At 42.5% G+C, this 142,831-nt stretch overlaps 8 protein-coding genes, 1 non-coding gene and 1 pseudogene across 18 annotated transcripts in view; 3 read left to right on the top strand and 7 right to left on the bottom strand.

Moving 5' to 3' along the window:
• The window catches only part of LOC146578164 (uncharacterized), a 3,547-nt gene extending 2,678 nt beyond the window's left edge, over positions 1–869 (bottom strand). The window contains exon 1 of the mRNA XM_085268614.1: positions 839–869. Coding sequence (XP_085124740.1) covers positions 839–869 — 31 coding nt within the window. The remainder of the gene's footprint in view (positions 1–838) is intronic.
• Positions 870–11,673: 10,804 nt separating this feature from the next.
• LOC146578163 (E3 ubiquitin-protein ligase TRIM21-like) lies at positions 11,674–13,368 on the bottom strand. Its single transcript, XM_085268572.1, has one exon. The coding sequence runs from the start codon at positions 13,355–13,357 to the stop codon at positions 11,702–11,704; it is 1,656 nt and encodes a 551-aa protein (XP_085124698.1). The 5' UTR covers positions 13,358–13,368; the 3' UTR covers positions 11,674–11,701.
• Positions 13,369–31,154: 17,786 nt separating this feature from the next.
• Positions 31,155–50,801, bottom strand: LOC146578162 (NACHT, LRR and PYD domains-containing protein 3-like). 3 transcript variants are annotated; one of them, XM_085257469.1, is made up of 12 exons: positions 50,730–50,801; positions 49,694–49,819; positions 49,526–49,609; positions 48,714–48,952; positions 45,971–47,768; positions 44,913–45,086; positions 42,431–42,517; positions 42,069–42,242; positions 41,727–41,900; positions 32,820–32,990; positions 32,012–32,058; positions 31,155–31,837 (listed from the first exon to the last, which is right to left on the bottom strand). In XM_085257469.1, the coding sequence occupies exons 2-12, from the start codon at positions 49,768–49,770 to the stop codon at positions 31,263–31,265; spliced, it is 3,600 nt and encodes a 1,199-aa protein (XP_085113595.1). In that variant the 5' UTR covers positions 49,771–49,819; positions 50,730–50,801; the 3' UTR covers positions 31,155–31,262. The 3 variants fall into 3 exon arrangements, with proteins under 3 accessions (XP_085113595.1, XP_085113603.1, XP_085113612.1); XM_085257477.1 differs by having other exon boundaries at positions 50,636–50,766; XM_085257486.1 differs by lacking the exon at positions 50,730–50,801 and adding an exon at positions 50,330–50,353.
• Positions 50,802–68,764: 17,963 nt separating this feature from the next.
• On the bottom strand, positions 68,765–70,522 carry LOC146578161 (E3 ubiquitin-protein ligase TRIM21-like). 5 transcript variants are annotated; one of them, XM_085268547.1, is made up of 3 exons: positions 70,206–70,522; positions 70,025–70,034; positions 68,765–69,847 (listed from the first exon to the last, which is right to left on the bottom strand). In XM_085268547.1, exons 1-3 carry the CDS (start codon positions 70,481–70,483, stop codon positions 68,801–68,803), a joined length of 1,335 nt encoding a protein of 444 aa, XP_085124673.1. In that variant the 5' UTR covers positions 70,484–70,522; the 3' UTR covers positions 68,765–68,800. The 5 variants fall into 5 exon arrangements, with proteins under 5 accessions (XP_085124673.1, XP_085124670.1, XP_085124671.1 ...); XM_085268544.1 differs by having other exon boundaries at positions 68,765–69,706; positions 69,779–70,522; XM_085268545.1 differs by having other exon boundaries at positions 68,765–69,685; positions 69,779–70,522.
• Positions 70,523–79,010: 8,488 nt separating this feature from the next.
• Positions 79,011–89,394, top strand: LOC146578159 (uncharacterized; annotated as a pseudogene). Its single transcript, XR_014891462.1, has 8 exons — positions 79,011–79,177; positions 83,077–83,433; positions 83,532–83,627; positions 83,938–84,261; positions 84,999–85,331; positions 87,751–88,080; positions 88,252–88,587; positions 88,653–89,394. The product of XR_014891462.1 is annotated as an uncharacterized LOC146578159 (transcript).
• On the bottom strand, positions 80,165–81,625 carry LOC146578160 (uncharacterized). Its single transcript, XM_085249888.1, has one exon. It carries the CDS (start codon positions 81,623–81,625, stop codon positions 80,165–80,167), a length of 1,461 nt encoding a protein of 486 aa, XP_085106014.1.
• Positions 89,395–90,562: 1,168 nt separating the features above from the next.
• trnap-agg (transfer RNA proline (anticodon AGG)) lies at positions 90,563–90,634 on the top strand. Its single transcript has one exon. It is a non-coding gene; the product is annotated as a tRNA-Pro (tRNA).
• Positions 90,580–98,971, bottom strand: LOC146578157 (uncharacterized). The gene is made up of 7 exons (XM_085268602.1): positions 98,842–98,971; positions 96,155–96,196; positions 95,809–96,075; positions 95,486–95,725; positions 95,175–95,396; positions 94,887–95,012; positions 90,580–92,867 (listed from the first exon to the last, which is right to left on the bottom strand). The coding sequence occupies exons 1-7, from the start codon at positions 98,870–98,872 to the stop codon at positions 92,830–92,832; spliced, it is 966 nt and encodes a 321-aa protein (XP_085124728.1). The 5' UTR covers positions 98,873–98,971; the 3' UTR covers positions 90,580–92,829.
• A 3,127-nt stretch (positions 98,972–102,098) lies between these two features.
• LOC146578156 (uncharacterized) lies at positions 102,099–114,699 on the top strand. The gene is made up of 8 exons (XM_085268523.1): positions 102,099–102,258; positions 102,812–103,168; positions 103,272–103,367; positions 108,380–108,712; positions 109,544–109,876; positions 112,785–113,111; positions 113,247–113,582; positions 113,841–114,699. Exons 1-8 carry the CDS (start codon positions 102,222–102,224, stop codon positions 113,930–113,932), a joined length of 1,911 nt encoding a protein of 636 aa, XP_085124649.1. The 5' UTR covers positions 102,099–102,221; the 3' UTR covers positions 113,933–114,699.
• Positions 114,700–121,207: 6,508 nt separating this feature from the next.
• Positions 121,208–136,098, bottom strand: LOC146578155 (neoverrucotoxin subunit alpha-like). Of its 3 annotated transcripts, XM_085257593.1 has the most exons (11): positions 135,989–136,098; positions 135,821–135,904; positions 134,909–135,147; positions 132,210–133,965; positions 128,430–128,603; positions 128,101–128,187; positions 127,764–127,937; positions 127,430–127,603; positions 126,087–126,260; positions 121,908–121,954; positions 121,208–121,749 (listed from the first exon to the last, which is right to left on the bottom strand). In XM_085257593.1, exons 1-11 carry the CDS (start codon positions 136,075–136,077, stop codon positions 121,208–121,210), a joined length of 3,540 nt encoding a protein of 1,179 aa, XP_085113719.1. In that variant the 5' UTR covers positions 136,078–136,098. The 3 variants fall into 3 exon arrangements, with proteins under 3 accessions (XP_085113719.1, XP_085113726.1, XP_085113734.1); XM_085257600.1 differs by lacking the exons at positions 128,101–128,187; positions 135,821–135,904 and having other exon boundaries at positions 132,210–133,979; positions 134,881–135,147; XM_085257608.1 differs by lacking the exons at positions 127,430–127,603; positions 128,101–128,187; positions 128,430–128,603; ... (2 more) ...; positions 135,821–135,904; positions 135,989–136,098.
• Positions 136,099–142,831: the final 6,733 nt, after the last annotated feature.

Below are 142,831 nucleotides of genomic sequence, written 5' to 3'. Positions count from 1 at the left end.
AATGGAGAAGGAACTGTGCATGGATGAGCTTTCATTCATGTGCAGAGAAGAAAGTGTGGGACTAAGAAGCCACCCTTCAAAAGCACAGTTTTTATTTTCAGATTTGCGGCCTGTTTCACTCCCACACTGCTGCTGTTTAAAGGTCATCATGTCAATGGGAATGGGAACTTTAACAGTCAAAACCGTCTGTGGTTGTTTGAATACACTCAGTCCTCTTAATGGAAAATTGGCTGTGAATAGAGGAAGTGAAGACTAGATAAAAGAGGGGACGCAGTCAGAGGACCCTGTGCTTCATGCAGTCAGAGGCTGTGGTTTCCTGACTGAAGAGATGTTTGATGAAAAGAGGTCAAGTCTCTTTTGTTCTTTTGGTCTTCATGTTACTGACACTTAGCTGGGCAGAAAGTTTAATCGCTGACTTAGTCCAGACTATATGGTGACTTTCCTGCAGGATTCCAGGTTAAACTGCTGAGAGTCTGAACCTCTGAGAGGTTTGCAGTGATGATGAGATCGATTTAAACCGAAAAACTTTCATCATGCATGTTTGAAACCATTTTCTATCACTCTTCATACATTTCAGTTAAAAGTGTGAGCTCCATTATTCAACATTAACATCACTTCTTGGTTCCTGCCCAACTTCACAGCCACCAATCAAATGAAACCAGAAAGACATAAGAAGGAGAATGAACTGTTCCTCTCGCCTTGACGAAACTTTTCAGAATTTTTACATGAACTTTAAAGTCAGTAGCTGCAAGCTTGTAACTGCTGAAAGGTTGTTTTCCTGCCATATTGTTTGTTGGAGCTGTGATAAATAAATTGATGATTTTAGTGTTTGACTCACCGAGGAGCAGAGAGACCGGTGCAGTCTTCATGTTGTCTGGATGACGACTGAACGTCAGTCTGAGCAGCAGAGAGACGCCTTCAGCTTCAGCACTTCCCCGTTAACAGTCTTCAGTACGTCACGCTGCTGCTCCATCACAAAGAGGCAGAGCAGCTTCTCCAGCAAACGTCAGTGAATGAGATGTTCCGTTGGGTAATTCAGGTCCGAATCTATAATCCTTTTAAAAAACAAATTCCCTTTTCCTACAAAATGTTAATTGAACTCACATGTAGTTATAAGGAAAAACAGACTGTATGTGTCCAAGTCCAAACATTAAATGTATATCATCACTTTAGCTCCATCTTTGTAGAAGTAGTCGGTTTAAATCTGGTTTTACTATCTTAGAAAACATTATGAGTTGCAGCACTTTATAATAACTAAGAAGCTGTAAAATTAAAGGTGTTGAGGTGGCAGGCAGGATGTAGGACCCAAACGCAGGACCCAGAGACAGAATGATTAACTAAAGTGGCAGCTTTATTGCTGGAGAACATTCAAATAGAAATAGAAGAAAACAAAACTAGAAACTCAAAACTTAAGCCCAAACTAGAAACCCGGGAAACTAGAAAATCAAACCAGGAAAGAGCAAACCAGAACATTACCAGAAGCACATAGAAAACAAAACACAGTACAGTTGTTAGATTTCTATTGTTGGTTGTCATTTATGCTTAGAAATATTTACTTATATATGCTTAGAGTTTTGTAATTAGTTGTAGATTGGTAGAGGTTTTGATCCTTGATAGTCTGCAAACTTTGTGTGTATTAGACAGCACTTTGGGAGCATGAGAGGTCATACCGTGTCTTATTGTTTTATGGTAGGATTAACGTAGTTGCGTCTGTTCTAGTCTAAGTGCTCTTTGTTTAGATGAACTGCAGGACTTCCTCACCGTGTTATCTAGGATGAACCATCTAGGGTGAGGGGGAGGCTACCCTCTTCCTGACCAAGGATGTTTGAACCTTTGATCAGCAGTCCACACACACACACACACACACACAGGCAAGGTACTCTTTGTGTGTATGTAGACGTCATATGTTAATGAACTTATGCATATTCATGTAACCTCAATAAAAGAACAGTGGTACGGGAGAACAGACGAGAGCAACTGGGGTCAAGCGAAGGAACGGTGCCTCCCGTGCACGAGAAACATGAAGAAGCTTGCCTACTTGTGTCTTGCTTTGCAGTGTAATTATATTGTCTTCAACGTTCCAGCGGATAGATTCAAGCTACAAACCTATCAACAGTGAGGGTACAACACAACAACTAACAGAGAAACACAGGGCTTAAATACACAAGCAGGACTACGAGAAGATGGGGAATAGGTGGTAACACATCTGGGACAAATCAGGCCTAATGACAGAAGGGAAGCAAAACCAAGCACACTGCACACAGGACAGGGACTATCAAAATAAAACAGGAAACACATGAGGCACAGACTTGATACTGAACAGAGGGAACACAGAGCACAGGGACAGGATTGACAAACTGCAACATGAGACACGACTGAACAAGAAAATCAGCATGAAGACAGAACTAAACCTTGAGTAAACATGAGGGCTGCAGGAAGAAAACCCAAGTAGATTAGATTAGATTAGATTAGATTAGATGAAACTTTATTAATCCCTCGGGTGGGTTCCTCCAGGAAATTCAGTTTCCAGTAGCAAAGCACCGAAAGAAGTTGCATGTTACAGATACATTAAGGGGAATAAGAGTAAGGATATAAGCATAAATACACCACATATACACATATATAGATACAGAATATACAATATGGATAAATAGGATTGCTCATTTGAGTGAGTATATTTCACCGTTGCTTTCGTATACATGAAGCGGACATACCTGAGTGGCTGTGATCTAATCCTGTTTACATAAAGTAAGCCTGCTCCCGAGCAGGTTTACGCTTACGGATCTGTTGCTATGACAGCAAGTCCCGGATGAGCTTCGGAGAACCGAACGATCCAAGATCACGCGAAATCGTCAACAATCAAATCCAGCTAACTTACTTACCCCCTACCCACCTGGCCTGTTGCCGGGTAACACTCTGCTGTTGTCTGGTTTCCAGAGGAGGCTGTCCAGGTGAGACACACATAGACAGGCTTATAAAAGTTTGGACTCTTTATTTGGACTCATTTCCAACAATGTCAGCCCCAATAAAGTTATGGATTATCTTGCATTAATAGGCTGCTGGTTTTCTTTACTGGTTTCAGGTGTTACCAGCAAAATAGTTGTTTAATCATCTGGAATGTACCCAGATTTATTTATTTAGACAGAGATCTTGACCCCCCAATGTTCAATACAAAGTCACGCCCATGGTTACGTACCTGTGCGGTTTACCTGTGTGTGTGTTTCAGGACAGGAAGTGTGTACTGCACGTACTTACCTGTCAGCTCCATAACTGTGGTCTCCCTGGGAGACACCAGGTAAGTTTACAGGTAAAGTCTGGTTCACGTGTTTGTCGTGCTGTTGTTTATTTGTTTGTTTGGTTTCTATACGCTCGGCCCAGCCTCCTCCTCCTGCTCCCATCATGCACCTGGGTGAGTGGGCTCTGAGCAGTGAGTCACGTGCTCATCGTCGTCTTTAAACTTTATTTTATCTTTAAAAATTTAAGATCGGGTCATGTTTTTATTCCTGAGGCTTTAACTGTGAAAGGGCACATCCTGTTTACATCCTGGTAACAGCTCCGTCTGCTCACACTTTACTGCCGAACTGGTTTGGGGGCGTGGCGTCAAACTGAGGGTTTTCTTCATATTTACAGTCGGTGTGAAAACGTCAGAAGGTTTGAGTGAAAAGAGAGAAAAAGATGTTTGTGAGGATTCACGTTGTGGATATCTGAGGTTATCAGAGTGTCAGGAAGGGAAACCTGAAGAAAGTCAAAGAGCCGCCCAGCACAGAACAAGCCTGTCAGAGCAAAGACTTCAAAGACTCTACAGGCTGCACAGGGACGCACTGTGAGCTCACAGAGCTCCACGTCTGCAGACACCTTCAGCCACACTGCTGAGGACGAAGACCTGCAGACTGAAACGTCCTGTGGTCAGAGGAGGTGAAACGAGAAGAAGATGCAGCTACAACCCAAAGAACAGCGTCCACACAGTGAAGCACGGTGGGGACGCTGTGGGGGGGCCACCACAGAGAGAAACAGGCGTCCTGCAGGACGTTTCCACAGGTCCGAGCCGTGAGTCTGCAGAGACATAACCTCTGTGTCTGTCTCAGGTGTGTGACGGGGACGCTGACGACTTCCTCCTCCACTTCCTGTTGCGTCTGTGCAGCAGCGATGTCATGATTCGGCCGCTCAGCCTCACCTGCAGGAAACACACCAACCAGAGACCAGAAGATAACCCCACCCTCACCACCCTGACCAACCCTGACTGCAACCTTCAGAGTCGTGTGTGTGTGTGTGTTTCAGAGGTGAGGAGGTTCACTTGAGGAGACAGAGAGTTCCTGACCAGACTGGCTCCTCCCCTTCAGCTCACCTGTCTGCACCTCCACCCTGACTGAGCTCCACCTGCTTCGTTCTGACTTCATCTGTTCTACGTGTTCGTACAAATAAAACTTTATTGTTCCTCCTGTCACACGGTATCTCACCTTCACTGACCCTAACGCTGGTGATCAGGGTCAGAGGTCACACGAAGCTCTCTGGGTTTAACCTCACACGAAAGGGGCGTCGCTGTCATCATCACAAAGAGGCCTATAACAGGTCATGTGACCCTTCTACAGGAAGTGATCCCTGTGAGTGGCGCCCACATCAGAGATGTTCTCAGATGGTGATTCATCAAACCTGCACCAGTAAAATCTGACAGTAGAAGGATGATGAGTGAAACTGGTTAATCTGGTGTTTGTGGCACAGAAGGTTTGACCTCCACTGTGTGACACGGGTCAGACTCCAGCTGGGCCTGCCGCTCTCAGCCTCACTCTGAGGAAGCCCACAGTCTGTCACAGTGGAAACTACACCGGGGGACCCCATCCTTGGGGTGGACCCATTGTTGTTTTAGCGTGTTTTGGGGTTTAAAAGCCACAGAGACGCGGTGCTTAGGAAAAATGCATTTCAGCTGTGCTGATGCTCCTGACACGTATAAGACTGGGGAAACCTGCATTCAGCTGGACCTGAAAAACACTATGTCCAGATAAACACAATCAACTTTTGGAGAAAAATAAAAGATTCTTCATCAGACTAACAACTAAAAACATGACACTTACCTTAACAGTATGGGCTACATCAAATATATTCAAGACCGACAACAACACTTCTCACTGCTGCTAATTTTAACAAAACTAAACAAAAAGTAGAAAAAGGCAATTCACCAAGTCTTGAAAAGTAAAACTGAAAAATAGAAACACAGAATAAAATAAAACATCCATCCAGATCTTTACCACCAACAACATAAAATCTATCTTAATTAAATGGCCAAATTCTCCAATAAATTAGCAATAATAAAGTAAGAAAAAATAAGACATTCAATTTATGGACGCTCAAATTAACAGAGCGACATTAAACGCACCTCATTGCCTGCCGTAGCGTTCTTCGCAGCTGCACTTCACCTCAAAGGTCGGTTAATACATCGGATTGAACTTAACCAAAGTCCAATTAAAGGAAAATAACGGGAGGGTTAGGAGTCACAGGAAAGACGGGCTCCTCAGCAGCGCAGCATCCGATTTTCAAAACCTGCTCACCTGAAATCTCAGCCAGCAGGCCACAGCCAGGCTCCACCATCAACCAGCAGGCCACAGCCAGGCTCCACCATCAGCCAGCAGGCCACAGCCAGGCTCCACCATCAACCAGCAGGCCACAGCCAGGCTCCTCCATCAGCCAGCAGGCCACAGCCAGGCTCCACCATCAACCAGCAGGCCACAGCCAGGCTCCACCATCAACCAGCAGGCCACAGCCAGGCTCCACCATCAGCCAGCAGGCCACAGCCAGGCTCCACCATCAACCAGCAGGCCACAGCCAGGCTCCACCATCAGCCAGCAAGCCCAGCCACGCTCCTCCATCAGCCAGCAGGCCCAGCCACGCTCCTCCATCAGCCAGCAGGCCACAGCCAGGCTCCACCATCAACCAGCAGGCCCAGCCACGCTCCTCCATCAGCCAGCAGGCCCAGCCACGCTCCTCCATCAGCCAGCAGGCCACAGCCAGGCTCCACCATCAGCCAGCAGGCCCAGCCACGCTCCTCCATCAGCCAGCAGGCCACAGCCAGGCTCCACCATCAGCCAGCAGGCCCAGCCACGCTCCTCCATCAGCCAGCAGGCCCAGCCACGCTCCTCCATCAGCCAGCAGGCCACAGCCAGGCTCCACCATCAGCCAGCAGGCCTAGCCAGGCGCCATCATCAGCCAGCAGGCCCAGCCACGCTCCTCCATCAGCCAGCAGGCCCAGCCACGCTCCTCCATCAGCCAGCAGGCCACAGCCAGGCTCCACCATCAGCCAGCAGGCCTAGCCAGGCGCCATCATCAGAAATTCCGCTTCCGGGTCCCTCGTGGTGGCCGCCTCGTGCTCTCGCTTCAGTATGCCACCCAAGAAAGGCCCAACACCAGAGGAGGTTGAAGACATTAAAACCTCCCTCGGAGCGCTGTGCGGAGACGTGGCCGCAGTCAGGGCGCAGCAGGAGCTGCTTCTGGGGCTTCTGGAGGAGGTAAAACAGCTACGCCTCCAAAATGCCGAGAAGGACAGACGGATCATGGATCTCGAGCGGCGGGTGGATGAGCTGGAGCAGTACACCCGTACGAACGACGTGGTCATCAGCGGTATTAAAATCAAGCCACGCTCGTACGCGCGCGCGGTGGCCGGGAACGTCGGGGAGCCCAGCGACGAGGAGACCCGCTCGGTGGAGCAACAGGTGGCGTCCTTCCTCCAAAGCAAGGGGATAGAGATGGACCTGGAGCACATAGAAGCATGTCACTCACTGCCCAGGAGGAGTGACAGACTGCCGGCCGTCGTTATGAGATTTGTCAATCGGAAGAACAAGGTCGCACTGCTGAAACAAGGACGCAAACTGAAAGGCACGGACGTTTTCATTAATGAGCATCTGACACGAAAAAACGCAGACATCGCGAGGAAGGCAAGGCAACTGAAGAAGAACGGTAAAATACAACATATACATGGGTAACAAACTGTAAGATTTTCATTAAGCTAAACGGGACACCAGAAGAGGCAAAAGTACTGATAGTGAGGAACATGGAGGATCTGGACAAGTATAACTGACACCAATGTATCAATTACACCAGGAAATGACATGGACACGTTGAAATTAGTTCTTCAACAGAAAGTAATTGATCTAGATTGTGAATATAAGGAGCATAATATAATAGATCCAGAAATAGATTCTGAAAGTAACTTTCTCTCTTCTTTTGTTAAAAATTGTAATTATTTCACTCAGGAACAATATGAAAAAGAAATTAACCTAGACGGGAAGCTCTCATTAATTCACTTTAACAGCAGAAGTATGTACTCTAATTTTGATTTCATTAAGGACTATTTGCAACAATTTTCTCGCCCCTTTAGTGTTATAGCCATCACTGAAACTTGGTTCAATGTCGATAAAGGAATAGATTTTTGTTTGAATGGATATGATTTAAAATACATGAATAGATTAAATAAGGCGGGCGGCGGGGTTGCTATATATGTTCATAACTCTATAAAATATAATGTTGTAACAACTATGTCTATGGCTATTGATGGAATTTTGGAATGTTTGACTATTGAGATTATGAATGAAAAAAAGAGAAATGTTATAATAAGTTGTATATATCGGACACCCAGTTCAAGTATTGACACTTTTAATGAATGGATAGAAAAAACGTTTGCTTCGGTGAACCAAAAATCACTATTCATCTGTGGTGATTTTAACATTGATTTGCTAAATCCAACAAGGTTAAAAGCCATTGATGACTTTACTGACACGATGTACAGCTTATCACTATATCCAACAATAACAAAGCCAAGCAGAATAACTTCACATAGCGCCACTATTATTGACAACATTTTTACTAATGTCATGGATTTCCAAATTAATAGTGGTCTGCTTGTCTGTGATATAACTGACCACTTACCAGTTTTTACTTTGTGTGACTGTGATTTAAAAAAAATAGATACCAAGATCATGATAGCAAAGCGAACAATAAATGAAGAAGCAATTCATGCCTTCAATTTCGATTTAGCACAACAAGATTGGAGTTCGGTGTATGAAGAGTCAGATGTGGACAAGGCTTATGATAATTTTCTAGATATTTTTACTATGTGGTACAATAAACATTGTCCTGTAAACGAACACATGACAAAGAAAAAAAAGATAAAAAGTCCTTGGCTCACAAAAGGAATTATTAATGCTTGCAAAAAGAAAAACAATCTGTATAAACAGTTTATCAAAGTAAAAACAAAAGAAGTGGAACAAAGATATAAAGCATATAGAAATAAATTGACTGATATTATAAGAACGAGCAAACAACTTTATTATAGAAGAAGATTATATGAAAATAAAAACAATATAAAAGGAACTTGGGATGTGTTAAACAACTTAATTAACCAAGGATCTTCTGGAACATCATATCCTGAATATTTTACTGATGCAAATGGTGAAAATCACAACATGAGTAATATTGTCGATGGGTTCAATAAATTCTTCATAAATGTTGGCCCTGAACTAGCAGCGGACATCCCGTGTCATAAAAATGAAAATATCAGTAATATAAAATCAAATCCCTTTTCACTGTTCCTCTCAGCTACAAATGAGCAAAAAGTAATAAATATCACATTAAAATGTAAAAGTAAGTCTTCAATGGATTATCATGACATAAATATGTCTGTAGTTAAACAGGTTATTCTGAATATTGTTAGTCCCTTAACATATATCTGTAATTTATCATTTCAGTCCGGTTGTTTTCCAAAAAAAATGAAAATTGCGAAAGTAATACCACTATATAAAAGTAATGACAAACACAGTTTTACCAATTATAGGCCTATTTCTCTACTGCCTCAATTCTCAAAAATTCTAGAAAAACTTTTTAATTCAAGATTAGAAAAATTCCTTGAAAAACATCAAATAATAAATGTTGGTCAGTATGGTTTCAGAACACAAAGAACCACTTCAATGGCGATAATTGAGGCAGTAGAAGAAATTACTGATACACTGGATAAAAATAAATATGCAGTTGGTATTTTTGTTGATCTCAAAAAGGCCTTCAACACAATCAATCACTCAATTTTACTGGATAAATTGGAAAGATATGGTATTCGAGGGAAAGCTGGTAACTGGTTAAAAAGTTACCTAACAGGTCGGGAACACTATGTTAGCATAGGGCATTACCATTCAGAGAAACTTGGTATTACATGTGGTGTTCCCCAAGGGTCAGTGTTGGGACCAAAACTTTTCAATGTATACATAAATGATATTTTTGATGTTTCTCAAGTACTTAAACTCATACTGTTCGCAGATGACACCAACATATTTTTCAGTAGCGATGATTATACTGATCTTGTAATGACTGTAAACAGGGAGCTAAAATTAATAAAAAAATGGATGGACATAAATAAATTATCATTAAATATAAATAAAACTAAAGCAATGTTTTTTGGTAATTTAAAATATAATATAGGATTACCAATTATCATTGAAGGTGTACCAATTGATAATGTGAGTGAAAACAAATTTTGGGGAGTTGTAATTGATAACAAAATTTCATGGAAACCCCACGTCAGACACATAAAAACCTAAATTTCCAGAAGCCTCGCAGTTTTGAACAAAGTGAAACAATTCCTTGATAAAGATGCACTTCGTACTCTGTACTGTACCCTGGTTCTTCCATATCTTACATATTGTGTGGAAGTGTGGGGAAATACATATAAAAATACAACTAATCCATGAGTCACAGTACAGAAACGAGCACTGCGTATTATTCACAAGGCTGGTTACTGTATCTAGATCATACTCATAAACTCTTTCTTCAGGCAAAGTTACTTAAATTCCAGGATCTGGTTAATTACAATACATCCATAATTTTGTATAAGGCTTTTACTAAACTTTTACCGGCAAATTAACAAACTAGATTTGAAATTCGAGAAAAGGTTTATAATGTGAGAGGCTTTGGAGAATTCAAATTACCCAGAACTCGAACAACCCGTAAAGGTTTTTGTGTGTCTGTATGTGGTGTGAAAATCTGGAACAGTCTGAGTTTACAATGAAACAATGCAAAAAAATTCCAAAATATGTATGTACATATATGTACTTGTGTGTGTAGATATATATGTATGTATATGTATGTGTGTTTGTTACTTGTAGTTATTACTGCCTGTTACCTGTGGTAATGTAATTTATAATTTATATATTCTGTATTCAGTTATGAAGGCTCTAATTGTTGGTTGCGAGCTGCCGTTTAGAAGCTTGTATGTGCCCGGGGCTGTTGATGGGTCTGTATGCAATGATGGGCGTAGCTGCGGGAAGTTTATTGTTTTTTTTGTTGATGAGTGAGTATAGGGGTGGGATTTAATAAGTTTTCTTCGTCCCACTCCTTTTTCAGGCAATTTTTGTTTTTTGTTTTGTGTATTTTATGTTCAATATACGTATTTGTTGTGCCTGAAAATGAAAAAATAAATGAAATGAATGAATGAAATGAAAGGTAAGGTGAGAAAATATAATAGATATATATAATCAATCAATAAGGTGAAAATATCAGATAAAAGGTGTTTTTTTTTGGTTATAAGGAATAAAGAGGTCAAAGGTCAAAACAAGAGTTAAAATTAAAGGGTCAAAGGTCAGATTAAACAGGTTACACAGAAAGGATCGGCAAAACTTAAACAAGGATAAAGAAATAATACATTAAACAAGGAAATAAATTAAAAGTCTGAGTTAATGAGAAATTAAACGTTTAAATCAGGTTAAGAGTTAAATTTTAAGCTTTTCTTAGTTAAACTAAATAAAATAATCAGAATAAACGATTGGAGGAAAAAAGCAAAGATGTTGTGATCAAATAGTTTGTACGGCAGAAAGAAAAACATGTTTCAGTAGATTGTATGTTGGAAACCACAGTAGACACAGTAGACTCAAATCATTGTTACTGAGGAATTCTGCCTTAAACAGTAAAGTGTTCTTTAACAGTGTGTGTGTGTGTCTGCAGCTGTTCTTTGTGTTGTTGCTGCATCGTTGCCTCAGGGGGAAAGTTGTGTGTGTGTTATGCAGACTAGCAGAGACTGCAGCTGTCAGCAGCCACACACACTTTCTATTCTTCAAATCAAATCACAGTGAAACATGTTCACTGACAGCTCAGCTTCAGCATCGTCTTCATGCTGTGACTGCAGCCGTTCAACTCTGTTTGTCTTTAACCCAAATCATCACAACATGCAAATATAATCATCAAAATGATGTGACTGGAAGGATGCAGCAGTCTGTGCTCCACCTTTCTCCTCCACACCTGCAGGTGGAGAACATGGATGCATGAATCTCTACAGAGTTCTTTGAATATTATCCGTCTCATCAGTTTTCAGTGAACAAAACTCCTCACAGAGCCAAAATAAGCAGTTTGTATCCAACATAACTCAGCTGGACTCTGATGCTCCGTATAACAGCCACACATGAGTCTGGATTCACTCAAAGCATTGAACAAACTTTATTGGAAATGAAGCTTTTGGACATTTGTTCTCTGATATTTGCTCTTCAGCTCGAGTCTCCATCAGTGGGAACATTTCCTGATTCAACTTTTCTTCTGTTCAAATCAAACTCCATGAGAATCAAAGTGTGAATCAGAGTCCTGATGATCAGATTCTATAGAAACATGGAGACTGTAGAGGATTTACACTCAATATGTTCATTTGTTCCCTTCAAGAAAAATCAATCAGTTCATCAAATTAAATCAGTCGTTGATCAGTTTGATTGACAGGACAGATGATCAGAGGTGCAGAGTTTTTACCTCCATAATTCAGACTGGGACTGAAGAATGGGTGGAGTTTGTGAGTGAAGGAGCAGCCAGTAAAGGAGTAGATCAGAGCTGCAGCACCTACATCATAAAAGGAGACCAGACCCTCCTCATAATCCACAAACACCCCCACCTTCTCAGGACCAGGATGAAGACAGAGATCAACTGGAGAGTCAGCACAAGCACTGTACTCATTTCCATTTCTCAGCCTCACAGTCCAGAAACCATCCTGAGGTCTCAGTGTGATTTGTCCCTTCCTGTTGATCGACTCTGTGGCCACTCCTAAATTCCACTCAGTCTTTCCTTTAACCTGAACCTCAAAGTAAAATCTGCCTGAAGAGAAACTCTGCTCTCCTAAAACACAAACACAGTGAGAAAATCTCTCTGGGTTGTCTGGAAGTTTCTTCCTCACATCACTATGATAAACTTGTTTTCCATCATCAGACAGGATGAGTTTAGGATGAGCTGTATCAGGATCCAGAGTCACATCCACCTCATGCTGCTGCACTCTCTGCAGCTCAGCCTCAAACAGCTTCTTCTTCATGAGTTTCCTGATTGTCTCCTCCAGCTGAGCCACAGCTCTCCCCACAGTCCCCTCATATGATGGTGGATGAACTCTGACCTCTGTCCAGTCCTTGCTGGGTGGAGCAGCTTTCAGGGAGGAGAAGCTTTGGAGGAGGTGGAGGTGGTCTTCAGAGCGTGAGAGCTGCTCCACCTCAGAGCTTCTCTCCATCAGCTCAGAGATTTCCTGTTCCAGATCTTTGATGAGACCTTCAGCCTGTTTCTCTGTAGCTTCCTGTTTGTCTTCGATCTCCTTCATGAGCTCCTTCAGGCGTCTCTCAACAGACTCCATCAGAGCCATGAGGACCTGAACACCTTCTGCTTTCTGTCTGTCTGCAGCATCTTTACTCATCTTCACCGACTCTGTGATTTCCTGAATCTTCAGTCGTCTCTTCTGGATCATCTGCTGAATCTCAGCCTCTGTCTTCTCCAGCTCTGCCTTCTTTCCTTCATATTCTTCTCTCAGAGGAACAAACTCGTGGTTCTTGTGGTCTAAAACAGGGCAGAGCGTGCAGACACATGTCTGGTCGGTCTTACAGAACAGCTGCAGAAGGTTATCGTGCTTCGTGCACATCCTGCCTTCCAGGTTCTCCACAGCATCAACCAGCTGATGTCTTTTCAGACGTTTCAGTGTCAGATGAGGCTCCAGGTGAGTGTGACAGTAGGAGGTCTGACACACCAGGCAGGACTTCAGGGCCTTCAGTCTGGTTCCAGTGCAGACGTCACAGGGAACTTCTCCTGGTTTGGCAGCTTGTTGCTCTGAGCTGCTGCTGGCTTTCTGCTGAGCTTCACGTCTGAACTGAGCAACCATCTCAGAGATGAAGGTGTTGATCTTCAGCTGAGGTCGAGTGTAGAAAGTCTCTTTACACATGGGACACTGACAGATGACATTCATGTCCCAGTGCTGACTGATGCAGGTTTTGCAGAAGTTGTGTCCACATGATGTAGTGACTGGATCAGTGAACACATCCAGACAGATGGAGCACAGAAACTGATCTTCAGATCGCAGATTGCTGGCAGCAGACATGTCTGCACTCTGAGGGAGAAAGAAGAGAAACATTTGATTCAAAATTCACTTTAAATTTCATTTTACAAAGAGAGAAACAAGCGTCAGTAAAAGATGGCGGCGCGCACAGACGCAGCGACCCGGAGCTCCTACATTTTTGCACTTTTGGTGGTATTGGGTATTATTTAGGCTGCTGCCCCCGCGACCCGGCTCCGGATAAAGCGGATGAAGATGGATGGATGGATGGTATTATTTCACACAGTCTGGGGTTACTTCAATACAACAGAGATGATCTACTACAACTAAGCCGTGGAGATCTTCAACTAGCATCCGAGTATCTCATCCCCCCGGAGATCGTTAAGCAACCCCCGGGGCTACCCGCAACAGCAAGCCGCAGGAGGAGACGTTGCGAGCGGAGGCAGAAGAGAGGCAGGCGGGGAGGCTTGTGGGCACGGCTAAAGACTAGTCCGTTTAAACCACCACTCCCGACCATATTCCTCTCCAATGCCCGTTCAATCCGTTACAAACTGGATGAAATACGACTGCAGATCGCCACTCGACGGACTTTTAATAACTGTTCGTGCATGATTTTCACTGAAACCTGGCTGGACAGCGCCATTCCCGATGCGGCTATTGATCTAGCGGGCCGCACCGCCTATCGAGCCGACAGGTCTGCGGACTCGGGCAAGAAGACCGGCGGGGGGCTGTGCATCTATATTAACAACTTTTGGTGCACGAACGTCACGGTAACGGAAAGGCTGTGCAGTACAGAGGTAGAACTGTTGGTGTTAAAGTGCCGTCCATTCTATCTCCCTCGGGAATTTTCTGCCGTTTACATCTGCGCTGTTTACATTCCACCAGATGCTAATGCTAAGCTAGCGTTAGCACAATTGAGCAGCAGCATCAATAACAGCCTGGTAGCACACCCGGACAGTGTCTTTATTGCGGCTGGGGATTTTAACCACGCGGACCTGAAATCTGTACTTCACAATTTCCACCGAAATGTGAAGTGTGCTACCAGAGGAGATAGAACGTTGGACCAGGTGTATACCAACATGGCGAATGCATACAGAGCCCAGGCTTATCCCCACCTGGGTCTGTCAGACCATCTCTCCCTTCTGCTACACCCAATATACACACAAAAGATCAAGAGCACTGGGATTACAACCAAAACCGTGAGAATATGGCCGCAGGATGCTATTCCGATGCTTCAGGACTGTTTCCACTGCACAGACTGGGATGTATTCAAGGTGAAGGACACTGACAATCGTGTCGCATTGGACAGTTACACCTCCGCTGTCTTGGACTACATCTGTTTCTGTGTGGACAATGTAACAACTTGGAAACGACTCCGTGTGTTCCCTAATAATCCACCCTGGATGACACACGGAGTTCAACAACTTATTCGAACGAGGAACAACGCTTTCAAATCCGGGGACCAGGAGGCATACAGTGCTGCCAGGGCCAACCTGAGAAGAGGCATCAAGACTGCCAAGCAGCAGCACAGGAGGCGTATCGAGGCCAGGTTTGATGGAGTGCTGGGCCGGGTGCTAAAAGACTGTGCTGCGGACCTGGCGGACGTCTTCACCTCTATATATAACACCTCGTTGTCCTGTTCACTGGTACCATCCTGTTTCAAAGCAGCAACCATCGTTCCCATCCCAAAACAGTCAAATGTCACATGTCTGAACGATTTCAGACCTGTGGCACTCACCCCCATTCCCGCCAAATGCCTGGAGAGACTGGTCATTAAACACATCAGAGCTGCTTTTCCACCATCCCTGGACTCGCACCAGTTTGCATACAGGGAGAACCGGTCAACCGAGGATGCGATCGCCACAGTGCTGCACACATTACTGAAGCACTTGGAACACAGGAACACCTATGCACGGCTCCTCTTTGTAGACTACAGCTCGGCTTTTAATACCATCCGGCCATACAAACTCCGTCCCAAACTCCACCAACTGGGACTTAACTCCTCTCTGTGCAACTGGATTATGGACTTCCTCACTAACCGTAGACAGAGTGTCAGAGTGGGTAAGAACACCTCTTCCACCCTTGTGGTCAACACCGGTGCCCCTCAGGGGTGTGTCCTGAGCCCTCTGCTATACACTCTCTTCACCCATGACTGTATTTCCTCCTGCGCGTCCAATCTCATCGTTAAGTTTGCCGATGACACTACAGTGCTCGGACTTATATCCAACAACGATGAGACAAACTACAGGACAGAGGTGCAACAACTAGAGTCATGGTGCCACGACAATAACTTGGTCTTAAACACCAAAAAGACCAAGGAGATCATTGTAGATTTCCGGAGGAAGGATCATAACAACCATCTGCCTCTCTTTATTGGCAGTGGGGCGGTGGAGAGGGTGAGCAGTTTTAAATTCTTGGGGGTAACTGTGACCGAGGACCTGTCCTGGGGCAACCATATCACCTCAGTTGCACGGAAGGCCCAACAGCGCCTCTACTACCTGAGGAGACTGCGGAGCGCACACATTCCCAGATCTCTGATGTTGAACTTCTACAACTGTGCCATCAGCAGCGTTCTGACGCATGGATTTCTAGTGTGGTTCCCCAGCTGCACCAAGGCCGATCAGCAAGCACTCCAGCGGGTGGTGAAAGAAGCTGGCAGAATTATTGGAACAAGTCTGCCAGAGATCAGTAACATCTTCCGCACTCGTTGTCTGAGGAGGGTGCACAGTATCCTGCGGGACCAACATCACCCTGCACGCCACCTTTTCCACCTGCTGCCCTCAGGGAGAAGGTACAGGTCTATACAGGCCAGAACATCCAGACTGGCCAACAGCCTGTATCCACAGGCTGTGAGGCTCCTGAACTCTCTGCCCCCCTCTCACGGACAATAACCATATCCAACTTCTAAATAGCACTGAACTGGTCTGCATTGGTGCATCATATCTTTATTCTCTTTCCCCCTCCCGAATTTCTTATGAACATTACTTGTCATGTTCTTATGTTGTTGTTAAGGATTGTCTTATTGCACTGGAGTCACACTGGGTTAAATATTTACACTTGGGTTTTAAGGGGTACTCTTCCATTATTTTATTTACGGGTTGTACGGAGCCCCAAACACAATTTCATTGTTCTCTGACAATGACAATAAATACTTAAATCTCAAATCTCAGTAGTCTGAGGAGCTTGGAGAGAAAAGCGTCTGGACTTCTTTGAGTTTCTTGAAGACGTTTCATCAGAGAAGCTTCTTCAGTTCTCAGAGTAACTGGTGGAGACCCAGCAACACACTCAGACACAAACTGGTTCATCCAAACACAAACCTAACATCGTAGTGTCTGCTATACAGTGCAGCGTCCAGATGGACAGGATCAACGTTTGGGGATGAAGATAAATACAGTCGTTACAAAGATGTGAAATTGTTTCTCTGTTTTACAGAAGGTCCAAGATTCATCCAGATCATTTGTATACTTGAATAAATCAGTTTGTTGGATATTTTCCATCAATTACTGTGAAGTAAACTTCGACCTTGTTGGTGACTGAATACTTCTTATTGTACGTCCAGATCAACGACCCATTAATATTAAACAGTGACTGTTCCAGTAGAGCTGACAGTGAGGAGGACGATGAATCACAAACCTCAGAAATGTGTTATTAACTGTTGATCCAGTATTTTAATGGCATTGATGAGAACATGTTTATTCAGAGGTGTCTGTATATTTGGTCCATTTGTGCGTCAGTAAAAACTGTCCTGTTTTCTCTCACAGATACTGGAACATCACAGCTCCTCACAAACTCAGGATGTGGAAGAAGATGAACTTTCCCAGTCACTCGCTGGGATACATCATTCGTGTTATTCTGGATCCTCAGAAAACATTGATTTATTTTTGTGTTTCACATATTTGTTTGTCTAAATGAAAGATTGATGTTAGTAGAGAAGAAGCCACCATGATAAAGCCTGTGTGTGAAAATGAGATCAGTGGATTTGATCAAAATCCCATTTAAGGAGGAATTCTGTCCTCCAGTTTGTTTAAATAAGCTTTGGGATTAAACAGCATCATCTATGTTTGTGTCTGATGACATGTGTTGGAGCCAAGTCCAGGCCAATATTTTACTCAGTTACATCATGCCATATTTAAGTATTTGTCATGATCTTTAAGTTTCTATTATAATCTTGATCATTTTATGTTATAATGTAATATGCTGTGCTCCATAAATTAATCCTGCTTTATTAGTCTGTTGTTGTTGTAAAGTGTTGGTAGATGTCGTAAAGGGGTGTGTATTTGGCCCGCATGCGGAGGGGTGTGGGTAAAAAGGTTAGGTAAGCAAGCAGGACGTGGAGCAACAGTTTTTTGACCGTCGCCGTTTTAATGTTTTTTTTTTTTTTGTTGTAACATAAAGGGAATATAAACGGAGCTCCCACCAGAGGCATTTGTTTTGTACCTTTCGATTTGTATGGAAAATAAATGTTTTGCCCCTTTTTTCCTTCGCCTCGTTTTTTGCTACCGGAAGGCATCCAAGCGACTGAACAAGAGCACGAGTCAGAAACTTTACGTTCTGCAGAAGCGGCAAAGAAGGACCGAAGGTTGCCGCTACAACATGTTTGATCCAGGTCAGCTTGAATATCACAGCTGATGTGTGGAACTCTGACATGTTTAACCCTTTAAGACCTACCATAGAACCAAGTCCGCCAGAGCTTATATGATATTTTTACATGCTGTGGAGCCATTTTTGGGAGCGTTTCAAGTTGCTATACATCAATACAACCATTATAGCCCAGATTTTAATAATATGTATTCATTAAGTGCATAGTAATTACATAAATTGCAAAAAAGTGCAATAAACTACAAAAAAATTGAAAATCGTTTTTGCTTTTTTAACATATATTTGTAGTTAGAGAAATTTAAGAGGCTTATCCCTCAAAACTGTAAATACAAAAAAGTTGCACAAAATAGTTTCCCACCACAGGAAATTTATTTTGAGTGTCTTCATAGTTTTATTTTTGAAATACACCAATTTTTATACACTGCAGGAAAAACGAAAATAAATATTATACTGCAAATTTGCAAAAAAGCAGCATATGCATCAAAATAAACTATTTCCAGCAGTGCAATATGAGTCCTAATCATCCCAGAAACGACACAGAAAGTCATAAAGTCAAAGATAACTTTTAAAAAGACCAGTATAGGCCCTGAGGCCCTGATGGTAAAAAAAAACTACATTTCCGCGAAAATGACTTCACTTCCGGTTTCGGGCAGGTAATGGCGGAAATGCAAAAGTTCGCGCTGACGTCTATTCCAACGTAGGAAGTGTTATGAACAGCTGATCGGATCGGCAAAGCGTGTTTCTGGAATATTATGTTTTTGTTCCTGCAAGCGCTTTTTATGCAGTTTTTGCAAAGCTTTATGTGGAAGGAAACTGTGACCGAGGACAAGCTGATGGCATAAGATGTAAGGACAACTCCTCCGGTTTCATAAGCAAAAAAAATTTTTGCGCTAGCTTACGTGGTTGCAGTGCTACTGGGATTTAAAAATAGTTACGCAAAACAGAGCGTGCCCGCTCCGATCGGCTCTAAAGGGTTAAAGCCTGATTATCAGGATGATTCAAACACATCTGTTTAAATAATGAGATTCATGTTTCCACACAAAGTTATAAAGTGCAGCATCGACTGTTTTCTGAATGATTGAGGAACATCTGTGACTCTTACAGGATACACTAAGTCAGATAATCTTTGTAAAATGTGTGAATGACTTTTTGAAGTACTGACCAAAATCTGCTGGTTTACAGTGTCAAAGGCTTTATATCAATAAAGAATAAATAGGTGTTTTCACATCTGTAATCCTTATGATCAATCAGATCCAGAATCAATCTAATAGGAACAGGAAGTGATGAATAACCAGGAAGTGTGGAGTCAGTCTGAAGTCCAGAGCACAGCCTGAGTCCACAGTCCTGAGCAGAGCCACAGTGAGACTGAAGCAGCAGCTCGATACTCCTACAGTGGATCTGTGGTTACATGAGCAGATTTCTATGGATCCAGTGTGACTGTGATGAGTCCTGATGAAGTGAACAGAGTGAAGATTTGTGTAGAAGCAGGAAGTGTGATCAGCTGCACTCACCACTGTTGCTGAGAGGAACCTGATGGACTCCAGTGAATCTTCTTTTAGAGACAAACAGGACTCGACTGCAGCTCTGCTGCTGCTCTCTCACACTTTCACTTCTGCAAAATGACGTTGAGCTTCTTGTTTTTCAGCTGTTGCTCCGCCTCTTCCTGCCTCTCCCTTTACAGGAATCAGCCGGTCTGTACTCAGTGACTGTGTGCAGCGGGTGGGAGGAGTGAGGAGTGGTGTGTGGGTTCACACAGTAATGACGGCCTCAGGTGATCAGGAGAAACTCACCTGGATTTCCTTTTTCCACAGCAGACTGAGAGCTTCAGGTGGACCCTGAAGGAGGTCTCAGACACAGGTGGTAAAAGTACACACAGTGTGTACTGAAGTAGAAGTACTACTGTTAAAAATACTCCAAGTACTAATTCAACTTCTTTACTCAAGTAAAAGTAAAAAGTACTGGCTGTGAAATGAGAGTAAAAAGAGCTGATTGAAGAACATTTCTAACACATGTTTATACAAAGCTAACTGAACCATGTGCTGCATCAACGTGATAATAAAATAATATTATTCACTTTGTTTCTAATAAATATTCCCAGCTTGAATCAGACAAGTTGAACATGAGCAGAGAAAAAGAAGCAAATCCAAATATTCCTGTGTTCAGTTTTCTCCATTTACAGGCCAGTTAATCCAGTTAATCTGCAACACCAGCATCAGGCGGCTCAGCTGATCTCTGGTGTGTAGCTGCTGTGCTGCGCTCCCATTCCTCAGTGAAAGCAACAGCAGAACAAAAACTCTCTCGATCCACATGTCTGAAAAGAAAGCTTTTAAACAGATGAACACACTCAGTAAAGGACAAAGAAATAAGTAAGAAAAAATTAGAGTAAAGAGTAAAAGCAGGAGCAACTGAAACAGGCTGCATGCTAGCTGATGCATGCTAGCTGATGCATGCTAGCTGACGCATGAGCACTAGAACTGTTAAACTTCATTGTTATGACTTTAGCACCGAGTTACATGAAATCCTGCATCAAAAAGAACAACACAGCGATCACAGACATGTTTCTGCCAACAAACCAACATTAACCCAGAAAAGCCTCTAAAACAACCTGCTGTGGTTTGGAGTAGAGATTCCTGAATTTACCAGGTGCACCTGAAGGCAGCACAATTTAAACCGTAAATAATGATGTAGGTGCGCAAATCCTTTTCAAGCTTCACAGCATCAAATGAGCCGGCTTACATTTGTTGCACTTCTACACCAAGTTTTACGCTCGCGTTTCTTCGTTGCTGATTTTTGTTCCACAAACCAAAAGAAAAAAGATTCAACCTTTAATATATTTTCATGTGTGTTTCAAGCACTATGACATATCACACACACACATGCTGAGTGTGTCACTGATAAAGCTGTGACACAGCAGCTCACTCAGTCCAGTCCAGGTAACAGACTCACCTGTTAGCAGCAGCTCTGCCCTCACAGAGCTCAGCTGCATATTTTAGTCAGCAGGAAACATTAATATTATGGACTACAGCCGTCTGTCAGGGCCGTTCAAGGACACAACGTCACACACAGGTTTAAACTGTTAGACTCATGAATACCCACAACGTTCGATGCACATTTATCTTTAACAGGAGCAAACGGCCTGATCAGATAATATAAGAACTCATAAAAGCTCATTTATGTAAATCTCTGCTTGGACCAGTGAAACAGTCTCACACTGACTAAACACCATCACTACTTCAGTAATGACAGAGGGGCGTAGGCGTGCTCGTGGGACAGCTTCCTCCAGCTGTGGAAACCAGATGTGGAAGCAGACTCCCTGATGTTGCAGTCCAACACCAGTGTGAGCAGAGAGGACTCAGCTGCTGGGCGGAGCTTATCTTCCTGTCCTGTTCAAATCCAGCATGAGGATGGTTTAGCATATATTAGCACAGGTATCAATAAAGGACTACCGTATTAAATACTTTTACTAACCTCAGGCAGATGGACAGGCGCTCTGCAGGTGGGATTGAGCGCCTGTAATTGGTGTCTAGGCGGGCGATTCTGGGACCGACGCGGGACAGCAGGTCCTCAAACTGGCCGAGTGAATGACGGTGATAGCGCTGGAATCGGCCGTCATCCAGGCGCAGCTCCTGGAGCAAATGGTGAAACTCACCAAACTGCTCCCACCTCTGGAGGACCTGATGGACCCAGGTACGGCGAGGACGTCTTTTACGCTGCTGCTCTGCTCTCCACAGTAAATAGAGAAGGGAGACTCTCTCCTCAAGCGCTAGCTCGACAGCTGCCATCTTGCAAAGATACCAGTCTGGCAAAACTTCCTCCCACATCCCTCCCACATTTCCAGTTCACGCGCGTTAAAATATGATATTTTGGGGCGCGATGGATTTTTCTTGGACACGCGTAGAGGTTGCGAATGTGCAGGCGTCAAGTTAGGGGCGTTTGGGGCTTTTTTCACGCGCCCATCGTGTTCGGTGTGAACACACGGTAACAACTCATGATTGCCAATGCCGTAGTTTTGTTCTGCGGGGGAGAGACGATGACAAAAGAACACACAGGGATGGAGTGTACCTTCGAATCGCTGTGACAGAACAGCTCCCACTCCGGTGTCTGAAGCGTCCACCTCCACCACGAACGGTTGCCTGAGATTGGGCTGACGGAGGATGGGGTCGGTAGCAAACTTCTCCTTTAGCAGGGAAAAGGCCACCTGAGCAGAGGTCCCACTGAAAAGGAACTTTGGGGGAGGTGAGTTTTGTAAGGCGAATCCTAGGAACCGTTGGAGTTGCTGGTTGGGGCCAGTCCACGACGGCCCGGACCTTCTCTGGGTCAGGTTTGAGATCTCCACGAGAGATGACTTAGCCTAGGAAGGCGACCGTGTCAACGTGAAATTCACACTTTTCCCCTTTCACGAATAGCCTGTTCTCCAGGAGCGCTGCAGGACCTGCCTCATGTGTCTCTCGTGCTCAGCCTGGGACTTAGAATGGTACACAAAAGCACATTGATTTATAAAATCCCTCAAAACATTGTTACTAAAGCCTGGAAGACCGCGGGCGCGTTGATTAATCCAAAGGGCATGACGAGATACTCGAAGTGTCCAATATGTGTGTTGAAGGCGGTCTTCCACTCATCTCCTTCTCGAACTCTCACCAGGTGGTATGCGTTTCGTAGGTCTAGTTTGCTGAACACTGTGCCCACTTGGAGTAGTTCGAAAGCGGAATTCAGGAGGGGAAGAGGGTACTTGTTCTTTACAGTGATCTTGTTGAGGCCGCGGTAATCTATACACGGCCGGAGTGTTTTGTCTTTTTGTCAAAAAGAAGAAACCTGCCCCCACCGGGGAAGATAATTCTGGCGCTTTTGAAGGCTTCGCAGGGAGGCGTGAAGGGACAGATGGAGTGGCAGCCCGAAGGCAGTTCATGTGGCAGTCCGTACTCCACCCCATTATTTGCTCTTTCTTCCAGTCAATGGGTTGGGTTCCAGTCAGTGGGTTGTGTTGTGAAAGCCATGGATAACCTAGTACGAGCGGGGTCACTGGTGCCTTAAACACACAGAGACAAATGTTCTCAACGTGGTTACCGGAGAGGGTGAGTGTGACAGGCAAGGTGATGTGCATTATGTCTGACAAACGGTGACCGGACAGGGCAGACACGATCTCGTAGTAGCTGGGTGACATAAACAATCTTAACCCCGTTAGTAGCAAACACATGCGGTAATAATTGAAACTGCATGGAACACTGCAACAAAAATCCCGCACACTTTCCCATCTCCCCAGAAAAAGCCTCAGGTGAAGGTAAAAGCTTATCCAGCGACACCGCGGAAGCTACTGAGGCGTGGCTGTGGCTACTGTATTGACGGCAGGAGCATGTGTTACCTGGGGAGGGGCCGCAGGAAGCGGGTTGTCGGACAGTGGAATCCATTGGGCGACAGCCTGAGTTAGTGATGCCACTTCTCCGCTGAGCCTTACTAGCATTTGTCGTCATGACTCCACCCCGGTAGAGCATGGTGCGCGGGAGGAGAGAGAGATGCAACACAACAGAAACACTTGTAGCCATGCAGAGTAAGCTGAGAAGGCACAGGGTCATGACACCATTGTTAACAGAAAACCATAAGAAGTCCCGTTTGCAGTTTGCCACAAGCCATGTGGGGGACACAGCAAACATGTGGAAGAAGGTGCTCTGGTCAGATGAGACCAAAATGGAACTTTTTGGCCAAAATGTAAAACACTATGTGTGGCAGAAAACTAACACTGCACATCACTCTGAACACACCATCCCCATCCCCATCCCCACATAAAGCCAGGGCAACAATGGAATGGTTTAAAACAAAACATATCCATGTGTTAGAATGGCCCAGTCAAAGTCCAGATCTAAATCCAATCACGAATCTTTGGCTGTCAGAGATTTATAGTTAACAAACAGTCAGGTGAATAAACAACACTGAGACACTCGAGATAGTTAACGTGCTGCATGGGTGAATCTCAGACAGAGAGACACCTCGAACTGCAGCATTTGTTTATTTTTATAGGTTACATCGTCAATATGCAAATATAATCACATTTCCTGTTACGCAGGTCCTGATGCTGTCTGTGTGTAAGCTGTGTGTGTGTGTGTCACAAAGTGTGTGTGCTACAAGTCAATTTCTAAGAATAATATAATGCAAGTCAACTTCTGCGGATGTGTATTTCTGTACTGGTCTCTTGCGGTAAATGTCTACAGTCACAGGGTCAGCTTCCTGTTGCAAAAGAAATCTGTCTGGTGAAATATGTGAACATAAGTATAACATAACATTTGAAGCATAATCAAATAAAACATTAAAAACTCCCTGACATTGGCAAGATCTGAAAACTGCTGCTTACAAACGCTGTCCATCTAATCTGACTGAGCTGGAGCTGTTTTGCAAAGAAGAATCAGTGTTGGGTGTAATGCGTTACTAAGTAACGCGTTACTGTAATTAAATTACTTTTCCACTGAAAAAGTAGAGTAACTAATTACTGTTCATTTTTAGGTACTTTAATTACAGTTACTTACAATGTACTTGCGTTACATTGTAAAATAATTAAACTCGCTGAATATAATTATTTAATTTCAATAATTTGTCTTCTAAACATAAATTGCCTGCATTTGTATAGCGCTTTACTCAGTTCCTAAGGACCCCAAAGTGCTTTACACTACATTCTGTTATCAACCCCATTCACACACACATACACACACTGGCAATGGCAAGCTACATTGTAGCCACAGCTGCCCTGGGGCGCACTGACAGAGGCGAGGCTGCCGGACACTGGCGCCACCGGGCCCTCTGACTACCACATACAAGTAAATTAAACTCTGCCGCTTTAACATCGCTGTAGTGCAGGTGGACATCATCTCACACCAGTTTGCTGCATAGTCGTATTCTAAAGCGGAAGATGTTGGACTCGGCTGAAGCGAGTGGCCGTTTTATGAAATGGAAATATTCCCGTCTCTTCACTTTTCTGAAACAAGCAGACAAGAACATTACAGTAATATGTAAAAACTATCGGCCGTTGTTAATAGCAGGAGTAATCTACTGAAGCGCCTGACACGAGAGCATAGACGAACACTTCTGAGTGATCCTTGTTCATCATCCATGGATAACACCGCGGCAACTCCTGCTAAGCAGGCAAAACTTGATTTTACTTTAGCAGCACAGAAAGTGTCTGAAGGTGAGTTGAAAAAATGATTGCAGGCTACATTGTGGAAGAGATGCTACCGCTGTGTACTGTAGAGTCTCCGTCTTTAAAAAAAAAAATTATTTAAAGAGTTTAATTTCTATAGTTTGCACACTCAAGGTTTATAGGGATTTTAAGAAGTATTTAGTTAAATTACTTATTTAGTAATTAAGTTACTTTTCTGACACAGTAATTAGATAAGTATTTTAAATACAATATTGACTAAGTAATTAGTAATTAGTAATTAATTACTTTTTCAAAGTAACTTACCCGACATTGAGAAGAATGGGCAAGGATTTCAGTCTGTAGATGTGCAAAGCTGGTAGAGACATACCCAAAAAGACTGGCAGCTGTAATTGCAGCAAAAGGTGGTTCTACAAAGTATTGACTCAGGGGGCTGAACAATTACACACACCCCACTTTTCAGTTATTTATTTGTAAAAAATGTTTTGAATCATGTATGATTTTCGTTCCACTTCTCACATGTGCACCACTTTGTGTTGGTCTTTCACGTGGAATTCCAATAAAAATGTGTTTTGGTGTGCAGCCAGCCATATCTCCTCAAAGCAAGTTCAAGTGTATGCATAAACTCCATACATACATAGAGTTGATTAAGCATGGCCAGAGAAGGGGGGGGGGGGGGGGGTGTAGATTTTGTAAAGATTTGTTTCCAGGTGAAATAACTTTTATAGAACATGATTTTTTTAAATTAATTTATTTTGTGTCTTTTTATACTTTCTTTTTGGTTTTCACTGTTAAAAGGGAGTTTTTCCCTCCCACTGTCACCAAAGCTCTTCGTCATGGGGAGGGGGGGGGGTCATATGATTATTGGGTTTTCTCTGTATTATTGTATTGAGTCTTTAACTTACAACATAAATCATTCATTGGAGTCAGCACAGAGTGTGGAGACATCTAGTGATTGTGGAGAGAAGTATGATCAGAGCTCTGCTGGTGAATGTTGTGACTGTAAGATCAATGATGGAGCTCTGTGATTGGTGGATTTAAAGCATACATGTCACCACTCCACCCTCCAAACATCAATGGTTTCTCCTGGTGAACAGATGCAGTAATCACCAACAGTGAATTGGAGCCTCTGCAGATGTCAGTAAGCAAAACAAGACTACTAATCTGTGATAAATATTACTGTTCGATATGGTTGCTGCTGACCGCTACAGCTTGTTTTTTTTTTGGAGAAGCCAGTTTCTAAGATTTGTCATGGTGTATTCAGGATGCACTGCAGATCAACAAGGAAGTAAAGACTATGACTATTTTATCTGTAAATGAGATTTGTGTGGTTGGGATAAAAAAACAATCACATTTATTAAACTGGTGAAAAAACTGCCTGGAAACTAAAACCAACAGTTTACAGTACCTGCCCTCAGACTCGTGCACTGCTGCTACACTGCAGACTGTGTCATATGACCCTGTAAACTACAGTTAATGAGAACACTGACCCTACAATAATTACACCTACAGATGGCTAATTCACATTTTTATGTACATGTAAATACCCTCCATTACTTTCAGTGTTTCTGTTAATTTTGGGTGGGCCACATTAATGTTTAATTATTAATATCTTACACTGACACAGGTTCCCTAAAAGCTTTGATAGGTTCCTTCACTCTCCTCCTTCCCTGATGTATTTTCTCTTCCTGGAACAAAAAAAGATTCTGCCAGCAGAGACGTTCAAACTGAAGGTGTGTTTGAGTGCAGTGACATGTGTTTTGACCTGTCAGCTGTTATCTTTGGATTTAGATTTGGACGGATTAAAGCTTCAGCTAGTTCAGGCTGAAACTGGTGAATGTAGGCAAACTGCCACAGGCTGTTCTGACACAGTTACAGCTGACACTGGGATTTTGTGGGTTTAAGAGTGTTACCAGGAAAACTGGAAATTGATGAAAGCTGAATTTTATTTTTAACAGGCTGAAAGCAGAATAAATGTAACTGTTCAGCTCTGGTCAGTTTAGTTTAGTTTTAAACTAAAGAGCCTTCATCAGGACATTTAATGACCACTTTCTGACACGTCAACAGTTAGCCACTACCAGTGTTGGGTAAGTTACTTTCAATTAGTAACTTAGTTACATTACTAGTTACTTCTATAAAAAGTAACTCAGTTACTTCAAGTTACTCGTTACTTTCAAAGTAACTAGTTACTAGGGAAAGTAACTTTGGTTTTACTCAGAATTCTCTTGTTAATGTGTTGCTTCCATAACTTTGCAGTCTTCTAGCTTGCTTACTTGCCACAAGTGCACTGTGCCACCTACCAATAGAAAGGAAAAGATAATGTGCACATTTCCACGAGAGAAATCCCACGCCAGGACCGTCATTGACTGCTGCCATGATTCTAGCCTACGTCACAGAGTCATGTGCGCCTTTTACATCCAACACAAAAACTGCAGTCGTGGTGCTTTCAATTGTACTCAGAACTCGGAAATTCTGCCTTCCGAATAGGAAGATGTGGGTAACACCAGACTGCAGATGAGCTGCATACAGAGCTGGACTGGGACAAAGAATCGTCCCAGGCATTTTGACTACAAACTGGCCCGCCATTATAGGAAAAATCATAAAGCCTTTGAATGAAAACAAACGCTGCTGTGACAGTGATATTCACTGTTCTGATGGTATATATGCATCAATCTATCAATCATTTGTTGTAAGATTCAGATAATTATTTTTTAAAGGTGAGACATTTTAAATGAGAATAAGAAAGAAAAGTATTTCTTTGTGCCCCCCTCTTCTTGTTAATGCCCCACCGGGTCACCTGGCAACACTTTGCTAGACCCGCCCCTGCACAGTTACCAGCTGTCAGCTACCTAAAAAAGGATCCTGGTGTTATTTGTCTCTCAGAAACAGTTCATAACTTCCCTTCAACTCATTCATGTCACCTAAAAGGTAAACCTGTTTCTCCATCACCTGTTCAGCTCTGATGATTCAGTAAGAACATCTCCTGGTTTCATCTTCATGTTTCCCTCTCACCACCAGTGTTGGTCAAGTTACTTGTAATCAGTAACTAATTACTGATTACTTCCCCCAAAAAGTAATCCAGTTACTTTACTGATTACTTATTTTCAAAAGTAATTAATTACTTAGTTACTTTTTAAAAACACAATTTACAACCTGAAGAGGTGATAAAGTGATAGATATTTCAGCCCAATTCTACTTTTTCTGCATAATCCATCATACAAAATGTAATCAAATGGAAAAGTCTCTTTTTAAAACTTTTATAGTTTTATTAATTTTAATCTTTTAACTTTATGCATCAAGCAAAAATTTAATTATATGCAACATTCTCTGACTGGAAGAAATTTGTTTAATATTTAAACCTATTTTCTGCACATTCCAGCACATAAAATATAATATTTTTTGTGTTTACACTCAGTCTTTCAAATAGATGCAAGTGAAACACAGCAGAAAATAAATAAAATCAAAAACTAGCGGTCCTGTTGCTCTATTTTCACCTGTAAAGCAGGAGTTGGGTAGGCGGAGGTATACCCTGGTGCAGGTGTGCCGCAGCGGTCAGTGGAAGGATACGGCAGTTTCTCTGTGAATTTCCCATTACGTCATAGCACACTCGGAGCTTGCTTGGAAGTTCAGGGTTTTTTTTCGCTGTAAAAAGATGTTTTCTTCCCACGCACAACGGACGCTAATGTTTTTGTCACTTTTTATGGATTCAAACTCAAAGTAAGGTCAGTACTTCCACGCTTTAAACGCTGCACGCTCATACTCTCTCCCGCACTCGATATATGATCCATTGTTGATCTGCACACAGCTGTTGTCACGACCGTCGCACTCGCTTACGTCACTGTCATGAGAAATTCTCGCAAAAAAATCACGGTTTTAGTAACGCAGTAACGCAGCGTTCCTACGGGAAAGTAAAGGTAATCTAATTACCGTTTTTGCAATAGTAATCCCTTACTTTACTCGTTACTTGAAAAAAGTATTCGGATTACAGTAACTGCCCATCTCTGCTCACCACATATCCAAACCGATATCATGACCAGCAGCTTTACAGCTGTGGCTCCAGCAAACATCAGCTGATACTAGAAATTAATATTAAATAAATTCTAACAACAGCTGATCAAGCTTAAACGTCCTGCTGTTGTTTAGCGCGACATCCGCTGGTTTCCTCTTTCTGGCAAAGTGGGCGATAAACAAACAAGAGAGCCGATCAGCTGATCATTGATCCGTTTTCATGATTGAAGTAGAAACAGGAGAGGGAGGGGAGAGGATGAGAGAAGAAGAGGCAGCTGTGCAGCAAAGACAGAATAACCCCAGCTTTGCGCGTGATGTTTTCTCTTAATACGAGACGATTCTGTTTTTTACGGGACTGTTGGCAACTCTAATAATTAACCTTATGAACAAAATAAAGTTCAACATCGTTAACTTCATAGCACCCACCCAGCTGTATAGAAACTCCGTCATGCTAGCTAGTACGCAGTACGGAAAAAGTCAGCATAACGAAAATAAACTCCACCTAAACTTGGTTCATATCTGACCCAGAGAGACTGCAGGTCATAACTTCTTACCTGAAGTTCAGTTCACACTTGGACTGGCGTCCCCTTTCTCTGATCCACCTGCTGTAACAACTAACGCGTTCCTGATTTTGTCATAATAACTAGTTACCGTGCTCGTTACCACAATAATAATGTAGTTACTTTAAGTGTTACTTAATAATGCGTTAGTCCCACCACTGGCCACTACACATACAGAAACCTGTTTCCCACATAACAGCAACAGGGAAACCTGAAAAACCTCTGAAGGATCCGAGGTGCAACGCCACGAATCTCTGTAAAAAGCCACATTATATTCAAACTATCTGTCACCATATGTTTAGGTCTAGTATTATCCACTTATATCACAAGTCGGCGCCACTTGTTGCGTGAGCTCACAGTTTGTGAGATTTAATAATTAGGATTAACATGTAACTTTTGACCATGTTATGGCCTATTGTAATAAGTCAAAACATCAGGTTAATCGAAGTTGGCCCTGCTGACGATGCACCTGGAACTCTCTTTTTCCTACTAAGTAGCTGGCCTTACACCTGTTATTACTTGAACTTCTAAATTCCTTTTGGCCATCCAACTCCAAGATGACCTAATGAAATGATGGATGACAAGGTGTGTGAAGAGTGCCCAGAAAATGATGTAAGACAAGTGCCAAAAATGTGTAAATTCAACATGTTGGTTACAGTAAAACATTGACAAACACATTTAGTCAATAATTGTTATAATACCGACATTTGTAAAATTGGGAAAATACCTATAGTTTAAACTTAAACAACTAAAAGACAAAAAAGTCAAAAGTTAAAAGCTTGCTAGAGGAGGGGTTACGGAATCTTGGAGAAGTAGGGTCAGAAATGTCCCCATCAGCTCTGTCTGTGCTTAAGGCTCTAGACCCCAGAGTTTGTTTCGCTTGCTTTGACATGTTTTGCTGTTTATATGACTCTGTTTAATAAATGCTGTTTCAAGAATTGTACTCTTTTTCCAGACGACCTTTGAGCGATTTGATTTTAATTGGATCTAAAAGAACAAAAAAGAAAAAGGTGAATCTCCACATCTTCAGGTGGTTTAGGTTATTTGGCTTGCTGGCTTCAAAATTTTTGACACATAGTAAAAATTTTAAAACACTTCATGGCAACTGTGCTCATCAAACTGACATGCAGTTCATCTGCTCACCGGATGAGGGTCAAAAAAAATAATCATCAATGAAGAGATCAAGGAGTTTCTTAAAAACTGATCAAAAGCAGCTGTTTTTATAGAATGACAGAAACATGAGAGATGCTGAATGCCTTTAATAGTTTATACACTAAGTACTATTGGATGTCCACTTATTCAGCCATGATGGAAAAATCCAATTAAGAAAGAAATCAAACATTTGGATTCATTTCAATGAGCTCAGACTTGTTGAAAATGCAGAGGATCTGGTTGTGACCTGAGCTTCAGAGAAACACAACATACTAATATTCACGATGAAGCTTTGAGTGGAAAAAGACAAAAACAACATGTGGATCCTGGAATAATGGGAGCTTCCATGTTTAAAGGACTGAAGAGGAAGACGTTCACAAGGAATCATTTAAAACGGTTTAAAACATCAACCGATTGAATTCATGAATCTGAAAACGTTTTTCTGAGTGAAAGAGACAGACATGTACAGACTGAACTATCTGTTCAACAGTCAGAGTGTTTCTCTAACAGGAGGAGACTCTTTACACTCAACTGAGCACAGGGACACTGAGGAATCATAGCCAAATGCAAATCCAGGATAAAGAGGTTCAGTGAATGTGGTGTTGAAGGTGTGGAGGTGGATCAGAGTGTCAGAGGAGACTCTGTAGAAGGACAGAGTGCCAGCAGGACAGTCCACATACACTGCTGCTCTGTTAGAGACAGAGGAGGATGAGGAGGAGGAGATGGGTGTTTCTCTCTTATTATGACAGACAGAATGAGGACCAAAACCTGAGCACCTCAGACTCCAGGAATGAGCATTGTATCCAAGCACACAGTCAATGCCCTTTCCTTTCCTTATTATTCTTCTGTAACTCACTGATATATGAACGCTTCTGCTCCACTCGACCTCCCAGTAACAGCGACCAGTTAGACCATTTTCACACAGCAGCTGTGGATGCCAATTAAATCTGTCTGGATGATCAGGATATGAAAAAGTGTCCCACACACGTGTCACCTTCGTGTTGTCGTCAGACAGTTTGAGCCATCTGTGTACTGTGTTTGTGTCGATTGTGAGTTGACAGGAATCTGATGAGAGAACAAACACAATCCAGCTGCAGTTATTGAAACATCATCTGTTCATTGATTGACACTTTGATGATGACTCCTGACATCAGAGATGTGTATGAGTGATGTGACAGTTTGAAGATGGTTGAATGTGTGCTGCTTTGTTTTCATGAATCACATTAAAAACACACTTACACTTCCTCAGACCTGGTGTCAACCATTGTTCTCCAGCAGGCTCCAACCTGAAAGGAGGAGGGGGGTCAGACCAGCACAGTCTCTTCCAGCATGCACACATGGACATTATGTCGCTCTCATACACATACTGTTAGACACCGATAAAGGAACAGAACAACATTTTCACAAATACACTTCAATCCATATGTGCTCAAACTGCTGATGATTTTGACTGATCCTGGATCTGTCAGTACACCACTGTATTGAATGAAATATGACTGATTCAAACTGTGACCGTCATTATCTTTATATTCCTTATCTGTTTAGCTGGAAAGGACACCCCCCTGCCTTTGCTGCTAGCTGTTTTTCTCATCTTTGTGTCAGTGTGGTTACTGTACACGACCTCTGAGTGCAGCATTGACTTAAACTAACCACTTGAATGAAAGAAAAAAAAGGGCTTTTAGGTCAGTTTCATGATGAACCCATTTTCACAATGGTCCTGGGTTAGCTCTGAGAACAATTAAAATGTGCATATTAATGATCAAGAAATTGACTTTATAGCCCATTGTTCACCAGTGGTGCTAGTTTCACGCATAAATTTACTATTTATAAGGTTGGGGAGACGAAACCTGCAGTCAGCTGAGACTGAAGAAGTCACTTGGATGAGTGACGAAACGTTTCTCCCACTGAAAACGCTCATCCAGATGAACAGAATCAAATTTTTGGGATTTCCTTATTGGATGATGAGCATGCATCAAGAAAAAAAGTGAGTGAAGGACACAAGAACCATTTCCATCTCTTCCTCCTCTATCAGACATTTTCATCATACCTGAGAGTGTCCAGAGAAGGTAATTCCTGTTTTCCATATGACAGCAGCGTCATTCCAGAGGCTCCTGTATGATTGTAGCTCAGGTCCAGCTCTCTTAGATGGGAGGGGTTGGCGATCAGAGCTGAGATCAGAGAAGTACAGCCTTCCTCTTTTATCAGACAGCCTGACAGACTGCAGACACACAAAACAATCCATCTGTCAACGATTGGATGCCTGATACAACATTATCCATTTCCATCCATGAAATCTAAGCATCAGGATTAAAAACAGGAGTTGAGAAGAAAGAGGAGCTGAGCTGTCAACTGATCGCCACCTGGTAGTCAGTTGGATCAGATGGCGGGGAATAGTGATAGGTCGTTTGTGAACGAAATGGCTCTTAGAGCCGGATCTTTGAAGTGAACGACAGGAGCCGGCTTCTTATTGGGAGCCGTGGGGGTGTTTTTCTTTCTCTTGCCCTCTCGCTAACTTTTTTTCGCTTGACGTGAGCCTCGTGCTACATTTCACTGTGTGTTATACTTGTATAACTATGCATGTGACAAATAAAGAACCTTGAGATAAACTCAATAAATTAGCCCGTGTTTGCGCTGAGCAGAGGGGGGGAAGGGAGCAAACACAGCTATGCGTTTGTGCCCCTCCCCCCTCTGCTCAGCGCTGGGCAGTAGAACAACACGAACAGAGCAGGAGGGAGAGAGAGAAAGAGAGAAAGAGAGCAACAACAAGAGACAACGTCGTCAATTTAGAAAGGTACAGTAAAGAAAATGAGTGAAGCAACCAAGAAAACAAGCAAAATCTGGAACCACTTCAATTTTATTGACAATACAAAGGCAGAGTGTAGAGTCTGCAAGAAAAGAATTTCATATAGAGCTGGCTCCACAAACAATATGCATAGGCACCTGAGAACTGCCCACCCATCAGTGCAATGGGGGAGAAACAAAACAAAACAAAAACACAGTCAGTTGAGGGTGATATAAATGAAGGTGCTAGTGTGTCTACTGCAACTGTTGCTGCTCCTTCTTCTGCTGCAGTCTCTGAAGCGTCATGCAGTATACCACCTAAACCAAGCCAGAGCTCAATGAGACAGTTTCTGCAGAAGTCTGTGACCCCAGCAAGACAGAACACAATTGATGAAGAACTCGCAAAAATGACAGCACTTGATTTCCAACCATTTTCTGTTGTGGACGATAAGGGATTCAAGACTTTTATACATGCACTGAATCCCTGTATGTAATTCAAAGCAGGAAGGCTCTCTCCCCCCCCAAAAAAAATATCATCATCCCAGGCATATATGAAAGAACGTGCATCACTGCAAGAGGGTTAAAAAAAAGCAACAGCAGTGTGTCTAACAACTGACAGCTGGACATCCCAAACCACCACATCCTTCTTGTCAGTTACGTGTCACTTTATTGAAAATTATAAAATGGTATCCTGTCTTCTGGATTATTTTGAGTTCAGCGACAGACACACTTCTGAGAACTTAGCAGAAGAGCTGCTCAAAGTGGCAAAAGAGTGGGATGTGGAAAACAAAGTGGTTTGCTGTGTTACTGACAATGCAGCTAACATAACAAAAGCAATTCAAATCCTGAAATGGACCCACCACCCATGTCTTTCGCACACAATTAACCTTGTTGTGAGAGATGCTTTGAAGGTGATGAAGCCAGCTGTGGACAAAGTGAAGGCCTTCACTGTTGTGATTGGTGTGGGGGTAGGGACAGGCTTAGGGCGTCGGGGGGGTTCCCCGGAGGCATCTTCCTTAGGGGGCTCAACCCGGGGTAGCGGTCATGGCCAATTAGGGGCTCTGTTGGCTCTTATGTGACGGTTTCCTCGTGGCTGCGTGCAGTGGGGCTAGGGGAGGGTCTGTGCTGATGGACGTGGGTTACTGACCTGGTAGCCTGGCTGCCCCAGGGTGGGTCCGGGATGGGCATGAGGTTCTGGGGCGCTCCGGCTCTGGGGCCCTGGCCGGTGTGTTGCCAGGGTTGTGGGCGGGTGGGTGTGTGGGGGCCCGGCCCTGGCGCAGGGTGCCGCCGGTGCGTCGAGCCACCTGGGGGGCTTTTCAACTGGTGGGGGAAGTTGTCACATCTTGCAGGAGCTTTCCTCTCTTCAGGCAAGGCAAGGCAAGGCAAGTTTATTTGTATAGCACAATTCAACAACAAGGTGATTCAAAGTGCTTTACAGAGACATTAGAAACAAGAACAAATAAAAAGCATGATTTAAAATTGATTAAAACAAGCAAATAAACTAACTAACTAATTAACAAACAAACAAACAAACAACAGTATATAAAATCAAAACAGATAAAATCAGAACAGTAGATAAAATCAGTAGTTAAATGTAAGTTTTGAAATTTAAGCTTAAAGTGTGGATTTGGTGCTTTATTCAAATGCAGCTGAGAACAGGTGAGTCTTCAACCTGGATTTAAATAAACTGAGTGTTTCAGCTGATCTGAGGCTTTCTGGGAGTTTGTTCCAGATATAAGGAGCATAAAAGCTGAATGCAGCTTCTCCGTGTCTGGTTCTGACTCTGGGAACTGATAAAAGACCGGATCCAGATGACCTGAGGGATCTGGATGGTTCATACTGGGTCAGGAGGTCATTGATGTATTTTGGTCCTAAACCATTCAGAGCTTTATAGGCCAGCATCAGAACTTTAAAGTCTATCCTCTGACGGACAGGCAGCCAGTGTAAAGACCTCAGAGCTGGACTGATGTGGTCCACTTTTTTGGTCTTAGTGAGGACTCGAGCAGCAGAGTTCTGAATGAGCTGTAGTTGTCTGACTGATTTTTTAGGTAGACCTGTAAAGATGCTGTTACAGTAATCAAGCCTACTAAAGATGAATGCATGGACTAGTTCAGGAACTCTCTCTGCAGGAGGGGGAGATACAGGAGAGGTGGAGGAAGATCTCAGCCTGGGCGTCTATCGTCTTATGTAGTCTGGAAGATGAGTGGATGATGGGGTGGGTGCAGTTTTCTCTGTGGTGGGGTTGGGTGGACTGTCCCGGTCCGGATGGGCCTAGGCTCCCTTTCCCTGGCGCGTCGCAGAGTATGGGGGTGCCTACTGGGGTCAGCAGGGGAGCTGGCCCCAGGGAGGGGTAACTTGCCCCTCCCTTCCTTCCCTCCCCATCTCCAGCTGTCTCCCTCTTCCCACTCCACCACAACCACCCACACATGCAGGGCCTTGGAGTAGGGGTGTGTGGAGGGAGGTTCGGAGTCTTCTCTCACCCCCGTTGTCTGCGGTCTGCTGGAGCGGGGGGCTAGGAGGAGGAGTTGGCCGTCCAACTGGGGTCTGGAGTGTGGAGCCTTCCTGCTGCTGCGGAGTCGGGGCGGTCTGCCTCCCCCCACCGCAGGGAAAAGGGAAACACCACCTGGGTCTGGGTGCAGTTCCCCCCTCCAGGGGCGGGGGCACCTAGACCCGGTTTGTAGAGTACGCTTGGGGAGTGTGATCGTGTGTACAACGTCTCTTTATGTCTGTCTCCACGTTGGTTGAGTGTGGAGTAAGTGCATATGAGAGCATGAGGGTGGGAATGGATGTTTGTATCTGTGTGTGCCTGTATGTCTGTGTCTATATGTCAGGTTGGGTGTCAGGCGCCACCTCTCTGGGGACATCTCAGGCCCTCCAAGGTTTGGAGGCCTATCTCCCCCTACCACCACTTCCCCTGCCAGTGGCGGACCCCCTCAGACATCGGTGCGTTGGTGGTTCTTTGTGTCCGGGGATGGGCGCCCAGGTACACACCGGCTCACTCCTTGGCGGCCGCTTATCGGGGCCTGGAGCCTGGGGCTCGCTCGGGCCACTTCGGAGGTGGGGTGCCCCTGGCCTCTCGGCCTGGGGCTCGGTCACTCAGGCACATCTGGCTGCCGGCGGAGCTCACGGGCGCGTCACGGCAACCCCCCCAGCTTCTGCTCCGCGGCTGCTGAGTGACCCCTCATCTGGGACTCTCAGTTTATTTTTAAAAGTCTCAACAGGATCTTGAGCTTTATTGTGAAAGGTTTATGTGGAACATAAACAAGCGGACACGCGATGGTGTTACTGTTGTTCTTGCCAGTGACAACTCATAAAAACAGGCGTTTTTTCCGTCCATAGTGTGGTTATATTAAATATAAGAGAAAGAACTTTAAGAAATTAATACAGCCACTACAGTGAGCATCAAAACGGTGAAAAAAAAAAAAATTGCCGTAAACAGGTTTTTTTGCGACACCACGAAACAAACGATAGCATAAAATCAAACTAGACGTTTTTATATCGTCATCCGATATATATCGTTATATCAAACAGCCCTATGTGCAAATGTTATTGCATTATTAGTAGTAGTAAGTTCCATTGCTGGTATGAAAAGTAGATTAGACATGAACATAAATAATTGGGGTGCAACGATATGAGTATCGATATTGAACCGTTCGATTCAGTGCTTTCGGTTCGGTACGTATATGTATCGAACAATACAAAATTTTTAATTTTATCAACTTTCCTTCTGACGATGCTTTCTGTGTTGAGCGCTCAGTGGATCTGCGCTCGACAGTGCAGCCTAGGCGGAGTAGTCGAACGCAGATTCACTGAGCGCAGGGCAAGCTAGCGAGACAAAAGTTAAGCTCTCCTTGCAACATGGCAAATTGAACCTCCCCCACCCTCATTCAGATCTGGCGTTTGGAATTATTTTGGTTTTCATGTGAAGTATGACCCTGAAGGTAAGCGCGTCATGGACTAAAGTAAAACAGTATGTTGGATGTGCCACGCAATGCTCAATTACATGGGTGGGAGCTAGTGTGTTAGCGCAGTTAGCTTGTTAACGTGTTGGCCGTCCAGCCCCATGCACGGGGCGATCCGCGGTAGCTCGTTAACGTCATTTCAACGAGATTAACGCTGACAGCACTAGTGGCCACAACGAATATGACTGCACATTTACGCCGACATCATCCTAGTGCAAAGACAAGTGGAAGCAGACAAAAACAACAAGCACGCATGCTACAAACTTTACCCGAGTCATTTAGACAGCCGTTAGCACATGATTCTCCTTATGGGGACCTGATATGTTTAATATGCTGCTGAGAATATAGCCCAGAAGAAGCGGATAGTATAGCTTTTATTTTGGAAAGAGACATTTCTCTGTAATAAACTCTTTTCCAAAGATGAGTGATTCCTCAATCACATACAGGGCTTGCAAAATCGCTAGCCCGACGTCCCGGGGCTAGCAATTTTTCCAGTCGGGCTACCAACATTTATCTCTGCCCTGCCCGTCGGAAGGAAAAATATATGTCAATGCTTTTGCATTCTTTCGGAAATGTAGCTGGGTAAGTATGTCATTGGCATCGGTGAGCCACTGTCAATATGTGACATATTGAAATCGCGTTTGAATTTGCGCTTGTTTTTTGCTTTCACTTTGCAATCGCACGAACTGTGTATAGAGAGCGACAGCACTGATTGGTGAGTGATGATAATTTGCGCACCAATTCCTCTGACATCGTCTTATTAATCGTTAGCTTACTATGCAAACATGACAAGTGAAATCTCCGGCAGCAAGCTTAAACATGTGAGAGGTTGAGGTCGCGCAGAGAATCGCTGAGCGTTATGTGAGTGCGTGTGTAAAAGCAGCAGGACATATATATTTTAGTTCTGCTGAGCCAAATAAGACAGGTCAGGGTGAAGAAGTGACAGCCAAAGAAAAGCTTACCACAAAACGGAAAAGTTATGACAAATCAGAATATAAGGCAAAAAGAAAGTGCAGCTTTATGGTTTCATGGACAAAAGAATTTCTGTGGCTGCAATATGACGAGCTAAATAACCAGGGCTGCACATAAGTGGTCCGCAGGTGCGCATTCGCTGTCAAAATAAATAAAAAAAAAAAAACGCGCACAAGATAAGAAGTTGCAACGGTGTTTGCGTACATAAGATTTTCAGGAGGACAGACATTTGTTTAGAACTCTTCAAGATGTTGAAGAAGCTCCTTTAAGCAATTACTGTGATGTTCCTCCACCTCCAAAGAAATGTTAGAAGGAGTCCGAACCACAAAAGAAGCGCGTATTCTCGGAAAAGTGGTTGCAGGAGGTGAGCTGGCTTAAAACAAATGATGAACGCACAGAGATGTGGTGCGGAATGTGCCGTGAAAATTTAATAAATGACAAATTTAAAAAAAAGGCATGAACATTTTTTGTATCAAAAAAAATATCAAACCGTGACACCAAACTATCGAACCGAACCGTGAATTTTGTGTATCGTTGTACCCCTACTAATATACTGCTGAATTTATAAAAAAAAAAAAAAAAAGCATAATTTTGAAACTTGTTATGTACTCTTTTTCAGCCATGTCACAGCCTCCAAAATGTTAATCCTGTGCAAGGGTCTACAGAGAGTGATAGCTGAACACCAAACCAGAGTAACTACAGGAAAAGTGAAAGAGTTGGTGGATGCTCTCTGTGCATCCATAGACAGAAAAAAGAATGGAATATAATGCTGTTCTCTCTGAAACTACCATTCTTGATCCAAGATTCAAGAAGCTAGTCTTTAATGACACCAGAGCGGTGGATGAAGCTCTTCAGAGAATAACTGCAGCAGCAAGATCCAGCAAACCAACTCCACTGCCAGGGGACCAAGAGGGAGAAGAGGCAGAAGGGGATGAACAAAAGGAGCAACAAGCATCTGTTGTTTGGAGGTTCTTTGAAGAACGAGCAAGTAGAGACACTACCAGAAGGAATCCCTCAGCAGATGGAATACTGGAAGTGACATCCTACATTGATGAGCCCCTTTGCCAGAGAAGTGCAGATCCACTGAGCTGGTGGGAGACAAAGGCTTATACTTATCCACGTCTTACCCAGGTGATGACATGGAGATTTTGCATTGTAGCAACATTAGTCCCCTCAGAGAGAATCTTCTCCAAAACAGGACAGATAATGAATGACAGAAGAAACCGGATCAGATCCTCAAAGCTAAGGCACTTGATATTCCTGAATGCCAACCTTTCCCTTAACCCTTTAAGACCTACCATAGAACCAAGTCCGCCAGAGCTTATATGATATTTTTACATGTTGTAGTGCCATTTTTGGGAGCATTTCAAGTTGCTATACATCAATACAACCATTATAGTCCAAGTTTTAATAATATGTCTGCATTAAGTGCATAGTAATTACATAAATTGCAAAAAAGTGCAATAAACTATATAAAAAAAAATTGTGTTTTTATTAACATATATATTTCTAGTTAGAGAAATTTAAGAGGCTTATCCCTCAAAACTGTAAATACAAAAAAGTTGCACAAAATAGTTTCCTACCACAGGAAATTTATTTTAAGTGTCTTCATAGTTTCATTTTTGAAATACACCAATTCTTATATATTGCAGAAAAAGCGAAAATGAATATTATAGTGCAAATTTGCAAAAAAAAAAACAAAAAACAAAAAAAACAACAACAACCCCCACAGCATATGCATCAAAATAAACTATTTCCAACAGTGCAATATGAGTCCTAAGCATCCCAGAAACGACACAGAAAGTCAAAGTCAAACATAACTTTTAAAAACACTAGTATAGGCTCATTAGGCCCTGATAGTAAAAGACTGCATTTCCGCAAAATGACGTCACTTCCGGTTTCAGGCAGGTCATGGCGGACGTGCGATAGTTCGTGCTGATGGACCTAGGAAGTACTACAAACAGCTGATCGGATCGGCAAAGCGTGCTTCTGGAATATTATGTTTTTGTTGCTGCAAGTGCTTTTTATGCAGTTTTTGCAAAGCTATATGTGGAAGGAAACTGTGACCTAGGACAACCTGATGGCATAAGATCTAAGTACAACTGCTCCAGTTTCATATGCAAAAAAAATTGCGCTAGCTTACGTGGTTGCAGAGCTACTGGGATTTAAAAATAGTTACGCAAAACAGAGCGTGCCCGCTCTGACCGGCTTTAAAGGGTTAATTGGAGATCTGGTTGTTCATTTTTTCTTTTGCATATTTTAATCGATATTTTATTGTGTTGTGATCTGTAGTGTTGTGTGTTCTTTTGTTTTGAATTGGTTTGAAAGGAAAAAAGCTGAAAATTTAAAAGGTAAAAAGATGAATTGTAAATAGTTGGTTTTTGTACTTTATAATATATTTATTTATTTTACATTGTGTGCTTGAATAAATACAAGAATATTTATATGATTAAACATTTTTTACATTAGAGGTTCATTGTGTGCATAATTTTATATTATTGTTAATAATAAATTCATTAAAGCAACCTGAAGAGCCGGCTCTTTTTAGTGAGCCGTAAGAGCCGGTTCGGATGCCGAAGGATGCTGGACAGGCCTGGCACACCTACACCTATTTCTGGCAAGCCATCAGGCGACTCAGGAGGAAAAAGCGGTGTCCTACCTGCACTGTGTATAGTTTAGGTGGAGCGCTGCTGACTGAAAACATTGTTGTGTCTTCCGTGGAGGAAGGGCAGTTAACAACTCCATATGGAGGACAACAAGGAGGATATGGTGCTGCATATCCAGCAGTAAGTAGGACACTGGTGCCCCAGGCGGGAATCTAACTTGCGATCCTGGGGGGAGGCGTGTAGTCTAACCACTACGCTATCCAGTCTCCACCCACACACACACACACACACACACACACACACACACACACACACACACAGATTTTCTTTACATCTCCCAGTCCTAATTTGTGGATATGTTGGTTGTTTCTGTGGTTTCTCTGCTATGCTGTTTTTTGTTTTATACAGTGGGTATTGAAGCAGATGTTTTTTTTCCTCTTGCTCTCCTTCTGTCAACTTTCTCCCTAACTCATCTTTCTTTTTTTCCATCCCACTTTGTCATTTTGTAATACAAACATTACTACATTTATTTAAAAAGGAAAAAAACCCTTACCTAAAATGGTAACTTAGCTTTTTGCGTAACAATATAAATCACACTTAAATGTTCATCTGTGGAAAGATTTGAATCCTCACCTGAGAGTTTCAAGGTTACATTGTGGACTCTGTAGTGCAGCAGACAGAAGCTTCACACCCAAATCCTGCAGGTTGTTGTTACTCAGGTTTAGCTCTTTCAGACTTGAGGACTGAGAGCTGAGAGCCGAGGACAGAGCTTCACAACTTCCCTCTGACAGGAAACAGCTACTCAGTCTGCAAAATCATTGAGAACACAAACAACACCTTTGTTAAAGTGCAATCGTAGTGCAGTGAGAAGTTACAAAATGATACAAAACATATTTATGACCTTTATCAAATTAGCTGCAATTATTCGTTATTTTTGGCCACTGACGAAAATAAATATAACATTGTTGATCTTACCTGAGTGTTTCCAGTGTACACTGTGAAGTCTTTATTCCTTCAGACAGAATCTTCATTCCTGAATCCTGCAGTTCAGAATTACTAAGGTCCAGCTCTCTGAGACTAGAGGACTGGGAGCTGAGAACTGAGGACAGAGCTTCACAGCTTCCCTTTGAGAACTTACAACCCATCAGGCTTTAAAAAAAAATAAAGAAAGAAAGAAAACAAACACTGGTATAAAAGTGTTGTCAGTATAGAGTTGTTGCCAGTATTTAATCCTGTTGTTGTTTTAAGGAATACCTCCAGAAACCTTACAAGATGCAACAATGAATGGATAAACTTCAAATTCTGAGAAAAACAAAAAACAAAAACCTTGATCTGACCTCAGAGTAATCAGTTTGCAGTTTAGATTCTGTAGTCCAGCAGAAAGAGTTTCAGAGCTCCTCTCTGACAGGTTACTGAGACTCAGTCTGAAAATTATAACATGAACAATAAAACACTCATTTTACTAATCAGTGTGTAGTAGGGCTGGGCCATATTATACCTGTGAAGGTTCTCAGTCATCCAGGTCATCGTAGTCAAAGGAGCTTGCAAAGAAAAGCGTCTGGACTTCTTTAAGTTACTTGAAGACGTTTCACCTCTCATCCGAGAAGCTTCTTCAGTTCTAAGGTCAAATGGTGGAGAGTCCCAGATATAAACCTAGTGGGAGTGACCCCCCACAGAGGGACAAAAGGACCCCCTGATGATCCTCTAATCGCCTGAGCCAAGGTGTGAAACTGGGTGTGGGTCACAATCAGCCAGAGTTTCGGGTGGGTTCATTGTGAAACCTGGCCCCACCTTATCATGCGAATTCCTGAGGTCAGATGGCCCAGGATGTGAGTGGGCGTTAAGGCGTCTGGGAAGGGATCTCAAAACTGGATTATAGATGGCAGAGAGTTGGTGTCGTAAACCCCCGCCTCTGTTCAAAGATGGTCGCTCACAGTGGACATAGATGGCTTCTTTCACTCCTCTTTCAAACCATCTGTCCTCTCTGTCCAAAATGTGAACATTGGCATCCTCGAAAGAGTGTCCTTTATCCTTAAGATGCAGATGGACTGCTGAGTCTTGTCCTGTGGAGGTGGCTCTTCTATGTTGTGCCATGCGCTTGTGAAGTGGCTGTTTGGTCTCTCCAATGTAGAGGTCTGGGCACAGTGCAGCGAGGAATGTGGGGGGTTACTCCCACTAGGTTTATATCTGGGAATCTCCACCATTTGACCTTAGAACTGAAGAAGCTTCTCGGATGAGAGGTGAAACGTCTTCAAGTAACTTAAAGAAGTCCAGACGCTTTTCTTTGCAAGCTCCTTTGACCGCCATATTATACCGTTCACGGTAATACCGGTCCAATGCTTGGCAACGATAAGACAATGAAATATAGCGATAGAATATGGGTAAAACGTGCATGCTCAGTACTGAAAAAGAACGACGGTAATGGAGAATGAGAATAGGGAAAGCAGATTGTTGAGTGAAGCGGATGAACCAGAATTGGTTTCTTAAAAAAAAAAAAAAAAAAGGTGCAACTTAACTGGTTTGGTGTTTGTCCGTCAGATACACAGAGCAATTTTTTTTTTTTGTAGAACATGCAAGCGGGCCGTCGTTACTACCGTATTTGTCGAACTAAGGTGCTCGTGAATCTGGGTCCTAAACTCCGTCCTTTAAGGTCCCGAAGTCAAACGAATATCACTGAGAGTTAAAAACTGTCTAAATTCTTTCATCTTTAATAAAATGATCAGCATTGCTGCTTAACCAGGTGAAACTGTGATGTTTAACATCTAGGCATCAACGAAAACAGAATTCATTACATTTAACGGAGTTAGAAGTTAGCAGGAAGTTAGCGGAAGTTAACTCGCTAGTTTCCTAAACATGGTATAGCATGTTCTGACTGAGAGATTTCTGAAAAAATTCAAACGTACAGCTCTGCTATCACTTCCAACATAAATGAAGACAGAAAACTACAGTGACGTTTGTAGGGTTACTGAAGTTGGGCTAGGTGGTATATAATGATGTGCTATGTGATCGCTAGCGACACAGCTATGTTAGCATAACATCAACAGTGAAGCTGGAGGATGAACGCTAACACTTTTCCACTCATTCAAAGTTAACGTGAAGCTTCCTGATGATTAGAGACAAATGCAATCGCATGGCAGGATGCTGTAAACGGACCACACTTCAGTCAGGACAACAACTGAGATAATCCATCCACAATACGAGGTTAGTCATTATACTGCAATAACATAGGAATAGAGCAGAGCTGTGATAGAATACAGCATTAATGAATCAATAGTATGGAAGTGGAGGAAGCAAGAAGAATGAGTTGAATAAAGTTTGATTTATCTGACTGCTTTGTTTCGCTTAATGTGCCTTATAATCCCGTGCACCTTATGGTCCGAAAAATACATATTTGGCTTTTTTTTATTTGTAATTTGCATTTGCACTGTTAAATTTTTATATAGCTTTAATGAAATAAAAACAGCTGCTTGTTTAAGTGAAAATAAATGGATGGGGGTTTTCTGCGCTAGTAAAGTTTTGTCTCACAGAAATTATATTGTCAGTTATATCGTTATTGCAAATTTTCAAATGTATATCGTGATATATTTTTTTGGCCATATCGCCCTGCCCTAGTGTGTAGTAAGAAGCTGCTACATTTAGCACTGTATTTTAAAGAATCCTTATTGCCTGGGATTAAAGAGGTTAGAAATGTGACAGTTTCACTTAGAAATAAGTGTGTATTAGTATTTCTCATTATGACCTACATTTTTAACTGATTAATTTGTCAGCTGAACAAGGGAAATATACAAAAAAAAACCAACTAAAACTGAATATACTGACCTCAGAGCATTCAGTTTACAACTTGTACTCCTCAAGGCTGCGGACAGAAGCTTCACACCTGAATCATCCAAGCTGTTGATACTCAGGTCCAGCTCTCTCAGACTAGAGGACTTTAAGCTGAGTACTGACTTCAGCGCTTCACAGCCTGTCTTTGACAACTCACAGACACTTAGCCTACAAAATAAAGCAGCATGAAATCTGTGACATTTATTAAACAAAGACAAGAAAAACACATCTTGCAGGGGCACTACAAGTCATTGTTAACTAAAAATCTCTAAATCTAAGCTGGAAGGAAGGAAGTATGTACTTATTGTCTGTCCGGCACTGCAGCAATCACAATTGTTGTCTGAAGGCAAACATGCCTTCACACCCCCCCCCCCCCCCCCCCAAAAAAACCAAAAAAAAAACCCCCCACAAAACAAAAATGCCCAGACTTTCCCAATTGAATATTTTGCTATACTCGAGAAGGAGAGGTAGAGAAAAATGGAGGTGAAGAGGGATAGACTGAAAATCTGCTTGACCACCTGTTGAAGAAAAAAAAACAAAAAACAACAACAACAACAAATGCAAAAGTAATCGTAAATAATACATTTTACTGAGCAGCACACTGTATACATAATGCATGATATGTTTAGTAGAGGCAGCTTCTGCCAGCACCAAGACCGGGTAAGGGAGATGGGGTGGAAATGTGACATTAAACAAAACAATTGCTAAAAGAATTTAATTTGTAGTTCTAAATGTATTCCAAATGCATTTAGGGTGTTTTTTACTCTTCCGCAATGTTATTTCTAACTCCTAAAACAGGTTACAATTACATAAGCATGACCAATTGCGCAAATTAGGAGATGACGTTATTTAGCAACTTAGCAAGTTTCCTTACTGAGGAGTTGGCAACACCGATACCGTCTGCCGCTTTGGAATTTGTTAATGTTTTGTTAATGGACAAGCACCCATCACAGTTTTTGTTACTTACACAATTGTGCAATTAACAAATTGCAATTGTTGCTAGAATAAATATTAAAAAAACAAAACAAAAGCCTGATCACAAATTTACTTACATGGCTTTGTTGGAGGCTTTGACCACTGGCAGCAGCTCCAGAAGAGCCTCCTCTGAAGCAGAGTATTTCTTCAGGTCAAACACATCCACATCTTCTCCTGATGACAGTAAAATGAAGGCCAGAGCTGACCACTGAGCAGGAGACAGTTCATCTGTGGAGAGACTTCCTGATCTCAGGGACTGTTGGACCTGCTCCACTAGAGAGTGATCATTCAGTTCATTCAGACAGTGGAACAGATTGATGCTTTTCTCTGCAGACAGATTCTCACTGAGCTTCTCCTTGATGTACTCGACTGTTTCCCGATTGGTCTGCGAGCTACCTCCTGTCTGTGTCAGCAGGCCTCGCAGGAGAGCCCGATTGGTCTGCAGTGAAAGACCCAGGAGGAAGCGGAGGAACAAGTCCAGGTGTCCATTTGGACTCCGTAAGGCCATGTTCACAGCACTCTGGTAGAAGTGTTTCTCTGCAGATTCTTTAGTTTCAGACTTCTTTGAGTTCATTTCTTGGTCTTCCAGCAGATTGAGTCCAGAGTTGATGATGGTCTGGACATGAAGAGCAGCCAGAAACTCCTGAACACTCAGATGGATGAAGCAGAACACCTTGTCCTGGTACAGTCCTCTCTCCTCTTTAAAGATCTGTGTGAACACTCCTGAGTACACTGAGGCTGCTCTGATATCGATGCCACACTCTGTCAGGTCTGATTCATAGAAGATCAGGTTTCCTTTCTGCAGATGATCAAAAGCCAGTTTTCCCAGAGACTCCATCATCTTCCTGCTCTCTGGACTCCAGTGTGGATCTGTCTCAGCTCCTCCATCATACTTGACCTTTTTCACTTTGGCCTGAACCACCAGGAAGTGGATGTACATCTCAGTCAGGGTCTTGGGCAGCTGTCCTCCCTCTCTGGTTTCCAGCACATCCTCCAGAACTGTAGCAGTGATCCAGCAGAAGACTGGGATGTGGCACATGATGTGGAGGCTTCGTGATGTCTTGATGTGGGAGATGATCCTGCTGGCCTGCTCCTCATCTCTGAACCTCTTCCTGAAGTACTCCTCCTTCTGTGGGTCTGTGAACCCTCTGATCTCTGTCACCATGCCAACACAGTCAGGTGGGATCTGATTGGCTGCTGCAGGTCGTGTGGTTATCCAGAGGCGAGCAGAGGGAAGCAGTTTCCCCCTGATGAGGTTTATCAGCAGCGCATCCACTGAGGTGTACTCTCTGGGGTCAGTTAGGATTGTAGTTTTGTGGAAGTCCAGAGGAAGTCGACACTCATCCAGACCATCAAAGATGAACACAACCTGGAAGTCTTCAAACCTGGAGATTCCTGCTTCTTTGGTTTCAGTAAAGAAGCGATGAACAAGTCCCACCAAGCTGAACTTTTCCTCTTCCAGCACATTCAGCTCTCTGAAAGTGAATGGAAATATGAACTGGATGTCCTGGTTGGCTTTGTCTTCAGCCCAGTCCAGGGTGTATTTCTGTGTTAAGACTGTTTTCCCAATGCCACCCACTCCCTTTGTCAGCACTGTTCTGATTGGTTCATCCCTTTTAGGTGAGGCTTTAAAGATGTCCTCTTGTCTGATTCTTGTTTCTGGTCTGTCTGGTTTCCTGGATGCTGTTTCAATCTGTCTGACCTCATGTTCATCATTGACCTCTGCAGTCCCTCCCTCTGTGATGTAGAGCTCTGTGTAGATCTGATTCAGAAGGGTTGGGTTTCCTGCTTTAGCGATCCCCTCAAACACACACTGGAACTTCTTCTTCAGATTAGACTTGAATTTAAGATGACGATGACACTTTTGAAGAGCCTCTGAATTAAAAACAGTAAGAAGGATGATTAGTCTATTATGGTTTTTACAGTGTCAACCATTATTTATATAATCATGCATTTCCATCTTAATAACTTTCGTTAAAATCTCAGGAGATATTTGGGTAATTTGAACACAAATCAAATTGGACCTTTCATTGAACCATCTTCAATTAGCATGAAAATGACATGTCACAAAGGTTAGAAACATACAATTCTAGATATAGAAAATACTTAAATATTTTATTGAACAAGGTCATTCATTTATATTAACATCCATGAAGATGCTAAAAATGACAGCCTAAACACAGCATTTAATTAGTTAATAAACTGAATTGGCTTCTCTCAGTGTGTAAAAGAACCCTCACAGATTTAGTTTTAACATATGGAATAGAAACTGAACATCTAACAGTGTTTACTGAAAACACTCGTCTGATCATTCCCTTATAACAAAGCCTAATACAATAACTGATTACACAGCAGTGGGGAGTAGATTTCACCTGCACCTTAAAGCGGGATGAAATCTAATAAGCCAGAGATGAAACAGCGTGTCACAAATTTAGAAGATCATAATTTAGCCTGGAAAAATAGTTGGTTGCTTTATAAGAAAGCCCTCCGCAAAGCCAGAACATCTTACTATTCGTCACTGATTGAAGAAAATAAGAACCCCAGGTTTCTCTTCAGCTCTGTAGCCAGGCTGACAAAAAGTCAGAGCTCTGTTGAGCCAACCATCCCTTTAACGTTAGCTAGTAATGACTTCATGAACTTCTTCACAAAATTTTAATCATTAGAGAAAAAAAATTTACCCATAATCATCCCACAGATGTAGTATTAGCTACAGCTACTTTTAGTACCATTGATATTCATTTAGACTAAAACAGCCTCAGTTTAATACATATCACAAAATTAATTGTGATAATGTTGTATCTGCATACTGCGTAGTCTGACCTTCATTCATCCTCTTTAAAATCGAGCTCGCCACCTCCATCTCATTGCCCGCATACGTCTGCAGCACCAGTGTAACTGTTTTCAGTCTGTCTGCATTTTCCAGTTGGCGTTTAAAGACTTTGGGGAAGTCATTGCCAGGGTCAGTCTGCAGGTAAAACTGGAAACGTTTCAGCTCCTCGTCTCCCAGATTGTTCAACATTTCAAGCAGCTGCACTCCCACTGCCTCCTCTGTCTTTGGTCTGTAAAACACGTGGACATGATTCACTGGATCATTTATAAGGACTGACTTTTCTTTTTTTTCTTTTTACTGTTCGTTTTGTCAAAATACATCTGGATTTTTGTGGTACTTCAATAAATGAATAAGGAGAAAAGTAAGGCTTGTTTGTGTAACAACTTGTTTATTAAATTAGTCACTTTTTTAATCATTTTTAATTTTTATTATAGGAAAAAAATATTTGTTCAAGAAAAACACTTTGCCTCTTAGTAGAATAAGATACAAATATAAATAACAAGGATTCTTCTACAAAACATGATATTAAACAGAATTAGCAGTGACATCTAGTAGGCATGTATATTTCATTGAATGCAACTTTAGCCTTGACACTGCTGTTTATACACAAATTAAAGAAAAATTAAGAACACTGCTGAGCAGATCGAGTCCTAAAGATACTCAGCCTCTTCACTGCAGAAGTACCTACAACATTCATTCTTTACACTCTGACTGAAATGTGTGTGAACAAGAGGTGAGCTGACATTAAACGTGGAGGATTTATTAACAAACACTGAGACAACAACATTTATTCACAAATTACCTCTCTGCAGGAGGACAGATGTCTTCTTTAAACTCATCACCCATGTCCTTTGACTCGTCACTGGGTGGAGGTCCAAGTTGGTTACTGTGAATGATGATGGAGCAGTGATGTGAGTGTTGAGCTGTGACATGTAGAAGAGTCATGGACAGTTAGAGATGGTCATCTCACCTCTGAGCATTGGTCTGGCTCTCTCTGGCTCTTTTAGAGGGAGGGACTCCCTCCTCTCTGTCCTCACACTGATCCATGCTGCTCAATTCAAATCCACATCAGCTCACACACACTTTCTACCCTCACCTACAGAGGAAACAAATCATTCATGTGCACATCAACTAGGTGATGCAGAGGTCATGTCTGATGTGTTGGACTAACATCAACTCCATCTGAGACACAGCTTTCATCAGTTCACTACAAAAAGTGCCTCAGAGAGTTGCTTTCAGACTCCAAATCCCCCCAATTACTGTAGTCCTACAAAGCAGCAGGTGAAACATCGCTGTAGAAATTGCAGAGAGCAGCTTTATTTTAGTAACAATGCCCAAGCTGACTGCTCACAGAGAGCTCATACTGTAACTGCTAGCTGCTCTGCTAGCTAAGCTAACCAAGTACTGTATCAGTTAATCTGACAGCAGTTACTGTGGAACAGCGGCCGAGTTTAGGACGCATTCCGTTTTAAGCCCGATTCCTGGACTCACTGGACCACACATACAGAAACAGGAAATGGCGGACACACTCGGCCGAGTTACAACGGGCTGGCTATAATAGCAAGACGACGGTTTTGTAAGTAGGTGTTCTGGGAATCCATCCTACCTGCCAAACCATCCTATCCGTTGCTTCTGCGCATGCGCACAACACGATATTACGTGACGACGCGTCGTACCTTCATGAATATTAGCTAGAAAAATACTCAGCGCCAAACCACCCTACCTTTGTGATTGTGACCTACAAGCATACTTCACTTAGCATACATCATTTTTGTAAAATTAAGTGACAAACCTCCCTGGCTTTATGAATATGAGCTACTAGCTACAACTAGTTAAATGGCAAACCATCATACCTACTTAAATTTGTGCTGGAATTACTCTGTAAAAGCAGAAATTTGCATAAAATACTTACGGTACTTTATTGTATGAAAAAATCAAACATGAGCTGAACAAACAGTAAAGTTCATAAAGACAAACTGTTAAAGCAGGAAACAAAGCAAACTCACAGTTAATTCTCATAAAGACATGAAAAAGAAGGTACACTCCACACCTGGACACTAAAAGCTGGTGTTAGCTCGCTTAAAGCTTCGACACCGCGACGGAGCGGTGTCGAAGCTTGATTCGTTTGACCAAAGTCACGTGATCAGTGACGTCCAAAGATTCATTTAGAACTTAACTGCTTCGGTACCTGATTTAATCAAGAGCACCTGGCTGCAGCTGTAACCGGTGTGATTCTGCATTGTGTCTGATAAAAAAGGTAAAAGAAAGAAAGACCTCCAAGTAAATAATTTGCCCACTCCAGCTCCTCTCCCACAGGGGAATTGTAGAAAAAGGCTGGCATTTATTTTTACATTAAACATAAAATATGCATTTACACGTAACATATTTGACATAAGATAAAACAAAAGCAACATGAAATCTGACATACCTGATAAAAAAGGTAAAAGAAAGAAAGACCTCCAAGTAAATAATTTGCCCACTCCAGCTCCTACGACCAAATACAGACAGTGGGGAAGAGGATTAGCTCAACCCACCACAGCTCCCAAGCTAGCAAGGAATACATATTCATGCTATCATTTATGGCGCCTAAAACACATTTATGACACACATACTACACACTTATAACATCTTACAAAAACAGGCTCAATAATGACAATAACTGAACTAAAATCGCAATCATAAACATCAGGGTGGTTAAATATGAATTATGTGTGCTTTAAGGTGCTGGAAAGAAATGACACCCACCTCTCCCACAGGGGAATTGTAGAAAAAGGGGAGAGGCAAAAGGGGTACACTGTATTTATAGTATTGCACCAAAGAAGAAGAAAAGAATGAGGAGGGGCTCTAACTGATAATGAACACAACTACAGGCTTGGAGGTCCTAAAAGTCAGGTATAAAAGGAGAAGTTTGGGGGTTTAGAACACATTTTGTGTAATTATAACAATGTTATTTATGACTCTGTTACACAGCCACTGGGGAGCGCTATATTGGCTGTATCCCAATTCAGGGTCTGCAGCCTTAAAGTACGGAGCCTCAACGGTCCTCAAGGGCCGCGTACTTAAAGACCGCTAAGGCCGGAAGTGTGAGGCTTGTGAAATGGGGGTCTAGCCGTCGCACTGGCCAGGTTGCCTAGCAACCATGATAGCTGGAAACGTGTGGTTGACAGAAATGAAGGAGAACATATTTTGTATCTGAGGCTGAGACCACAGGACTGTAAAACATGATTGTTGGGCTTCACTTCTGTACTGAACAGTCATTTAAGATTAGCTAGTAAATAACAAATAGTTAATGTTGTTCATGAGACTAATCAGTGTAAATATGAGCTGGCCAATATTATAGTTATTATATTAATCATTATTAGTTATTACAGCAGTGAGTTTGAACTCTCAAATCAAATCACTTCTATTGTCACATCACATGTGCAGGTACACTGGTACAGCGCGTGTGAGGGAAATTCATGTGAGTGAACTCTTTGTCAAATACTGAGCTTCAGTAAAGATTCAAGTTGCAGCTATTTATATTTCCTATCACCTTAAATCTTCACTCAAAGACACTCAAGTATCTTTGACAGTGTATATATAGATGTGTTATATATAAGAGACAAATGTAAGGACAAGATAGACATTGTGGACAAAACAGGACACCCCCCCCCCCCCCCCCCCCTCCATAATCTTTAGTTACAACACAGAACTCGATGTAAATCCCTGCCTAATATTTATTTGTCAAGGAAATTCCTCATTTACATGAACAAAATGGAATCAATTAGATAGATTTGATTCAAACCACTGCAGTGAATTTCCTTTTATAAGTATGGTGTGTTTTAGTTTTTGTAGTAAAATGTTGTGGTCTACACTGAGCTCAAACCAGAAATAAGTCCTCTGTAACAGGTCATGAGGAGAACATTAGTAACCTTCACTACAGCTCATGCTGTGCTTTGTTGTCCTCTCAGTCCCCTGGGTGGAGGTGGATTCAGGGGTGGAGTCTGTCCAGCTGATCTGCAAAACCACAGTTTGCCTGCCTAAAGATGCTAAAGTGGAGTGGAAGGATGCAAACAACAGGAAGGTCCACATGTATGAGAACGGCTCTGACCAGCCTGAAGAACAGGACGATAAATACAAGAACCGAACAAAGATGAAGAGAAACTTGCTGGAACCTGGAGACCTCAGTCTGACCCTGAAACAGCCCACAGATGGAGACAACTCCACCTACACCTGCACTGCCTACAGCAGGGAGGGAAACATCCTGATGGAGAAACAAGTGGAGCTGAAAGTCAGAGGTCAGTGCTGTAGATCCAGGTCAAAGGTCAGAGGTCAGACTCATGATGGTGGTTCAGTCTCAGTGGCTCCATCCAATAATGTCACAGTGTTAGCATGTCTGATGTTTGTGGCTGTTTTGGTTTTTATTTGATTTCCTCCCAAATGTAAAAGCTTCAGCAGATGAACTGTAGGAGTAAAGTTCATGTGTGAGACTTCATCTGAAAGGTCACATCTTCTAGTTTCTGAACATGTGTTTGTTTAGCATGTGGCTAAAACACAGGCTAAGCTAAGTCAGCTCAAATCTCAGTAAAAACCTTCTTTGGTCCTCATCTATGATCAGTCATATCTGAGTCACAATAACTAGAAGATGATTTCTAGCAGAAGTGTGAACATCTCCACATCCTTTCTCCATGTTATCATCCAAAGCTGTGTGAAGTTTCAGAGCTCTGCAGCTAACAGAGACTTTCAGTTTGCTGCTCTCTTCCTCTGACAGCTCCATTCTTAGGGAGCGTTAGTTCTGTTTCACTTTATTCCACTTATTCAGTCTGATGTTCTCTGATCTGTTTCTCTTGTTTAGTGTCTTAAAGGCTGCCAGTGCCTCTCTTTGCTGTAACCAACCTTTCTCTTTATTTCTGAGCTTTTTAAGGACTTTAACTGATGCATCAACCTTTGAAAATGGAAAGAAATCAGTCAGATTCATGGCTGCATCACAGTGTCACATGTAGTTCTCCACATCAGCTGGATTATATCTATAGCAGCAAACAGCAGCTGATGCACAAATCTTTGTCTGTGTGAATAAAGTTGGATCAGTTCAAACAGTTTGTTGCTCTGCTTGAAAGCAGCAGTTTTTCTAATGCACCACCTTCATGTTTCCTTCATATTTGAATCCCCCTGTAGATGCTGACAGGTAACCATGTCACACAGAGCTCAAGCCTTTGAATCCAGCTGTGACTGTTGATTTTCTATTGAATGGACTTTTTCAAATCCAGCTGTAGGCCTGTGTTTGTGAGCTCATTAACAGCTGTTTGTTTAGAGAGACGTGGTCCTCACAGGACAGCCACTACAAACATATGATTTTATAGAATATGATGCATTACTGCAGATTCAGTGTGACAGAAACATGAGAACTGCTCTGACCAGCCTGAAGAACAGCACCAGCGTTACAGAGACCGAACGAAGATGAATGAAGACCTGCTGAAAACTGGAGACCTCAGTCTGACCCTGAAACAGCCCACAGATGGAGACAACTCCACCTATACCTGGGCCCTATTTCAGGAAGCCGGTTTAGAAAACTCAGAGTGAAAAACGATACTCAGGGTTGAGTAACCCCGAACTGTCCAACTCGGAATATTCGGTTTCAGAAAGGCTGATAACAATTAGTTCAATCAACGCGGAGTTGCTTTAACCCCAAGTTAAGCGCGCGCACGAGGATACATAAAGCCCTGATTAGTGGAGCACAGATTAAGCGAGTCACCATGGAGACGCAGGGAAAGAAGGCGCGGTCAATGTATTTTACAGCGCTTGAGGCCGAAATTCTGATGGCAGCATATGCTGATAACATGCAAATTTTGCAGAAAAAAAGTAACACAGCCTCAGCTGCAAAAGAAAGGGAGCATGCATGGCAAAACAAAGCCGACAGAGTCAATGCGTGAGTGTTAATTTAAACATTGATCTAGGGATTTCCACCCATTTAACACGTTATTTTATTATATTTTATTTTATTTTTTATTTCATAGATTTTATTTTGTGATGTGATGTGAGCGCAGGTGCAACCCAACAGGCCCCAAACGTTCCTGGCAGCAAGTAAAAATGAAATATAAAAATATAGTCCAAACAGGTAAGGTGTAATTGTATTATGAGCCATAGTGCTTGGTCTGTTTGTCCGATGTAAATCAATTGCAGTTAGAGGCTACATTAATTTCCCCTCTGTAAGCACTTATTGAAATTATCTGAGCACATTACAAGTACATATTTGCTTACTCTGTATGCTCAAATGTGACCCGTTATAGCCAACAGAAAAAAAGCGGAGGCCCGAAAAACAGGTGGGGGTCCTCCACCACCACCACTCACAGAGCCTGGCCACTTGGCTTCCACATTTGTGATAATGTTTTTTTTTTTGTTTTTTTTTTGGCCTGTCCCGTTTGGCTCTTTTGCCATCAGAATTGTTGTCTAAAGGCAAAGAAAGATGCCCAACGGATTTACTTTACCAAACTGACCATCCCAGCCTTGCCGTAATGGTCTATTTGATTCACCTTTTATTGTTTATTTTATTTTCACTTACTGAATACGGGACAGACTTGACTGGGGGAAAGAAGGGGAGAAAGAAAGAGGGAAAGAGAAACAGCTGAGAAGAGGGACGGGGGAGAAGGGCAAAAGACAAAAACCAACAGAACGGGCAGAGAAAAAAAAATGCATATATCAATCACCTGGATCACCTGCTGAGAAAGAAAAAAGAAAGCAAGCAGAAGAGAACAAGAGTAATAGAATAAACAACATCACAATGATATATGGGAATATGACAGTAAATACTAAATGTTAAACATTATTGTGCAGCACATAAGATCAACAGAACACAGTGTGCTTTGAGGTAGGAGCCAAAAAGGGTGTAGTTTGTGGGTGTGATCACCCGTGTGTACACCTGTGAGCATGGACGCGCTTGTTTTTTGTTTTTTTAAAAGGTTCCTTCATGTAATAATCTGCTAGAGGGTGTGGGGGGGCCACAGCCCCGTCCTCCAGGGCGTGAAGCAGGTGTGGAGGAGATCAAAACTCCAGACATCCAGAGGCCCCCAGAACACAAGAGACCAAGGAAGACCAACAGAGGGGCAGCCGCGCCACTGTCCCGGAAAGAGCTGAGGAGAGTCCCAGATGAGGGCTCACTCAGCAGCCGCGGAGCAGAAGCCAGGGGGAGTTGCAGTGACGCGCCCGTGAGCTCCGCCGGCAGCCAGCTGCGCCTGAGTGACCGAGCCCCAGGCCAAGAGGCCGGGGGCACCCCACCTCCGAAGTGGCCCGAGCGAGCCCCAGGCTCCAGGCCCCGATAAGCGGCCGCCAAGGAGTGAGCCGGTGTGTACCTGGGCGCCCATTCCCGGACACAAAGAACCACCAACGCACCGATGTCTGAGGGGGTCCGCCACTGGCAGGGGAAGTGGTGGTAGGGGGAGATAGGCCTCCAAACCTTGGAGGGCCTGAGATGTCCCCAGAGAGGTGGCGCCTGACACCCAACCTGACATATAGACACAGACATACAGGCACACACAGATACAAACATCCATTCCCACCCTCATGCTCTCATATGCACTTACTCCACACTCAACCAACGTGGAGACAGACATAAAGAGACGTTGTACACACGATCACACTCCCCAAGCGTACTCTACAAACCGGATCTAGGTGCCCCCGCCCCTGGAGGGGGGAACTGCACCCAGACCCAGGTGGTGTTTCCCTTTTCCCTGCGGTGGGGGGAGGCAGACCGCCCCGACTCCGCAGCAGCAGGAAGGCTCCACACTCCAGACCGCAGTCGGACGGCCAACTCCTCCTCCTAGTCCTAGCCCCCCTGCTCCAGCAGGTCGCAGAGAACGGGGGTGAGAGAAGACTCCGAACCTCCCTCCACCCGCTCATTGTAATGTTGATGCATCTGTGTTCTAAGGTGCATTTAAAACCCAGGAGGGCTTGGAGCTACCTGCCAGAGAGCAGCAGGTAAGCGCATGGTCCCTCCTGCTAGCCCTCAATGTCTACGTGTATTTAAAATTGAGAGGTGGGCAACGATGCCAGGGGTGGGGTGTACACCCTGATGGTACTTTGGACTCCGTGTATCGTGCCCACCCCCAAGATCCTATATGTATGTGTAATGAGAGTGTGAGTAATGTGAATGTCTAAGTTGTGGGATAAAATTGAGGCAGAGGCAGCCAGAAGGGGACAGAGGGGGGGGGGGGGGGGGGGGGGGTAGCCTCCTCTGCACCCTGGTGACATACCCCTACTCCAAGGCCCTGCATGTGTGGGTGGTTGTGGTGGAGCGGGAAGAGGGAGGCAGCTGGAGATGGGGAGGGAAGGAAGGGAGGGGCAAGTGACCCCTCCCTGGGGCCAGCTCCCCCGCTGACCCCAGTAGGCACCCCCATACTCCGCGACCCGCCAGGGAAAGGGGGCCCAGGCCCATCCAGACCGGGCCCAGTGCAGCAGCGCCGCCCGGCCCCACAGAGCCCGGGACAGTCCACCCAACCCCACCACAGAGAAAACTGCACCCACCCCACCATCCACTCATCTTCCAGACTACATAAGACAATAAACACCCAGGCTGAGATCTTCCTCCACCTCTCCTGTATCTCCCACTCCTGCAGAGGCAGCTCCTGAGGAGAGGAAAGCTCCTGCAAGATGTGACAATCTCCCCCACCAGTTGAAGAGCCCCCCAGGTGGCTCGACGCACCGGCGGCACCCTGCTCCAGGGCTGGGCCCCCATGCACCCACCCGCCCACAACCCCGGCAACACACCAACCAGGACCCAAGCCCCCGAGGCCCGGTCCGGGTCCCAGCCCAGAGACGGAGCGCCCCCAGAACCTCACGCCCATCCCGGACCCACCCAGGGGCAGCCAGGCTACCAGGTCAGTAACCCACGTCCGTCAGCACAGACCCTCCCCTAGCCCCGCTGCACGCAGCCACGAGGAAACAGTCACCGGAGAGCCAACAGAGCCCCTAACCGGACATGACCGCTACCCCGGGTTGAGCCCCCCAAGGAAGATGCCTCCGGGGAACCCCCCGACGCCCTAAGCCTGTCCCTACCCCCACACCAATCACAACAGTGAAGGCGGGACCAAACTATGACCCCCCACCCCCACTAGGTGATGGAGCTGATCAAAGGAGCCCAGAGCAATTGATCTGATGTGGTGGCAGAGGCTGTATCAAGACTAATGTAATCTAATAGATAATTTCTATATTGGTTAGAATTAAGATTATTTTTATTTTTCCAGTTCATGAGGACTGTTTTCTTGGCTATGCATAGGGCAGTGAAAACCATATGGGCGATATTCTTTTCTGAAGTGACATTATCTAAGCTGCCCAACAAACACACTAAGGGGGAAGTTGGAATGTTACATTTCAGACACTTTGATAAGTCTTCACATATCTCGCGCCAAAACTTCTGAACTGGTGGACAGAACCAAAGAGCGTGGATATAATTGTCCGGTGAATTGGTTTGGCAGTGTGAGCAGTTGTTGGTAGACGTAAAGCCCATCTTGAACATCCGATGACCTGTATAGTGCACTCTATGTAATATTTTGTATTGAATTAATTGAAGACTGGGATTTCTAATTAGATGAAAGGTTTTTAAGCAAATCTGAGACCAGAAGTTTAGGTCTAAGTTAACTGATAAATCCACTTCCCATTTTGCAATAGGAAGTGATATTGATTCATCTGTTTTAGAAAGCATTCTGTATATTTTGGATAGTAATTTGGGGGGTTTAAGAGTAAGAAATTGAACCACACTTGGTGGTGTTTGTAGTTCAACTTGACCCGGTTTAAATTTCTTTTTTACTATGGATTTAATTTGTTGATATTCTAAAAATCTTTTCTTGTTGATCCCATATTGTGTAACTAGTCCGTCAAATGAAATAAATTCTGTTCCTTCTAGTATATGTTCTAAATATTTGATTCCTTTATCACTCCAATCTGAAAAGTTTATCATATTATTGTTTTGTAATATGTCAGGGTTGTTCCAGATAGGTGTACGTTTGCATGGGATTAATGAAGACGCCGTCAATTTTAGAAACTCCCACCATGCTGTCAGAGAAGAGCTGATGTTGATGCTTTTAAAGCATTCATGTCGTTGGATGTTTGAGCTGATAAATGGTAGGTCTGAGATCTCTAGATTATTGCAGAGTGCTTGTTCTACATCTAGCCAAGGTTCATCTAAGAGGGTGTGTTTTAGCCATCCTGAGATAAACTGAAGCCTGTTGGCTAAGAAGTAGTGCTGAAAGTTAGGCAGTTCTAGTCCTCCTTTATCCTTGGTCTTTTGTAGTGTTTTTAAGCTTATACGTGGGGGTTTATTTTTCCAAAGGAATTTGGACATACATGAATCTAGAGATCTGAACCAATCTTGTGGCGGTTTAGTTGGGATCATTGAGAATAAATAATTAATTTTTGGTAAGACCATCATTTTTATAGCGGCAACCCTTCCCATGAGTGATATGGGTAGACATTTCCATCTAGCCAGATCATCTTCTACCTTCTTTAAAAGTGGGATATGGTTTAATTTAGTTAGATCTGCAAGCTTGGGAGAAACATTAATACCTAAATATTTTATATTTCCCGATTGCAGTGGTGTAGAAGAGGAATTATGGAAGGAGCAATTAATCGGTAGGACTGTAGATTTTGACCAGTTAATTGAGTAATCTGATATTCTTGCAAAAGAGTTTATCAATTCAATCACCCCAGAGATATTGGTTTGTGAATTTTGGAGAAAGAGTAACACATCATCCGCATAAAGGCTGATTTTATGTTCCACGTTCTTGCATTTTATGCCCTTAATTACTGAATTCTGTCTAATTGCTGCTGCTAGTGGTTCAATAAAAATTGCAAATAGTGAAGGGGAGAGTGGGCATCCCTGCCTGGTGCCCCTCAAGAGACAGAAGCTGGAGGATGTCTGGTCATTTGTTCTAACACAAGCTGTTGGGGAATTATATAATATTTTTAACCAGTTTATGAAAGAGGATCCAAAACCAAATTTGTGTAAAGTTGCAAATAGAAATTTCCAGTTAACTCTGTCAAATGCTTTTTCTGCGTCTAAAGAGAATATTGTAGTTTCTAGGTTTTTACTGTATGAGTAGTCTATCAAATTAAGTAATCTACGTGTATTTGTTGATGAGTGCCTACCTTTTATGAAACCAGTTTGGTCAGGATGAATTAAGAGGGGGGTTATTTTCTCCAGTCTCTTTGAGAGAGCTTTGCAGGTTATTTTAAGGTCTACATTTATAAGGGATATTGGACGATAGCTTGAGGGATATACAGGGTCTTTGCCTGGTTTTAGCAGGAGATTAATGTTTGCAGAATTCATATTTGATGGAAGTCTGCCCTTTTCTTTAATTTCCAACAACGTTCTGTAGAAAACTGGTGCTAGAATCGACCAGAATTCTTTGTAGAATTCTGCAGGAAAGCCATCTGGACCTGGAGCCTTATTATTGTGCATACTTATCAGGGCTTCCTGGAGTTCACCTGGTGTCAGTGGTGAATCCAGTGCCATTGCTTGAGTGTCCAATAATTTTGGAAGAGTTATGTTGTCCAAAAACTGATCAATTTCTTTTTTAGATGGGTTTATTTGTGGTGAATACAACGTTTTATAGAAATCCCTGAAAATGTTGTTTATTTGTATCGGTTCATATAATGTGTTCCCAGATGAATCTTGAACAGCACATATAGTTGTTTTTTCTTTATTTATTTTTAGCTGGTTTGCTAGAAATTGACCGGATTTATTACCATGTTCATAATTTTGTAGGCGTAGTCTTTGTACTAATAATTTTGTTTTTTTATCAATTATCTCATTTAATTCTAGTTTTGTTTTGCGTATTTTGTTCAATGTTTCCTGATCTTGGTGGGACGCGTAGGCTTCTTCTAGTGATTTGATGTTTTTTTCTAATTCCTGAATAAAAGAAAGGGAGCATGCATGGCAAAACAAAGCCGACAGAGTCAATGCGTGAGTGTTAATTTAAACATTGATCGAGGGATTTCCACCCATTTAACACGTTATTTTATTATATTTTATTTTATTTTTTATTTCATACATTTTATTTTGTGATGTGATGTGAGCGCAGGTGCAACCCAACAGGCCCCAAACGTTCCTGGCAGCAAGTAAAAATGAAATATAAAAATATAGTCCAAACAGGTAAGGTGTAATTGTATTATGAGCCATAGTGCTTGATCTGTTTGTCCGATGTAAATCAATTGCAGTTAGAGGCTACATTAATTTTCTTTCTGTAAGCACTTATTGAAATTATCTGAGCACATTACAAGTACATATTTGCTTACTCTGTATGCTCAAATGTGACCCGTTATAGCCAACAGAAAAAAAGCGGAGGCCCGAAAAACAGGTGGGGGTCCTCCACCACCACCACTCACAGAGCCTGGCCACTTGGCTTCCACATTTGTGATAATGTTGGCAGCATCACATATGATCTTCACAGTGCAGAGAACACAAATTAGCATCCATTACTATAATGAAATAATTTGTTAGTTTGAAATGCTACAGGGAACTATGTACCTGCACATTAATGCTGTGGAAAGACTTCCTGTTCACATAGTCTCCTTCATTTACTGAAGGAGCAATGATTGGAATGTGAGTGCATCTATACAGCCAATCACGCCTGGGAACCCTGAAAATAAATGTAAAATTTAAGTAGTAGTTCAAGTATCACCACATCATGAATTAAATTTTGTTCATCCTGATACCTGCAATTTTGTGGAATTTTGTGGAATGTCGGCGATGTGTCACATGAGCAATATTAGGCCTGAGGATGTTATTCAAATAAATTATAGATTGTGCTGAAAAACGGTGACGTTCACACAGAAAATCATCAGGAAATGATAAAATGTCCAAACGTGCTCTAATCACTCTCTCCCGGCGGAGAGCTCTGCGGAGAATTTGGGCTTCAACATCTACTGGCTCTTCAAGGACGGGGCAGGCCATGTCTGACACTTCCTACAGTCAGGTTTCCGACACAGAGGCGGAGAACGTCAGGGTTAGTTGAAGTAAACCTGCTAGGGGGCAGGTTAGCTTCACGGAGTGTGTCGTCATAGTAACTCACTCAGAATTAATCTGAACTCGCTTTGTGAAACCGAAAACCCGGAGTTTTCGTTAACTCAGGGTGTACTTACTCAGAGTTTGCACTAAACCGGCTTCCTGAAATAGGGCCCTGGACCATGGTGCACTTCATCTACTCACCTGCACAAACAGTCAGTGCAGACAGCAGCAGCACACACACACCTGCAACAGGAGGTCAGAGGTCACTGAAAGTCAGAGGTCAATGAAGGTCATAGGATATTAAAGGTGAGAGGTCACTGAAAGAGAGTGGACATTATGACCAGAAGGCAGTAATAGGCCTGGGAGAGCATCTTCTATGTTACCATGTTCACCCTTCTCCCTGCTATGATGGCACTTGTTTAGCCATTTGTCACATAGACTCTGGATGTTATATTTCAAAGCTGCACACTGGTTATCTGTGTAGGTCACAGTTAGGTGTTGTGAGAAAGTTGGTGACACCCAGTTGGTGGGGAGGTCCTGGTGGTGAAGTCTTCTGTTCTCCTGTGTCAAGGGTGTAGACAACAGCTGTTGAAACACCTTCTCTTTTAACGTCTATTCAACTAATTGCTGTGCTATTCATCTTTAGTACCTGCCCCCCCTCTCTCGTGCTCATAAGAATAAAAATGAATAAAAAGTTGTTGATTACTTCTACTCATGTGACAAAGTGCAGGAAGACCACGCCTGGGTGCATATTTTTGGTAATAGCCCGTCACCAGTAGTAACCATCTATTACCTATGACGAGCCACCTGGGAAGGCGAGACGAACTTTGGAGCAGACACAAGACACTTTGTCGAGAGACACTTCTGCATCGATGACGGGCTGATTTCAGTTCCCACAGAGTCTGCAGCCATCGATCGGCTTAAGCACACATGTTGTATGAAAGGCTCTGGGATTTTATGTCTATGTTCTGCAATATTGTGTGGGGTGGAGTCGTAGGAAATGACGTAGGCAGAAGTTGGGGGTATCGCGATGCTACTCGAGAAGGGGAGATTTTTTCAGTGTTAGTTCTGTTTACCTCGTAAGCTGTTCCTGGTTGCCATCCTTCACGGTGATGCTCCGAGTGTTAAGTTCATGACTGGAAGTAAGTTTCCTTAAATATGTTTATTTTCCGATTCTGATGTTGGCCGCGGCTTTAGTTACATTCTACCGCATTGTAGCACCGCTTTTTTTCATCTCGTGACTCGAAGCATGTGCCGCCGGCCGCCGCCATTATGTAGTAATTTTATTCGGCCACACGTTGGTGCCAAAGTCCTTTGTTTACAGTTAGAGTGGATGTTTCGGCTATGTATGACATTCTCACTGTGTTTAATTGTGTCCTTTCTGTGTTTGGAGCAAGAGATGAAAGATTGGCATAGTTCAAATTATATATGTTCTGTTATGTGTATATTCAGATGGATGTGTTGGTTTATTTCATTTAATCCGTTATGTTTATCTTAGTGAAGCTGTTGCTGTATATATTTATATACTGATGGCAACTTGTTTGTTACTACAGACTGCTGGCAACACTGAGCATCTAGGTGGCAATAAAACAGCTGGTGGTGACAATCCAGCAAAGTGGAAGCCTGTTGTCCTGCTTCCTGTATCCTGACCGATACACCGTCTTGTTAGCTGCTGAACCTTAAAGAACTAGCCCTCACCAAGTGCTCCTCAACACATGTGCAGCCGAGTCCAACCTCAAACTCCACAAAATTTCCTCAAATAGTTTCTTAGTCATGCAAGCCTACACCCGGTGTGGAGTTCTCTCCGTATGTAATAGTATCTTCAACCTCTTGTATAGTCCGAGTGGAAAACAGTTAAAGAAAAAAAAAAAACATAAACATGTTTAATCAATACCTTTCATAACTTGAAATGCAAATAGAAATTATACATTTTTAAAAATGATGCAAACAACAAAGTAAAATGTTGCTATTTACTTTGGTGGCATCCGTCATTTTTTACAGTGTTGTATGTTGGTACCTCAGGTCCCACATCTCCAGATTCACTAACAGCTTCTTCCACCTGGGCCATTCAGACATTTAACAAACACAATGTCCCCTCTGTTCTAACTCTGCTGTGATCCCAACAACCTACATGTAAAGGTCGCCCAAACTAATAAAATTGTCAGGGATTATAGTGGAGAGAGAAAACAGGCGGCTCCCACCCTCTATCTGAACATCAGTTTTGAGTGGCTATACAGTATATCTGCAGAGATACGGGCAGTACAGGTGCAGCAGTTAGGTATTAAGAAATAAAAAAGAAAAGAAAAACATAAAATGAATTCATATTCAATTTCCACATTTACTAAAAGCAAACAATGTAATGATATTAAAGTAACTCCCTGATGGATGACATGAGCAATGAATAGCTTCACTGATTTTATTAGGTTCTATTTGAGTCTCAATCTGCTGCTGTTTGAAGCTCATCACCAGAAAAACAACAAAACATACAAACTCTGAGGGAAATGACCAAAACAGTCTCCAGTCTTTTGTTAGACTCTGTGTTTATAGTGGAAAACTTGCTCTTATTAAAGGAAGTGAAGGATACATAATAGGCAGATTAGAAAAACGTGTGGTGAGTGCAACTAGCAGCTGTGGTTTCCTGAATGAACGTCGATGTTCGAAGAAACGAGGTTACTACACCGGGGGACCCCATCCTTGGGGTGGACCCATTTTTGTTTTAGCGTGTTTTGGGGTTTAAAAGCCACAGAGACGCGGTGCTTAGAAAAAATGCATTTCAGCTGTGCTGATGCTCCTGACACGTATAAGACTGGGGAAACCTGCATTCAGCTGGACCTGAACAACACTATGTCCAGATAAACACAATCAACTTTTGGAGAAAAATAAAAGATTCTTCATCAGACTAACAACTAAAAACATGACACTTACCTTAACAGTATGGGCTACATCAAATATATTCAAGACCGACAACAACACTTCTCACTGCTGCTAATTTTAACAAAACTAAACAAAAAGTAGAAAAAGGCAATTCACCAAGTCTTGAAAAGTAAAACTGAAAAATAGAAACACAGAATAAAATAAAGCATCCATCCAGATCTTTACCACCAACAACATAAAATCTATCTTAATTAAATGGCCAAATTCTCCAATAAATGAGCAATAATAAAGTAAGAAAAAATAAGACATTCAATTTATGGACGCTCAAATTAACAGAGCGACATTAAACGCACCTCATTGCCTGCCGTAGCGTTCTTCGCAGCTGCACTTCACCTCAAAGGTCGGTTAATACATCGGATTGAACTTAACCAAAGTCCAATTAAAGGAAAATAAATGTTTCTAACAAATACAATGAAGAAGATTAAAATAATTCACTGTCAGTTACTGTCGCTGTGAGTTTGACGAGGTCAGCTGCTTCATTTGGTTCTGCCTAAAGTTCTCTCAGTGATCCAGTGTTTATATGATAAGATACGTGTTTAATGCAGAGAGTTGGAATTACAAGTTGGTAAGAAGCTTTTTAACAAAGGTTTGATTTAAGCTTTAAGTTCAAAGGTGAAAGAAATTTCACGTTTGATGAAGGAAGATCAAGGCTAACAAGGACATAGGTCAAAGGTCAAAATAAGGTAAGGTGAGAAAATATAATAGATATATATAATCAATCAATAAGGTGAAAATATCAGATAAAAGGGTTTTTTTGGTTATAAGGAATAAAGAGGTCAAAGGTCAAAACAAGAGTACTGTTAAGTTAAAATTAAAGGGTCAAAGGTCAGATTAAACAGGTTACACAGAAAGGATCGGCAAAACTTAAACAAGGATAAAGAAATAATACATTAAACAAGGAAATAAATTAAAAGTCTGAGTTAATGAGAAATTAAACGTTTAAATCAGGTGTCGCGAAATCAGTTTTACCCCGGTTCTTTTTATTCCTCGAGCATCCAGAGATGGCACCGGACTCAGTAGTCATTTTCACAAAATCTTTATTCATCTTTATTCATCTTTAAGCATGCACTTCTAGAAGGGAAGATGAGGCCGGTGTCCCTCTGCAAAAATCTTCACTCCTTTGTTCGTTACAGTCAGCTTTATAGAAGCGACCCCATCATAAAACCAGCAGGGGAAGAAGGTGACCTGTAGCGTCACTGCTTCCCAGTTGGAGACAATTTCCCACTCCCACTTCCACACTTTATTTTCTTTGTTTTCATCATTTTCTTTTCTCTCTTTTTTTTTCACCCCACATTAACCTGTTAACTCACTCCTTCAACCTCATTTCCTTTCAGCCCAACAGCTCTCATACAGTCAGCAATCAAATTCTCCATTCATCCTTGAGTACTTGATCACTTTAAATGTCACTATTAATTTTATCAATTTATTTATCATTAGTCTAACACTGATCCACTCTTTAATTTGCTTTATTTACTTTAGTTCATTTTCTCATATTTGATCACTACAATTTCTTAATTATTAACTCTTATTATTTCACAGAAAATCAACTAATCTACTTTGTCTCCCTCTTTATGATCAAGGAATTCACACACACTCACAGGCTGGTCACTTGCCCCCACCTTTTCTTTCTCACTCACACACACGCACACTTTACTCTTTGTTCGTCCCACCTGTGAACCCGCCCCTCGAGGCTGGCTCACACACACTTCATGCTTCTCGCAGTCCCATTCAAACTTTCTGCGAGACACTTCTGCTGATTCAGGACAACGCCCCAAGCGGCACACAGAGCGGGTGCCGTCCGCTCGTGCACCTCACGAATTGTTCAAAACTTGCGCCACGGACTTGATACTGCGGTTTCTCTTCCCCGAAAAAATATAAAACCAAATTAAACCCCCCAATTGACTTCACAGCTTGCAACAATTCGCGACACGGCCTCCTGCCGCGATTTCTGCACACCACAAACACACACTTTTAGACACGAATTCTTTTATTACTTTAATTGACTCCCGTACTTCAGACGAGACGCCGACTCTAACGGCGCTTTCACACACACTACACCGTCCTCCTTCTGCATCAGGCACTGGTTCAACTCAGCTCGGAATCTAACTGGCGAAAGCAACCAATCCTGCTTTTATGCATACTTCAGACTGTGACAGGGACCTCTCCCCGACTTAGTTATTTAAGGAGCCACGAATCCCCAGGTCACCACCCTGGATCCCCCGCGTCCGAGACTAGGTGGGGTAACCAAACCCGTGACACGCGCAGCCCGTAGCTGGCGACGAGGCCTCTCAGCCCCGCTTTCTAACTAATAATAACACACGTTTCCTGCTTTAACGCACGGGGATGGATCACACACCGCCACTTTTTTTCCTAATGACTAGGACGGATGAAACACCGATTCTATTAATCCGTAACAAACGTCTCCTGCTTTAACGCACCGAGATATCCTTACGGGGCGCTAAACATCAACTTGGAGTTCTTAAAAAAAAGTCTCTTGCTTTAGTCGCACTGAGGCGGTCACTAGCCGCCTTTTCTACTGAGTGAATTTACACTGGGATACGTTCTTTTTATTCCTCGAGTATCCAGAGATGGCACCGGACTCAGTAGTCATTTTTACAAAATCTTTATTCATCTTCATTTATCTTTATTCATCTTCATTTAAGCATGCACTTCTAGAAGGGAAGATGAGGCCGGTGTCCCTCTGCAAAAATCTTCACCCCTTTGTTAGTTACAGCCAGCTTTATAGAAGTGACCCCATCATAAAACCCCCCTACGGTGTGCTGCAAACTCTGTCTGTGTCTATGTGCACGAGCACGTGAATGCCTACATGTGCACGTTCCCACGTGTCTATGTGAGTGCTCGTGAGTGAGTGTGTGCGCATACCTGTGTGTATGTGTGAGTGCACATGAGTGAGTGTGCGTGTGGATGTGTGTGCGTGACAGTTAAAACACTGTGGGTGTAGATGACTCCCTAGGGGTCATAAAACTCCCCCCACAGTTACAAATGTTAACACCCCCACCTTAAGACATCCTCTGGGGAATTTCCACTCAGTGGGGGAGAAGCCTTCCAAAATCTACTCCTAACTTCACAAGAGAGTGAGGCCTTTATTACTTTACAAACAGTGTCCCTACAATAATTCTACATTCTATGATAACATATTTCTAAACTCTAAAATAAGCTAAACATTCCTACACAGGTTAAGGTAAATTTTAAGCTTTTCTTAGTTAAACTAAATAAAATAATCAGAATAAACGATTGGAGGAAAAAAGCAAAGATGTTGTGATCAAATAGTTTGTACGGCAGAAAGAAAAACATGTTTCAGTAGATTGTATGTTGGAAACCACAGTAGACACAGTAGACTCAAATCATTGTTACTGAGGAATTCTGCCTTAAACAGTAAAGTGTTCTTTAACAGTGTGTGTGTGTCTGCAGCTGTTCTTTGTGTTGTTGCTGCATCGTTGCCTCAGGGGGAAAGTTGTGTGTGTGTTATGCAGACTAGCAGAGACTGCAGCTGTCAGCAGCCACACACACTTTCTATTCTTCAAATCAAATCACAGTGAAACATGTTCACTGACAGCTCAGCTTCAGCATCGTCTTCATGCTGTGACTGCAGCCGTTCAACTCTGTTTGTCTTTAACCCAAATCATCACAACATGCAAATATAATCATCAAAATGATGTGACTGGAAGGATGCAGCAGTCTGTGCTCCACCTTTCTCCTCCACACCTGCAGGTGGAGAACATGGATGCATGAATCTCTACAGAGTTCTTTGAATATTATCCGTCTCATCAGTTTTCAGTGAACAAAACTCCTCACAGAGCCAAAATAAGCAGTTTGTATCCAACATAACTCAGCTGGACTCTGATGCTCCGTATAACAGCCACACACGAGTCTGGATTCACTCAAAGCATTGAACAAACTTTATTGGAAATGAAGCTTTTGGACATTTGTTCTCTGATATTTGCTCTTCAGCTCGAGTCTCCATCAGTGGGAACATTTCCTGATTCAACTTTTCTTCTGTTCAAATCAAACTCCATGAGAATCAAAGTGTGAATCAGAGTCCTGATGATCAGATTCTATAGAAACATGGAGACTGTAGAGGATTTACACTCAATATGTTCATTTGTTCCCTTCAAGAAAAATCAATCATTCATCCAATAAAATCAGTCATTGATCAGTTTGATTGACAGGACAGATGATCAGAGGTGCAGAGTTTTTACCTCCATCATTAGGACAGGGACAGAAGTATGGGTGGAGTCTGTGAGTGAAGGAGCAGCCAGTAAAGGAGTAGATCAGAGCTGCAGCACCTACATCATAAAAGGAGACCAGACCCTCCTCATAATCCACAAACACCCCCACCTTCTCAGGACCAGGATGGAGACAGAGGGGGACTGGAGGACCAGCATTAGCTTTGTACTCATTTCCATTTCTCAGCCTCACAGTCCAGAAACCATACTGAGGTCTCGCTGTGATTTGTCCCTTCCTGTTGATCGACTCTGTGGCCACTCCTAAAGTCCACTCAGTCTTTCCTTTAACCTGAACCTCAAAGTAAAATCTGCCTGAAGAGAAACTCTGCTCTCCTAAAACATTAGCACAGTAAGAAAATCTCTCTGGGTTGTCTGGAAGTTTCTTCCTCACATCACCACAGTACACTTGTTTTCCATCATCAGACAGGATGAGATTAGGATGAGCTGTATCAGGATCCAGAGTCACATCCACCTCATGCTGCTGCACCCTCTGCAGCTCAGCCTCTAACAGCTTCTTCTTCATGGGTTTCCAGACTGTCTCCTCCAGCTGAGCCACAGCTCTCCCCACAGTCCCCTCATATGATGGTGGATGAACTCTGACCTCTGTCCAGTCCTTGCTGGGTGGAGCAGCTTTCAGGGAGGAGAAGCTTTGGAGGAGGTGGAGGTGGTCTTCAGAGCGTGAGAGCTGCTCCACCTCAGAGCTTCTCTCCATCAGCTCAGAGATTTCCTGTTCCAGATCTTTGATGAGACCTTCAGCCTGTTTCTCTGTAGCTTCCTGTTTGTCTTCGATCTCCTTCATGAGCTCCTTCAGGCGTCTCTCAACAGACTCCATCAGAGCCGTGAGGACCTGAACACCTTCTGCTTTCTGTCTGTCTGCAGCATCTTTACTCATCTTCACCGACTCTGTGATCTCCTGAATCTTCAGTCGTCTCTTCTGGATCATCTGCTGAATCTCAGCCTCTGTCTTCTCCAGCTCTGCCTTCTTTCCTTCATATTCTTCTCTCAGAGGAACAAACTCGTGGTTCTTGTGGTCTAAAACAGAGCAGAGCATGCAGACACATGTCTGGTCGGTCTTACAGAACAGCTCCAGGAGTTTATCGTGCTTTGTGCACATCCTGCCTTCCAGGTTCTCCACAGCATCAACCAGCTGATGTCTTTTCAGACGTTTCAGTGTCAGATGAGGCTCCAGGTGAGTCTGACAGTAGGAGGTCTGACACACCAGGCAGGACTTCAGGGCCTTCAGTCTGGTTCCAGTGCAGACGTCACAGGGAACTTCTCCTGGTTTGGCAGCTTGTTGCTCTGAGCTGCTGCTGCTGGCTTTCTGCTGAGCTTCACGTCTGAACTGAGCAACCATCTCAGAGATGAAGGTGTTGACCCTCAGCTGAGGTCGAGTGTAGAAAGTCTCTTTACACATGGGACACTGACAGCTCTGATTCATGTCCCAGTGCTGACTGATGCAGGTTTTGCAGAAGTTGTGTCCACATGGTGTAGAGACTGGATCAGTGAACACATCCAGACAGATGGAGCACAGAAACTGATCTTCAGATCGCAGATTGCTGGCAGCAGACATGTCTGCACTCTGAGGGAGAAAGAAGAGAAACATTTGATTCAAAATTCACTTTAAATTTCATTTTTACAAAGAGAGAAACAAGCGTCAGTAGTCTGAGGAGCTTGGAGAGAAAAGCGTCTGGACTTCTTTAAGTTTCTACTCATCACAGAAGCTTCTTCACCTCATCCTCAACACGGACCAAGGAATGAATACTGCACTTTTGGAAGAACTCCCTCCCCTGCAGCCTCTTATCGTCAAAGGGACGGAGGTGGAGAGGACAAACAGCCACAGATTCCTGGGACTGCAGGTTACATCAGACCTGAGCTGGACTCTCAACACTACAGCAACTGTGAAAAAAGCCCAGCAAAGGCTTTATTTCATTCGGCTGCTCAGGAAAGCTGGCATGAACCACCACCCTCTCACCCAGGCCTGCAGAGGACTGATAGACAGCATCCTCACCGCAGGCATCACTGTCTGGTATGGAAACACTACACAGACAGAGAGGAAGGCTCTGCAGAGTCAGAAAGTCTGCAGAGAGGATTATGGGAACAACACTTGCATCCATGGACCTGCACATACAAAGCTGCACATACAATCTCAGACACAACAGAGCGGACAGCAGCATCACACACAGAACACGATTCTTCAACAGCTTCTTCCCCACAACTGTCAGACTGACGGCAAACAAAAACACACTGAACACTTAAAATAACACAGCACTACTTAACCTCACTTTGAATGTATCATCGGTTCACTGACCATCGGGCAATACACTCACAACAGACTTGTGAAACAGATCTGTGGAACAAATGTGCAACACTGTGAGTGCGATAAGAGGTAGAGAACTACACACTCTGTACATTTTCTTCTTTTTCTTTGTATATAGAAAATAGTACGACTACCCTACTCCGGACTTCATTTCTATCCTCCTGCTTTTTCTGTCTTTATATTGTTAAAGTGTGGTTTGACTTGGAAAGCTCTGCACAAGTATTCCACTGTGCATGGACTGTTGGTCCTGTGTGCAAATGTCAAAATAAAAATCTTGAACCTTCAGTTGTCAGAGTAACTGGTGGAGACCCAGCAACACACTCAGACACAAACTGGTTCATCTGAAACACAAACTGAACAACGTCGTGTCTGCTGTACAGTGCAGCGTCCAGATGAACAGGATCAACAGGATGAACATCTTTTTAACAGTCGTTACAAAGATGTGAAGTTGTTTGGCTGACACAGACAAACAGTATCCCACATTCTTGATTTTTAGCTCACAAACACGTCTTATAAGGACTTATTGATCCTGAAATGTTGGAGGTTTTAGCTCTTTAAACAGTAAAGTTACAGGAGGATACAGATAATTATCAGGAAAATGTCCTCGGTTTGTTAAAATGATCCCGTCCGATAACACACGAGAACAATAAATGTATCATTTTCTGTTGTAACCCACAAACTGAACGGTCACACTCATCTTTCATGTTGTCACTAAAACATCACTCCTTCCACGTCTAGTTGGTCGTGATGGAGGCGGAGTGCGTTGGGTCCGCTTTCCCTGCCCAGCCGATGTTCCTGACGCAGGGAAACAGATCCTGTTGGGGATCCCTACCTTGGCACAACACCTGCCATGGTCTTTGCACACTCACCACAGTAAATGCATCATGTTGTCAGCTTTACAGTATCATAGTCAGAGAAACTGGTCAGGCCGCTCTCTTCCAAATGTCTACACTTCACCCTTTTACTGTCAGTGGGCTCGGAGTCCATCTAATGTGTCTCATTATCTGATGCCGTCTGCAGACCAGTGTTAGACACTGAGAGGTTGATGGCTCCGTGTCAGAGCACCGGCCTTAACGAAAAAGTTATCAATCGTTCTTTTCATCTTTTCTCATTACCCACAGCTACATCCACTCCTATCACGCTGCTCACCTCTGCTGCGACGTTTCAAACAGCCGGAAAGTAAATAATTTGGAGACGGTGCGTTTGTGTCACAGTGAACAGTGAAAACAGAGACTTTCTAAAACGATGATGCATGTTAGTCATGTGATGCAGGCATGTGACCAATTAAACAAAGATAGTGGAGAGCATCATACAGCAGCAGTTTTGACAGTCCTATTAAAGATGAATATCAGTCTGCACATGCTCCACAGAGCTTTTCTTCAAATTCTTTATTTCTCTCTCGCTTTTGCAACTTTGTACTTTTGTGTTACTCGCAGCAACAACTCCACCTCATTGTTAGTCCATTTTAAAACTCGGTGCTTTTCCTCCACCTCTGCTGCAACGATTCAAACAGCCGGAAAGTGAATAAGCGGCAGACAGAAATGAGACCGGTCGAATCGTCTTGCGTTTCACGCATGCGCAGGACTGGAACGTAAGCGTTTTCAGCCGTCTTAATGTGGACGCACAACTCTGTGAAAACGACTGAAAACACTAGTGTGGACGCGGAGCGCTGTTTTCAAATCTATCCGGGCGAGTGTGGACGTAGCCTAAGTGGCACCATGGAGAAATGAGGTGGCGCTCTAGAGCCTGATGAAGTGAACAGAGTGAAGATTTGTGTAGAAGCAGGAAGTGTGGTCAGCTGCACTCACCACTGTTGCTGAGAGGAACCTGATGGACTCCAGTGAATCTTCTTTTAGAGACAAACAGGACTCGACTGCAGCTCTGCTGCTGCTCTCTCACACTTTCACTTCTGCAAAATGACGTTGAGCTTCTTGTTTTTCAGGTGTTGCTCCGCCTCTTCCTGCCTCTCCCTTTACAGGAATCAGCCGGTCTGTACTCAGTGACTGTGTGCAGCGGGTGGGAGGAGTGAGGAGTGGTGTGTGGGTAAAGTTCAAACAGTAATGACGGCCTCAGGTGATCAGGAGAAACTCACCTGGATTTCCTTTTTCCACAGCAGACTGAGAGCTTCAGGTGGACCCTGAAGGAGGTCTCAGACACAGGTGGTAAAAGTACACACAGTGTGTACTGAAGTAGAAGTACTACTGTTAAAAATACTCCAAGTACTAATTCAACTTCTTTACTCAAGTAAAAGTAAAAAGTACTGGCTGTGAAATGAGAGTAAAAAGAGCTGATTGAAGAACATTTCTAACACATGTTTATACAAAGCTAACTGAACCATGTGCTGCATCAACGTGATAATAAAATAATATTATTCACTTTGTTTCTGTCTAAATTTGAATTCTAATAAATATTTTAGCTTGAAATAAGTGAAAAAAATCTGCCAATGGAACAAGTTAAAACTCTCTATTTTTTCTCTGGTTTCAAGATTCACTGTCTTGAAAAAAGTTCATATCCGGTGGCGGACTCCCTCAGACGTCGGTGCGTTGGTGGTTCTTTGTGTCCGGGGATGGGCGTCCAGGTACACACCGGCTCACTCCTTGGTGGGTGCTTATCGGGGCCTGGAGCCTGGGGCTCGCTCGGGCCACTTTGTGGGTGGGGTGCCTCGGTCACTCTGGCACAGCTGGCTGCCGGCGGAGCTCACGGGCACGTCACTGCAACCCCCCCTGGCTTCTGCTCCGCGGCTGCTGAGTGAGCCCTCATCTGGGACTCTCCTCAGCTCTTTCTGGGACAGTGGCGCGGCTGCCCCTCTGTTGGTCTTCCTTGGTCTCTTGTGTTCTGGGGGCCACTGGATGTCTGGAGTTTTGATCTCCTCCATACCTGCTTCATGCCCTGGAGGACGGGGCTGTGGCCCCCCCACACCCTCTAGCAGATCATTACATGAAGGAACCTTTTAAAAACAAGCGCGTCCATGCTCACAGGTGTACACACCGGTGCTCACACACACAAACTACACCCTTTTTGGCTCCTAACTTAAGGTCAAGGTCAAGGTCAAATTTATTTATATAGCACATTTCAAACAGCTGATGCTGCACAAAGTGCTTAACAATATAGAAATGGTATTAAAAAGCAACAATGTAATACAATAATAACAATAAAAAACAATAATAGGACAGTAAAAGAATTAAAACAATAACTAAACTAATTCAAATAAGACCAAAATGCTTGGGTCATAGTGTGTTAAAAGCCAGGGCATAGAAATGTGTCTTTAGTAAAGATTTAAATTGCTCAAGTGTTTGTGCAGATCCAATATTTAAGGGGAGACTATTCCAAAGTCTGGGACCTGCCACAGAGAAGGATCTATCACCACGGGATTTGAGGTTAGTCCGTGGGATGGACAGCATTAGTTTTGAGCTAGACCTCGTGGTTTTTCCTGGAGCATAGGCAGAGAGGAGCTCTGACAGGTAAGGAGGGGCTCGGGCGTTAAGTGACTTAAAAACAAAAAGTAAAAGTTTAAATTGGATCCTGTAGGAGACAGGAAGCCAGTGTAAAGAAGTTAAAAGTGGGGTTATATGCTCTCTCCGTTTGGTACCAGTTAGCAGGCGAGCAGCTGCATTTTGAACCATCTGAAGATGATGGATGGTGGCCTGATCTAGACCATAATACAATGAATTGCAGTAGTCCAATCTGCAAGTAAGAAAAAGGTGAATAACACGCTCAAAGACGTTAGCCGGAAGGTATGGCTTTACCTTGGCTAGCTGTCTTAACTAAAAAAAACAGGACTGAACTACTGCACTCACCTGCTTATTCAATTTAAAAGAACCATCAATATAGACACAGAGGTTTTTTACATGTGTTTTACAATACGAGGAAAGGGGCCCAGAGTGCTGTCGATATGATTAAAGTTGCCAAAAATGACAACCTCAGTTTTATTTTCATTTAGCTTTAAAAAATTTAATGACAACCACTGTTTGACATCATCAGCGTAATAAGAGCTGGGGATGGTCTGACCCTGCTTTTAAAGGTAGATAAATCTGCAAATCATCAGCAAAATGAAATGAAATGCTGTACCGTGAAAAGATGGAGCCCAATGGCAACAAATAGAGTACGAACAGGGCAGGACCCAAAATAGAGCCTTGAGGTACACCGTATTTAAGAGGGGCTATTTTGGAGTTGTGGGGGCCCATACTGACATAAAAAAACCTTTCTGACAGATAGGACCGAAACCACTGTAAGGCAGATCCTTTTAGGCCAGCATGAAATTCTAGCCGTGACAACAGGATGTCATGGTCGACCGTGTCAAAAGCTGCTGACAAGTCCAACAATAAAAGGGCAGCAGGGCTGCCAGAGTCCAGAGTTAAATGAATAGCGTTAAAAATCCTTAAAAGTGCCGTCTCAGTGCTATGTAGTGGAGGCCGGAGACAGCCCTGATGCCAAAGGATCCCAAGAAGCAAGTGGTCTCACCCGAATACCTCGGTACTTCATATAAGTTCCTGTTAGGCATAGCAACAAAGAGGAATAAGGATTAATATGTGAGTGGGGCACACAAAGGAAAACTACACTGACCAACATCTGCACCACCTGCATTTACTACAAGAAAGCCTATGACTCTGTGCCTCACACAGGGATCCTGGAAGTGCGCAAGATCAACTGGACTGCAAGGACCTTCATAAGTCACCATCAAGTGCATTATTTACCAAGGAGTTGCTCTGTCCTCACAGCTGTTTCTTGAAGACGTTTCATCCGAGAAGCTTCTTCAGTTCTAGGGTCGAACCGTGGAAAATCCCAGATTTAAGCCCTGTGGGAGTGTCCCCCCAAGAGGGACAATGGTGTGAAAACGGGTGTGGGTCACAATCAGCCAAGGTTTTTGGGTGAGTTCATTGTGAAACCTAACGCCACCCTATCATGTGATTTCCTGAGGTCAGATGGCCCAGGGTGTGAGTGGGCGTTAAGGCCTCTGGGGAGGGATCTCAAAACTGGATTATAGATGGCAGAGAGTTGGTGTCGTAAACCACCGCCTCTGTTCAAAGATGGTCGCTCACAGTGGACATAGATGGCTTGTGAACTTTGGCATCCTCAAAAGAGTGACCTTTGTCCTTTAGATGCAGATGGACTGCTGAGTCTTGTCCTGTGGAGGTGGCTCTTCTATGCTGTGCCATACATTTATGAAGTGGCTGTTGGGATTCCTTAATCTTAGATAAGTAAAAGCCATATCTGAACCATGGCTGAATGAAGGCACCTGTGAAGCCAGAAGAAAGTGTAGAGAGCTGAACGTAAACGGAAGAAGGATGAACTTCAGGTGTCAGCAAATATTACAGTATTACTGGAATTCACATCCTGAAATGACTGCAAATTACAGACCTATTTCCAAATTGAGTTTTATCTCAAAAATTCTTGAAAAGGTAGTTTACAAGCCATGAATATCCATTTTTAGAAGAATGTTGTATTTCGGAAGTTTTTCAATCTGGTTTTAAAGCTTTGCATAGTACAGAATCTGCCCTTTTAAGAGTTTTTAATAATTTTTTTAGGAACTGCATCACATGACTGTGTTATGATCGTGCTTTTAGATTTAACAGCTGCCTTTGATACAGTGGATCATAAGATTTTAATTTGCAGTTTAGAGCAGGTGGTGGGTGTTAGGAGTACTGCACTGCAGTGGTTCAGATCCTAATTGGCAGACCAAACTTTCTCTGTGAAACTTGGTGAGCTTGTATCCTCTGCTGCTTCTTTTCAATGTGGGGTTCCACAGGGTTCAGTTTTAGGCCCGCTTCTTTTCTCCTTATATCTGATACCACCCGAGTATATTTTCAAGAAACATGGGATTTCTTTCTACTGTTTTGCCGATGACTCCCAGATTTGTTTCCCACTTAAAAGATAAATGGTTTCTCAGTAGACCCTCTGCTCAGATGTCTTGATGAAATAAGGGCCTGGGTGGCTTTGAACTTTTTACATTTTAATGAGCAGAAAACAGAAGTGATGGTTTTTGGTGGCACTTCTGAGACCACTACTATGGATCCTGGTTTGCTGGCGCAGTTTGTTAAACCAATCACCACTAACCTGGGAGTTTAAATGGAGGCAGATGATGAAGTTGAAAGCCAGGTCAGAGCTGTTGTAAAATCTGTCTTTTTTTCATTTGAGACAACTGGCAAAAATAAAGCCCATCTTATCAGAGCAGCTTTTTGAGACAGTAATCCATGTCTTTGTTACATCTAAGATAAGATGTACCTTTATTAGTCCCACATGTGGGAATTTTCTAGACTCCATTATTGTAACGCACTTTATAGTGGGGTTAGTGATGCATCTGTTAGGCGTCTGCAGGTTATGAAGCGCATCTTTTAACTGGAACAAAAAGGTCTGAGCACATTACCCCCATTTTAATTTCACTCACTGGCTTCCTGTCACAAACTGGTAGTAGGAACTCAAGAGCAGAGCGGTGTGACGTCTCCAAAAACAGTTTATTTACAGCACCAGTGCACGATATAAACAGTGAAGGGAAAATCCAAACTCCAGGGAATCACAGGGTAGCTCTCTCACACTCGCTCATGTCTTCTTGCCCAAACTCACACATGCTCACACGACAGGGAGGCCCGGGGAGGAAAGTCTGTAGCAGAGGAAAGGGAAGTCACTCACAAATCACGAATCACAGGTATACTCAAGCACAGGTTCACAGGAGCTGGGAGAATCACTAACGTCTGTAGTACAATCATCCAGCAATGAGAGGATCTGTGTTCCAGCCTCAAATAGTGCTCCAGGTGATGACAGCTGATTGTTGTCAGGTGTGTGGGCCAAGGGCGGGAGCCCACAGTGAGCTCCGCCCAGGCAGAGAGAGAGAAAACCAAACACCACATGCAGCCTTGTGGGCCGGCCGGGCAGGCACGGAGACCATGACACTACCTGTACATTTTAGGGTCCTTCTTAAAGTTCTTTATTTGTTTTTAAATCTCTTATAGCCTGCCCCCACCTCTCTGAGATGCAACAGCCATATACACCTTTCCACTCCCTTAGTAAGCATTAATTTGCTTTGGCTGTAGCAGCTCCAAAGTTGTGGAACGATCTGCCCTTGCACATTAGGCAGGCTTCTTCTCTTTCTGAGTTTTAAACTCTTCTTAAAACACATTTTTTTGCTGGCGTGTACAGCATTTTGTGAACCCTGGTTTTATTTTAAAGGGCTTTATAAATAAAGATGGTATCATACAGTATGGTAAAGTTAAATTAACACCTATAATTCACAGTTAAATAACAGTGGCCATTATGAAGTGTTACCCACTCAGTTCCTTTCTGTTACTGAATGAACTCCCACTGGTCACCATCAGCCTTTGCTGTGTTTGATTTGAGTATCACTCCCTCTGGTGGGCTGTACAGGTATTACATGTGAATGGAAGTAGATTTTTTGTTGTTGTTTTTGCTGTTTTCTTCAGTTTTGTAACTAGAATTTAAATCTATCCTATAATATTTATGATTAAAAGTTACATTTAAAGAGAAGTGAAAATAAAGATCAATCCCAGCTGTGCTTAGATGCACTTAGATGGTGGGAAAATAGTTAAAAGAGAGTGGGAATCAACAGATCCAAAACTGGAAACATTTAATTTTAGTGTTTCATGTTGAAAAAGTGTCATGATTAAAGTTATGCATAACAGATTAAAATCACAGAGTTGAAGCAGGAAGTTTTTAAATGTGCAAATAGGTTATTTAGGTTTTTACTCTAATGAATGCTTCTTTCATTCAAACAGTTTCTTCTTTACTGGCTGAGGCTTTTGTGAACACTCCTCCTCCTCCTGCTTTTAAAAAAGTGTTTCCTCTTCCTGAATGAAAACAATCCACAGGTGTGATGTGTGACATGGAGAGCAGCCAGAAAACACCTTTGGCTTCTTGGCAGGATTATTTAATCTCTTAGTCGGTTCAGGTTGAAGATTAACTTTGTAGATGTCTACTCTATGTATAGCAACATGAAGATTTTGGATTTGTTTGTGATCCTCCTGTACGGTAAGAAAAGTTTCTTTTAAACTTATGACACACACACATATTTACACAAGCACACACACACTGGTTTTGCTTACAGAAACAGTCAGACAGGTTTGTGCATGTTGATCTGGAAGATAAGTTCTCAAATGCCGCAGGTTATTCTCGCATAGTTAAAGCCAAAAGAGAGAATTGTTTTTTGTTTTAGGACCAAGTGTATGTTTGCACCAGACTTTTACCATAAGAAGTATGTAAATGAGAAAAAACTGAACTGTAGTCCTCTCATTTCTTTTAAAACAATGACGGGACTCAAACACAAACACACTGAAACTGAAGTCCAGCTGTAATCCAGGCCTGAGTTCTGAACAGTAAGACAGTCAGTGGGTAAAATATCACAGGCAAGGGGGAGAGATGACAGACAAAATATAAAAACAGCAAAGGTAAACACACACACGGCATTATTATTGTCAGAGATTTATAGTTAACAAACAGTCAGGTGAATAAACAACACTGAGACACTTGTTACTGATAACGTGCGGCACGGGTGAAACTCAGGGAGTAATCACACCGAACTGCAGCATTCGTTTATTTTATAGGTTACATCGTCAATATGCAAATATAATCACATTTCCTGTTACGCAGGTCCTGATGCTGTCTGTGTGTAAGCTGTGTGTGTGTGTGGTGTAAGTGTGCTACAAGTCAATTTCTAAGAATAGTATAATGCAATTCAACTTCTGCGGATGTGTATTTCTGAGCTGAGCTGAACTCTTGTCACTCTTGTCACAGGGTCAGCTTCCTGTTTCTACAGAAAGCTGTCTAGTGAAATATGTGAACATAAGTATAACATAACATGTGAAGCATAATCAAATAAAACATTAAAAACTCCCTGACATTCCCTCCTGTTGTTACCGTATTTCACCACTTCAATCATACTTTATTATCAGCCAACAATCACTTGCTTATAACACTTTCAATTGTAGCATCATTCAGTATGTGTGAGTGTGTGTGTTCCTATACTAAATCCTCTTCGTCCGGTTCATCTTCTAGTGGCAGTCCAACATAGGTGATTACTGTGGCCTGTACCATTTTGTCAATCATTGATCTGATACAGGGTAGAATGCAAGTTGAGAACATGCAAAGCAATAAAAGAAGAACTCCTATCAAGACAAGTCCTTTGATCACAAGGGTCTTCCAGCTGCCGCTCAGCAGCCAGGTCAGCCAGTCCTCTGTGTTCGTGACATAGTCTTGTTGCTCTGCATTACTCAGTTGTCGTAACTTGTCTAGGGCGGTGGTCATGGTCAAAGAGTGCACGTTGTCCGGGATATAGGTGCAGCAAGTGGTGTTGAATAAGACACAGAGGCCCCCTCTCTCAGCCAGAGTCATGTCCAGGGCGACTCTGTGTTGCATGACCACTATTCTGATCGCGTCGATCTCCTCATTCTGAGCCTTGTTTATCCTTGTTGAGCTGTTCAGGAAAAGTCCAAATCGGTAGTCAAGTGTCTCTATCCTGAGCTTGTTCTTCCCAGTTCCGACCCATGGGAACAGTGAGTGCAGGACCTTCTGTCCGGTGGTCCACAACTTGAACTCCGCTGGCACATCACTGCCCCATATTGGGTCATGGGGTTGCACGTCATCAGTGCTCCTCTTGCGTCTTGGTTGGTTCCGATGGAACATTCTGAATGTGTGGTCTGACACTAAAATTGGGGCGCAGAGTCCGGTGCTGTTGGGTGGGATGGTGAAGTATGTCTTTGAGCCACATGCCCATGCTGTACCCTGCACCCAATACGTGCCATTCAGGAAGCTTGTCTGTGCCTTTCTGTCCTGCGGCATTCGGAAAGTCTGGGAGCAGTTTTGATTCATTCCCAGCTTTCTGTTGCCGTATGCGAAGGTGAAACACATTGGATGTTGTATTCCTGGTTCCCTCCTGACGTTGAAAGATTTTCCCTTGTCATTGGTTGCATTTAAGTGTACCCAGTATCGTCCATCACAGCTGTAGTTCCAGTCTGAGATCTCTGGTGTACAGAACACTACCTCATTAGTTGTATAGTTGATCTGTGTTCCATTACACCGTGGCAAGTCGGGTTTTGAGACTTGTGTCTTTAACTGAACCTTGAAGAAGAAGATGTCTTCGGGGGAACATGTTCCGTTGATGGCTTTGTGGAATATACATAGGGCTTCGGAAAGGCTGGGTGATTTTCCATATAGGGTGGCTTGTATTGCTGTTGTTGGGAGGTGAGAACAGACATAGCAGCCAGTGTGGTTGTCTTCTGTATGTACTCGGTTGTAGACGTACCGGTACCAGGCATTGTTCAGCCAGGGGTGGTTGTGCTCTTTGTCCATATCCTTTAGGTGTGAGTTGTCATATGACCATTTCTTCTGCAGGTGGTGCTGTGGGTCTTCATCTTTCCAGGTGAATATCAGTAGGCTCACTAGGAGCACAATGCCAGCCACTATGAGGACAATTTTCTTCATGATGACCAGGCACACCTAGACTTCTGGTGAGTAGACTACCAGCGAAGTGGAGAGGCGGGATATACCCAATCAGCCCTTCCTCCACCGGTAGATCACCTGGAAGCTAGGGGAACTGGCGTCTAAACGTCTGGACTGTCACTCACTTTTTTGCAGTGGCTGTGGTGGATCCAAGATGGTCTTTCTGCAATTTTGCAGGCAGTCGGTGTGGTAAGTAAGACCTGATATGGGCCTTCCCACCTTGGTGAATACCAATTCTTTCTCTGGAGTACTTTGATCAGGATCCAATCACCTGGTTTTAACCTGCAAGAAACTGGAGAGGTATTACTCGGCAGTTTATTGTTTAGCACAATCTCTTTGTTCTCAAATAATTTAGTCATCCACTCTGCTAGGGTGGTTTCTCTTATAGACTTATTAATAGGCTCAGTAGTGAGAGGAAGCGGAAATTGCCTCCCGTGAACGATTTCAAAGGGTGTGAGCTTTTGTGACCCCTGGGTTAGTCTCATCCACATCTTAACCAGATCCAAACACTCAGGCCACGGCCTTCCTGTCTCTTCCATGCATTTTCTTAATCTCTGTTTTATTGTGCCGTTAGTTCTTTCCACTAATCCTGCACTTTGTGGATGATAGACAGGAGAAACGTCTTGGAAATAGTCTTTGAGCATGTAGAATCCACATCTGTCACTGGTGGGCAGATAAACTGAATCCGTTGATACAGCCATCCTTGGATGTGCATCTGAGGCAAATGATCAGACGGAGCAGGTGGTGGTCAACCTTCCGAGCAAACCACACCTCATCCAAAGTTTGGGCATGGAGGTGGTCACCATGTACAAGCTGCTGGGTGTTCACCTTAACAATAACAATAACCTGGACTGAAGTCTGCAGGACATTACTGAGGATGTCTGCAATCTTTTATCCAGAGCTCTGCTGTGGAGGCGGCAGCAGAGAGAGGGGCAGGTAACGGCTAAATAGCCTGGTGAAGAGGGCCAGCTCTGTCCTGGACAGTCCCCTAGACCCCATAAAGGAGGTGGGTGGGCTATTATGCACAACATCTCTCATCCCTGCATGAGACTGTGGACGGAGACTGTGGACAGAGACTGTGGATGGAGACTGTGGATGGAGACTGTGGATGGAGACTGTGGACGGAGACTGTGGATGGAGACTGTGGACGGAGACTGTGGATGGAGACTGTGGACGGAGACTGTGGACGGAGACTGTGGACGGAGCGCTATCACAGGTCCTTCATCCCGACAGAAGCCAGGCTGCAACATTATAAACAGGATAAACACTGTTTAGAAATATGTGTGTATAACTATCACTGCCTGCACTTTATCTGCACATAAAACATCTTGTGTTATTTTTCTGCACATAGTAACCATTGAATCTTTTTATTATTTATTTTTTCTATTTTTATGTGGGATCAATAAGGTCTTTGTCTATGTCTGTGTCCTCAGTTTCCCAGTGTGCCTCAGGTGTGGAGGTAGTAGAGGGGGCGGAGTTTGTTCTCCTGCCCTGTGAGTTTCCTACTTTTGAAGAAAAAGAATCCACAGCTGTGTGGAGTCGCTATGACCTCAATCCCTCCACAGTGCACCTGCGTCGACGAGAAGGCGATGACCTCCAGAACCAAAATGACCAGTTCAGCGGCCGAACATCGATGAATCCTGACGCTCTGGAAACCGGAGACCTCAGTCTCACTCTGAAAAAGCTTCAGCTGTCTGACAGCGGCAGCTACACCTGCACCGTCCGTAAGTTTGGAGTAGAACTGGGTCAGTCAAGAGTGGAACTGCAGGTTCAGCGGGTCAAAGGTGGAGGTCAGTGCAAAGAGATTCAAAATCACATGGAGTGTCACAGAGTGTTAATCATTTTATGTTAACATCATGTAATGTTCATGTTTTCATTGTGTTATAAGTTCCCATCAGTGTCCCAGTGGCTCTGGGTGTCCTGGCTGTAATTGCAGCTGTCATCGTGGGTGTTGGAGTTCACTTCAGAGGCTATTTTAAGAAAGGTATGTTGTGTGTGTGACGTGTTTGCATTGTGAATAATCTGAATCATCCCTAAACCTCAGATTTATTTTACTTGACTTGACTTGTAGTGTTTTTACTTCTTCTTAATCTATTAGTTATGTTAATAGGTTGTTTTAATTGTCTCCTTTCTTTCAATAAAACACAAACCAGTGCATCCCCATGTTTCATGTTCTTAAGGAATCCTCCAGCGCATTTTGCAAAACAGGCTCCCCTCACACACTTTACATGTCAAACATGGGGGCTTTGACAGACTGCGCACACAAATCATTATTTGTTGTTCTTACTTCACAGTCCCACAGGTGGATGTGGATTCGGGGGTGGAGTCTGTTCAGCTGCCCTTTATAACCACAGTTTACCGACATGAAGATGTAACTGTAGAGTGGACTGACAGCTCCAACAGGATAGTGCACGTCTTTAAAAACGGTTCTGACCACCTTGAAAAACAGCACTGGTTTTACAGAAATCGAACAATGATGAGGAAAAACCTGCAGATAGCTGTGGACCTCAGCCTGACTCTGAAATACCCGACAAACAGAGACGCACTCACCTACACCTGCACCGTCTACAGGGGGGAAAACATCCTAAAGAAGAAACAAGTGAAGCTCTACGTCAGAGGTGAGTGCTGTAGACAGAAGATGAAGATGTGAGTCAGGAATTGAAGAGCTTGGTGACCACACTGATAATCTGTCCCTGAGGTGAACAGGACTTGATGAGTGAGCTACAGTAAGATCTATTAAGTTAGGTTTTTCAACCATTACTTTTTTATCAGCTCAAACTGAAGATGTGACACAAGTCCGAGAAATTGAGGAGTTTAAGAGAAATTTATAAAATAATTTAGAATGAAAATATTATAATGATAATGTTTTTGAGTCAATGTCAGCCTGAAAGCACCAGGATTTTGAGGATCAGATGTTTTCTTAAGGAAACTCACACGAGCTTCTTCTATTTCTTCTATTCCACACTAAAACAACCTCATTAAAATGCTGCACGCTTTGTCTGGGCCTGCATAGCTCAGAATAATAGCTTATTTAACAAAAGTTCATATTAATCTGCATGTAGAGAGAAAATTCAAAGGAAATATTAAGTAGGCAAGCTCACATAACAGTCTATGAACGTTTCCAGTTTAGGGTGTAGGAAGTGAAGATAAAGACAGATGGCACCGATGATAAATTTCTTCCCATAATTGATTTAGGACACCAAAGATAACACTGTGTCTGCACAGTGGAGCAACAGGACAAATCCCAGGCTGCAGCCAGTCAAACATGTTTTCAGTGCAGATGTTTCACTTCATCCAAACAAAATGTTCTGATGATGCTGTGTTCAGCTCATTGTGGTATTTTTTCTCCTCTCAGTCCCCCAGGTGGAGGTGGAGCAGGGGGTCGAGTCTGTACAGCTGCCCTGCAAAACCAAACTTCACCTGCCTGAAGATGCTAAAGTGGAGTGGACCTGCATTTACATCCGGACCACAAAGGTCCACGTGAATGAGAACGGCTCTGACCAGCCTGAAGAACAAGACCACTTTTACAGAGACCGAACGAAGATGAATGAAGACCTGCTGAAAACTGGAGACCTCAGTCTGACCCTGAGATACCCCACAGACAGAGACAACGAAGTCTACACCTGCACCGCCTACAGCAGCGAGGGAAACATCCTGCTGAAGAGAGAAGTGAGGCTTCGAGTCAAAGGTCAGAAATGAATTTAAGTCAGTTATTTATACAGCACCAAATCACAACAACAACTGCGTCAAGGCACTTTATATTATAAGGTAGTTCCTTCAATAATACAGAGAAAACAGAGAAAAACCCAACAATCATATGAGCCCACTATGGGTAAGTGCTTTGGTGATAGTGGGAGGAAAAACTCAGTTTTAACATGAAGAAACCTCCGTCAGAACCAGGACTGGGGCGGCCATTTCTGACCCATTCCAACAAAACGATGGCTGATAAACACACGTGCTGTGGTAGAGAGGCAGAGGTTATTAATGACTAATTATAACATTCAGAGAGGTGTATTAGTGTATTAACACATCATCACAACCACAATCAACACAATCATCATCTCGGCTCCTCTGACGACCTGTTTGCTGTTGCATGCTGCTGAAAGGCAGTGAGGAGAGGGGACACTCAGGCAGTGCATTTATCACGTATAATGTGTTTCCTGGATACACTGCTGCTTTTACAGCATTCAGAGATCGATGGCTCCGTGTCAGAGCTGGCTATGAACTTCAGACGGCTCAGACTTTAACTTAACAGAAAAGTTATCAGTAGTTCTTTTCATCTTTCCTTATTACCCACACCTACATCCACTCTGTCAGGCCTAGGCTGCTCACTAGGGCTGGGTATCATCACTGATTTCTATAATCCCTTTGATTCCGATTCACGAAGTCCCGATTTGATTCAATTTAGCCTCAGACAGTCAGAAATATTATAATTTTGATCATTTATCAGCACTGATACATGTGAGACTTCATCATAATTGTGAGCATCACAGCTGATGTCTTTGTGTGAAAGTAACTGAGGATAAAACACAGAAAAACATGAAGGAGATTTTCCTGGTCTGGCGTTTTATAGCAGATAACCATAAAAATATTCTGCAGTAGATCAAAAACTGTAGAAAACCATGAATCGACATATGAACATTACCTGATGCTGCTGAAGTTGTCATGGGCCGTGGTGCGCGGGCACGAAAGGATCCAGGCGCAGACTCCGCGCTAACAGAAAAAACACTTTATTGTACCAACGAAAGGCGACCTGGGGAAACTAGGGAGCAAAGCAAGAAACTAAAAACCCGGGGAAACAATGACACGAGGAAGCCGGGATCGGGATGGTGGGAGGCTGCAACAGAAAGGGGAGATGATTACTAGGGAGCCGGGAAGCGGGGAAAACACATCTGGACTGAGTTAGAGTAGGGGCTTACGATAGAACGGGACCGTGGGAGCTCGGGAGGGAAGTGTGGCAGTCCGTGGGGCAGGAAGTCCGTGGGAATGGCGAATGGGCCAGGTGAGCACCGCGAGATCCAGTTGAGCCGGAGGACAGGCAGGTAGCAGACGCCGAGTAGAAACCTGGACAGAAGTAGGCAGGTAAAACACAGTTCCAATCCAGAAGAGAATGCACGCTTTTCGTGGAAGTCTGGTTACCACTGTGGTGGTGACTAACGGACTGGCGTGGAGCATCTGTCAGCGCCGGGTTAAGTAGATCTCCGTGTAGTCACCGTGATGGAGAGCAGGTGTGCTGGTGATGGCCCAGCCCGGGGGTGTGGCTACCCAAGCATCACGCATTCCACAGACACAGGACCACGGACCATGACAGAAGGGAAGCAGAGCAAAGTTGCAGAGGTTCTTTTTAAAAGTGGAATTAATGATGACATTTATCAAATGTGAGTTGTAGTTTGGATCTTGTCTGTGAAGCTTCTCAGTGATCCAGGTCATCGTAGTCTAAGGAGTGTGGAAAGGAAAAGCGTCTGGACTTCTTTAAGTTGCTTGAAGATGTTTCACCTCTCATCCGAGAAGCTTCTTCAGTTCTAGGACCTAATTGGTCACACTCTAGGGACTCCCCGGCAGACTACACCTATTGCAGCATAACTAAGGGAGGATTTTTATGTAATCTTTCTTTTTTGGATTTTTTGTTAATAAATGGTAAATGGCCTGTATTTATATAGCGCTTTACTCAGTCCCTAAGGACCCCAAAGCGCTTTACACTACATTCAGTCATCCACCCATTCACACACACAGTCACACACTGGTGATGGCAGCTACAGTGTAGCCACAGCCGCCCTGGGGCGCACCGACAGAGGCGAGGTGATAATTTGTCTCCCTTTATTAAAATTAAACTACCATAAAAAATTAGAGACTCGTTCTTTCTTTGTGAGCAGTCCCACTCAAATCCTACTAAAGTGGACTGAAGGCAACAATTCAAAAGAAATGAAGAACAACCAATAAAATACATTAATCCTGAATTAAATGAGTGTAGTATATTTCATCTTTAGGAAATCAACACAAGCAAAGACAAATATCATAGTTTGAGCTTAAAATTGAATATTAAAGTTCTCTTTGGAATCATTGAATAAAACTGCTGCTGTGTCATGTTGTGTTTGTTGTCCTCTCAGTCTGTCAGGTGGAGGTGGAGGAGGGGGCGGAGTCTGTCCAGCTGCCCTTCACAACCACACAAAACCTGCCTGGAGATGCTGAAGTGGAGTGGTGGCGCTATGAACCTGAACCACCGATGACTGTTCACAAATATCACGCCGGCTCTGACCAGCCTGACGCACGAGACCAGTTTTACAGAGAGTGAAACGAAATGAGAGACGACTCACTGAAAACTGGAGACCTCAGTCTGACCCTGAAGCTCCCCACAGACAGAGACACTGGAAAGTACATCTGCAGAGTTGAGGGGAAAGGGATCAAGAGAAAGAAAACAGTTCTGCTGAGAGTGATGAGTCAGTGCAAATACCTATGAAATATTTCTTACAGTGTATTTGTTTATAAAATGACAACAACAATAATTAAATGTAAATATCAGACTGCAGCATCTATAAAGAAGCTTAATAAGGTGTTTTCTAGATTCACTGCTGTCTGTACAGCTCATGTTGTGTTTGTTGTCCTCTCAGACTGTGTGGTGGAGGTGGAGGAGGGGGCGGAGTCTGTCCAGCTGCCCTTCAAAACCACACAAAACCTGCCTGGAGATGCTACAGTGGTGTGGAAACGCATTGACCCTGTACCATCAGTGTTGGTTCACATGTATAAGAACGGCTCTGACCAGCCTCACAAACAGCACCAGGATTACAGAGACCGAACGGAGATGAATGAAGACCTGCTGAAAACTGGAGACCTCAGTCTGACCCTGAAACAGCCCACAGAGAGAGACAGTGGAGAATACATCTGTAATGTCTGCAGCAAAGAAAGAAGCATTTCAAGAGAGACCACGGTGCTATTAAAGGTCAAAGGTCAGTATAAAAATATAAGTTTGTCTCTTGTTGTCTGTCCCTGTCTGACTGTCTTGTCTCTGCAGGGAGAGTTCAGGTCCAGCATCAAACAGGGGACATCAGGAACAGAAGCAGCTCCATTGATCCGACTCCTCTGATGGCTGATCAATCAGTTTGATCTGTGCTTAGTTTAGGATCAGCTTTTAGTTCAAGCTAAAATTAAAGTCCCTTTGTCATGACTACACTTTAAGAAAGGGACTGGAGCACACCAGCCTGCGTGGCAGAGTTCCAAGACTTTTGGGGAAAAAAACCCTGGACTGATGAGTGTGTGTCATTACACACTGCATTTCAGAAAAGGAAGCTCATACCAACAGTAAAATATGGTGGTGATAGTCTGATAGTCTGAGGCTGTGTTGCTGCCTCAGGACCTGCAAGACTTGCCTCCCTAAATGGAACCATGAATTCGGCCCTCTTAAAGAAACAATTCTTTAGGAGACTATCTGCCATCCGCTCTCATCTGACCTGAAGCGCACTTGGTTTCTGCAGCCGGATAATTATGCAAAACACCCAAATAAGTCAAAGTTCTTACCTGAATCTGATTTATATGCTGTGACATGACCTTAAAAAGGTGGTTCATGCTTGAAAACCCAGCAATGTGGCTAAATTACAACAATTCTGCAACAGTGAGTGGGCTGAAAATCCTCCACAGTGCTGTTAAAGATTTATTGCAGGTTGTTACAAATGCTTGGTTGCAGTTATTTATTAAATTCAGGGGGCAATAGCTTTTTCTGACATGTTCATCTAGGTTTGGGTTTTTTCCCCTTAATAATAAACACATTTATTTAGAAACTGCATTTTGTGTTTACTTCTGTTCTTTGGATAATATTGTAATTCAATTAATGTTTTATCACTCACCTTTGAGTTCAGGTCAGGGGTTAACGTGTGATAATGAGAAATAACAGAGAAAAACAAAAGGAAGAAAAGGAAGGTGCAATGAGACATAGGAAATCATGATTCATGGCAAATGAAATTTATCAATAATTGAAAGCCATCCTGACAGTTATTACAAATTAATATTAGCAGGTTCAGTCCCAACTGATAACCTATAAAGATCTGTGTCATTACCAAAGTGTCACAAAAGAAACATCTCATGATGGGTAAACCAGTGAGCTGTCTCAAAACCTTCACAACCGTATTGTTGCAAAACATACTGAAGGTATTGGTTCTAAACTACTGGAGGTTCTAGTGAGCACTGTTGGGTTCTTAATGCAGAGGTAGAAAGAACATCATTTCACCATATATAATAATGATCAGAAGAGTCGTTGAAGAGCCAAGGTGCTACAGAAAAACCTGGAATCAGCAGGTATAATTGTTTCAAGAAGGCATGGCATGTAGGTCACCATCCATGGTGCCATTGCTGAAGAAAAAGCATGATGAAGAGCTTTTAAAGTTTGCTGAACATTTAGAGAAGCCAGTGAAATATGGTCTGGTCAGATGATCATATGATTGTTCGGTTTTTCTCTGTAGGGTCTACCTTACAATATAAAGGTGGTTGTTATTGTGATTGGTCGCTATATGAATAAAATTGACTGGAAATGAAAAGATGACTTGTCCATGGATATGCAGACTGGAGCATCCAGGAAATGATCCCATCAATTTTCCAACTGGGAAATGATCTGCTTTACCTCCTGAGTTGGTAGATTAACACCCCAAGTTGCTCTCTGATGCAAAGAATGAATGTTAGCATATCTTAGCTAGAAAGCACTAAAGCATAGAAACCAGTGCTTGTCTGGTTGGATGAGGCAAGTTCTTTAAAATGACCGTTGCTCTGAGCTGATGTCCTGAAACTGTTTGTGTCCACAATGTGGAAAAACCACGGCGATGTGTTTCCAGACTTTTGACTGGCAGCTTTCAAGACAATGTTTCATATATTCAGCTTCAGCTACGTGCTCTGATGTGTGACTTTCAGAAAAGAAGTTGGTGACAGCGTTTATGTGGCTCGTTGGTCTAGGGGTATGATTCTTGCTTAGGGTGCGAGAGGTCCCGGGTTCAAATCCTGGACGAGCCCACCTCACGTCTGTAGAGTTACAGGGTAACCTCCTACATCTTCTAACGAAACCTCTTAGAAATCTGTTATCTACAGCCTGAAATCACACGTTCCCATAGTACCTCACACAGATGTAGCTGAGAGATCTGATTTCCATTTCTTACAATTTTAATTCTCCAACAAGTTTTTTGAAGATAATTATTTGTCTTTCATGTTGGCCTAACAAAAGAACACAGAGTATTATTTTAGATTAAATCAGAGGGTTCAATCCAAACTTGTGCACAGAACTACAAAAATACACAGCTATCTATCAAATATTATAAATGTGTAACTCTTTGACACAACATTAACAAAATGCATGTGGAAAAATGCACATACATTTCTTTCTTTTGCACAAAGGGATCAAGATTGAACATCAGTAACAATTAATACTTTACTATCACAAAGGAATCTAGTTCAGTGCATTATGCACACATTATCTACCAACTTAAATACAAGTTTACAAATTTGATTACAGCAAAAGTCTGAAATGCCATGTCAGCTGTTATTTGGAGTGTAACTAAAGCAAAAAAACAATTAGTTAGAAAAATAATGCTGGGAAATTATTTTAGTCCTTCAGTGTTCACAGTGCACAGAGAGATCCTGCTGGTTTGCTGTTTATGCATTACTAATGTAGATTTATTTTTGACATGCGTGTTTAAGGTTCGGTGCCCAAACTGACAGTGACTGATGGCAACATTTAGACTGAAAACCAAACAATGAAACTCTGAGAGACAAGGACGATTATCGACTCTGTCCACACAGTGGAAAATTAGTTCTTAATAGAGGAAACATCGTCTACATAACAGACCCAATCAGCAGGAGCGATGCTAAACACAGCAGCTGTGGTTTCCTGTTTGATGAAAACAGGTCGTCTGCCTTCATGTTCAGTCGTCATGTTACAGATACTAACTGAACTGAACCTTCAGCAGGTTTTGGATGTTTATGAGACAAATTTAAATCACAAACTTTCATCACTTTAATCCTGCAGGTTTGAAACTGTTTTCTATTATTAGAAAGATTCTTTGTGTATTTCAGGTAAAGTGTGATGCTCATATGTAAATAACATCTTGTTTTGTTTCCTGTCCAACTGGCCAGCTTTGAGATGAAACCAGTCATTTTTAACCAGGATATGTCCTTTAATGCACATATTAAACAAATATGTAGGACTGCTTTCTTCCATCTGAGCAACATCTCTAAAATTAGAAATATCCTGTCTCAGAGTGATGCTGAAAAACAAGTTCATGCATTTATTACTTCTAGGCTCAAAATCGTTTTCTGTGCCTGTCATGAACAGCTGTGTGGCAGGCAGAGGCAAGACCCAAATGCAGGACTTGGAAACAAAGGGGTCGGCTAAAAGAGGCAGCGTTATTAATGTTAGAAGATACTCAGAAAGAAATACAAAAATACAAGAAAAACAAAGAAAGAAAATTAGAGAATATAAACAGGAAACTACGAAGGAAACATAGAACTCACAGAAGAACACAGCAAAACAGGCACGAGGGAGACTGAGGACCTAAACACAGGGATGGGATTACAAACACAATGAGACAGAACACAGAGAAAACAGACAAACGCAGGTACGTGAGCGGGGAGACTGAAAGAATAACAAAACACAGAGAAGAGGCTGGCACAGACTGGACACGAAGGAAATAAACATGAACAACAAGAAATAGAGAATAAGAAATATAAATAATGACGACTCTGACAAATAAGGGAACCTGAGCTCATGAGACACCAATATAGAACCAGAACAAAGGTCACTGAAACAAGAGAACAAATAAACACATAGTCCATAACAAACACAAAAACTAGCTCAAAGACTGAGGACCATCACAGGACACTCTGTGTCAAACATGAGTGTTCATAAGTTCAGAGTATTGATCAGTTTGAAATGATGGAAGCAGCTCCTGAAAGTGACGACTCTTCACCTCGCAGTAGACCTTTGTCAGAGTTCAAGCTGCACAGACTCAAACCAGCAGCAGGTTGATTTCTTTAGTTCCCCGTCAATCCTGGTTGCTCAGGAGGAACTTGCTCCCACAATGACATCACTGTGTGAATGAATGGGAGTGAATGAAGAAAGGAGGAAGCTGATGACTGCCTGTAAATGTTCCCACGGTGACTAACAGAGTGAGACTGTCCACAGGAAGTCTGCAGGTCTGTCCTCAGCTTCCTGTTTACACTTCTTCTGTGGTGTCTGTGGTTCCTTTAGCTTCTGTAAAAATGGGACAGTTGAGTGTGCAGTCATGGTGCAGGTCACTAGAAGGGTGAGGCATTTATTGTCCTACCAACTTTAAAACCTAATTAAAATGTATATGTATGTAACAAATATATGAAATTTTAAACCTAATTTTTAAACTGAAGCTTAAAGAGAAAAAAGTTAATGATGGATTGCATTTATATAACACTTTTCTAGGCACCCAAAGTACAGTTCCACAGTCACTCTCACACACTGGTGGAGGCAGCTACAGTTGTAGCCACAGCTGCCCGGGGACAGACTGACAGAAGCAAGGCTGCCATATCGCACCATCGGCCCCTCTGGCCATCACCAGTAGGCGGTAGGGGAAGTGTCTTGCCATCGGACACAACCACCAGGACAGAGAGAGAGCAGGAGGGATCAAACCGGCGACCTTCCACTTATAGAGGAGCTTCCCAATCCACTGAACCACAGTCGCCCCGATAGTTCAGCATGTAATAACACTGGGACATGAGTCATATAGGTGCAGCCTCCCTACCTGTGTTCTCAGGGGTCTGAGTGATGATGTCAGCATTGGTCATGTGTGTTTTTGGGATGACATCATCAAGACAAGAACATGCCAATGAGTGACTGAATATCCGGGATTTATTTACAACTCACTGAACTTGGATTTCCCATCAACCCTGTTTGCCTGCTGAACTGAATTCAAATATATATTGTTTTCATTTAATAATAATCCTGCAGAGAAATCTTAATTCTTATGAAGACGTTGTGAGGGGCTTCATGAATCTCTCTCTGAAAAAGAACTCATTTTGTTTCACTTTAAACACTAGTCACACAAAGAGATGAAGACAAGAAACAAAGTTAAGAACATCTTTTGCTGTGTGGTAACTTTACATCTTCCTTTGTTCAGTCCTGCATCTCAGCACCGGTATCTGCTGACATGCACTCTCTCTACTCTCAGACACTGTTTATCTCTACAGAGTCCACAACATTCAAATAGCTGCTAGACTGATCTTAAACACATAAAACACTTCATGGTTTATGTGTTTTACCTTTGATCATTTCCCACTGATCTCAACAAAGAAGCTCCGTCACAGAGAGCTTCTCTCAGCAGTTAACCACACCAGCAGCACCTGTTTTGATGTGGGTGAATGAACGCTCGACTCCGGGAAATATGAACTACTGACTCAGGTGACTTCACTATTTATGTGCTTTTACATCTGATTACTGCTACTACTGTGTATAACCCTCAGATTTACATGGCAATAAAAGAAATAATGTGGTCACTGAACTAGCTTCTCCTGCTAGTCCCAAAAACGTGACTCAAAGTGAGAGCTGACTGGGCTTTTTCAGCTGTAGCCTAAACTGTGCAAGCATCACCCTGCCCTCGTTAGTTCAGCCCACTCGCTGCCTGTCTTTAAATAATGTCTTAAAATGTGTTTTTGCTCCTCAGATTAGAGTCAGAACGCAAGCAGTACATTCTCACCTTGTACTGGTTGTTATTTTCCTAATTTTGCTGGTTTGCTGGTTTGTACAGTATTTTTATTAAACTGTCCAACGTGTGCTTCTCCGATTTATTTTTGAAAAGATACATCTGGATTAAAAACAAACCAAATCCGCTCAGATTATTTTTAATCTTCAGTTCAGGCCGACAGCTCCTGTTACACTGTGTCATTCACACAAACCTGAATTGACTCCCATCAAACACCGATCATATCTGTTTAAGCTGCAGGATTTCCTGTCTCAGTGCCACGTCTCTCTCTGCTGACTGCCTCATGTTATAAACACTGAACTGACCAACGAAACCACAGTACAGCTTTAATTATGAAACCAGTGACAGGTTTTACTGAGGAAACAGGAACCTGAAGAGTGAACTGCACCTGCATTCAGGTCCCACTTTCAAAACACTAGTTTGATAAATGTGAGAAGAAGATTCTCATTGTTTCATTGACCACATTTTACAAGCCCAATGAAAACTACTTTTGGGTTTATCTCTCATTGATGTCCCTCGCTAGAACACAGGTGAATGTGTACCTGCAGTGTTTGTCCTCAGACTGGAGTAAAGTACTTCAGGTTCGCTGGCTGGAGTCTTATTGGTCCAGGCTCTACTGGTGACCTCAGCATAGGTGACATCATTTACTGGAGCTGACTGGTATCTCCCTGCAAAGATGAAGTGATCTGAAAGAATACTAGTATTTGTGTCTGTGGAGTTTTAGTCTGAATCTACTTTCTAAGTGTTCTAAAAATAGAAACGCTGATGGAGGCTGTCTTGATGTGTCCAACACGATGACTTTGGATGAAAATTTGAGACAGACGCTATACCTGTGCGTTTCTTCCACAGAAGATGAAGTACAAACAGAACCAGAACCAACAGCACCAGGGAACCTATAGCAGCTACAATTGGGAATATGAGGGAGGAGGGGGGAGAGGGAGAAGGGGGAGGAGAAAGAAGGGTAGAAGAAGAGGAGATATGAGTGTTTGTCAGTGACGTTATGGTTGTTGTTGCTTCTTTTGTTGTTGTAAACAAGGCTGTGGTTGAAGGACCTGCAGGAGAGATGAGGAAGCTGGTTCAGTCAGTTTATCATCAGCTCAGCAGATTGGCTTTAAACAGGAAGTGATGTCAGTGATCTGACCTCTGACCCTCAGAAAGCTCTGAGGAGATGATCCAAACTCATCAGTAGCACACCAGTAGAGACCTTCATCAGACTGCTGCACGTTAATGGTGATGTTTTTCTCTGATTTAGGTCTAACAAGACGTCCATTACAGTAGAAATAAGCTGCAGCTGTGCCACCAGTTTTCTTCTTACAGCGTAGTGTGACATGACTTCCTGTCCTCACAGGAAGTGCAGGGATCTCCAGGATCACATGTTTATCTGAAGAAAAGACCCACAGAGTGATGTAGAGGTGGTATAACAGTCTGCTGTTAGTCTGATGATGAAATGAATGACTTCATTACCTGATACAGTGATGTTGACTTCTTCACTCTTCTCTCCAGCTTCACCTTCACACCAGTAAACTCCACTGATTGGCTCGAACTCATTAAACAAACAGGATGGACCATTTATCCTCCCAAAGCCCCGCCCACCTGCTCCACATGACTCAGTCCCACTTCCTGTGTCCCTCTTCACCGTCCATCCATCAGAGCCCAGCTGACCGTCACATGTCAGAGACACTGAGGCTGCTGTGAAGAACTGCTGAAGGTTTGGACTGACGCTCAGAGAGACTGGAGGACAGATGGACAGTTTCTATCAGTGTTTACACTCAGTGTTTGTCCTGGACCATGGTGCACTTCATCTACTCACCTGCACAAACAGTCAGTGCAGACAGCAGCAGCACACACACACCTGCAACAGGAGGTCAGAGGTCACTGAAAGACATTGGACATTATGACCAGAAGGCAGTAATAGGCCTGGGAGAGCATCTTCTATGTTACCATGTTCACCCTTCACCCTGCTATGATGGCACTTGTTTAGCCATTTGTCACATAGACTCTGGATGTTATATTTCAAAGCTGCACACTGGTTATCTGTGTAGGTCACAGTTAGGTGTTGTGAGAAAGTTGGTGACACCCAGTTGGTGGGGAGGTCCTGGTGGTGAAGTCTTCTGTTCTCCTGTGTCAAGGGTGCAGACAACAGCTGTTGAAACACCTTCTCTTTTAACGTCTATTCAACTAAATGCTGTGCTATTTATCTTTAGTGACTGTGTACCTGCCCCCCCCCCCCCCCCCTCTCTCTCTCTCTCTCTCTCGTGCTCATAAGAATAAAAATGAATAGAAAGTTGTTGATTACTTCTAGTCATGTGACAAAGTGCAGGAAGACCACGCCTGGGTGCATATTTTTGGTAATAGCCCGTCACCAGTAGTAACCATCTATTACCTATGACGAGCCACCTGGGAAGGCGAGACGAACTTTGGAGCAGACACAAGACACTTTGTCGAGAGACACTTCTGCATCGATGACGGGCTGATTTCAGTTCCCACAGAGGCTGCAGCCATCGATCGGCTTAAGCACACATGTGCAGCCGAGTCCAACCTCAAACGCCACAAAATTGCCTCAAATAGTTTCTTAGTCATGCAAGCCTACACCCGGTGTGGAGTTCTCTCCATATGTAATAGTATCTTCAACCTCTTGTATACTCCGAGTGGAAAACAGTTAAAGAAAAAAAAACATAAACATGTTTAATGAATACCTTTCATAACTTGAAATGCAAATAGAAATTATACATTTTTAAAAATGATGCAAACAACAAAGTAAAATGTTGCTATTTACCCCAAAATGCAGCCAAGGCCTCAGATTTTTTGCACAATCACTTCAAACTATTTACAGAACAATCAGGTGTGTTGCATCAAATAAGAAGGCACACAAAGTATTCATGCAACTCCCAAAGAATAGGTCCTGTCCACTATAAAACAGAGGAGAACACCACAAGGTCTGACAGCAGGAGCACCTGTGACATTCACTAGTATAACTCACAAAAACCCAATAACTGCATAACACACTAACTACAGCCTCCAAACACACTAAACGTCACTAATCTCTCACATGTGAAAACTCGCTCTCTCTCTTTCTTTCGCTCTCTCTCATTGGTGTCACTCCTAAAACTTCTCCCTCTTCCTAAACAACCAAACGCCTCATGTTGCCATATCATTTTTTGATTGGTGGACATGGTACACTTCAACATGAATAAGGAAGGGAAGGGGTGTTTTTTCTTTTTCACTCGCAAGCGGAGAGCGTTTGCTAGCGCTGTCCTTAGAAAACGCAGTTGCTGAGGCGGCTGAGGTCATTTGGAGTCCAGGGAGCGCTTTGAAGACCTTCTGTGACTCTTTGGTGGCATCTGTCATTTTTTACAGTGTTGTATGTTGGTACCTCAGGTCCCACATCTCCAGATTCACTAACAGCTTCTTCCACCTGGGCCATTCGGACATTTAACAAACACCATGTCCCCTCTGTTCTATCTCTGCTGTGATCCCAACAACCGACATGTAAAGGTCGCCCAAACTAATAAAATTGTCAGGGATTATAGTGGAGAGAGAAAACAGGCGGCTCCCACACTTTATCTGAACATCAGTTTTGAGTGGCTATACAGTATATCTGCAGAGATACGGGCAGTACAGGTGCAGCAGTTAGGTATTAAGAAATAAAAAAGAAAAGAAAAACATAAAATAAATTCATATTCAATTCCCACATTTACTAAAAGCAAACAATGTAATGATATTAAAGAAACTCCCTGATGGATGACATGAGCAATGAATAGCTTCACTGATTTTATTAGGTTCTATTTGAGTCTCAATCTGCTGCTGTTTGAAGCTCATCACCAGAAAAACAACAAAACATACAAACTCTGAGGGAAATGACCAAAACAGTCTCCAGTCTTTTGTTAGACTCTGTGTTTATAGTGGAAAATTTGCTCTTATTAAAGGAAGTGAAGGCTACATAATAGGCAGATAAGACAAACGTGTGGTGAGTGCAACTAGCAGCTGTGGTTTCCTGAATGAACGTCGATGTTCGAAGAAACGAGGTTGCCCGACTTCTCCTTAAGTCATCATGTTACAGACAGTGAACTTAACATGAAGCTCTAACTCTGAGTCCAAATTACATGATGGATCACAAAAAAGGTTTTCCTGCTTAGAACTCATTTGTATCCACATCTGTTGATGAGACAAAGTCATGATGTAAGCACACTTGCCTGCTTCATGCTTGTGTGAAAGAATTTATTTCATTAGATGCCTCTGAGTTAAAGTGTGAGCTGCATCACTGTCTATTTTCAATGACTTTTAATTAAATTACTTTAGCCCTACTAGAAAACAGGCAACAGAAAAAGAGCGAACTCTTCCTCTCTCCTAAATGAAACAAACTTTAAGCAGATCCACCCTCAGCAAAAGCTTCCTCCTGCTGAAAGTGTGTTTTCCCACTTTATTGTGTGATGAAGCGGTGATAAATGAATACATGACTGAAAGTAAGCATGAAAAGTTTTTCAGTGTTTGACTCACCGAGGAGCAGAGACACACCTGAAGTCTTCATGTTGTCGGAATGACGATTGACAGCAGAGTGACACCTTCAGCTTCACCACTTCCCTGTTAAGACCATCAGCTTGTGACACTGCTTCTGCAGAGCGAGGCTGAGCCGCTTCCCTGATAAACTGCATGAGTCATGTTCACGGTAACCCTCACTGTTTCAGTCCATAACTGGACAGTTTGGGAGCTAATGAATGATATATGCAGCTACTTTTTCTGGTCCCAGTCTGTTGTCACCACTGTCTCAAATTTGGGGACTTACAGGCTTACAAAGGGGCACAGTGACTCTGGTCATCAAAAAGGCCAAGCTGAAGTACAAGTAGTGTATTGAGGAGCTCTTTAGAGACACAGAGACCCGGTGTTTAGAAAAAATGCGTCTCAACTGCTCTGATACTCCTGACACATGTGGGATCACTGCAGGTTTTCGCTTGGGCAGCGGTTGTCCTTCTCTCCTGGATCGGCTGGAGCTTTCTTTAGGTGGCTTCCCAGCTTTGACAAAAGTCCAGCTGGGATAACCACATTTACTCAGGGCCTTCTTGATGTTCTTCTGCCTCCCTGGCTGCTGTGTCAGTGGGGATGGTGTGTGTTCTGTGTTGTAGCGTCCTGATGACACCCAGTTTGTGCTCCAGTGGATGATGAGAGTCAAACCTTAAATACTGATCCGTATGTGTAGGTTTATGGTACACGTCAGCTTTTAGATGTCCCCCATTACTGATGTAAATCTCACAGTCTAAGAAGGCTAATCTGCCACTTTTCATATCCTCCCTGGTGAATTTGATGTGTTGGTCCACCGAGTTAATGTGATCCGTGAATTGTGGAACGTCCTGAGATTGGATTTTCACCCAGGTGTCATCCACATACCTGAACCAATGGCTTGGTGGTGTTCCAGGGTAGGATGGCAAAGCCCTCTTTTCCATTTCTTCCATGTACAAATTGGCCACGATGGGTGAAACTGGGGAACCCATGGCACACCCATGTTCCTGCCTGTAGAACTGACCCTTGTTTGTGAAATAGGTGGAATGAAGGCACAGTTCCAAAAGCAAACACACTTGGTCGATGCTGAGAGCGGTCCTGTTGCTGAGGTTGAGGTCAGGTTGTTTATGTATCTTCAGTAAACCATACAGAGTTGGTGTAGGTTCCCCTTGGTATAGCCTGTGGTATGAGGTCAGGGGCTCATAAGCATTTTCGTCACTGAGCAGGGACAAAATATTCTCATGATAGTCTTTCTGCTTTAGCAAAACTGTGCACCTACCCTGGTGGAAAGATGTTAATGTTGTTGCCATTCCCCAACTCTCTGTGAATGGTACTCATGACCATTGATCAGTGGTTGTTGATCAATGGTCATGAGAATGTGCATAATTAAGATTAAGGAACTGACCTCCCAGCCCATTGTTCCATCAGTGGTGCTGGTTTCAATCATTATGCAAATGTTCTGTTTATAAGGTTGAAACCTGCAGTCAGCTGAGACTGAAGACGTCACCTGGATGATGAAACGTTTCTCTGACTGAAAACGCTACGTCCAGATGAACAGAATCAACTTACCTGAATGATTGAGCATGCATCAAAATCTCTTAAAGTGGTTTTTATTTACAAGTTTAGGGCTAAATTACACTCTGCTGCTCTTTAGAACTCAGCACCAGAAAAATAACCAAACATGCAAAAAGAAACCTGATTTTACCAAAAACAGTCTCCATTTCTTTGGTTTGACTCACTGTGGAAAATGTGCTTCTAATAGAGGAAGTGAAGACTACAAAACAGGCAGAAGAATCTGTGGCACATGCAGCCAGCAGCTGTGGTTTCCTGACCCTGCGTGTTTGATGAAAAGAGGTCATCTGACTTCATGTTACAGTCACTAACTGGGCATGAGGCCTCAATTTATTATGACAGTCCAGATTACATGGTGGATGTTACTAATGCATTACTCCAGAATAAACTGCAGAAGGTCTGGAAGCTCTAAAATAAAATAAACTTGTGATATTCATTATAAGCCAATAATATCTCTTCCTGGCTCCAATCACAGACTGCTCTCAGATGAAACCTGTAATACAAGAGAAGAAGAGTGAACTGATCCTCTCACCTAAAACAAGCAGTCAGACAGTGAGAGCATCCAAGAGTGTTTATTAGAGCTGCTATCAATGAATCGATGAAAAAGATCAGTGAAGGATTTCAGTGACTCACAGAGGAGCAGATGAAGTCTTCATGTTGTCGGGATGATGACTGACAGCAGAGCGACATCATCACCTTCACTACTTCCCTCTTAACATCATCAGCTTGGCACGCTGCTTCTGCAGAGTGAAGCGGAGCTGCTGAACTGAATGAGTGATTTTCACAGCAACACAGAGGAAACTTTTTCTTTTATAGTTACTGAACGAGATGTGCAGTTCCCTCTTTGCCTTTCCACAGACAACTGAATAAATATTGTTATTTAAAACTCTAACATGCAAAGAAAGAATACAAACTACAATATTTGTTAATCCTAAACTAATATATCATCACTGTTAGAGGTGGAAGGGTAATACTTGACCTTGACTAAAATATAATTAATAACTACTAATATTCTAAATACTGTTACTCTTACACTGTGTTACCAGTACATCACTCCTGTTCTTTTCTAATGATAATAATAATATTGTTTATTGCTGAATTGAAGTTAGCTATTGTTATTATAAAGTTAACTGTTGCTAGCATCTGTATTTTCTTGCAGATACTAACCACAGTTACCTTTATAGTGACGGCTGCTGTTGGGGGAAGTATTTTAAACCTGTCCTCTTGGTTTTATCAGCAGTACAAAGTTGAATTAGCCATATTATATAAATAACCAGCATTGGTTGTTATGTTTTCATTAGAAAGTGTTACCTGCTCAGCTTCTGTCTGTCACTGAATAGACTCACATTTCACCACCAGCCTTTCATGTAGTCTGCAAATAACAGTGTGTGGGCCCCCTGGTGGGCTGTGAAGCTGCTGCTGGTAGACAGTAATAAAACATAATTTATTATTATTATGATTATTATTATGTTCTGTATTCACATTTATCATATGTGGAAGTATACGAGGAAACAAAGATAATATTTCACTTTAGTCTGACGTGATGATTAAAATTTAAACTGGTCCTGACTCACGTTTCTTTTCTCTTTTTTTGCTTTGTTTCTCTTGTCGTCGTCTTTACTGGCTAGAGGTGCGTGAACAGTCCCGTCCTCTCTCTGAACAAGTGTTTCCTCTTCCTGAATGAAAAAATTGAAGGTGTGTTCGTTTAAGGTGAGGAGCAGGTGGATTATGTCTGTGGATCTACTGCTGATTTCCTCAGGCAGAAGACGACTGAAGGAAAGGTTTTAGCTATTTGCTGTTTTTACAGAAAGATGAAGACCCTGTTGGTGTTTGTGATCCTCCTGCACGGTAAGAAAATCTGCCTCTGTTCTCACGATCCAAGCTCCATTAATGTCACACTTGCAGAGACACACAGAGACACACACAGTCAGACAGGTTTGTGTGCATTCATAAACAAGGTGAGGTCTCAACTGCCACATGCTGTTGCAGTTGAGATTATCCGAGCCAGCGTAACTTTATCTTAAATGTCTTCTCTCACTGAAGCAGTGAGACAAAAATGCAGCCTGATGTGGTCTCTATCTGTTCTGTTATCAGCTCGAGTCCCTCTAAGCTGATGCACTTGGCTGTTTTCATCTAGCCACCATGACAGTGTAACTGGTCTCACGGGTTTTGTGACAGTTATGAAACAGCAGCCACTTTGGTCATGTCTCAGGAATAATGTCCTTACTTATCTAAACTAATAAAAAAAACACTGAATCAACATGATTTCATGAAATCAGCCGGTGTGCATCACTGGAACTGCTGCATTGTGTCTGTGTCTACTTCAGCCTGTAATAAGTTTCCTGCTGTCATAATAAAGTGTGGGAATGATTTCAGGTTTAAACTCTTCCTGTCCTCACAGTTTCCCAGCATGCCTCAAGTGTGAAGGTGCAGGAGGGAGCAGAGTTTGTCCTGCTGCCATGTAAGTTTCTCAGTGTTAATGTGAAAGAATGCGCAGTTGTGTGGAGCCGGTCCGACCTCAACCCACCCACAGTTCACCTGCGTGAACCGGAAGGTGATAACCTTCAGAACCAAAACCAGCATTACAGCGGGCGAACGTCCATGAATACTGATGCTCTGGAAACTGGAAACCTCAGCCTCACTCTGAAAAATCTTCAACTGTCTGATAGTGGCAACTACACCTGCACCGCCCGCAAGTCTGGTATTGAACAGGGTCAGGCAACAGTGCAGCTGCAGGTCCAGAGGGCCACAGGTGGAGGTCAGTGCAAACAAATGAAAAATCACGTGCAGCGTTAGAGATTCTGCAGCATTATTTTAACATCACACAATTTTCCTGTTTTTGTTCACATTTTTGTTGTCAGGTCGCAGCAGGGTCACAGTTCTCCTGGTTTTCTTGAATTTGGCTGCTTTCTTAATTGTGGGTGGAGGCATGTACTTCAGACACTATTTTGTGAAAGGTAAGTGATTTGTCACATGTGTGATGTGGTCAAATTTCCAATTTTAAATGATGGTGGTTAGTGATCTTGACCTCAGATTTATCCAGCCATGTTCTTAAGGGAACCAGCAACCTGAGAAAATGTACAATTTTAATAAAGGTTTGAATTCGATGGCAGTAACAATTTTCCAAAAAGTTGCAGCAACAAAAAGCGAAAAATGAAACATCTGTATAATTATTTAACTAACATTTAACTGAATTAGGCTAATTGGCAACAGGTCAATAACATTGTTGAGTATTAAGAGAGGCAGAGTTACCCGAAGTAAAGATGTTCAGAGTTTGCAAAAACAATTACAAAATAATTGCAATGTTTCTCAGGACAGAATTCTGAAAACTATAAATATCTCATCATTTACGGCACATAACATCGCCAAAGGTTTCAGAGAATCAGGAGCAATCTCTGTGCACAGCAACAAGGCTGAAAATCAGTCCTGGGCACCTGCGATCCTTGGTTTGAAAGAGCTTTGAAACGTTTACAGATATTACTGCAACACACTTGACTATGCCATGCACACGTGCAGGTTAAAGCTGTATCATGCAAAGAAAACAGCGCATGTGAACATGATCCAGAGACACTGCTATTCTTCTTTGGGGCAAACGTCAGTAAAAAGTCGAAAACTGTTCTGTGGTCAGACGGATTAAATTTTAGGATTATGGGAACAACATGGACACTGCATCCTCAAAAGGAGGCATCTGACTTGTTATTAGAGCTCACTTACAAAACCTGATCTCTGATGGTATGTAATAGTGCTTCCACATCTGGAAAGGTGCTCAAAGGTATTTACAGGTTATACAACAACAAATGCTCCAATTGATACGATGTCTTCTTAAGTGAAGGCCTTACATATTTCAGTAACATCATACTAAACAGCGTCTGATAAAATAGCAGGGAAGAGTTCAGGTCCTGAACTGGTCTGCTTGCAGTTCAAAGCTTTTGCCAGCTTAGAACATCTGGAGCATCATGAAACAAGCATCACTCATTTTAAGTTTACTGTTTGTATTTTCAGAGAAACTCTGCTTTTATTGTTGTTATTCAAGGCCATGGGCAGTGGGGGGTACTGGGAGTTGTGCTTTACCCTGTCATAAAAAGGCAGACACAGCAGCACAACTTGCCAAAAAAAACCCCCAAAAAACTCTTGAAGACATTTAAACACTTGATCTTCTGTCCTGTTTCCAGCTATCTAAGAATGCTGTGATTTTGGAAGCTGTAATACATAAGTAGAAATACCGAATAATGTTTTTTTTCTTTAAGTCGTCCATTAAAGCATCATCAGAAATGGTCTCAATGGAAGGGCAGTTGTCAGGTAGCCATTCTTGATACAGAAGAACTGAATCCCAAACTCGCTGCCAGTGCAGTAAAAGCATTTCTGGATTTTTGTTTTTTAAATCACAATGTCCTTCAAAAGTCCTGGAGAACAGTTCAGACTGTGCTGAAGAATAAAGGTGATCGTGTAAAAATGACAAAAATATCAAAAATGTCAAATATTGACATTCAAGATCTTCTGTTTTTGTCTTAAATACTTTGCACATATTTCACTAAATCGCTCCACCGATTTCCCAATTTCCCAAGATATGAAGACATGAAGGGCTTTTGTGTGGTGCTGTGTCACTTCGGTACCTAGGATGAATGATAAATGGAATACATATAAAGTCCAATGAGCTTCACCTATGATTACAGTTACACCAGTACAAGCTGAATAACACCCCACAGAGAAGAGAAAAAATATGATTCCACCCTAAACCAATGGGCAGAGATACCATAATCACAAAATAATACAAATGTTTTCAGGAACAACACTAACTATTTAAATCACTCCCTGCTCCACTCAAGCAGACACATGCCAAAGGTTAATTCAATTCAATGCAATTCAATTTTATTTACATAGCACCAAATCACAACAACAGTCGCCTCAAGGCGCTTTATATTGTACAGTAGATCGCACAATAATAGGTACAGAGAAAAACCCAACAATCATATGACCCCCTATGAGCAGCACTTTGGCGACAGTGGGAAGGAAAAACTCCCTTTTAACAGGAAGAAACCTCCAGCAGAACCAGGCTCAGGGAGGGGCGGGGCCATCTGCTGCGATTGGTTGGGGTGAGAGAAGGAAGACAGGATAAAGACATGCTGTGGAAGAGAGACAGAGGTTAATAACAAGTATGATTCAATGCAGAGAGGTCTGTTAACACCAGTGTTGGGTGTAATGCGTTACTAATTAATGCGTTACTGTAATTAAATTACTTTTCCACTGAAAAAGCAGAGTAACTAATTACTGTTCATTTTTAGGTATTTTAATTACAGTTACTTACAATGTACTTGTGTTACATTGTAAAATAAGAAGTAAACTCTGCCGATTTAACATGGCTGTAGTGCAGCTGCGCGTCATTTCGCGCCAGTTTGCTGCACAGTCGTATTCTAAAGCGGAAGATGTTGGACTCGGATGAAGCGTGTGGCTGTTTTATGACATGGACATACAGTGGGGCAAAAAAGTATTTAGTCAGCCACTGATTGTGCAAGTTCCCCCACTTAAAATGATGACAGAGGTCAGTAATTTGTACCAGAGGTACACTTCAACTGTGAGAGACAGAATGTGAAAAAAAAATCCATGAATTCACATGGTAGGATTTGTAAAGAATTTATTCGTAAATCAGGGTGGAAAATAAGTATTTGGTCACCTCAAACAAGGAAAATCTCTGGCTCTCACAGACCTGTAACGTCTTCTGTAAGAAGCTTTTCTGTCCCCCACTCGTTACCTGTATGAATGGCACCTGTTTGAACTCATCATCTGTATAAAAGACACCTGTCCACAGCCTCAAACAGTCAGACTCCAAACTCCGCCATGGCCAAGACCAAAGAGCTTTCGAAGGACACCAGGAAAAGTATTGTAGACCTGCACCAGACTGGGAAGAGTGAATCTACAATAGGCAAGCAGCTTGGTGTGAAAAAATCAACTGTGGGAGCAATCATCAGAAAATGGAAGACATACAAGACCACTGATAATCTCCCTCGATCTGGGGCTCCATGCAAGATCTCATCCCGTGGGGTCAAAATGATCATGAGAACGGTGAGCAAAGATCCCAGAACCACACGGGGGGACCTGGTGAATGACCTGCAGAGAGCTGGGACCAAAGTAACAAAGGTCACCATCAGTAACACACTACAACGGCAGGGAATCAAATCCCGCAGTGCCAGACGTGTTCCGCTGCTGAAGCCAGTGCATGTCCAGGCCCGTCTGAAGTTTGCCAGAGAGCACATGGATGATACAGCAGAGGATTGGGAGAATGTCATGTGGTCAGATGAAACCAAAGTAGAACTTTTTGGTATAAACTCAACTCGTCGTGTTTGGAGGAAGAAGAATACTGAGTTGCATCCCAAGAACACCATACCTACTGTGAAGCATGGGGGTGGAAACATCATGCTATGGGGCTGTTTTTCTGCCAAGGGGACAGGACGACTGATCCGTGTTAAGGACAGAATGAATGGGGCCATGTATCGTGAGATTTTGAGCCAAAACCTCCTTCCATCAGTGAGAACTTTGAAGATGAAACGAGGCTGGGTCTTCCAACATGACAATGATCCAAAACACACCGCCCGGGCAACAAAGGAGTGGCTCCGTAAGAAGCATTTGAAAGTCCTGGAGTGGCCTAGCCAGTCTCCAGACCTCAACCCCATAGAAAATCTGTGGCGGGAGTTGAAAGTCCGTGTTGCTCGGCGACAGCCCCAAAACATCACTGCTCTCGAGAAGATCTGCATGGAGGAATGGGCCAAAATACCAGCTACTTTTTTGCTCCACTGTATTCCCGTCTCTTCACTTTTCTGAAACAAGCAGACAAGAACATTACAGCAATACTATGTCCTGGGGAGAAAAAACTATCGGCTGCTGTTAATAGTAATCTACTGAAGCACCTGACACGAGAGCATAGACGAACACTTCTGAGTGATCCTTGTTCATCATCCATCACCGTGGCAGCTCCTGCTAAGCAGGCAAAGCTTGATTTTACTTCAGCAGCACAGAAAGCGTCTGAAGGTGAGCTTAAAAAATGATTGCAGGCTACACTGTGGAAGAGATGCTACCGCTGCGTACTGTAGAGTCTCCGTCTCTAAAAAAAATATTATTTAAAGAGTTTAATTTCTATTGTCTGTCCACTCAAGGTTTATAGGGATTTTAAGAAGTATTTCGTTAAATTACTTATTTAGTAATTAAGTTACTTTTTTGACTCAGTAATTAGATAATTATTTTAAATACAATATTGACTAAGTAATTAGTAATTAATTACTTTTTTAAAGTAACTTACCCAACACTGATTAACACATAGTGAGTGAGAAAGGTGACTGGAAAGGAAAAACTCAGTGCATCATGGGAATCCCCCGGCAGCCTACGTCTATTGCAGCATAACTAAGGGAGGATTCAGGGTCACCTGGTCCAGCCCTAACTATATGCTTTAGCAAAAAGGAAAGTTTTAATCCTAATCTTAAAAGTAGAGATAGTGTCTGTCTCCTGAATCCAAACTGGAAGCTGGTTCCACAGAAGAGGGGCCTGAAAACTGAAGGCTCTCCCTCCCATTCTACTTTTAAATACTCTAGGAACAACAAGTAGGCCTGCAGAGCGAGAGCGAAGTGCTCTAATAGGGTGATATGGTACTACAAGGTCATTAAGATAAGATGGGGCCTGATTATTTAAGACCTTGTATGTGAGGAGCAGGATTTTGAATTCTGGATTCAACAGGGAGCCAATGAAGGGAAGCCAAAACAGGAGAAATCTGCTCTCTCTTTCTAGTCCCTGTCAGGACTCTTGCTGCAGCATTTTGGATCAGCTGAAGGCTTTTCAGTGAGTTTTTAGGACATCCTGATAATAATGAATTACAGTCGTCCAGCCTGGAAGTAATAAATGCATGAACTAGTTTTTCAGCGTCATGTTTTAGCATCTTAAAGACTTCCTGTGCAGCTGATGATGATGTTTGTTGTCCTCTCAGTCCCGCAGGTGAAGGTGGATTCAGGGGTGGAGTCTGTTGAACTTCCCTTTATAACCACAGTTCACCTGCCTGAAGACGCTACAGTGATGTGGACTGACAGCTTTAAAAGGATAGTCCATGTGCAGCAAAGTGACTCTGACCAGCCTCAACAACAACAACACTGGTTATATACACACAGAACCAAGATGAAGAGAAAACAGCTGACAGTTGCCAACCTCAGTCTGACTCTGAAGTACCCCACAGACAAAGACACGGACACATACACCTGCACCGTCAGCAGCAACATCCTTGGAAGCATCCTGCTGAAGAAGCAAGTGAAGCTGAAAGTCAAAGGTCAGAGCTGTGGATACAGATCAAAGGTTTACAGTATAGGAAAATGGTGAAGTTCGGTAACAAGAGCCTGTCATCAATAATGTGTCTGTGGTTACTATGGTGAACAGGGTTTTATGAGTGAGCTGCAGACACAGAAGGTCCCTACGTTTTTGGACACTTTGCCTGGGGTTTATGTGATTACACAGGGACCTCAAAGGGGCTTTTAAACAGCTTTGCGGTGCCTTAGCTCTTACAACACATTATTTTACAAGTACTCATTTAATAAAAGGCTGCGAGGAGAGGCTGGAGTTGAAGTTGACTGAGTTTGGGTGCCGAGCTTGCAGCTCTGAGATTACCACACTTGCGCAAGTAAAAACCGATCGAGGTCTGATTGTCTTGCTTTGTTCATCGGGATAAGTCTCGGAGCTAGCGAGGCCTGCGAGTGCAGACCTAACAACCACAACAGACGTTTCTTTAAGTTCATTTTGAGCACAAGCTGAGCATTCAGAGAGCAGATCGAGTGACCAGCTGTCTGTGTAGTTGAATCATAGTCTAGTAACTTCTACAGTTTCTTTGAAAGATTCTAAGAAATAATATAAACCTTGAAAGATGAAAATAAAAACTTTACTCTGCAGAAACAAACAAAGGATTTGATTCTGTACATTTGGCACAAAGGATTCTGGTAAAGAGTCTGCTCTGCTGCTGATTGGACAGACACCACTGTACTGTACTACTGTGGAGCAAAGGAACATATTTCAGAGTCGAATTGGTCAAACATGTTCTCACTGAAAAGGTTTAACCTCACGCTGCTGCACTGGCTGTACAACTCATTGTGCTTTGTTGTCCTCTCAGTCCCCTGTGTAGAGGTGAAGGATGGGGTGGAGTCTGTCCAGCTGCCCTGCAAAACCAGACTTCGCCTGCCTGGAGATGCTAAAGTGGAGTGGACTTGTATTTACATTCGAACCAGGAAGGTCCACGTGTATGAGAACGGCTCTGACCAGTTTAAAGAACAGGACCAGTTTTACAGAGACCGAACAAAGATGAATGAAGACCTGCTGAAAACTGGAGACCTCAGTCTGACCCTGAAACAGCCCACAGACTGGGATCACTACACCTACACCTGCACCGTCTACAGCAGGGAGGGAAACATCCTGCTGAAGAAACAAGTGGAGCTGAACGTCAGAGGTCAGTGCTGTAGATACAGGTCAGAGGTCATGTAGGAGTTTATTCTCTAAAAGCTTTTAGTTTGAATCTATTTTCAGTTCATTCAAATAAAATAAATTCTTTGATGTTTTGACTAAAAGCCAAGAATGTCAGGCAGCACAACTGTGTGTTTAAATCAGTGGTTCTTAACCTTGTTGGAGGTACCGAACCCACCAGTTTCATATGCGCATTCACCGAACCCCTCTTTAGTGAAAAATAAAATATGATTTCTTTTTCATATTCAAGACATAGATATGTTTTTATTGGTGCACAAAATGACCCGTGCACGAACATCACCTTGTTCAAAGAACAAAACCAACACAATGCACGAACTTACAGCAAATTACATACAAATGTACATACTGCGAATCAGTGTGACTTCTGCTGTTGCCTTTGAGAGACCAGTTCAGATATGCGTGGCTTCACCTTGGCAAGCGCCACTCTCATGTCATTTTCACAGCAAAGTCTCTTCCTTTTCTTCGTTTTTATGTCCAGCATCCTTGACAGGGATTGCTCGCAAAGATATGTTGTAACAAATGGTATAAAAAAAATCCAGGGCTTTCTTAACAATAACTACATACTCGTCCATTTGTCGACACCAAAACGTTGAGAGCGTTGTTGTTCTGAAGAGTTGCTGTTGAACCTGGCTCTGCTGAACTTCAATGATTTCATCAAGGTATTCATCATCGACATCTGCTGTCTCAACAGCAAACGTGAACGGCTGTCTCACCCATGCTGGATATGAATCTCTTGTAGGAAAATATCTGTCGAGAGACTTTGCAAGCTCATCTAAATGTGTTGCAATTGTTTATTTCTCTTGATCCTTCTTCAAAATAAAAGCCTCTGGCATGATTTGAGTGGGAGGGAAACATCCTCATGAAGAAACAAATAAAGGTTCAGGTCAAAGATAAGAAACCAAATAACAGCTTTGCTTATCAAGTAAGACTGACAGATTCTTTAAGGATCCCAACTTGTTTTATTTTTAACTCCACAGTCACATATTTGGTTCACAACATAGGTTTCAGCTGCTTTTAGTTCTCCTGTCACAAGCACTCACTACAGCAAACACCATTGCATGTTAGATTTAGGAGAGCTTTTTCTACAGCCTGAAGGTAGCCTATGCTTTACCTGATGGGTACAATGTTGGTGTTGCTGCTGCTCCTGCTACTGAGAGTGCTGGCGTCTGGGAAGTGGTTCTCAAAACTCTTGAACAGAGGCGGGGTTTACGACACCAACTGTCTGCCATCTACAATCCAGTTTTGAGATCCCTCCCCAGACGCCTTAACGCCCACTCACATCCTGGGCCATCTGACCTCAGGAAATCACATGATAGGGTGGGGAAAGGTTTCACAATGAGCTCACCCAAAACCCTGGCTGATTGTGAAACACACCCATTTTCACACGTTGGCTCAGGTGATTACAGGATCATCAGGGGGTCCTTTTGTCCCTCTGTGGGGGGAAACTCCCACTAGGTTTATATCTGGGACTCTCCACCATTTGACCTTAGAACTGAAGAAGCTTCTCGGATGAGAGGTGAAACGTCTTCAAGCAACTTAAAGAAGTCCAGACGCTTTTCTTTCCAAGCTCCTTAGACTGAGTAGACAAATCTTGCCCCTGATTATTACCACCTGTATATTTTAAATTACATTTTGTTTGTAGTGTCAGTTCACAGTCGCTTCAATGAGTTTTATATTGTAAGGTTCAGTAAAGACCTCACTGACCTTGTTCTTTTTTTTTTTGTTTATTTGTTTATTTATAAGGAACCCCATTAGCTTCCACAACAGTGGTTGCTAGTCTTCCTGGGGCCCAAACCATCAAATACCACCAAATAAAATGTTACCCAATGAGTTGGATGCAAATTGTCCACTGTGGAGATTATTTTGACACCACATAATTTGGCTCTTAGATCCACAATAAGGTTTTACAATTCTGAAAATGTAAACATGTGAATATTAAAAAATTATATAAAAAAGCAAAGAAACCCAAAACAAAACACTCAAACAAAATACACAATTTCCATTACAAGTGACATTACCCTCTACAATTTTTACAAATACATTAAAAACTGCCTAAATAGGCTTTTAGGTTATTTTTAAAATTATGAATAGAAGCCAATTCTCTAATTGCATAAGGCGACTTATTCCACTGAAAAGATGCTCTAAATATAACAGAGTTTTTCAAAAAGTTACTTTTAACACGAGGAATTACTAAATTGTGGTTAGTTGACAATCGTGTAGCATGATTATGTATTTCATCTGGATGCTGCAACTGAGCATAAAAAAGTGTGGTGTGTTTACCAGTATTGCTTTCTTTAAAAATACAAGTAAGCCATAGTATAATTTAGCTTGTACAGAAAGCCAAGAAAGTTTATCGTGCATTTTATCAATACTTGTATAGTATGAACACCTTAACACTAATCTGGCCGCCCTATTTTGGAATAACTGAAGTCTGTTCAGATCTGTCTTATTAGCTGCTGACCAAATGATTGAGCAGTACTCTAGATGAGATAATACTAGAGCATTAATGACATCTTTCATAATTGAAGAAGTGATGTAAAAAGAGCATTTCCTAGCTATAGCTATGCCCTGTCCCATTTTCTTAATAACAGAGTTGATGTGCTGAGACCATGAAAGGTGGTGGTTTATGGTAACACCAAGTAATTTAATCTGGGTGACCTGTTCCAATACCGATCCAGCTATGGAAAGATTTAGTTGTGGGCTGTTGACTAAGCGTACTCTACTTCCTTTTAACATGGATTTGGATTTAGACACGTTTAAAATCATGTTGTTTTTACTTATCCAATCAAACACATTCAGCAAATCTAGTTGTAACACGCTTGTCAATTCAGAGTGGCTACTGGCTGAATAAAACATGGTGGAATGTCTTTCAGTGTGTCGGGTGGAGGTGGAGGAGGGGGCGGAGTCTGTCCAGCTGCCCTTCAAAACCACAGGTAACCTGTCCAGTGCTGAAGTGGAGTGGTGGCGCTATGAACCTGAACCACCAATTACAGTCCACAAATATGAGCAGGGCTCTGACCAGCGAGACAAACAGCACCAGGTCTACAGAGAACGAACGAGGATGGAAGCAAACTCACAGATGACTGGAGACCTCAGTCTGACCCTGAAGAAACCCTCAGACAGAGACACGGGAAAATACATCTGCAGTGTCAAGGACAAGAGGATCAAGAGGAAGAAAACGGTGCTGCTGATAGTGACGAGTCAGTGTGCATGTCAGAAAATATTTCTGTTTGTGTGGTTGAAAATCATTATTCAACCATTACCATTAACCAAATAAAAACCTGCCTTGTAGATTCACTTCTGTCTGTGCAGCTCATGATGTGGTTTTCCTTCAGACTGTCAGGTGGAGGTGGAGGAGGGGGCCAAATTTGTCCGGCTGCCCTTTAGAACCACAGAAAACCTGCCTGAAGATGCTGAAATAGTGTGGAGACATACTGAATTGGATCCACCACTGATCGTCCACGTGTATGAGAACAGCTCTGACCGGCCTCACAAACAGCACCAGGATTACAGAGACCGAACGAAGATGGATGACGACCTGCTGAAAACTGGAGACCTCAGTCTGACCCTGAAACAGCCCACAGAGAGAGACAGTGGAGAATACAGCTGTGATGTCAGCAGCAAAGAAAGAAGCATTTTAAGAGAGACCACAGTGCTATTAAAGGTCAAAGGTCAGTATGAAAATATAGGTTTTCTCTTTCTCTTTTCTCTTTCTCTTACTTGTGGGGACCAACAGTCTCTTTTGGGAACACCCCTCGAGTTTGATTTGCATTTTTGAGGCTCAAAATGTGAGCAAGGTTAAAGTTAGGTTATGGTTAGATTTAGTCAATCTTTATAGATGGTTAGGGAAAACATTATGTCAAGTAGATGGCTCCACTAAGATATGTGTGTGTGTTTGTGTCTCTGACTGTCTTGTGTCTCCTTTGCAGGGAGAGTTCAGGTCCAGGATCAAACAGGGGACATCAGGAACAGAAGCAGCTCCACTGATCCGACTCCGCTGATGGCTGATCAATCAGTTTGATCTGAAGGCTTAGTATAGAATCAGCTGTTTGATCATAAACATGGATAAGCCTCCTCTTTCAGCTTATCACAAGGACACAGTAGGAAAGTGATTCTCAAACTGTGGTATGTGGGCGTCCTCTAGTAGTACAAGGGAAGCCTCCAAAGTTTTTTTAAGATTAAAAAATATAGCATGTTCTGACTGAGAAAATATAATAATGTGCTATGAGGTGGCGAGCAACACAGCTATGTTAGCATAACATAAACACAGTGAAGATGGAGGATGAATGAACTTTTTTCCACTCAATAAAAGTTAAGGTGAGGGTTCCTGATGGTTAGGGACAAATGCAATCGCATGGCAGGATGCTGTAAACGGACCAAACATCAGTCAGGAGAACAACTGAGATAATCGCTGGGAGCAGTAATTAAAACATGTGAAAAACACAACAGCGTTGATAAATGCAGAGTAGTTTGGCCCCAGAAGCAGGGTTTATCAGGTCATCACTTAAAGATTGGAAGTCCACTGCTGCACCACCTGCTGCAAATGTTTTAATGCAGTACAGTTGTTATTGTCACCTGTCACATCCTGTTTATGACAGTTAAAATAAATAACATTCATATAAGAAATAAAATCATCTCGTGTAAACTTTCTGTGGTGTTAAATATACAGTGTTGGGGAGTAACGGAGTACATGTACCAGCGTATTTAAAATACAAAATATGAGTAACTATATTCTGTTACAGTTACTGTTTAAAAAGGTGGTATTTAGAATACAGTTACTTTGCTGAAATAAATGGTCTTTTCCTGTTTCATGTGTTATACTATGCCCTCTGTATTTATATATATATATATATATATATATATATATATATATAATAACCACTGCAGCCAAGAAGAGAGCCTGACGAGCCCAGTTGTAAGTAAGCTATTAAGACTCGACTGTACACTGTGTTCGTGTTTTCCTCTGAAACAATACAAGGGCATGTATTGTGTAACCTTCCCAACACTGTAAATGGGCCTATACTACTGTACTTTAATATCGGTCATAAGGGTGGTACTACAAGAGCTATATATTTCACGAGGTGGTACACATTGTGAGAAGTTTGAGAATCACTGCCTTACATTTATTTATTTATGCTTTTATTATTTCTATTTAACCAGGGAAAAGGTTAAAAAAGTGATTTTGGGAACATTTTTGTCTCTTTTGTAGACCTGGACACTCTTTTTATTTTATGAAAAATAAACAAAATATCAATTAGAAAAAAATCTTTCTTCAAGGCTGTCCAGAAACACACTCATCTTTTACCTTCCACTTTCACTATATTTCTAAACCACTTTAAAACAACATAACGGCTGACCAAAGTGCTGTAAAAGAAAACAACAATTAAGCCATAAATCAGCTACATATAAAGAATAAAGGTTTCAGCCAGATAACAACTCACACTGGGTTAAAAGTCAAGGAGAAAAGAAGCGATTGAGCCTGTCTGACCTCCAGAGGAAGCTCATTCCACATTTTAGGAACCAAAGCTGCAAAGGCTTTCCTGTCTCCTCAGGATTTATTAAATGTCTTCAGTCAAACGCATCTGGTTAGCTGAGGAACAGGTGACGGCATGTGAGGGTGAAGCACCTCAGACAAATAAGAAGGGGCAACACCATTAAGAGATTTAAAAACCAAAAAAAGAAGAATTTAAAAGGAAACTTAACAGGAAGCCATGAAGGGGTACTAAAGGGCCACAACCTTTTCTCTCTGTCACTTGATGAGTTTTCATAGACCTTCTCAATCATTTAAAAAAGGACATGTTATCTTACTGACACATTATTTTTAATGCCATTGTTTATCCATAACAGTGACACCACTTCCACGTTTCACGTTTGGCATTATTGTTAGAATTATTATGAGGGAAGTTTTTATTTATGGGGATAACAACAGATAGCATTGTTATATTTGTATAAACTTTATCAAACCAAACATTACAATGTGCTTTACAAAACACATGACTCAGAATAGCATGCAATCATTCAGGCAACATAACAAAGGGTTAAAATAGCACAATTGTAAATTATAACAAAGAAATAGGAACATTTGGTGTATCCAGTTAAAATAAACCTGCACTCAACGCTTTTCTTTCCAAGCTCCTTAGACTACGATGACACAAAGCAAGATAAACAATGAATGAATGCCAAAATGAATGAGTTGACATTATTATTCCTTTTTAAAACGACAGAAAATACCAAATACCATTAAAAATATGTAACAACTAAGATTTACAAGCAAGGCAACAATGTGGAGAATTGAGTAGTACTGTTGCTTTACAGCAGAAGGTTGTGGCTTTAGCTGGCTGAGATGTTTCTATGTAGGTTTTACATCTTCTCTCTCAGTTGGGTGTGAGTTCAATTTAGTGTCATTTACAACAACAGTCACCTGGAGGCGTTTATATTGTAAGGTAGATCCTACAGAGAAAGTGGAGGGAGACGAGGATAAAAACACACTGTGGAACAGAGCCAGACAATAAAAGTAACTACTGCTCCAGAGCTTAAACAACTCTAAAAGGGTTAAACAGCTCTGAGAGCCTTCTCTCTCTCTCTCTTTTCTTCCTGTCTCAGTAAGCACGTGTGGGCATGTGCTGTTTACCTCTCTTAGATGTGGTTCCTGCAGTCTTTCCCGCCCTCCTGTCAAACCCTCACATGTTGAAGACTGACTCAGCTGCTCTTCAGCGCATGGAGGAAGAGGACGAATGATAGAGTGAGAAGCTGTACAGCAAGCGGCTTCTTGATTTTTGAAAGCAGTTTTTGGCACAATCTGGATTGAGAGTGGATCAGAACGGCGAGCTGTAGTGTGGTCTACAGTGGGAAAGAAAAAAGGAGGGGCGAAGGAAAGATTCTTTGAGGGAATGGCGTCATAAAAAACACTGAAAAAAAGAAAATTAATTAATTAATTGATTGATTAATTTTTAATTTTGTACTGTGTAAAGGTTTGTTTCCAGGTGAAATAACTTTAATAGAATATGATTTTTAATTAATTTTTTTCTGAGTTTTTTTTTTTTTAACTTTTATTTGGTTTACTCGGGTGTGAAACTACAAGGAAAGCCGGTGTCCTCTTCTTTCCTCAGAAGTGATCTGTGGCCGTCTGAATGACTTTTCCATTCCTTCCACAGATGTGTTTTCACAAAGTGTGAAGCTGGATGGATGTAATCACAGCTTTTTAGTCCCACACAAATCAGCAGGAGCTCCCGCCTCTGTCTGCAAACAGGCCCAGCAGCATTATTCTGCTGGTGAATGCATTTAACTCAGTGAAGAGCATGAAACACGAGGCCTTCACCCTGCAAAGCCCAGAGTGTCAGGCTTGAACCAGGAATTATTGAAGTTTTTGAGAGTCCCACAACATCAGAGGGATTTTTACTGCCCAAGAAAAGAAGTAAATTGTAATTTATATGTTTAAGGAATAAGCTGAGAATGAGAAAGTAAGAGATGTACGAAGTCACACACACACTGGAGAGTGTGATTAGACAGTTTGTGAAAGAGGAAACATGAAAGTGAGAGGAAAAGGAAGTTAAAAAGGAGAATTCAAAAACAAGAGAAAGAAAAGGGAGAGTAAGAAGAGGTCGAGCTCACAGGAAGAGAAAAAGTGGAGCATTGTAGAAATTTGAAGGGATGTTGGCGTTCATGCCAAATTTTGCAGATATGTAACATGGAGGGAGGAGCAGAGGTGACCTTTGACCAGCCACTCAAGGCACTTCATGATGACTGATGTCAGTGCAACAGGGCGGTAGCATTTCAGCCAGGAGACCTCTGATTTCTTAGGAATGGGAATGACGGTGGTTGTTTTGAGGGATGTGGGGACCACTGACTGCCTCAGGGAGAGGTTGAAGATCTTGGTGAACACCCCTGCCAGCTGGTTGGCGCATGCTCTGAGAACCCGGTAAGCTTCTCCAAGATCGTATTCATATTGCGTTCAATGTGCACAGTCTGAGTACTCACGGCTATCCTCACTGCTTCAATCATGGCAGTCAGCTTTGTGGGGTTCTGAACAGCTGTGACAGCAACACCGGGAATGTTTTGCAGACGTCCACACACAGCTTCACAGTGGTCCCCCTGAGGGTGTCCAATTAATTTCATCTGCATACTCGCCAGTAATTCTGCTATTACAGTTGTATACATGATTTCTGTCATGGTCCGGGTGAGTGCTGGGTCTTCCCACAGGGCGTTTCCACCCCTGGGTGGAGCCGCCACATCATGCTGAGAGGCTGCACCTGAGCCTAATTGGAATTGCCGGCTTGTTAAGAGCAGCGCTCAGACTCACACCTCGCTAGATCATCTGCAAACCTTTGTCAGTCAGGGCTTCCACAGTTTCAGCTGTTCTTAGCCGTTTCATGTTTTTTCTGACGTTTGTGCTTTCTCCACTCTCAGAGGACCTCCGGACATTGCAAAGCCACTGCTGTAATTTGTTTAGATTTCAGCGCTGGTCTGCTCACAGTTTCTCCGTGCCCACCTGCCCCCCCCCCCCCCCCCAGGAGTTCCTGTACTGGCAGATTACCCAGTGTTGGGTTCTCCATCCCATCCACAACAGCCCCATGGCTTCCACCGCGGACACTTCTAGTGCTCTTTATAGCTTTGTTTCATAGAAATGCCAAGTCGGCCATGTGTGTTTCACAGTGAAAGGTTATGAATTTCTGAGTTAAACCTGTGCCCTCAGTTCCTCGAGTGTTTTTGAGTTATTCCTTGATTACGTTGAGCAGTTCTAGGTAATGTTAAGCTCTTTGAGCACCTCTCACTGTTTTCGCTGTTTGCATCAATTGCACCATTGCAAATAAAGCTTTGTCATGCTCGGTCCCTGCGCCTCAGAGTATTGTTTGCCTCTGTTTTTCCCACTGGCCTCAGGCCGTGACAATTTCTCTCCAATTCAGGCAGATTTTCTGCAGAAGATCACGACCCAGCAGACTAGGCATCTCTCCTTGCACCACACGTAGCGTCGCTGCAGTTTCTTGACCCTGATATGCTGATGCACCTCTATAGCGCCAAGCGGGTGAATGCATTCACCGGTGTACTGTCTCAGTCGCTTGGAAAGCCGGCATCCCGCCCAAGTGCCACAAGCTGTGGTAGGTGGCTTGGCTGATCACGGAAGCCGAGGCCCCTGGCTCAACCTCCATTTACTGCTCTTCCTATTTACATGGATAATGGCATAGATGGGCTCCACAAAGCACTTATTAAATCCATGTAAATGCATGTTTAGTTTGGGTTAAGTTTTCCCATTCCTTCTTTAGTTCTCTTTCATTTCTTGGCTTAGTGCCCCCATTTTCTTGCAGTTATGGCAGATACTGTCTTTACAAACACAGTACTTGCCAAAATGTGCCTCCCACACTCTTAGATACTTGATGTGCATCGGCTTAATTCATATTATTGTCAGCTTTCCGTAGGTCTTTAGTGTTATTAGCTGCTGTTTCTCTTGCTTTAGTAATTTCCAACGCTTTCTTAAAGTCCAGTGTGGGCTCCCCTAACAACAGCATGTCATCCAGCATGCCCCCAACTCAGTGCTCTGAAAGCTGTCTCAGCTCCACCACATATGCAGCCATTGAAACTCCTGCGTGAATGAGTCTGGAATTTGAAACGCTGAACAGTCACGGAGGGTTTCAGGCAGTAATGATTTTGCACCAACGTCACCAGTTCTTTGAAGCTGAAGTCCACAGGTTTCCCAAGTATTGTTAGGTTACATATCAACTCTTACATCCTTGATCCACATGCACTGAGAAGACTTGACCTTTTTTTTTTCGTCCTCAATGTCGTTTGCCAAAAAAGTGTTCCAGCCTATCATATTCAATCCAGTCACCGTCTGTGAACTCCATGAGTGATCCAATCATAGTGATAGATGCAAATTGGTGACCTGACTGCAAATTCCGTAGCAAAAACTCAAAGCTGTCTAGATTTAGTTTTTACGCTCATCACCAAAAAGGTGTTATAACCTCAGGAAAATGATGCTCGGAAACTAAGAGCCTTAATCGGGACATTTAATGATGACTTTCTGAGACATCAACAGTTAGCCACAACACATACAGAAACCTGAAACATTCCAGCAGGGAAAACTCTGAAAAACCTCTGAAGGATCCAGGGTGCAACGCCACGAACACTCTGTACAACAGCCACATTAACCATTTACCCCACATATTTAAACTATCTGTCACCATGTATTTAGGTTTAGTATTATTCACTTATATCACAACTCTGCACCACATGTTATGTGAGCTCCTGTTAACCCACTGTTTTTTGTGAGATTTAATCATTAGGATTAACATGTAAAACACTGACAAACACATTTAGTCATAATTGTTGCAACATCGGTCTTTGTAAAATTGAGAAAATACCTGTAGTTTAAACTTAAACTAACTTGACAAGGAGTCAAAAGTTAAAAGCTGGCTAGAGGAGGGGTACAGGATCTCAGATCTAGATCCCGGTGCATGTTTCGCTTGCTTTGCAATGTTGTTTTGCAGTTCATATGACCGTTTAATAAACTGCGTTTCAATATTTATCTTTTCTAGAGGATATTTGAGTGATTTTAATTGGATCTTTCAATAAAAAGAAGGTGAATCTCTACATCATCCGGTGGTCATCATTTTATCTACAAAATTTGCGACCCAACACCCTTAAAAAATTAAAAAAAAAAAAAAACTTCGTCATCTGTGCTCATGAGCTGACATCATGTAGTTCATCTTCTCACCAGCAGAGGGTCACAAATCACCATCAATGAAGAGATCATGGAGATGTTAGTGACATGAGAGCTGTGTGTATTGACCTGATCAATACATGCAGTTTGTTTTATTGGATCAATTTTTAAAAGCAGCTGTTTTTATACAATGACAGAAACATGAGACGCTGAATGTCTTTAATAGTTTATACACAGTACTATTGGATGTCCACTTATTCAGTTATGATGGAACAATCCAATTAAGAAAGAAATCAAACATTTGGATTCATTTTAATGAGCTCAGACTTGGTGAAAATGCAGAGGAGCTGGTTGTGACCTGAGCTTCACAGAAACACCACATACTATATTCACTGTGACGCTTTGAGTGGGAAAAGACAGAAAAACAACAGGTGGATCCTGGAATAATGTGAGCTTCCATCTTTAAGGACTGAAGAGGAAGAGCTTTACAAGGAATCATTTAGAACAGTTTAAAACATCAACTGATTGAATCCATGAATCTGAAAACGTGTTTGTGAGTGAAAGAGACAGACATGTACAGACTGAACTCTCTCTTCAACAGTCAGAATCTTTCTCTAACAGGAGACACTCTTTACACTCCACTCAGCACAGAGTCACTGAAGAATCATAGTCAAATGAAAACCCAGGACAAAGAGTTTCAGTGAATGTGGTGTTGAAGGTGTGGAGGTGGATCAGAGTGTCAGAGGAGACTCTGTAGAAGGACAGAGTGCCAGCAGGACAGTCCACATACACTGCTACTCTGTTAGAGACAGAGGAGGAGGAGGAGGAGGAGGAGGAGGAGATGGGTCTTTGTTTGTTGTTGTGCCTGACAGATTGAGGACCATCATCAGAGCAGATCAGACTCCAGGAATGAGCATTGTAGCCAAGCACACAGTCAATGCCCTTTCCTTTCCTTCTGATTCTTCTGTAACTCACAGATATAAAAACTATTCCTCTCCACTCGACCTCCCAGTAACAGCGACCAGTCAGACTATTTTCACACAGCAGCTGTGGATGCCAATCAAATCTGTCTGGATGATCAGGATATGAAAAAGTGTCCCACACACGTGTCACCTTCGTGTTGTCGTCAGACAGTTTGAGCCATCTGTGAACTGTGTTTGTGTCGATTGTGAGTTGACAGGAATCTGATGGAGAGAACAAACACAATCCAGCTGCAGTTATTGATCCATCATCTGTTCATTGATTGACACTTTGATGATGACTCCTGACATCAGAGATGTGAATGATGAAGATGGTTGAATGTGTGCTTTGTTTTCATGAATCCCATTAAAAACACACTTACACTTCCTCAGACCTGGTGTCAGCCATCGTTCTCCAGCAGGCTCCACCCTGAAAGGAGGGGGGGGGGGGGGGGGGGGTGTCAGACCAGCACAGCCTTAGCATGCACACATGAGCATTACATGGCTCTCATACACACACTGTTACACACTAACAAAAGGAACAGTACAACATTTTTACAAATACACTTTAATCTAAACGTGGATAAAACTGCTGATGACTGGACTGATCCTGGATCTGTCAGTACACCACTGTATTGAATGAAATATGACTGACGGGGTTCAAACACTTTTTTCAGGGTTAAATTCAAGCACTTTAAGCACCTTCAAGGTCCATTTTAAAGGTTTTTCCAGCATATCCCCCCCCCAAAAAAAGACAAGAATGGCAGTTTCGATTTGCATTACCTCAGCAAGACCATGTGAAAATTATAACAAATCCTAGGTGAACTGTTCCCCTTTTGTTAAAATGTAGAAAAATGCACCACACAAAAATAATGCAAAAGGAAAACTGTCAGGTTTTGTATTGTTGATTGTCATTTATGCTTAGAAATATCTACTTATATATGCTTAGAGTTTTATAATTAGTTGTAGATTGGTAGAGGTTTGATCCTTAATAGTCTGCAAGCTTTGTGTGCACACCTACATCCTGGGAGCGTGGGAGAGGTCGTACATTTTCTTATTGTTTTATGGCAGGATAAACGTGGCTGTATCTGTTTTAGGCTAAGTGCCTTTGGTTTAGATGAACTGCTGGACTTCCAGACCAGCAGGTTTAGGGAAGTCATTTATGGGGTCACACTCTGACCCCCCCCCCACACACACACACACACACGGTACTCTTTGTTTGTATGTAGACGTCATATGTTAATGAACCTATGCATATTAATGTAAGCTCAATAAAAGAGCAGTGTTACAGGGGAGCGGACGAGAGCAACTGGGGTCAAGCGAAGGAACGGCGTCTGTCCGGTTCTCTCCGTGCACGAGAAACACGAAGAACTTTGCCTACTTCGTGTCTTGCTGCTGTGTAATTATATTGTCTTCAACGTTCCAGCGAATAGGTTCAAGCTACAAACCTATCAAAAACGTTGCCTTATATAACACACATCTCACTCCTGTTGAAAAAAAAATTAAAAAAATGAAAACCTTCTCACCAGATAGATTTTTTTCTTTTGTTTTTTTAAAGCCAATTCCCAATAAAACGAACTGTAAGATGTTTAACTACATTGCTGTTTGTATTATTGCTCAAGTCCTAAATGATCGCTTTTAAAAGTGTCTGTGCTAATAACAGTTTGTCCCGTACATCAGCTAGAATGGAAAAAAGACAAAGCTCAAGTTATTCTGCGTCTTTGCTGCACAGCTGCCTCTTCTTCTCTCATTCTCTCCCCTCCCTCTTTTGTTGCTCCATCAATCATGAAACTGATCAATGATCAGCTGATCGGCTTTTCTCTCTCTTTTTTTTTTTTAAATAAATCGCCCACTTTGCGCCAGAAAGCTTGATCAGCTGTTGTTAGAATTTATTTAATATTAATTTCTAGTATCAGCTGATGTTTGCTGGAGCCACAGCTGTAAAGCTGCTGGTCATGATGTCGGTTTGGATATGTGGTGAGAGGGAAACATGAAGATGAAACCAGGAGATGTCCTTACTGAATCATCAGAGCTGAACAGGTGATGGAGAAACAGGTTTACCTTTTAGGTGACATGAATGAGTTGAAGGGAAGTTATGAACTGTTTCTGAGAGACAAATAACACCAGCATCCTTTTTTAGGTAGCTGACAGCTGGTAACTGTGCAGGGGTGGGTCTAGCAAAGTGTTGCCAGGGGGCCATGAAGGGCATTAACAGGGAGAGGGATTACTTTTCTTTCTTAAGCTACGTCCACATGTACACTGGTATTTTTGAAAAACAGTTTTCCCGTTTTTGTTTTTTTTAAATCAGGGAAAACGCTGCTATGAACATGCCAAAGCAACAGGTGGCGATATATTCCTAACCGTATAGAAATGTTGGCCAATCTGAAGTCCAGAAGGCTGGGTGAGAAAGAATAAACAAAGACAGCACATAGAAGCAGAACTGAGTCCTGTGTGGAGGGACAGTAACTGTGTGTATATGTAAGCATTTAAACACTGCAGAGAGTAACAGTATTTTGTGCAAGTCCACCATTGTAGAAATTCATTTCACCGAGACAACACGGCGCACAGTGTGACGTCAAAAAAGGCGCACACCTTTGACGCTGTGTTTTCTTTTCCTCATCCACACGTGAATGCAAAAACTGAGTTTTCAAAAATATCTACCCTGGCAGGCGTTTTTAAAAATCTCAGTTTTTAGTGACCAAAAACACCGTTTATGTTTGGACGAAAGGTGCAAACGCATAGAAAAATCTGCGTTTTCAAAAATACCTGTTACATGTGGAAATAGCATTATTCTCATTTAAAATATCTAGCTTTTAAAAAAAATTATCTGAAATTTACAAACTATTAATACATTTATACCATCAAAACAGTGTACATCACTGTCACAACTAGGGATGGGTATCGAAAACCGGTTCTTGTTGAGAACCGGTTCCCACTGTTTCAATTCCTTGGAATCGTTTGCCATTTTTGCAAACGATTCCCTTATCGATTCCAGTCGCCCTGAATGACGTCACCACGTTGCGGAGCGTCATTTACCTGGCAGGAAACACGGCGCCTAAGCGGCTCAAACGCTCAAAAGTTTGATTATACTTTATGAGAACCGATGACAACAGGGCAACTTGCAAAGTAGATATTTCATTTAAGGGAGGAAACACTACGAATATGCAAAAGCATTTGCTCACAAAACACGCGATGACACGCGTTTTTAATTCCGCTCCGGACTCGTGACTCTCAACCCAGCAGCAGCGCTAACGTTTGCACGTCCTCTCCCGTTAATGCGGCAGGTAAATAATCAACTAACAGTGCATATTATGTTAGCGCGATCTGCCTTATTACAAGACCTGCCATTACTGTACATGTAGGTGACCATGATGAGAGAGACAGACAGAGTCTGGCTGGCGCTCGCTGGCAGTTCTCGCTGCAGTCTACCGGTAGCGTCTCCTTTCAGGCCAGGATAGACGAATGTCACCGAGCAGTGACTCAGTTTGTGGTCAAAGGCTTGCACCCATTTGCCACAGCAGATGATTTTTGGTAAGTGAATGTGTTTAATTGTAGGCAGGGACATTACTGGATATTCTTGTGTAATTGCCACAGAACAATTTATGTTATACTTTGTTATTGCTACAGAACAGGGGTGCTCACACTTTTTCTGCATGTGAGCTACTTATAAAATGACCAAGTCAAAATGATCTACCCACTACAAAAATCCAAAACATATACTTATTTATAAATATATTGAGGATTCTTTATATCTACAATGTATATACATGCATAACCGCAATATCCAATATTTCACAACACAATTAACTATGTAAATTTTTTGTCATTACCTGAGTTTACTCTGATGACTTGCACTGAATTGAATCAGCCAGGGATGCATAGTCCGGACAGTAGCTGCTGACGGCCAGGTTTAAGAGAAAAAACCGAGAGCTAAAAATTGGAGTTAACTCGCTGACTAGCTTGTCAGTTTTACTGCACTTCGCGCCGCTGTTTGCGCATGCGCAGCGACCTAAGCGTCAGAAAAAATCTGCTGTCATCTGACTGGCTTCCCTGTATCAATCAAGTGACGGGATGGATGATAGGCTGGCATCTATTTTTTTAATGCCATGCGATCTACCAATACTACCTTTGCGATCGACTGGTCGATCGCGATCGACGTATTGAGCACCCCTGCTACAGAAGAATATTTATTTTATTATTTTACATTTACAATTTTTTTCCTGGGGACCCTGTGACACCACATTGAAGAGCCATAGGCTGGAACTCTTAAGATCTCACTGTTGGGTTTGTAAGGCCATGTTACTCCTAAATTTCTATCTTGTTCAAAGAGAAGATATAAAACAAAGTTCTAAGCTAATCGACCTTAGTGTTCTCCTTTTAAAAAAAAAAAAAAAAAGAATCGATAAGAGAATCGATAAAGAATCTAATCGTTAAACAGAATCGAAAATGGAATCGGAATCGTTAAAATCTGATTGAGCATGCATCAAGAAAAATAGGAAGTGAGTGAAGGACACAAGAAATGTTTCCAGCTCTTCCGCCTTTGTCAGGCATTCTCTCCATACCTGAGAGTGTCCAGTCTCCAACGTGGATCCTTTTGTCCAGCCGACAACAGCTCCATTCCTGAGTCTCCTGGATGATTGTAGCTCAGGTCCAGCTCTCTCAGATGGGAGGGGTTGGAGTTCAGAGCTGAGACCAGAAAAGTACAGCCTTCCTCTGTGATCAGACAGCCTGACAGACTGCAGACACACAAAATAACAAGCAATCTGTGAACAACAATTTTATGGATGGCTGATACAACAACATCCATTTCCATCCATTATATTTAAAATGACTTTATTTATAAGATAAACTAAGTGGAGAGGAGAAAAAAAAAGTTAAGGACATGCGGTAGTGACATATAAAAGCATCAGTAGTAAAAATAGGGGAGTGGAGAAGAAAGCAGAGAATCACGGGAAGTCCACCAACAGTCTGCGCCTGTAGCAGCATAACTAAGGGATGGTTCAGGGTCAACTGATCCAGCTCTAACTATAAGCTTTATCAAAAAGGAAAGTTTGAAACTGATCTTAAAAGTAGAGAGGATGTCTGTCTCCTGAACTCAAACTGGGAGCTGGTACCACAGCAAGTTGTCCTACTGTGAGAGAGACTTCAACACTCATATGGGTAAAGACAATGAGACTTGGATGGGTGTGATTTTAAGGAACAGCCTAAAGAGAGGGGCTGAGCTGTCAAATGATCACCACCTGGTAGGCTGTTGGATCAGATTGCGGGGAAGGATGTTGCACAGACCTGGCACACCTAAACCTATAGTGATCTTGCCCTAAGAACACTTGGCAGAGGCCCCGGTCTGCAAGCTCTTTAACCCCCACCTGTAGCTGAGCTTCTGAGGGAGAATGGGGACATTGAGTCCGAATGGATGACGCTCAACACCTCCATTGCCAAAGCTGCTGCACTGAGCTGTGGCCACAATCCTTAATTTTTATCTACAAGGGCCTGATATCAATTTATGACATCATACTGCCACTGTTCTATCAAAATTTAAAACATATGTGGATTTTATTTTTCTCAGAAACAAAAATTAGGTACAAAAAACAAAACAAATTATCTGTTAATTCTTTGTTTTTACATTCATCAGGTCCCAATCTCCCTCATAGCAAAGAGAAATTAAAAATGCATGCCATGACAGAGTTCGGGTCTTAGGAGATTAATCCCCCCACCAGCCCAACCAGAAACCTTTCTACCGGGTGCACTGCGCTGATTCATGTTTCTAAGCTACCACAGTGGTTCTCAAACTTCTCACAATGAGTACCACCTCATGGCTCTTGAAGTATCACCCTTATGATACTTTTTGTGCAAAGATATAAATCACATTTTAAACGATCCTCTGTGGAAAGATTTGAATCCTGACCTGAGAGTTTCAAGGTTACATTGTGGACTCTGCAGTGCAGCAGACAGAAACTTCACACCCAAATCCTGCAGGTTGTTGTTACTCAGGTTTAGCTCTTTCAGACTTGAGGACTGGGAGCTGAGAACTGGGGACAGAACTTCACAACTTCCCTCTGACAGGAAACAGCTACTCAGTCTGAAAAATTATCGAGAACACAACACCTGTGTTAAAGTGTAATCGTAGTGAAGAGAGAAGTTATGAAATGATATAACACATAGATGACTTTTATTGAATTAGCTACAATTATTGGTTATTTTTGGCAACTGATAAAAATAAATAATACTGTTGATCTGACCTTAGTGTTTCCAGTGTACACTGTGAAGCCATTATTCCTACAGACCGAAGATTCATTCCTGAATCCCACAGCTCAGAATTATTCAGGTCCAGCTCTCTCAGACTAGAGGATTGGGAGCTGAGAACTGAGGACAGAGCTTCACAGCTTCCCTCTGAGAACTTACAGCCCATTAGCCTATTTAAAAAAAAAAAAAAAAACATCCACAAGAGTTAAAGTGTTGTCAGCATGGCGTTATTGCCAATATTCAATCCTGTTTTTTTAAGATGCAACAATGATTGGCTAAACTTTAATCAACTTATTGATTAATTCTGAAAAATAAAATGTTACTTGATCTGACCTCAGAGTAATCAGCTTGCAGTTTAGATTCTGCAGTCCAGCAGAAAGAGTTTCAGAGCTGCTCTCCGAGAGGTTACTGAGATTCAGTCTGAAAATTATAACATGAACAATGAAACACTCGTTTTACTAATAAGCTACTACATTTAGCAATGTGTTTTAAAATAATCCTTAATGCCTGGGATTAAACAGGTTAGAAATGTGACAGTTTAACTTGGGGATAATGAGAAATACTAATAAACACTTATGAGTGGCATTTTTAACCGTTTCATTTGTCAGCTGAACAAGGGAGAAAAAAAACAAAAAACAAAACAAAAAACTGAATATACTGACCTTAGAGTATTCAGTTTACAACATGAACTCCCCAAGGCTGCAGACAGAAGCTTTACACCTGAATCGTCCAAGCTGTCGATCCTAAGGTCCAGCTCTGTCAGACTAGACGACTTGTAGCTGAGTACTGAAGTCAGAGCTTCACAGCCTGCCTTTGACAGCTCACAGACACTCAGCCTAAAAATAAAGAAGCATGAAATCTGTGACATTTGTTAAAAAGAGAGGGAGGAAAAATAAATAACACCCCCACAAACACACACGCGCGCGCTGTAGGGACACTACAAGTCATGGTTAACTAAAAATTTCAAAATGTAAGCTGGAAGGAAGGAACAAGACATAGCACAGAAACCATAGAAACAACCAACATATGCAAAAGTAACCGTAAACAATAAATGTTACTGAGCAGCAACCAAGATAGTGTGTTTCTGGGATTACTTGTTTGTACATCTCTGTCCACACCTGTGTCTGAGCGCACTTGTATTCATAGGGTTTCTCCATGTAAATGTCTTATACTGGGTGTGGCGAGGAACAGCCCTGCCACATAGGACATGAAGCAGACATGGAGGAGACTCGGGCACCAGAGAGCCAGAGGCCCTTCCTCCCCAGAGCTCGAGAACCCAAGGAGGACCACAATCACACCACCCCACCTAGAAAAGTCACCCAGCAGCACAAGTCACAGGCGGCCGCAGAAATGAGCCCGCAGGCTCCACTGGCAGCTGGCCAGGCCAGAGCAGACTGAGCCCTGGGCCAAGCGAACCGAGGACCCTACACACCCCGGAAGAGGGAACCCCGTTCCCCGAAACCCAATAATAGCATGGTGTCCAGGCCCGGGCCCATCTAGATTGGGTACCCCGTGCATGCACTCACCCACCCACAACCTGGCAACACACCAGCCATGACCCAAGACCCCCAGAAGTCCAAGTCCCCAAGCCCACCCAGGACCCACCAAGGAACCACACAGCTACCAGGCATAGGACTGACATAGGAGCCTGAAAGAATCTTATTTTGGTATACCGTATTTTCGGGTCTATAAGGCGCACATAAAAGTCTTAGATTTTCTTCAAAAAGTGCGGCGCGCCCTATAGTGCAGTGCGCCTTGTGTGTGTTGTAAGGAGGACGTAGTAGAGATCACCATGAGAACGCTAAAGAGTGAAGTGTGGGCGTTGATTGTATATACCGCTACAATCGCACATACCTGTATAAAAGAACAGGTATGTGCGTTATGCAGAACTTCGTTGTTTTAACAACCCTGAAAATGGCAAAGAGACACGCTTATGAAACACAGTTTAAACTGAAGGCCATCAGCTACGCGGAGGAACATGGAAATCGAGCAGCCGCGAGAGAATTTAAGATTAATGAATCGATGGTTCGCAAGTGGAGGAAGCTGGAAAACGAGCTCCGAGAGGTCAAGAACACGCAGCTGACTTTCCGCGGACATAAGGCAAGGTGGCCCGAGTTGGAGGAAAGACTCGAGCAGTGGATCATCGAGCAAAGAACGAGTTGGAGAAGCGTTTTGACGGTCACCATTCGACTAAAAGCAGTTTCGCTAGCAGAAGAAATGAAAATTGAACATTTCCAATGAGGTCCGTCTTGGTGCTTTTGTTTCATGAAACTGTGCCATTTTTCCATCCAGACCAGGACTACGGTAGTGCAGCAACTTCCAGCGGATTATAAGGAAAAGCTGGCCATCTTCCGCTCCTACTGCAGCAAACACATCGCCGACAAACACATCCAGCCCAGCCACATCACTAACATGGAAGAGGTGCCGCTCACTTTCGACATCCCGGTGAGTCACAATGTGGAGAAGAAGGGGACCAGCATGGTAGCGATACGCACAATGGGGCACGAAAAGTCTTCTTTTACTGTTGTGCTTGGCTGCCATGCTAATGGACAGAAACTGCCGCCAATGGTGATTTTTTAAGAGAAAGACTTTGCCTAAAGAGAAGTTTCCAACAGGAATCATCATTAAGGCAAATGAAAAGGGCTGGATGGATGAGGAAATGATGAAAGAGTGGCTGAGGGAGGTTTATGTAAGGAGACCAGGTGGTTTTTTTCCACACATCACCATCGCTGTTGATCTGTGACTCTATGCGTGCCCATCTCACAGCCGATGTGAAAAAAACAAGTTAAGCAAATGAACTGTGAGCTTGCTGTCATTCCAGGAGGCCTGACAAAGGAACTCCAACCGCTGGACATTGGTGTGAACCGGCCGTTCAAAGTAAGGCTGCGAGCGGCGTGGGAGCGATGGATGACCGATGGAGACCACAGTTTCACCAAGAGTGGAAGGCAGCACCGGGCGCGTTACGCCACAATTTGCGAATGGATTGTAGATGCTTGGGCTAACATGTCTGCTGGCACTGTTGTTCGAGCTTTCGCAAAAGCCGCCATAATTTCCGAGGAGCCGCACAGCACGGAAAGTGACTCTGACGGTGAAGAAAGTGAACCTGGAATGTTTGATGGAGATTTAGCGCAGCTGTTCAATTCAGACAGAGGATGAAGACTTCGATGGGTTTGATTGGTGACGATTACAGGTAATAAAAATGTTAGTACCAAACTCAGTTTTGCTCCCGCTTTAGTTTTAAATATGCATACTTGTATGCACCCTATAATCAGGTGCGCCTTATGTGTGTGTTAAATACAGTAATGGCACACATAACTGAGACTGCGCCTTTCAGTACAGTGCGTCTTATGGTCGTGAAAATACCGTAATGGATACTGGATGTGCTTGATGTTGCCAGCTGAACTGGATATAATGCACCAGATCAGGTTGAAGGGAAATAATAATGTTCCACCAAGAACACTTCTTATGAAATTTCTCAACCCAGTCTTGACTAGGTGGTGATGGAGGCGATACTGTGCAAAGGAGGTAACACCTCAAATCTGATGAAACACCTGGCGACGCATAGCGTTTTTTTAAAAGCCGCGAAATACATCGTATTTGACAGCTTGCTGCAAGACCTCACAACAAACACATCTACTGCGGGTGTGGTGCCTGTTATCGGACCCGGAGTTAGCAACATCCCCCAAGAAACTGAAGAGTAGAGTCCTGGCCCCTAGCCCTGCCAGTGTAGCAGAAATGGCGACGGATGATGATGACAGCAGCAGCTGTTCTTCTCTGGGCGAGTAGCTTAATGTCGTTTGTGTGTAATTTACGTTGAGTAGGCTAACCACGTTATTACATTAATGCATGCAAGGTGAACTAGCAAACACTGTCGTAGTTACATGCGGCTGTCTTCTTGTTTGATGGCAGGTACTCCCTTCATGTTGTATCAACAGAAAAGGCTAACTTGGTTATCATTTTGCAGAAAAATAGAGACTGCTAAAAAAAAAAACGTAAGAGGTTTTTGCACAAAGTTTGTGTTCTCCATTCTTTAAGCACAGTTTAAGAACCGGCACAGTTTCAAAAGTACTGGTTTGGCACTGTTATTGGATAAAACCTAAACGACACCCATCCCTAGTAACAGGACACTGGATTAGTCCATGAGTTTTTGGTATAAAGTAAACCGTTTTGAATGGTACTTTGGTAAGTGTTACACCGACAGATGTCTCAGAAATGTTGATACTGTCTGTTGCTTTGAATTTTTAGGAGAATCATATACTTGATTTAGTGCTGATGATCATTGCACTTTAAAGTTTTTTTTTTTTGTTTGTTTTTTTAAATGGACGAGCACCCATCACAGTGCTCGTCCAATTTGTTCATGGCACGATTGTGCCATGAACAAATTGCAATTGTTACTAGAATAAATATTTAGAAAATAAAAGCCTGATCAGAAATTTCCTTACAAAGCTTTGTTGGAGACTTTGATCACTGGCAGCAGCCCCACAAGAGCCCCTTCTGAAGCAGAGTATTTTTTCAGGTCAAACACATCCAGATCTTCTTCTGATGACAGTAACATGAAAACCAGAGCTGACCACTGAGCAGGAGACACTTTATCTGTGGAGAGACTTCCTGATCTCAGGGACTGTTGGACCTGCTCCACTAGAGAACGATCAGTCAGTTCATTCAGACAGTGGAACAGATTGATGCTTTTCTCTGCAGACAGCTTCTCATTGAGTTTCTTCTTGATGTACTGGACTGTTTCCTGATTGGTCTGTGAGCAACTTCCTGTCTGTGTCAGCAGGCCTCGTAGGAGAGTCTGATTGGTCTGTAGTGAAAGACCCAGGAGGAAGCGGAGGTACAAGTCCAGGTGTCCATTTGGACTCCTTAAAGCCTTATCCACAGCAATTTGGTAGACATGTTGTTTTTTCATCAGATTGACTTCAGAGTTGATGAAGGTCAGATGGACATGAAGAGCAGCCAGAAACTCCTGAACACTCAGGTGGATGAAGCAGAACACCTTGTCCTGGTACAGTCCTCTCTCCTCTTTAAAGATCTGTGTGAACACTCCTGAGTACACTGAGGCTGCTCTGATATCGATGCCACACTCTGTCAGGTCTGATTCATAGAAGATCAGGTTTCCTTTCTGCAGCTGATCAAAAGCCAGTTTTCCCAGAGACTCTATCATCTTCCTGCTCTCTGGACTCCAGTGTGGATCTGTCTCAGCTCCTCCATCATACTTGACCTTCTTCACTTTGGCCTGAACCACCAGGAAGTGGATGTACATCTCAGTCAGGGTCTTGGGCAGCTGTCCTCCCTCTCTGGTTTTCAGCTCATCCCCCAGAACTGTAGCAGTGATCCAGCAGAAGACTGGGATGTGACACATGATGTGGAGGCTTCGTGATGTCTTGATGTGGGAGATGATCCTGCTGGCCTGATGCTTATCTCGGAATCTCTTCCTGAAGTACTGCTCCTTCTGTGGGTCAGTGAACCCTTTGACCTCTGTCACCATGCCAACACAGTTAGGAGGGATCTGATTGGCTGCTGCAGGTCGTGTGGTTATCCAGAGGTGAGCAGAGGGAAGCAGTTTCCCCCTGATGAGGTTTATCAGCAGCACATCCACTGAGGTGGACTCTCTGGGGTCAGTTAGGATTGTAGTTTTGTGGAAGTCCAGAGGAAGTCGACACTCATCCAGACCATCAAAGATGAACACAACCTGGAAGTCTTCAAAGCTGCAGATTCCTGCTTCTTTGGTTTCAGTAAAGAAGCGATGAACAAGTCCCACCAAGCTGAACTTTTTTTCTTCCAGCACATTCAGCTCTCTGAAAGTGAATGGAAATATGAACTGGATGTCCTGGTTGGCTTTGTCTTCAGCCCAGTCCAGGGTGTATTTCTGTGTTAAGACTGTTTTCCCAATGCCAGACACTCCCTTTGTCAGCACTGTTCTGATTGGCTCGTCTCTTCCAGGTGAGGCTTTAAAGATGTCTTCTTGTCTGATTTTTGTTTCTGGTCTGTCTGGTTTCCTGGATGCTGTTTCAATCTGTATGACCTCATGTTCATCATTGACCTCTGCAGTCCCTCCCTCTGTGATGTAGAGCTCTGTGTAGATCTGATTCAGGAGGGTTGGGTTTCCTGCTTTAGCGATCCCCTCAAACACACACTGGAACTTCTTCTTCAGATTAGACTTGAATTTAAGATGACGATGACACTTTTGAAGAGCCTCTGAATTAAAAACAGTAAGAAGGATGATTAGTCTATTATGGTTTTTACAGTGTCAACCATTATTTATATAATCATGCATTTCCATCTTAATAACTTTCGTTAAAATCTCAGGAGATATTTGGGTAATTTGAACACAAATCAAATTGGACCTTTCATTGAACCATCTTCAATTAGCATGAAAATGACATGTCACAAAGGTTAGAAACATACAATTCTAGATATAGAAAATACTTAAATATTTTATTGAACAAGGTCATTCATTTATATTAACATCCATGAAGATGCTAAAAATGACAGCCTAAACACAGCATTTAATTAGTTAATAGACTGAATTGGCTTCTCTCAGTGTGTAAAAGAACCCACACAGATTTAGTTTTAACATATGGAATAGAAACTGAACATCTAACAGTGTTTACTGAAAACACTCGTCTGATCATTCCCTTATAACAAAGCCTAATACAATAACGGATTACACAGCAGTGGAGAGTAGATTTCACCTGCACCTTAAAGCGGGATGAAATCTAATAAGCCAGAGATGAAACAGCGTGTCACAAATTCAGAAGATCATAATTTAGCCTCGAAAAATAGTTGGTTGCTTTATAAGAAAGCCCTCCGCAAAGCCAGAACATCTTACCATTTGTCACTGATTGAAGAAAATAAGAACCCCAGGTTTCTCTTCAGCACTGTAGCCAGGCTGACAAAAAGTCAGAGCTCTGTTGAGCCAACCATCCCTTTAACGTTAGCTAGTAATGACTTCATGAACTTCACAAATAAAATTTTAATCATTAGAGAAAAAATTACCCATAATCATCCCACAGATGTAGTATTAGCTACAGCTACTTTTAGTACCGTTGATATTCATTTAGACTAAAACAGCCTCAGTTTAATACATATCACAAAATTAATTGTGATAATGTTGTATCTGCATACTGCGCAGTCCGACCTTCATTCATCCTCTTTAAAATCGAGCTCGCCACCTCCAGTTCATTGCCCGCATACGTCTGCAGCACCAGTGTAACTGTTTTCAGTCTGTCTGCATTTTCCAGTTGGCGTTTAAAGACTTTGGGGAAGTCATCGCCAGGGTCATTGTGCAGGTAAAACTGGAAATGTTTCAGCTCCTCGTCTCCCAGATTGTTCAACATTTCAAGCAGCTGCACTTTCACTGCCTTCTCCGTCTTTGGCCTGTAAAACATGTGGACATGATTCATAGTCAGTAAGTCTCATCATATGTCGAATATACTTATTTAGGACATTAAACAGCAGAATAAATCTTTGCAACTGGATTATAAGGACCGAGGTTTTTTTAAACTGTCCATTTTACTTATAGATTTTTGTGGTATTTTAGTAAACGCATGAGGAGATAAGGCTTGTTTGTGTAACAACTTGCTTATTAAATTATAAATGATTAAAAAAAGTGACTAATTTTTATTATAGGAAAACAATATTTGTTCAAGAAAGTTAGTCTACTGCAAGAGGCAAAAAGTAAGATACAAATATCAGCAACAAGGATTCATCTACAAAACATGAAATGTAGAATCAGCAGTACTACATCTTGGCAATGACATCTACTAGGCATGTATATGTCACTTGATGTAACTTCAGCCTTGACACTGCTGTTGATATACACATTTAAGGAAAATTAAGAACACTGAGCAGCTGGAGTCCTACAGACACTCAGCCTCTTCACACCTCCTACAACATCCATTCTTTACATGATGCATTTGTGGAAACACTCCAACACACACCGCTTCACATATAAACATAGAAATGTGTGTGAAACACAGCTGAGCTGACATTAAACATGATGGAGGATTTATTCACAAACACTGAGACACAACATTTAGACACACATTACCTCTTTGCAGGAGGACAGATGTTTTCTTTAAACTCATCATCCATGTCCTTTGACTCGTCGCTGAGTGGAGGTCCAGGTTGGTTCCTGTGAATAATAATGGAGCAGTGATGTGAGTGCTGAGCTGTGACATGGAGAAGAGTCATGGACAGTTAGAGATGGTCATCTCACCTCTGAGCTTTGGTCTGGCTCTCATGTTCCCCACACAGAGTGCTTTTAGAGGGAGGGACTCCCTCCTCTCTGTCCTCACACTGATCCATGCTGCTCAGCTCACACACACTTTCTACCTGCAGAGGAAACAAATCATCAATCGAGAGCTTTTGATGTGTTGGACTAACATCCACAGCTTTCATCAGTTCACAACAAAAAGTGTCACAGAGAGATTAGCCTCCAAATCCTCCATTCCTGTAGTCCTACAAAGCAGCAGGTCAAACATGGCCATAACAATTCCCAGGACCAAGCTGACAGTTCATATTCTAACTGCTAGCTAAACTAAGTATCAGTTAACCCTTGTGTGGTGTTCGTATTTTTGTTACTCAGCCAGTGTTCATGGGTCTGGTGGACCCGCTAGAGCTTTGGCTTTCCAAATTAACACTATCAAACAATTTTATGTTAAATTACTCAACAATGTTTACTTCATCCCACTTACAAGCCATATGAACAGCAAACATGGTTAATTTTTCCCTTTACCTCTGTTAGATCACATTTATGAATTAATGTGCTTCTCGTTTTTGTTTTGTTTTTATAAAATGTTATAAAAAATAAAATCAGTTATAATCAAGTGGAGTGGAAAGACAACATTTCTTGGGATAGAAGATCATTCAATTTCTCCATTTTTTTTTTTTTTACATCCATATTTCTTCATTTGTTGTCTGGTGGGCTTGTTCTGGTCCTGGAGCTGGCTTCTCATGGGGTACTCATCTTCATTTGTTACTAAATGGCACTCAACCTCACCCTCTTCTTCAAAGTCACTGTCAGACAAAAAATGTGATCCTCATATTCTGAAACTTCTTCCCCGGCATCATCATCAGAAGCTCCTCTGTCTTCCAAAATCAATAAGGCCCTCGCAGCAGATAATCTTTTGCCATCTTGATCAGTTGTGATAAAGAACCACACTGGCAAAGTCTTATTTACAGCATTATGCCCCTAATTTGCAGGTGGGACAGGGTATGAGAACATAAAATTTGGATCCCTCAAGAAAGAGGGTAAAATGTGTGGGAATGTCAGAGCAGACGGTGTTGGTAGTTGAATTTTCAACAATGTTGCAACTTTGTGCGGAGCAGGAGGGGAAGAAAACACTATCAGCAGCACCAGAAAGGAGGAAGACAGAGTGTGGGAACACAGGACCTACACTTTCAACACTTTTATTAGACCTGGGTCCAGTGGACGCGAACACCTTGCATGTAATGTAAATGCGTGGGGGGTACAGTATGAGGTAATTGAAAATTAGTTCGGATTTATGTTCTTCACAGAAAATAAGCCAAAGCCAATGAATTTCAGGTTGAAAAAATATTAACTGTTTAATTTTTCTTTTGAAAAAAACTGAGTACGGGTCTCACAGACCCGAACACGGGTTAATCTGCCAGCAGTTACTGTGGAACAGCGGCCGAACTCCGTGTTTAGTCTGGATCACAAACAGTAACAGGAAATGGCGGACACACTCGGCCGAGTTACAACGGGCTGACTGTTTAGGAAACGACGGTTTTGTTCCGAAAATAAAAACAGTTTGTTGTTTAAAGAAATCAAACATGATCTGAACTAATAGTAAAGTTCATGAAGACAAACTGTTAAAGGAGGAAACAAAGCAAACTTACAGTTTCTTCGCGCAGAGACACGAACAACAAGCAACACTCCACACCCGAACACTAAAAGCTAGCGTTAGCCCGCTGAAAGCTTGAAGCTCCGCGCGTATGCTTCAGAATCCCTGCTTCAAAGTGTGATTTGTTTGGCCAGAGTCACGTGATCAGTGACGTCGAAGAATTCTTTAGAACTTAACTGTTTCGGTACCTGATTTAATGGTTCGTAAGGAAATGATTAAGTGATGGTCAAATGAAGCTTTCTGAAGCTCATTATTCGAAGCTGTTCAACACAGTCTTCTCTGTGACATCAGATGCCCCAAAATATGAAGAACAGCTGTAATCTACAAAATAAAATGAACTGGTTCGTTATGAATTTCCACTCCACAGAGTGGAGTTCACAATCTGATTTTGGGCCACCGTTGTGTTGCTTTGAACATGTATTTTTCGGGTACGTATTTCTGACCTGGGGATAGAATTGGTTGTTAAGTGGAAAGAAAAAATGTTTATGAACTTGTAAAGTAAAATCATGGTGCATTTAAGGTTACCCTGTTTGGGTTTCATTTAAGAAGAGAATTTGTATAACCTTGAGACCAGTTTTCCCGTGCTTCACTCGTGTAGCCTACATTAGTTTGAAGAAGAAAAACTTCCACGGGACTGCGATGTGAAAAGATATAACAAAAATGTATTCCACAGCTTGCAAATCTTCTTACAGGAGTAATCAGATTGAATTTATCCTCAACACAAAAAACTTGCTCTGTTCTCCCTGGTTGCAGCGTCCCTCCCACATCGCATGCACTCATTTCCATAAATCCATGTCAAGTTCAACAACAACAAATATAAAAATATATGAACTATATTAACTTGGCTTCCATAGAATTTGTTTCACTGTGCGATGGCCGAGTCTGTTTCTTATCTTGGAGATAATTTCTCCTGCCTCAGAGAAAATCATCTCACATGGAACAGAAGAGGCTGGAGTGCACAGACACTGGTAGAGATGCAGGTATATGGTCTTCCTGGGTCCCACAGACTGTCACCGAAAAAGAAGAAACATTTTGGAAGAGAGAAACATGATTCCAGCCTAAAACAACAGACAGAGATACTGTAATCATAAAATAATACTAATATTTTAAGGAACAACAAACACTGAAAATACACAGTAACTGTTTAAATCACTCCCTTCTCCACTCATAGAGCAGACACATGCTAAAGGTTAGCATCTTAAAGACTTCCTGTACAGCTCATGATGTGTATGATGTCCTCTCAGCCCCCCAGGTGGAGCAGGGGGCGAGTCTGTCCAGCTGCCATTCAGACATTCAGAAACATGTGTGTGTCTGACTGTGGGAGACAGTAGAGAATATGGCTGTGAGGTCTACAGCAAAGAAAGAAACATCCTGAGAGACACCACAGTGCTACTTAAGGTCAAAGGTGAGTGTGGAAATACAGTCCTTTGTGTGTATGTTCAAGTTCAAGGTTCTTTATTTGTCACATGCATAGTTATACAAGTATAACACACAGTGAAATGTAGCCTGACACGCTCCTCGACATGTGCAAAAATTGGGGGGGGGGGGGGGGGTGTAGAGGAAGAACATTATATATATATATATATATATATATATATATATATATATATATATATATATATATATATATATATATATATAGTATATACACTGGGTGAATGTGCAGTAGTAGCAGCAAGCAGGTGAATTCTGTACATTAATATGAATAGACATCTGACTATTTTACAGGATAGACAATATAAACATATTTAAAATTAAAGGAATTGAAGTGTACATTGTGCCTTGGTGTGTGTGTGTGTTTCTTCAGCTGTTTCATCATAAACATGGACAAGCCTCCTCTTTCAGGTGGAAACATCAACACCATTATTTTTATTTTCTCTTGTAGTAAAAGGATCGAGAACAAATTCTTCAGATAAAGTATTATTTGGTCAGCTTTTTCAGCCTTAACTCATTCACTGCCATTGACGTCTATAGCCGTCAATTGCAGTGTATGAGTCAATGGGTTTAACTCATTCACTGCCAATGGCTGGCAGTGAATGAGTTAATATTTTTCTGAAATTCCCTGGACTCTTTGAGGAGTGTGACATGCATGGATGATGAAGGATGAAGAGAGCCTGAATATTAGTTTAAACTCTATGTTAACATTCGCTTTTTTTCCCGCCAAATCTCCGGCGTCTGACGTCACCTACAACATGGGTCACTTACCTTACCCGTCACTTCCGTCACTTACCGTCCTCTGTGGCGTCAATTCTGACTGACAAATGTGTTGCTTTCTTAGATCAGTTCGCCTGCTTCACTTTGTCAGTCAGCTTCTGTTTAAGTGATTTGTTGATTCAGCAGGTCTGTCAGTAATCAGGCCGGGCTGTGTTTAGTGAAACTGAGCTCAGCTTTCTAAAGAATGTGTTTAATTACACTTAATTCATGATTTAATAAAGAGGAGCAGTTACAGGATGATCACAGCATGCCTAGTGTTTCCTACCTCCCTATCTTGCTGCACAGCTCACATCTTTGTGTCTCTTTTGTTTCCATCAACACAGGACTGGAGCCTATCCCAGTTGTCTCAGGGCAAGGGGAAGGGTACACCCAGTCTGTCGCTGGGCTAACACATACAGAGACACAGACAACCATTCGCACTTGGATGACTTTTCACGCTCACGTTCACACAATTTAGACTTCAATTATGTTATAACCGCTAACTGGATGTCTTTGTCTCTTGTCGGAGGAATTCGGAGTACCCAGAGAGAACATGCAACTCCACAAAGAAAGACCACGGCCTGATGGTGGAATTGAACTCAGGACCTTCTTGCTGTGAGACCACCATGCTGCCCCACAGTGGCAAACATTATACACAAATGGAGAAAACTTGCAACAGTAATGAAGCTTCCCAGGAGTGACTGGCCAACAAAATGACTCCATGAGTGCAGCAACGACTCATCCAGGAGGAAACAGAAGAACCCAGAACAACATTAAAGAACAGCAGGTTTCACATGTTTTAATCAATGTCCGAGTTCATGAGACAAAGAGAAAACCACTGCTGATCAAAAAGAACAAAAAGGCTCGTCTCACATTTGCCAAAACCTCTTGACTGACGAGACAAAAGTTGAACTTTGTGGAAGGTGATTGATTGATTGATTGGTAATTTATTTCAGCATGTGAACAATATACAGGTACATTTAGAAAAGAAAATAAGAGAGAAAAAAAATACTATACAAATTACATACAAAAAACCGTTCTGATTAATTTATATGTTGAAAGGGAAGAAGTAAACACTTATTTAATCCCACCCCTTTGCCATAAATTATCAGTTAATATTTAGTCAGCTTCCTTACTGATATAATTTGTAATAAAAATAGTTAACAGATTTCTGATATACTATATACTATAATATCACATGAGTTTTGTTTTGTTTTTTTTTAAATAGAGACATTCACTTAATTTCAATATTTTCCTTTTTTATATAGTTTGAGAAGATCATATTTTTATAACTGTTTTTGAACAGTTTTATGTTTGGACATTGCTTTAATTCCATATTCATTTGGAATTTCACTAGATCGTCAATTTTCAATATTTCAGACTGTAAAAATAGTGAGTTTGTATGTTCCCTATAACCTGCATTGTAGATTATTCGAAACGCTTTTTTTTTGAAGAGTAAAAAGTGAATGTAATGTGGTTTTATAGTTATTGCCCCAGACCTCTGCTCAATAGCTTAAGTATGGTGAAACCAGTGAACAGTAGAGAATATGAAGTAATGTTCTGTTGAATTCCTGCTTTGCCTTGTTGAGTATTGCAATGCTACGTGATACTTTGGAATGAACATATCTTACGTGAGCTCTCCAGTTAAGTTTTTCATCTATTATTACCCCCAGAAATTTATTTTCACTGACTCTTTCAATATCAACACCATTTATTTGAATCTTTGCATTTGTATTTAAACTACTATTTCCAAATAACATAAGTTTAGATTTATTCAAATTTAATGATGATTTATTTTTATCGAGCCAGAACTTCACTTTACTTATTTCATTAGTCATATCCTCCAATAAATTCTGCAGATCATCACCAGAGGAAAAAATGTTTGTATCGTCGGCAAAGAGAACCATTTTTAATACTTTGGACACTTTACAGATGTCGTTAATGTACAAGTTGAAGAATTTTGGACCCAAAACTGACCCTTGGGGTACACCACAAGCAATGTCCATACATAAGGAGCAACCACCATTTATTTTCACAAACTGCTTTCTGTCACTTAAATAACTCCGGACCCAATCTAAAGCTACCCCTCTGACACCATAATATTCCAGTTTTCATATTAATATATCATGATCTATAGTGTCAAATGCCTTTGTCAAGTCTATGAATAACCCAGCCACATATTGCTTTTTGTCTATGGAATTTGTGATGTATTCTATTGAATCTAATAGTGCCGATGATGTTGATCTGCTTGATCTGAATCCGTACTGACTCTCAGTGAGTAGTTTATGTTTATCTATAAATTTTTCCAGTCTGTTTTTAAACAGTTTTTCAAGAACTTTTGAGAATTGAGGTAGTAAAGAGACCGGCCTGTAGTTTGTGAAATGGTGTTTGTTTCCAGATTTGTATAGAGGTATAACTTTTGCTTTTTTCATTCTGTCTGGAAATCGACCAGTTTGAAATGATAAATCACAGATGTATGTAAACGGTTTTATAATAGCCTCAATGACTCTTTTAACCACTATCATATCAATATCATTACAATACAAAGATTACTGATTTTTACATTTTTTGACAATTTCAAAAACTTCATTTTCATCAACGGCTGTGAGAAACATAGAATATGGATTTCTGTCAATCAGTGTTCCTGTGCTTTCCCAGGATGAGCGATTGTTCTTGCTAAATTTGGTCCAGTTGAATACAACTGAAATGCTGTGGGGTGACCTTAAAAAGGTGGTTTATCCCTGAAAAGCCTCCAACTCTGCAAAGATGAGTGGGCCAAAATTCCTCCTCTGTAAAAGACTCAGTTATCACAAACGCCTGATTGCAGTTGTTGTTGGTAAGGGTCCCCCAACCAGGTATTACGTTTAGGGGGCGATCACTTTTCACACAGGGCCGTGTAGGTTTGGATTATTTCTCCCTTAATAATAAATACCTTCATTTGGAAACCGCATTTTGTGTTTATTTGTGTTTTCTTTATCTAATAAGTCGGTGTTGTGGTAAGC

The sequence above is a fragment of the Mchenga conophoros genome, linkage group LG3 (assembly GCF_057382185.1).
Source record: "Mchenga conophoros isolate Kocher_MC1m ecotype Shallow Benthic linkage group LG3, M_conophoros_male_GT1.1, whole genome shotgun sequence".
NCBI lineage: Eukaryota > Metazoa > Chordata > Actinopteri > Cichliformes > Cichlidae > Mchenga > Mchenga conophoros.
Note: the sequence above shows the minus strand (reverse complement) of the source record. Positions and strands in the feature narration are given on the sequence as shown.

Coding starts and splice junctions, on each gene's coding strand:
- LOC146578162 (XM_085257469.1), bottom strand. CDS start 49,770: ATGGATCAGTGTGAGGACAGAGAGGAGGGAGTCCCTCCCTCTAAAAGA. Junction 48,953..49,525: donor ATCTGTCCTCCTGCAGAGAG/GTAATTTGTGAA, acceptor CGTGTTTTACAG/ACCAAAGACAGAGGAGGCAG. Junction 32,059..32,819: donor CCTTCTCTGGACACTCTCAG/GTATGATGAAAA, acceptor TCCTCCTTTCAG/GTTGGAGCCTGCTGGAGAAC.
- LOC146578163 (XM_085268572.1), bottom strand. CDS start 13,357: ATGTCTGCTGCCAGCAATCTGCGATCTGAAGATCAGTTTCTGTGCTCC.
- LOC146578160 (XM_085249888.1), bottom strand. CDS start 81,625: ATGAAGAAAATTGTCCTCATAGTGGCTGGCATTGTGCTCCTAGTGAGC.
- LOC146578155 (XM_085257593.1), bottom strand. CDS start 136,077: ATGGATCAGTGTGAGGACAGAGAGGAGGGAGTCCCTCCCTCTAAAAGC. Junction 135,905..135,988: donor AGCCAGACCAAAGCTCAGAG/GTGAGATGACCA, acceptor TATTATTCACAG/GAACCAACCTGGACCTCCAC. Junction 121,955..126,086: donor TGGAGACTGGACACTCTCAG/GTATGGAGAGAA, acceptor CCCTCCTTTCAG/GGTGGAGCCTGCTGGAGAAC.
- LOC146578161 (XM_085268542.1), bottom strand. CDS start 70,483: ATGTTTCTCTTCTTTCTCCCTCAGAGTGCAGACATGTCTGCTGCCAGC. Junction 69,913..69,957: donor TAAACTCCTGGAGCTGTTCT/GTAAGACCGACC, acceptor GCTCTGTTTTAG/ACCACAAGAACCACGAGTTT.
- LOC146578156 (XM_085268523.1), top strand. CDS start 102,222: ATGAAGACCCTGTTGGTGTTTGTGATCCTCCTGCACG. Junction 102,259..102,811: donor GTTTGTGATCCTCCTGCACG/GTAAGAAAATCT, acceptor CTGTCCTCACAG/TTTCCCAGCATGCCTCAAGT. Junction 113,112..113,246: donor GGTGCTGCTGATAGTGACGA/GTCAGTGTGCAT, acceptor GTTTTCCTTCAG/ACTGTCAGGTGGAGGTGGAG.
- LOC146578157 (XM_085268602.1), bottom strand. CDS start 98,872: ATGAAGACTTCAGGTGTGTCTCTGCTCCTCG. Junction 95,726..95,808: donor AGTCAACATCACTGTATCAG/GTAATGAAGTCA, acceptor TCTTTTCTTCAG/ATAAACATGTGATCCTGGAG. Junction 95,013..95,174: donor TCTGTGGAAGAAACGCACAG/GTATAGCGTCTG, acceptor TCATCTTTGCAG/GGAGATACCAGTCAGCTCCA.